The sequence below is a fragment of the Lepeophtheirus salmonis genome, chromosome 7, assembly GCF_016086655.4.
Source record: "Lepeophtheirus salmonis chromosome 7, UVic_Lsal_1.4, whole genome shotgun sequence".
Taxonomy (NCBI): Eukaryota; Metazoa; Arthropoda; class Copepoda; order Siphonostomatoida; family Caligidae; genus Lepeophtheirus; species Lepeophtheirus salmonis.
Genome location: NC_052137.2, coordinates 31,871,788 through 32,015,966, shown reverse-complemented (window position 1 = coordinate 32,015,966; position 144,179 = coordinate 31,871,788). Strand labels below are relative to the sequence as shown.

Genomic DNA, 144,179 nt, shown 5'->3' with positions numbered 1-144,179 from the left:
TTAATTTCCTTCTTAAGGATTTAATCATCTCATAGGTATTGGAAAGAGTCAATACATATTTGTACTGGACGCTCGTTAGATCTATTTTTGGACACTTTTGGCCACCTTACAGACCTGATCCCTTCAGGAATGCCTGCAATGTCTGTCATCCAAACACCGATGCCTTCAAAGCCACTGTGAGCCAGCACTAGGACGCCATAACAGAGGACAACAACTGCAGGGGCTGGTGGACCTTCTGGAAAGTTGTTATTGCCGCTAAGAGTGGCTTCATTAATGATTAATTAAGCTCATACACACATCCATTTATAGGATTAACTTTCATGAAATTATATTGTTATTTAATATATTACGTATATCTTGTTGAAGTTTAAAATTCAAAGTGTTCAGATTTTAATGGACAACTGGGCTTAGGGTTTGATGAAAGTATAAATTCTTATATTTTGAAAGAAGACTTATTCGAAAAATTTATGATGAAAGTTTTTAAAAAGGTATTGTCATATAATATTTCTTATACTATTTGTCAGTAATGTGAATAAAAATCCATATCGGACAAAAAGTGATTTGTGACAATTATACTCTGGGTCTATTTTTATATTCTTCTGACAAGGTGAATAATGTTTAGGAGGAGAGCAGCTTAGCTTTCATGACGTCATATTAGCTAAGCTGCAAGCAGACGTAAAAGTGAGGAAATAAACAAATATTCCACTCTTTCCATAGCGAGGACATAAAGGATCGAATTACTACCATGTCGATCTCCAACTATATTGTAAATTCAAAACCACTTACACAAACAAAAAGTATTGCGCTTGTCCAATGCCATATTTTTACGACATTAGATATACATATAGGGAATTCTGTGATTCAATGAAAACATAAAAAAATTTGTTAACCTAATTCTACTCATTAAATCCAAAATGAATAAATCCCCTTTTAATAATCAGACTTACATTTACTAATAAATTAGTTTGGCTATGAATCTTTATTCTATTCTTTTAATTCACACCTTAATTATATTGATTTATAAAGACATAAAATGCATTTTCCAGATCATCTTATACATTATACATATATCAAATAAGATTATATACCTCTTTTCATAAAAAAATTATGAAAAAAGGGTGTGCTCCGGACTGAGAGAGCCATTCCTTCAATTAGTTCAATGTTAAGAATGCCAAATTTTATTAGTTAATGTTATTAAAACTCTGTAAAGCCATTTTTACTTGCAATTGATTAATATTGTAAATAGATGTATGTCTGAGCTCTCTAAATCATTTATGTAGCCTAGCTTAGCAGCAATGATGGCTTCCAAGCGGTGGTGGAATGCCTGACACCTGTTGCAGATGTAGTCCTCAGTCATGGCGTACAAATACTGTCTGACTGTGGGTTTAAAGCCTCAGTGTTTGGACCATGGACACTGCAGGCCTTCCCCCCTCGACATACACACAAAAGGTGTAGTCGAGAGGGTTGACATTAGGGCTGGGGGAGGGGGGCAAAAGTGTCAAAAAATACTTTAAAAGAGCCTTGCAACTGAGGAGATGTGGGTTCTTCATTGCTGGTGTCTAAAGTGGCCTCTCCATCCTCTCCTCTGGGTCCAGTTTGGTCCTTTTTGGACAGAACCTTTCTTCCTCTCCAACGTTTTGGACTTACTGACGGGGTAGACGGTGGTACTGGAGACCCCCAACTACTTGGACTACGCAAATTGAAATTATCACGTTCATGTGTCACTTTCTGGAATTTTACGTAGACTAGGCGTAGGCTTACGCTTGTTTTGTTTTGTAACTAATTGGGTATGTTCTAATATATACAAATATCAAGTAATTTCCATTACTCAATCTTCCTTAATTATTCAAGTTTTCAGATTTCAATGGACCACCCGGTATAAGGTATAATTATAATAAACAATTTGTCCTGATACTGTGTGTATGTTGCTCTTGATGAAGTTGTATGATTTGCTTACATATACTCTAATTAAAAATCTATCTAAAAGACTTCAGGATTTAATTGACTATTAAATAAACTTGCAAAATATAATTCTTGTTTTTTCCCAAATATATTTATTTACATTTTTTTATATTTTCAGTACAAATACAGTCCTCTTTGTTTGAGTGCATCAAAATGAAGAGCCTTGGCTGCAGCAACCTCGGGAGTATCCTCAGGCAAGTTGTTTGTGGATGTAATTCTAAATCCTCCATCATCAGCTACATATGAGACATGACGATTAATCCCAGTGGCATCAACGTAGCTATAGCTTCCAACAACATTTCCATATTCATCACGAGATTCCTCAAGAGCCGAGTTTTCATTAGAATATCCGAAATTGGCATTTCCAAATTCATCTTGTGAATGAAACTGAGTGGCTACAACATATTGCGATGCAGGGGCATTTGAAACTACTGCGTGAGCAACAGGTTCATGGATGGGAGCTTGTTCTGGAATAGGAGCATAGACGGGTTGAGGATTTTGTTCAGGAATATATCTTGGCGGTGTAATGTAGGGTCTTTCTTGGTTGTAATATGAATCGTAGTTGGTGTCATAGTAGAAGGGATCAGAAAGTGCTGTTGAGAGAGCGAAGCTATAGAGCAAGCCGAACAAAACCTTGAATAAGAAAAAACGATCAATACCATTAAATTTGTCTTTGATTATATTTTATTCCTCTAATCAAATAGTTTAATCAAAACTTTAAAATTGCCTTTGAATTGTGTGATATGTGATAAGTGAACATATAAACAATCTTGAACTAAAATCAACATTGTTTTTTCTATGTATATATATATTTGTACTTAATATTTCATAGACATATATGAGTCAATTATAGGCTCTGCAGTCAAATTTGTGGGATGTATTCAGATTTATAATTTTGTCTATACCCTTAAAACGTATATTTGATTCAAAAGTCTTAAATTGATCAATATATAGCCCTTTCAATTTCTAAGTTTTTTATTTAGACCATTACTTTTGTGAACTTTAAATGCAATTTACCACTCTTCAAAAGCGTCTATAAGATTAATTGCTTAATAGAAATTAACAATGATTCGTATATGAGTACAAATGTAATCCTTAGCTTGCTTGTATGTAGACGAGCCTTATATATATATATGATAGAATACTCAAACAAACATAAACATTACCAAAACGTTATTTTTCGCCATTTTTTCGTCTATCCAATCGATCCTTGGCAACACTTATCCTCTTCCTTTCAGGAACGTTCTTGAACTAACACTAAATTCAAACATGCATTGAATAAAAGTATTTATTTACTCTGTTTTCATAGCAATTATTTGTGTAGTATGCTGTATTTTCATGCTTAGAATACAGATCTGCCTATTCCGAACGAAAAAAAGGTTAAAGGAGGGGTGAAGCTGAGAGGATAGGGGTCGTACCAAAAAAGCATGGGAGACATGAGGAGTGGCATTCCCGCAAAATATAGAAAACATACACGAATCCACGTTCATAAATCCCTGCGTTTCCATTCGACCTTGATCCTTTTATTGTTGATGATGATATAAGAATATAAAGATCTATATCCATTTTTTTTAAAATATATAATTAATATGTTAGCTATTTTTATATATATAAATCTTGAGAGTTCCTTTTGTCTGACTACTCTTTTTATCAACATTTCAAAGGAATATAGCTACATTATATATGAGTTCTCTCAACATAAAAGCAAGACAGAATGATTTTTCTTAGAATTAAGCATGGATTACATATGAATTCTTTGATGAATTATCGTCAACTTCCATCAACAAATTATCTTGATTAACCTTTTTGCTGTGCTTCAAATTTGACTTAATGTAGCCAAAATTAATGATCACGTTCGAATATTGATAAATAGAAGGATTTTGTTTGAGAGGGATCATATCATAGAAAATATTAGTTTCAATTTTTCAAACAATAGTTATAGTTCAATGATAGCTTAATTTTCCCTACCAATTTGAATACAAAGCCTATAAATGTAAATAAAATATTTGGTTGTATGTATGCAGGGATAGTCCACAAAAATCTATCAATATCCTTATCCAGTGCTGGTTGCCCAAAAACTTGCTCGGGAACATAACCCACAAGACGTCACTAAACATAGCACTACAAAATTAGAATAAAATATCACAGGATGAATTTGGTAGGGAATATATTTTCTTGGAATGAAATAAAAAAGGAATGAAAAAACAAAAATGAATTTATTGGCAAAATAATAAGTGGTCATGCAATACGCCCCATTATCAAATTCTAATTATCGACCCACTCTTCTAACGTACATACACACCCAATGTTTAAAAAAGAGTAAAGAAAAGCTAAAAGTAAAATAAATAAGATGCAAAAAAGGTCAGAGTTGGAATCTTCCCCTACCAATAACTAGTGGTTAGTAAAAATAAAAAACAGAGGTGGGCCTCCTTTGTATATCTACTGAGCTCCAAAAATACAATTGCATACATTTTAGAATTGAACAATACGACACTTTTGACATGATAAGTGCATCAACCTTCATAATAATTAGTTAAAAAAAAAAATACAATTCATCGTAAACAAATCACAGAATCTATTGTTCTTGTGGTAGAAGATGTGTACTTTTAGAAACAAGCATTGATTGGATATATGTTTCATCATTTTAAGGATTCGTCTATTTATAAAGAATATGTTTGTATGATAGTCATCAAATCAAACGTAAATTAGTATTTTGTCACTTGTATCAATGGCAATAATTACTTCACAATTAATTTGTTTTATGTGACTTCTTCAAATCAGAGAAGATACACCAAACCTAATATAGACTCCTGATTATCTCAAAAATCCTTGCTATGTTTTATTATTCTTATAAATGCGATAATTTTCAAAATTTTGTTGTGTGTAACTCAAAAGAAAAGTATATCTTGACAACTTTTACAGACAAGATAGCACATGACTTGAAAAGTCCTGGGCTTCACTCATAGATGAGACTATTTTTCCCCACTTCGTCTCATTTTCAGTTAGAAACAACCTCCAAAAGACAGCGGCCAAAATTACATATCAATCTGTTCTTTAGCTGGCGAGTTATTGTGCTGAGTGTTTCGCAAATTTTGTTATTTCAAAAACAATGGATCAAAAACAATGTTGTGGTAAAATTTGAAAATACTTCTTGATGGGGAAAAATACCATTCAAGCTAAGCCATGGCTTGAGAAGTTTTATGGGTATTCTGCTCCATCAGAAAGAACAATGAAACGTCTGTTTACTGACTTCAAATACGTTTGTATAGACACCAATGATGGAGATCCCAGTTTGGGTCCAAATGAGGTTGTAACAACAGAAAACGTCGAAAAATCTTCAAAATCGTTTAAATTATCGGAAATTGAAGTTGCATGTCTTAGCTGACATCGTAAAGATATCAAAAGAACGTATTTTATTTATACTGCACGCGTATTTATCCATGAGAAAGCTCTGTTCCAAGTGGGTGCCGTATTTGGTCAGAGTTGACCATAAAATAAATACGTGCTGATGATTCTGAGCAATGTTTGGCCATGTTAAATATAACAATTTGGAATTTTGTGGTCGGTATGTGACAATAGATAATTCATGGATCCATCACTTTGCTCTGGAATCAGAACCATAATTATCTGGTGAACCTTGTCCAAAGTAACCAAAAGAACAACAATCGCTGGAAAGGTTATGTCCTTGGTATTTTAGGATTTGGGACAATTATCATAAACTACCACGATTAGGAAAATACCATCAACAGTGAATAAAATAAGGTTTTAATATAGTTTTGGAAGGGCAAAATCACGGGGTAATATCCCCATGTGAAGAAAATGGAAGTGTTGTTTCACAAGGCCACAAGGGCAAAAACTTTATGCATGGAAACTTACACCTTATTCTCCCAGTGACAACTGGCTGTTCGCAAACCTAAAAAAAGCGTGTCGGTAAGAAATTTTGCTTGCAATAAAGAGTTTATCAGTGAAACTGAAGACTATTTTGAGGCAAAAGATAAAGCGTTTAATAAAAGTCGGATTAAAATGTTAGAGGGGTTATGGAATGATTATGTTGCTCTCTGTGGATATTATAATGCTGAGTAAAGCCACTTTTGAACGAGAAAAAAACCCCTTTGTTTTTTTGTTAACCCTCAGATTTCATGTCAGTGCTGCTTGCAGTTAATCTTACAAAACAATCTGACAGCTAAGCTGATCTCCTTCCAAGCATTCTTCGTATTCTCAAAGTGGCCACGTTATTTTTGGTTTATTTTATTTTTACATACCACAGGACTTATATTATGCATGAGTGCTAATATGTTTGATCTTTCAAATGAGGGAAAATTAGTTAATAATAACACTAAAATCTTTAGTGATGAAACTTTGGTGTTTTTTTTAAGTTGACGGTATTTTTGGAATTGGTAATCTAAAGTATAATTTATACTTTCATCAGATGTTGTCATTATGGTTTAAATCCTAAGTAGTGAACCTCATCTTGTACAATATTCAATTATATTCAAAACCTGAACATTCGACTGTTTTTTTAAAGATGGAGAGTAACCTGAAAGCTTCGTTGAGGAGTTTTGATTTTAAGTCCTAATTAGACTCAGAGTAGAATTGAGGATCGATTGACTTTGCTGTATTTTTTGCCGATTCATTTTTTATTTAATTTTCCCCCTTCTTCCTTGAGACAGCGGATTGTAGTTGATTAAATGAACCGTCATCACAGCTAAGCTACACTCTTCGAAAATATTGTCATAATTACCATGTACATGTTTTTGTTTTTATTTTTTAACAAACAATATATACAGACGATCCCTATCACTAAATATCCTGAAAGTTACCTGCATGTACTTTGTTTTTATTCAAAAAGTTCTTTATTTATTCACACATGCACACACACACACTAAATAAAATAAAGACATTTGTATAATGAATGAAATAAAATTTGTGATTAGGGTATAATATAAATACACATTATAATTTTAAATTAATTTTCTCTTTAGATCTCTAAAATCGTACAGATATAACAATTATAAAAAACAGCTTAGCAGAAATCAGAAAACATAGTATTTAACATATGCAATTATAAGACTTTCATTAAAAGACATCATAATAAGATAAAATAAAATAAAAAATTCAACATTTGTCCGCCTGGGATGTTCTTACAGTGTCTGTTGTATCTTTGAATGTTGGTTTTTAAAGTCCTTTCATATCTTAATGAAGAAGATGGGTAATGTGTTGTTACTTCCGAACTGTGATTACAGGAAGTACCATGCAGCTTGGGAATCTTCAAAGAAAAAGCTGCATATTTTGCAGCAGCATAAATTAAAATAACCAAAGATCCATTTCATCAACCAATTCATCCTCTGTAATACGTTGAGCTATAACAGCTTCACAGTATCGAAAAGTAGCTCTGAACCCTTTTTCTTTTTCCGAAGGACGCGACTGGTGAGTAGGAATACCAAACAGAAAAGGAGACTTTGCAAAATTTGGTTCACTATATCTTATATAGCTATGGTTCTGGAATCTAAAATCACCAACTACAGTCAAAAAAGGCGTGTGTAACATTATAAAATATTCGACCGAATTTGATAATGCTAGCAGATATCTGAAACTAGGATGTAAATTTTTACCCATCATTAATACCCCTCGAAGAGCCCATAGTTATTTTATCCCACAAACGAGGAAGGTCCAAAGCTTTACTATATCTCCTGGAGGTTTGTTTCACATACAATGATTCAGTAGTTCTAACGTCAAAATTTAAACACCAAGGCACAATAGGAGAGTATCTATGCAGGGGAAGAGACATCTTCCAGTTTTGGATACAGGTTACTGCTAAAATTATGAAGAAATAGAAAGTTATCCCGAAGAGCAATACTTTCCAACTCTACTCTATCACCCAAATTCTTAAAAAAGGTTTTTTTGTTAGAGTATTGACAAATAATGTCAACTGTAATATTAGAGTCAAATGAACGTGTTTTATATACTATTCTATGAGCAGCTGCCCATTACCTAAAGAAATTTATAATTACATCATTTAATAGATCTGAATCGAAAATAAAAATTTATACTGTGGAGGCCCAAACATATACTTTTCCTTCATTCTAAATGTAAAAATCTGGATTTAAATTTTCTTCCTCTTAATTGTTTGCGAAGCCTCTTTAGAGCATTAATGTAGCAATGATCAAAAATCAGCTTTAACCATGTTTCCGCTTTCCTTCACTCTTTTTGAGCTATAATTAATTCAGTATTGTACAAATGTATTCTTTTACACAAGTTGTAGGAGCTACAACTTGTGTAAAAGAATACTGGGCACCACTTTTGAGACTGGGAATTCAACTTTTGCCAATTGGAGAGGGAAAGGGCCAATGCTCTCTCACTCAATTCCCAATATTTTTACTTGGTTTGAAGCTTTGCATCCACCAACTTTATCAAAAGGTAAAGAATTTGTCAAAAAAGGAGAAAAGTTTGCAATTCTTTTTGACATTTGTCTACCATAATTCTCTTCTACCAATAGAGTAACATTATCCATTTATACCAATTAAGTGTTTTTTTTTTTGCCTTTAATATATTCCGAAGCCTCCATACTTTCGTTTTAAGTAATAATTTAGACATTCCAGGGCATTAACAAAAACTAAAGATGAGACCAGACATCCTTGTATGCAGCTTTTCTTTAGTACTATTTTTTTTTTTAAATCAGCTTGATTCTTTTTGCCAGCACTCCCACTAAAATTTTAAAAGATTAATTAAGAATCGTTAAAATTCTCCATTGACTAATTTTAGTTCCGTCTCCCTTTTTTGGAATGAGAGATATGCTAGTCCTAGTCAGTCTAGCAGGAAGTCTACTTTACTTTTACACTTGAGTACCAAAACTAAATAGATACAGAAAAATATCATCACCACATAAAGTAAAGATTTTTCCCCTTATACTATCTGCACCAGTTGCTTTGTTATATTTATAATATCTCCTCATGTATTCAGAAATGTTATTAATGAAAGAACAGTAAAATTCCCCTCTTTTTTGGATCTTAGGAAACCACTTCCAGGGCAACCAACTATTTTCTGGTAATGATTATTAAATAATTTGAGAATAACCTTTGACTCAGAGACTATACTATTCTCAGTAACAATTTTATTAATTCTTTTGTCGGAGAGACCTAGATGAAAGAGGCTGAAATCTTTTGTCATAGTTATTTCTAGTATCTATTTTCTTCAGTATTTCCTCTTTGGCGATTTCTAAAATACCAAACACGTTTAAACTGTCAGCCACAAAGGTTCGAATAAATAATAAACCATTATTCATTATCAGTGGACCTTTTAGAAGAAGTTCCTGATTTGCTTCTTGTAGACATAATATAGTCACCTATTTGACAGGTTTTTTATTTTGTGGGGGATGTGTTAACTCCTCAGCCACATCTTTGACCCTACGAGAAAGCAAATTTTCAGTTTCAGTATTAGTAAGTTGGATATCTTTTTCGCCATTTGTGAAATGGAACATACAGATGTATCATTTTCCTTTTGTAGCATTTTTTTCCTTGTCTTTATTTGACACATTTGCTGAATACTCTTTGCCTTTATTAGACACATCTCATTTTCATTAAATCAATCTGTAACCTGAGAACTTATACCGGTAGTTGCATAAATACGCGGACTATTTGTGGCAAATAATTAAATGTGTAATAAAATTCGTATGATGTATTTTTTTGAGAATAATATAATAGAAAATTTATTCTGGTATAAAATTTAATATAATTACTGAATATAACCACCATTAGCTGCTATGACACCCTCCAAGCGCCCGCTGAAGACCTTGCACAAATTGATGATGTATTGGTCTTCCATGGCTGCCCATTGATCATTGACACTGGCCTTCAATGTGTCCAAATTCGAGTGGCGGGTAGCAAAGGCCTTCTTCTCAATTTGCCACCACACACTGTAGTCAAGGGGATTCAAATCAGGTGATTGAGGTAGCCAAATGTTTGTGTTCCAAAATGGCATGTTGGCAGCGAGTCAATCCTGAGTCATTCCAGAGGTATGGGTAGGTCTTTCAGATCTTTTCCCTCTTTGTCAAGCTTCTGGGCCTTGAACACAGTAGTCCTGGATAGTCCAGTGTCCTTGATTATCTCCTTGACAGACCTACCGGCGCGGAGGAGAGTGGCAACTATATGGCGCTTGGCCTCGGTATTCATCGTAAACGACTTTGTTCGATGCGAGTAAGAAAAACAAAAACAAAGCTAAAAGATTTACCGAGTTACTTGTGCTAGAATTTTTTATTTACGGTCACGGAGCCTCGAGATATAAGCGTTTAAAAATTAGTCTGCGTATTTGTGCAACTACCAGTACTTTGCCTGTCTGCTTCTTGCTCTACTGCATTTTTCTCAATCATTTACTTCACAGTTGTTGCTAGTATGAATTAATGAAGGAGTAAGGTTATCATTTTCCATCGTCTGTAAGTCATATTGCCACTTAACAAACACATTGATACATTCTCTCTCAAAATGGCCTAATTAGATATCAAAGTGATGTTAATTATAAAATTCCTATTACTTATTCCCTAAAGTCTTCCATCCTGCAAACAACACTCTTTCGCAGGTACAGCTACTTCTCCAAACTTCTTGAGTGTGTCTCCAATGTGGTGAGTGTACAAATAAGCTCTTTTCAGTAATGATAAAATTTCCATCCTTGTCTCTTCATTGGGCCGTTAGGCCTTCTACACTTCTTTTTAATACATTTTAACCCTAAAATGTCCACACACCAAAAAAAAAAATCTTTTTTTTAACAGACCCCACAGGTTGTTTTATAGGTCTCTACCAAATAGTTCAGATGAAGATTCATGATAAAAGTGCATTTTAAAGAACGTTTATGACTTTTTTATAAATTGAACTAAAAGAGAGTATATTCTTACGCATATATCGAAGATATGAATAATCAAAATATGATGTACCAAACAGTCAAGTAAGGTGTTAAAGGCTTAAGTTTTCTTCAGCTCTTCTTATAATAAAATCATCTTTTACATGTGCCAATACCGCTCCAATATTGATAGCATCTTTTATCAATGATCATATTCTTATATCATGGACAAATCCCAATTCTTTGCATATTTTTTTTCTCAAGCTTTAGGATTTCAAATATAGTGTTTTCAACATTCTTATCAGTATACCTATTTGGAAATTGTTCATCTTCTAAAGATTGGAGATCTATAATAAGCCAATTTCTATTAGCTCTCGCATCCAAGTTCTTTTTCAATGCTTGTAAATAATTCGAGTTAGACGTTGTATTTCCATTAGAAGAAACGCCTTCTTAAAAAGGCAAATATCGGAATATTCTTACCAAGAATCACCAAACCTCCAAGTAGGGATATCAATCATTGGGATAGCCCACCCTATGGTGGCCTTTCAAAGATGCAAAAGTGCAAAAACCAACAAGTTCAACAATAGAGACACACTATAGGATGAGGACTTAAAAATTAGTATCCACTTTGAAGGCCTCTAGCTTCAGTTCTAAAAGTCTAAGAATTTTTAAAGACCCAATTCGAAAGATCTATCAAAAAGCTACATTTTGATGGGTGTTTTACTTTTGTGCAATCAAACAATTCCGAACAACAAGAAAACGTCAGAAGGTATGCCATCTTCTCTGCACACAAGTCTATTCTGAACAGGATAAGTGATGGTTGGGTGGGGGTAGGGGGGTTAAGAGCTTAGGTCGAGGGAACCTTTGGAACCAAACATTCAACTCAGGTCATGGTCCTAGGCGTCATAGCGTCCGGCAGAATCAAGATGCCTCCCTACTTCTTCGAGGCCAACGAGAAAGTAAACACCGACGTCTACTACAAAGTACTCAGGTACCATGCACTTCCAAGGTTAAAGCGGACATTCCCAAGGGGAAAATATGTGTTTACCCAAGACAGAGCCCTGGTACATACATGCAAGAAGTTGCAGTGTTTCTACAGGGAGAACAAGGCTGCCTTCTGTCCTACAGACTTTTGGCTTCGTCTACACCCACTATGATCCCTCTGCCCTTTAATGTTTGGACATCATCAAGAGCATTCTTTTTGTTCATGTATTGAAGCTGCATTCTGAATAGAGGGGGACATAGTGAATAAAAGTCTAGAAAATTTTTGAATCACCAACTTGTAGTTCAAAAGTTTTCCATAAAAATGGCACAAAATAAAAATATGCAGTAATAAAAACGGCTTTTAAAGTTTTCTAAAAGAGTCCTCATCCTGTATAGTAACACGGGGTCTCACACCGATTCTTATGCTATTAATAAAATAATTTAAAATCATAAACAAACTCGTGTTCTCTCAACATAAATTTTTTCTCTTTTTTTCAAAATCTTTGCCTACGAGGATTTCGAGTATTTTCACATAATACTAATCTGGTATATTTAAAGAGAGATAGATAATATAGATGTTTATTTCCCAAAGTAGAATAGTTTACTTTATTTCAATTATGTATGTACTAATGTTTTAGCTCTAAAAGCCTAGTCATTTTATTAATATTTTCAATGTTTTTCTTTGATAAAAGGAAAAACATTAATATATTTTGTTATGTTCTGAAAAAATATACTAATTCAATATTATGTTGAACAATAAAAAGTTTTTACTAAGTCACAACATGAAATAACATGGCAAGCAACTGTCAAACTACTCGTTAGATGATATTCATTTAATCTATCATTTATTTTTAATGCATTAGAAAGCTACAGTTTAATTTCATTATTCATCTAACTTTATGTAATGCATTCAGGAGGTGTTTTATAATTTTTTAATATCAGATAAACCATTTTTTAAATCAACGTAGAACGTTGGTAATGATATGTATCAAATACCATTTGATAATTTTTCATTTATATATATTTATCTTTAAGTAAAAAATTTGATTTGGATCTTTCTTTTTAATTAAATTAACTTTTTTTATATTTTTGACTTGATACAGAAAATCCCTATTGTACAAAAAGTAAAGTTAAAAACTTCAAACGGAACAAACATAAGGAGATTTAAAACTTGTCGAAGGCAAGCAAGCCTACTTTTTACAACATTAAGAAGGACGGTATTGTCATCAGGACAAGCAATGCAATTTTTTTAGTATACAAATATTGTTGAGTAAGATCGTGCAGCCGCACACAAAATAAAAGTATTCCAGTCCTTGTTGGAGACAAACAATCCAGTCTGGCCGAAAAATATCATCACTATACTTGCCGGATGCCAATTTTCCTTCTGTCTGCTTATCTAGTCCAGGCCATTTCGGACAATATCAACAAAACTTGAAGCGCTGAAGTCTTCCTTTTATGTGCATGGGAACTCCATGAGTACCAATTACATTATTACCATTTTCCAGAGCGTGCAGGAGTGTATCAAGGCTATTATGAAAGTCGATGGAGCATTGAAGGCTAGAAATGACAGTACATATACCAACACTTGTACAGAGTTTAGTTATGTAGCTCCTCTAGTTTTCAAAATGAAACTTGTTAAAATTCTAGATTCCAAATCTCTCATTTTCAATTACATACCCGTCATGTTAAATTAAGGAGATATCCCTGTTCTCCTTATAAATCTCAAAAATAGACTTCTCCAAAAAAACTGGATATTTCATGAAAACCAAAAGAAAAGAAAAAAAAAATCCCTCAGACATTCAGGTCAAGTTATAAAACAGGATATGCCCGGGAAAATGGGAACGTTTGGTAACCCAACATATATGAGAAAAAGCTTAGATAAAGGGTTTGTGGAGCCTGAACATAAGTAAATCCCTTAAACCAAAATTAGATTAAGATCCACTTGTGTTTTAAGTGAGTATTTGTCAAGGGAATGAGCGTTTTATCGCGTTGCAATGAATACTGATAATATGAAAATTGTCAAAATAAATGAAATATTTCTATGATTGAAATATTTTACAATAAATAAATATTATAGTTTTTCTCACAAAATCCCATATTTTCAGATCTATCGATCATGTTACAAGTATCTTCCTTCGATTGCCTCGATCTTCTTCTAACTATACATTATGTCATGAAATTAGGCTTGAAATTGGGAAAAAATGATGATAGTGTTGACTATTTGCTAGTACTCCCCATTAAAACTGGGATCACTACAAAATGGAACAAAAAACCTACATCAGTTTAATAAACCCTACTTTAAATTTGTGGATTGTTTTAAGGGTAAAAAGTGACATTGGACGATAATCCTGAATTACTATAATTCTAGATATTTCCAAGGTTAATAGAAATACAAGGCTAGACCATCATGTAATCGGGCATGCTAGAATTTTCAATTTGAGGTATTGTATCGACTACTGGGCAAGACAAGCAGATTTTTACAAAACACACAACCACTTATGGTCTATGAAGCTGCATTCCTTTTTTGCGTGAATTCATTTGTATAAAATGAGTGCTCCCCTGTTCAATCTTTAAAAAGATCAAAAGTTATTATCACATATGTAAGTATGTCGTCTTATATTGTAGCGTATTTTAAAGCTTTACAACAAAGTCGCTAAACACACTTGTTAGCTTGAATAGATTTCTGGTCTTCGTAATACCTTTTTTTGACAAACAAGATGTTACTTTATTTTATATTACAGAGAACGTCAATTTATCAACTTTTTCTTCTCTACAGAGAATTTACATTTTACATTCCATTAAAGTGGTAAATTTACGCAGGTTTATGGAGTACTACATAACACTCCTAGCGATCAAAAAGGTGTTTTAAGAACACTACCTTCTACAAATATTGATCGTGTGGTCTTCGTTTAATTATTTGATTTATAGCTTGGGCGTGTATTCTTGTGCGGACCGAAAATCAAAAAGTTTAAAACAAAACAAAAATGGATAGTTTTATTTAAAATGTTTGTCATAACATTAAGCATACATGACACATTTTAGATGGGTGGGAAAACGCCTTTAGCTGCTGAACCGGGAATAAAGTATTTATGTCCTATATTATTTTAGAATACCTCATTTTTTAGCATACATTTCATAGTAATTCAAAAAATTCAAGTTAAATAGTGAATATATTATTTTATCATTTATAAGTATCTTACTTAAAAGAATTTCAAAGGTAAAAACACATGGTTCTCAAACTTTTATAATTGACTTTCCCTATTCAAAATATGTTTTCAGCCAAATATTCCCTAACCAGCGAAAACTTTTTTGTGTGGCATATTAATATATATATATTTGTACATCTCAAATACGTCCTGGAGATTCTCTACGTACTCTCATTCGATAATCACTTGACTTTAGAGAATTTAGAATGGTTTTGCATATTTTATAAGCCTAACAATAAAGGAAGACAAAAATAGTATAGTAGAAACAAGACAATTCTGACTTTAGTTTTTCATTCTTGATTATTTTAATGTTAGAGATATTTGATTTACAACTATTACTTACTTATATACCTAGGTTAAGACAAATACGTGTAAATATATATTTAAAGTGTCAGAAGAAAGTACAAAATAATGTATAAATGATAACTTAATAATTTTATATTATTTTAACTACATCGCATATTCAACAAATCCTTATTATAAACTTATAAAACCATCTTTTATCATTTGTTAGCAAGGGATTAAGATTTGAGTATTGCACGAGAAACATGCTCTTTCTTAACAAGATGATAAATTATATTGTCTGCCTTTGAACTTAATAAATCGAACTCTAATAGGCTATTGTTGTTCTGTACATTTGCAAAAAATTACGAATAATAATTTAACTTTGATTGAATCTCATGAAAATGACTGTCATCAGGGCTAGTTTTACATAAAGTGTGACCTAAAATAAAGATAAAATGCTGCTAAGTTCCAATATTTTACATAAAAGCAGAAGGTTTAGGGCAAGTACCCACTTAAAACCAGCACTGGCTGAAGTAATTGTGTTAAAAAAAACACTAAAATACTGCTCGTCAAAACAAATGTTATTTTATAAAAATCTACTGATGAAAATAATGATCAATAACCCATATAATTATGTCTTGATATAATAAAAGTCAGTATTTTATCAAAATTAAAACATAGGATATTTCAATCGAATGTTATTTTTCATACCTGAATTTGGCAACCTGTTTTTCAACACTTCGTATCAATTTTTTATCACTAGCCAATTATCAATTTCCAAAAAAAGTGGTCTTACCTCCTTAAAACGGCATGCTCTAGTGTATATGTTAATTTAACAACAAACAATTGATCCATAACAGGATATGTTACAACTATTCCCGGTCTCCTCTACATTACATAGTATTTTTTTGCTTACAACAAAAGTTTTTTTATATTGGATACATTCTTTGAGAGAAAATAACTTAACGTTAATAATTTAATTATATTGTTTTTTTGTCCTTATTTTTATATATTTTTTTTTTGCAATTAGTTGGTAATTGAAGTGAATGGATATTATTCAAAGGAAATTTTTTTTTTAATAAATTCATTTGGTATTTGCACATAAAGAAACATTGTTTGTGAGATTTAGTCAATTATCTTCTTTATTTACTCATCAAATCCGTTCCATAATGAGGTACCTGCCAAAAAAACAAAAAACAAACTACTCTTAATACGTCATTATTCAAATGTGGACTACCATGATAATTATTTTATATTTTGGGCTCTGTTATACATTGGGTAGGTGTATATTTAATATAAATATATCTGTTTATATAATTCATCATCATCGAACAACGTCAAGTACACATACCTATATAAATTTATTATTTCTCATTAAAGCCGCTTTTTATCTTTTAGCTTCCACACCTTCAGATTTCTTTCTTATTGCCATTACTCTTTGATTTATAATGGTATGAAGATGCTTCAATAACCAATAGTGTTGGGCTTTGATCTTAAAATTTAAGACCGGTCTGAGACTATTGTTATTTTGGTGGACCCAAGTAATTTGGCTCTTTAAAGAAGTTCAGCCTGGACAGGTTATATAGCTGAATTACACATGACGTCATAGCCAAAAAGTCAGCCGAAGACTAAATTCGCTCAACGGTTTGATAACGCAGTTTATGTAGACCGAAATATGAGTCAATATCATTCAAGAAACCAAACTACTTGATATAAAAGACAACAATTTAGCAACAAGTGGGTTTATCTAAAGCTCAGCGGGTCATATTCCATGTGTCTATCTTTTTATCCATTTATCCAAATGAAATAACTCTCAGTAGTGATTATCTATAGACTAACCCTTCCCGTTCCCAAGGGACAACTCCATTGACAAATAGATCAATTCCACTCCAGGCATATAGAAATGAAATGACAATTATTATTTAATTGAGTTATTAATCAAAGGATATTAAGCAATACGGGACACATATGAAAGACTAATCCAAAGATAAATCCTCTGTATCTGCAAAACCCAAAATATTATTTTCTCCAATCTCGTAGAAAACACTTTTGGCTATCATCAAAGATTATTAATAATTAGATCCCTCATTAAAAATGAAACAAACTTTTTGAATTTGATTCGAACTTGAACATTGTATATAATTACTAGAAACGTAGGATTAACACGCCTTTCCGGTCTACCAGCAAAAATACCTCTTTTAGTTTAATACAGTATCTTATTATACTACTTATTTACTTAGTTTATCGATTGAGCGATTTTGCCCATAAGGAAAAACTAGGACTAACATTTCGAAATATGTACAGAGTAGGTTTTATTCAGAGGCCGTAACCCATCAATAAATCGGCTTTCAGAGTCCATGTGTTATAATCAACTGAAAAAGAAATCATTTTTTTAATTTTTCATAATAGAAAAGACAACAAGCAAACTGGTAAGGAATGATGCTTTAATTTACATGACGTGTCAGAAAACATATGATTATAAATAATGTTCATGTTTGCTAAATAAAGTTGTACGTGTCCTTATTGTGGGACATAAAATCAATTCTATCCCACATCTATCCCAGTCATGTCTCTTACCGGTTATCCATATTTAAAATATCTACAAGGCATCACTTTTACTAATATTATTAGAAAATATCTCAGTTACCATTTGAATAAGTTTAGTAAAATTTTAAGTATCTTTTGATATTTATTTTTAATGTAAGACTATTTAATATATATATTAGGGTTAATGAAATGATAGAGTATTGTATTAGAAGGATATCACTGGTAGATTTGTAACTTATAAAAGATTATTCTATGAGACTGCTTTTTTGCATTTGATTCAGATTGGACCGGACGGAAAGTCTAATTTTACAACTGATCCATCTCTAGTACTAGTCAACATTTTTTATTTATTTGTGGGATGTAAAATATAAATTTACTAAAACATCAAATAATGATTGTTCCTGCAAGATTCTCAAAATTCAAGAATATCGTCGACTTTATTTCTAAATATATTTTATAAAGCAAGAAGAAAATAAAAAAAAAACGTTTAAAATCTTTGTGATCCTCGTTTGTTCTCATATATCAAAGACATATAAATAAATTATGCTCCAGTGATATTTGATTCCAAGAATGTTGAACTATATTTATTTTTGTCTTTGAATAGAAAGGAATATCATCGTAAAAATAGAGTTTGACATATTAGGGCTTGTATAGTACAAGATTGTACCGTGGTTTGGTTCAATTCGGTTCGTTTTTACCCTTGGCGCAGTACTCATATAAATAATCACATATTAAATATTTTGAATTTAAATAATTTTCATGATTTTTTTTATTATTCTTTATTTGATAATTATATAATAAATATGAGTCATTGGGTTGGTTATTATTTTTGACAAAATTAAATATTTATTTTGTGTCATAAATATCCATTGCCCTTAAATATTGATATGGTACTTACAAGTCTAATTGAAATGAAATAAAATATTACCTTTAATAGATAAAGAAATAATTACTTACAAAATTATAAATTGCATCTCAGTTGACGAATAACCAATGGTATGGTGGACGGAATATTTAGATAAATTTCTGAATGTTTCCAAGGAAGCTTCACGATACCTTGCAACTATAAATACGTATGTATCAAGCGATTTATTTTTGACAGCTGACAAAATTGTGACTGTTAATCGGTCTTGGTTATTTCCAGAAAATGTAGACAACCTCAACTTTTTGCAAAAAACGAACAAACACGTGTATATCTTATATCAACTTTTTGTTTAGAGAAGTTTAGTATATATAGGAATAAGTTATTTGTACACAAAATAAATTATTATGGAATAAAATATCGAAAAACTTGAAAAAATACTTTCATTCCCTAAAAGAAACAATTTCTACTTTACCGTACCGAACCAAGTACAGCTTGAAAACGATAGAAGACCAAATTCATAAATAATTGTTGTAATGTGTTAGCGGTTTCTGGGCCATACTACTTTTGAATTTGAATCGGTAAGTAATTATTATTTTCATTTTTATTTTTTTGGAACGAGCCTCAACTATTGTACATTTTACAATGTGATCAATAATATAATTATTGATCAAGAGTTCAAATGGTGATAATGTTTTATCTGTAATGATGATACGTTTGGAAAATGATGATGGACCTTGGACTTCCCTCAAAATATTTTCTTGTCTAAAGAGGGCTATACTCTTTCAACCTTCTATTCTTTTGTGTCAGATTGTATTATCCTTACCCACAAACAATGATTTTTCTAATAAGTGTTTTGATTTATGACGCATAGAAGGCAGAAATTGAGTAGTCACTTGATTGTATCCTAGTATTTTTTGAAATGTTATATATACTAATTTGTCGTACAAAATACAAGTAACGTCTGCAAAAACTAGTTTTTCAACTAGATTATATAAGGGGAGGCTTTTCAAAAACTTTAGAATACTCATCAGAATCAGATTTACTTGATTGAGCTGTACATACATTTTTTCATCTGCTTCCAATTTGAAATCATAACTTTCTGAACTGGAGTACGATGTGGACATAAGATATTGTCTCATTTCTTCAATGGATAATTTTTTCTTGGACAATAAAAGGAGGAATCATACTGGTTGAAAATATATGTTATATTTATGCAAGGAAGGTACAAGGTTCCTTTATAGAGTTGTTAATTAATGTTTAAACTTGTTTCAGCTTGTTTATACACAATTGTAGAACAAAAAGAATACTTAAAATGATTAGATATCACATTTAATATCTACATCCGTCAAGGCTGTGTTCACTAAACAACCAAACTATTAACAATATTTTTTATTTTTTTTCTGTGGTTAATATGAAATTTCAAGAATTTCTAAAAGAAATAAAATCAAGAAATTTCTCACAAAAAAGATACCCTCATCGTTCTAGTGTTACCTGTTTATCATGTAATTAAAACTGTTTAATGTTTGGGGTTATGTTTACCCAGTTCAATAACGGCAAAAAGTGAAATATTAGTTTTTTTTCCCATTAAACTTTTAGAGGCAAGATTGAAAGTCAAGATAAAGGAAATAAAAAAAGTTATTTTGTTTTAGAAACAGGAGTAAGAAAAAAGTAACTTATCAGTTTTGATACACCTTTATAGGAAGGTAATATATTTATAACAGTATGAGGTCATAAATTTTGAGTGATCAAAGTCACATAAATTTTGAGTGATCAAAGTCACATAAATGTTAAAAACGAAAAATTGACCATAACTTTGGAAGAAATAAAGATACATAGGTAAGCTAATTTAATTTTTGTGAGATCAAAAAACTCACAAAATGGTACACACACATGATCCAATATATTATTGGCACAAATTGAGAAAAATAACTAAAATGAATTTTAATTTTTAGAAGAAAATATTTGAAGCATAGGTTTTTCTGTACTGAGTACAAATTCTTGTTTTTATCGATATAAGCATAATAAAATCATTTATATCTTATTTTGAATGATTTGTTGTTTGTAATATCACAAACCTAAAAAGACAAGTAATTAGTTTAAACAAAAAATAACTCTATTTTGTAAGGAAATAAGTATATTGTAAATTACATCCTTTTCAGCAAAAATATAACTGAAGAGAAAGAAAACATATTTGCAATGTGTTCCTTAATAATGTTCATATTTGCAAAAGGATATAAACAATATCTTAAAATTATGAATTTAATTGCAGTTTGATTATGGAAGCAAACATTTCTCAAATTTGTGTCTTGCCTCAAAAATTAGCAAAAAAATACAAGTTCCTTCAGTTAAAATGCAAGACTTTTTTAAATGACGCACCTTTGTCTTATTTGTTATATTACGATGCTTAACCCAAATAACTAAATTCTAAAGAAACTGTAAAAAGAAAATAAGCAAAGTCAATCAAGAATTAAGAGCGTCAAAGCTAAAAAACATACAGGAACTCACAGCTGCAATTTTGAATCTATCCGTGCGCAGAGAGTCAATATTAGAGATCTTTGTTCCAGTTAACCACGACAGAATCACTTAAATATTCCACAAGGCCCAAATCAAGGGCAAAGAGACCAAAATAATTGGTTAAGGCAGTTAAAGGTAGAATTGAAGGCAGAAGAGGGAAAGTGACCGTCAATGGCCTTCTTCATGAATTGGACATCAGCCAAACAACTATACGCCGCTTTGTGAATCAAGACTTAAACCTTCATGCTAACAAGATAATTTTTCAAATTTCACAAAATTTTGGCAATATAACAATTTTCAAATTTTTAAAAAAGTATTGCATTTTATATAGAGGAGCCTATATGTACATGTTTTATAAATAGAAATGACAAAATTGTCACAATTCTCACGACTATCAATTGAAATAAATTTAAATGTTTGGAATACTGCTGACAAACACTATATAAACTAAAAAGCTCATTGCTTGTTAATAAGATTGATTTTTTGTCTGGATAAGAATAAGTTTTTAAAACAAGGTGTAAAAACGCTATAATATCTCTCTTTTATGATATTAAACATGACTTAGCCATTTCATTTTTTGTCATATCCTATAATTCCGTATGTAAGTATGTCTTCTTTTTGTAGAATTCCCCTTTTTAATTCAATTAAAAGGGTGAACTCTTTGAGACTGCAATGTTATGCAAAGTAATATTCAAGTATACTCAATGCCCCAGTGGAGAAAAAGCGTATGGAAAAATAATACTGTAACATTTAAAGTTATTAACAGATATGTAATTGTTGTAAGTTGTATTTTATTCAATAATTTTGACATGGTTGAAACTTATGTCCTTGTGAAAATCTCAAAACTATTTAAACATTTATTTATCCAAAAAATATGTCCATGCATTTTGTGTCTTACAGTCTTATAAAATTGCATTATTAATCCATTTTTTCTTCCTGATTGAAATTTTCGACGTCAATGTCCTTATAATAAATTATACCAAAACGATTGTTCAAGAAATAGGTCATTTCTTAACTTGTTGGCATGATAAGGGACAAAAAGAAAACTACCTGTACGTAATAACAAAGTTCACTAAGAATATAAAATAATAAAATAAAAATTTAATTATATCCTCAAATATCAAAACACTTTGTTATCGAGCATTTAGGATACAGAGATCCCATATACAATTCAGATAACAAGATACATATGCTTAGATCCCGAGTAAGGAACTCGTATCAGTAACTCCAAAAGGATGAGAAAAATTCCCATCTAAGAGCACTCACTCCAGAACCACTCAGCAATTTCTGACTTCACTAGAGATTCTGTTCACAAACAAAGTTGACCCATGTCCGAAAATAGTCTTGGGTAACCGATTTTATATTATTTGCACCATCTATTTGTTATACAAAATCGAATTTGTAAAGTTGAATACAGTGAAATTGATCATTGGACAACTCCCTTGGGAGAATTTGTTTCATTTAACTTAATGAGTGTACAAGACAATCCAGATCAGTGAGTCTCTCTCCGAAGTGGTGCCATACCATTTCCTCCCCCACTTTTGGGTACATGGGTACAACCATTCGGCATAGTAAACAAGTATGATATCATGTCTCCTTCTCCTCCTTACAGAATGAACACTTTTAATCCTCCGGATTTGCTCTCAGTTTTTTGGTAAAAAGTGAGGATGTTGTCGACATATGCCTTAGCCACTATTGACAAGAGTCGCTGAAGGGATTTTTCAAGATTACAAATGGGTCTACTTTTCATTTCTCTTTTAGGTCCAATCTCTTCATTCTTCTCTGAACAAGAGGAGAATGGTGTTTCACAGTAAGGCCGTTGGAAAAGGCTTCTCTTATTAATTTACTAGAAAGAGCTTCTACTACAATATATGAATCACATTAAAATGAATTTCATTTTCCACGATTTATCAATATTTTTCTTCAATTTTTATGTTGACAGAAAGACTACAAACAGATATTTCCTCAAATTTGTTAATAAACTATTTATAAAACTGATTGAATTAAATTAATGGAATGTTTTTAAATTAGTCAAGCAATAATATTTTATTATAGCTCTGCATGGGCAATCATAGAAATAAGGGAAAAATATTATTTAGCGTATATCGAAATCAATTTAATTTAACTCGAATGTAATTTAAAATAACTTTTAAAATATTTTTTTATGATTGAAAAATCTCACGGTACCTTAGATATATATAATGTTTTGATATTAATTGTTTTTTTAAACAGGGTGTTTCTAAAAATTGATTTTATGTATATATACCAGTTTCAAGATTAAGTAATATCCAATGGATTATCAAGATTAAACTAATCAATATAAGTATTACATATTTTTTTCTTGCAATAAACATATATTTAGGTATGTTACAAAATACAGTCGTATGGGTCAAAAAAACTGTCAGGGACATGTGATAATATCTAGAAGTGCCTGAAAGATCCTCATAGAAATAGAAGATTTTCATTGGTTAAGGGGGGGGAGAGGATAAATTTGACGTCAGAATTTATAACATATAAACATATTCTTAATGTTTCACCCAGTCTAAAATTTTACTTTGTCTTAATTTTTTATAATTCAAGGTATTTAAGAGTATCTTTTGCACAAATATGTTCCTGTAATTCCTGTAAATTTTGTTCAATTATCTCGTTGTTTAAGAAAGTTGTGTCACTTTATTAAAATATAATATTGGATCATAGATTTAGCTGTAGGATATTATATAAATAATAGTAGTGTGTTCATTAAAAACGTCGAGTAACACGGATCACTTTTGGAGAGTTATCTATTATATTATTAAGTAAATCTATATTATTAGAACAAAGTTTGTCGACGTTCAATAACTCCAGGCAATGCCGACTACTACAGCTAGTAATCAAATAATCTAGAAGTTAGTTTTATACAATGAATGTTAAATGTAGATTTTCTCATATCAAAAAATATACTTTATCGAATCATTTGGTGAAGATGTTAGAAATGGTTTCTACATTTTTATTTTTTGGAATGAATGAAATATATATATTTCTTGAGCTCTTTTTTCAAATATTTAATATGCCATAAAAAATTTCTCATGTTTCAATGACATCATTTTTGTATTAATTGGGAAATCTTCTGGTTGGATAAAAAAAACGTATAATATGTTCTTCAGGAATCAATAATGGCAAAATAAATGACAAAATTTCATAAACTTATGGAAAGAAATTGTATTTTTAAGTAATCAACTCCATGAAAAATAGATGTGCTAGTAAATGTGTGATACTCAGTGGTGAATAAGTATGTCTTGCTGGATTATAAAATTAAAAGAAATGTAAAATATAAATGGTAACTACTTTATACTTAGATGCTCCATTCTAAGAATTAATTAGATAATAATTTCAACTTTGAAAAATAAAAAAGTGCTCTCCAAAACATGTTTTATACACCTCTGTTGATACTTCTTTATTACTTTTATAGGACGGAAATACTTGTCAATAAATGTTTTTATCTATACAATTCTACCGGGGACATCGTTATTATTTATTCATCTCTATTATTCAAATTTTAAGTGGTTAAGAATATTTTTTTTTATAAATTTCCGATAAGTAATGTTGTTAGCTGTCCAGTTTCCAATGTTATGAAATACATTGTCTTATTTGCCACCATGAGCCCACCCTACGAGAAAAGGATTCAGATCACAGTGCTCCTACGCACAGAATTGTCCCAGAATACCGTATCGAGAGAACTGGGGCCTTGAGGAAAACGATTTACAATGTATCCATGCTGTTGAAAATAGGGGAGTACCTAGCCCACTTTTTAGGAGCAAGAAAGAAACTATCCGTGTCTTTCAACTGCCTGAAACTGGCCGTCAAGAAGATGTCGAATTCCTCAATTGCTAACATGGCCAGGAGGATGAACAAGTCCCCATCAGCGGCAGAAGGAAATTCTGAGAACCTATGTACTCATTGTGATCTTTTCTGATGAGAATACTATAATTTATATATATTAAAAAAAGTGATACATTCCTTAAAAGTCGTGGTTTTTAAGGTTCATTGAACCTGATAAAAATAGGTTATTTGGTAACACTGACAATACAAGATACAAAGACGACATGACGCGAAAATTATTTTAAAAAAATGCAGTCACCTTGCAAGAATAACATAAAGAAGAACTGGTTCAGAACAAGCCTCACCAACCGAAATTGATTATTTTGATCATATCAAAATTCGATTTAAAATTCAAATAAAGAACGATCAAAATGGCTGAATTTGTATGTAATATGTTTATGTTAAAATTTAAGCAAATATCAATCATGTTAATAACTTGTTGGTCTGTTTTTCAGTGGTTTAAGATTATATTTGACTCTTTAAAAATCCTCTTTGGTGTTTTATTGAAGTAAAAAACTTATAATGCGTTTTTCTCTGTTTCATTAAAAAAAATCCCACCTTACTATAATGTTATCGCCACACACATTTACTACTGACTCTGTTTTAAAAAGACAGAATGATCAAGTAGTGACATTTAGGAATGTAACAGAGGAGCACCAATATGTCTCCCCCACCAAACGCCCTGTTTCAGTGATGATGTTAGGCCTGGTTGCATCCCACGGGAAGGCCATTAATCCTGTGTGGTCCCCTTTAGAATAAAGGCTAAGGTGATATTCTGGATACCAAAGTTCTCCTATGTTCTTTAATTTTCCCTGTGTGTTCCAACAAGATAGAGCACCTTGCCACACCGCAAATAAAGCTCCAAAGGATCTCCAAGCTAACATGCACTTCTGGGATAGGACTATTGCCCACCGCTGAGCCCAAACCTCAGCCACTTGGCTGTTCCATCTTGGGGCAAACATAGTCCAAGGCCTGCAGGAGACACTAAAGTAGCACACACACCCTGAATACCTCCATCTACAAGGCCTGGGCCTCCATGAGTGCCAAGTACATCTAGAGGGTCTGAAGGAGCTTCTGACACTGCCTGCAGCTCACCATCAACTCCGACTAAAATATGTTCTGTGGGTTTCATTAATAATTAATAGTTAATAAACTTGTTTCCTAGCTCACCTGGTATACTGCCATGGACTTTAATACTTTGTGTGTTAAAATGGTTAAATAATAATGGTTGGTCCGGGATTAGTGGACATTTATTGTTCTTAAAAGATAGAGTACTAAATTTAATAGATGATTTGTTGCCAATTTAAACTTAATATTTTATCAAATGAATCATGAATGATCAAGTATGCTTCAATGGTCTTTTAGTACAATTATTATTCTGGCCTCTCTAAAGAAAAAACCAAATTGAGAACGAAGAAACTCTTTAAAATCTTATATTACTTATTTCCCATTAGTTTTCTTATTGAGTTTCAAGTCACAAAAATAGATAATATATACGCTGTAATGTATGCTGTAGGAGAGAAGCTACAAAATTGGAGCCTTTCTTAATAGTTTTATATATTCATTTTGAAACAAGATTACAAAGACTGAGAAAGTTAGAAATATATATAAAACTGTTCCCCTTGATTAAATATACAAATATTGAATATTCTTAATCCTTAATTATTAATATCAAAAATATTATGTTTATAAAAATCGTCTTTTCAACTTGTACTAATGAGTAAGTAATTGATTTAAATTAACCCTTTAGTGGACAAGCATAGAAATATCAAAATATCAGAAATAAATATTGTTTGTCTATAAATTCTAAGATTTAATTAAATCTATCGTTTTTTTATTTATTATTATACTACTGAATATAAGTATTCTAAACGGGCTTACTATTTGCTATACTTTCTCAAGAGACAAAAATATGCATAAAAATAAAAACAAATCCAGGACCATTTTCACTGATCCCTATATTTGAAAATAAAATTATCTAATAGTATATTTAAAAGAAGAAACTAAAAATTAACATCGTCAACCTAACAATTTGAGGAATTTTCGAGAGAAGAACAGTCAAGAAGTTTTATTAGATTATCTGGGAGTAGAAGGAAGGAAAGGAAGACAAACCCAGTTCGTATTAAGCATTGATATAGGCTATAATAACTGAAATATCGAAACTCAATTTTTTTCTGTATCCAACAATGACTTGGACTTATAACTCTACAACAAATCCTCAGAGTTAATTATTGCCTTTGAAGGGCTAGTAATTACATTATATTTATGAGTTACTTTTTCTCTCTTCAAGTGTTTTAAACTAATGAGGAGAAAAAAACATTCATTCAAGGAACAAATACAAAAAGCATGGCCCTTTTTCATTATAATAATATTTTCATCTATAATGATCATCTAACATGAATATTGATTGCAGGGACGAATTTGGTGGCATACGAAATGGGAGGGTGGCATTCATTGTATAACAGTCGAAAATAATGACGAAATTAAAAAACTATGATAGTATGATGTTGATAATTTTAGTGTATCCTTTTTGAATGAAAGATACAAAGCAAATTAATATGTGCTGAAGATTTATCCAACATCAACATTTTAATAACAAATTAAAAAACCAATCAATACAATAAGTGTTTTATTTGTCTCGTTTCAACGACATATTTTTTCTCCTGTTGAGTCTTTAATCATACAATTATTAGAATGGTTCGAAACTTTGCATTTAGATAATCCAAAATGGAAGGTATTGGAAAATTTGTAATACCATTACAAACTATTACATGCTAAATTTCAGACCAATTAAATATAATTTCGAGATTTCCTCATTCCTATATTTATATTTATTTTGTTATTTATATTTGTTTTTATTATTATCAATTTTGTGATAAATTTGATTTCTTAGCAATTTAACTGATATTTTTAACTAAATATTAAAAATCGTTCAAGGTTTGTTCATATACATATTTTCTATTAGATATTAGATTATTTTTATCTTTATGGATCATGAACGAAGTATTAGTATTTCAAGTTATTCTACAACCATATTTATAACTAATAATAATAAATGCTTAATAAATATTCGGTCTAAATCAGTCTAGGCACATTATATTCAAGTCTTGAAGAAAAATGTATTAGGAAAAACGATCCTTAACACTTGTGAGCAAAGTAGGGACCTTAAAGCTTGAAGTAGTATTTAATTATTATTTTACAAACATTATTTTTAATTACAAGGTTTCATTATACAAACAAGCGACAGGTAAAAAAAAGATAAACAAGTTGTTTTTTTACCCCATGACTTCAAGTGTAAAAATGTATGCGCAATAAGAAGAAAGGCAAAACATGTGAAATCTCCTTTCCGCTAGTATCAGTCCCGATATGGATGCAGAAACCCTTAGTATCTCTATCCGGTCTGTGACAATATTAAGTAGTCCGATAACACTATAATTCGAAGAAGAACTGAAACTTCTACGGCTACCAATATGGCTCACTTCTGGCCTGCTACCATGCGGTCCCACTACAGCTCTGACTTCAACCAACTAGACTCTGCAGTTTGGGACGTCTTAGAGAAGAATATCTGCCACACCCCTCATCCAAATTTACACACACTTGAAATTGTCATCATGATAGCGTGGTAGGCATCCTCAAGAGATGCCAATCTCTTCATCGATTGTTATTGCTTGCTAAGGAGGACATAATGAACAAAAGTATAGTTAGATATAGTATTTAAACATATCACAAGTTGATTTTGAGTTTTTTTTCTTGATTCTCTAAAAATCACGTTTTTAATAGTTTCATCATGCTTTTGCATCTCTGTAGTGGAAGACATCTGACACTCACTCCCTCGCTGCTATATTTTGCACAAATTACACAATTTTTCCGGATACCCTGTTTTCATAATTTGAAAAAGTTTTTTAAACATCCAAAAACGAACCCACCCTAATAATTACTATTGAATATATTGATCAGTGTACAGATAATAAAAACAAACAAATATGAACATGATAATTCAATAATCTAAGTTTCATGAAAATGAAAAGGATATTATTGGACCTATGTGTATTTTTCAATATTATGAATGGATTTTTTTTCGATAATAGATTTATGATTAGATTGTTACCTACTCATCGTCGTTATCATGCAAGTGCAGAAATATTTATACACCTAGCATACATTAAGACTCGTTCTATACTGAGTTTCTTTATTGGTTCGGTCTAAAGTGACTATTTCTAGAACGATTTAAACCAATATTTTGATAAAACCCGTAATATTAGACAGTAAAACAAAACATAACTTTATTTTTTTATATAATATTTGTAAATACAATTAATAGACTTGAGGGTTCGTCGATTTTTCTTTACTTTCTTTCTTTATTGGTCTAGGGAAGTTATTTCCAAAGTAAGTAAACATGATCGTTTATAATTAAATCCCTATAAAAAGAGATAACTACTATCAACATATTGAACAAAAAAATGTACATTATTACGGTCATATTCTCTAAAACATTGATAAAATATGTCAATAGGTATAAAAAACATTAAAATAAAAGAGAAGAACAAAATCTATGGATGCAGAGATAATAAAAAAAAGGTATAACTATTGAACTTTTGAGGCGCATAACTTTTTAAACTATCTATGGATGCATATCAGGGGAAGGCAAAAACTTCCTATTGTTTTTGGAACGTGAAGGGATAGTAGCGAATAAGAACACTCTCATATTTCTACGAAATACCATTCAGATCAAGGAATTTGATGGTAAATTCTGAATACCTTGGAGAGGTTGCAATAAAATTAGCTCCCAGTTCTTCCTTTCCAACTGGTTTGCCTTCAGTTAACATCTCAGCTATTCTACTTTTACAGCTCGAGAGCAAACTCCAAGACACGTGATCTTGTTGCACCTTTGGGGACATTATATGTGACCACGAATAAAAGCAAAGGAGTTACGAATTTATCCTGTAGACTAAATATGTTAAAGGAAATAAATTCCTTCGTAATACAAAGAGCAGGGCAGTTTGCAAAAGTATGTATTTCTGTATTAAATAAATCCCCACAATTTTTCCATTACATCGGTAGGTTTCAAACTTTTAAAAACATTTTGTATATTTCTTCAACATCTTCCTTCAAATTTGATTTGAACTACAATCTCAAATACCATGGAATGGGTATTAGTTGAAATTCTGGGGTTTTCATGAATGATAAAAGAAAAAATTATCACAGTTGAACATTGAGTTGTTTCCTAAAACGTGAATCGAAACAATATTATTTAATAAATCCAACCATTACAAATTTTTGGGTTCTACACGGGTTTTGAAATAAAACTTCCTATTTCAATTTTGGCTCACCACGTCAATGGTCGAGGACGATGAAAAAGACAGTCTTCCTTTCCCTAAAATCCTTTGAATTTCTGCTAAAAAAGGGGAAAAATGATTATGATTACAGATGATTATTTATGAAATTTGTTCCAAGCATAATCCAAGTTTAACACGGACTTGATTAGATATTGGATCGCCACTCAACGTTCAAATGTTGTATAAGATCAATTGAAAACGTTTTGGTATATTTTAGGAATTATTCTAATGAGAAGATTTGGATTTTTGATTGAGAGTAAATAAAATCTATAGAACAATCAATAGAGCCACCTAAATTCAATTCTGATTGCTTTATCGGCTAGCCAGCGAATAACTGTTGCTTAGTAAATTGTATTAGGAATTATTAATAAGTTATACAGATCAATTATCTTCTGAAGGTTAAATTTTACGAAAGAAGAGATTGCAGAATTAATATATTTATCCAGAAACGTTCAGTTCAAATATAGGCACCGTTTCTATCTCATCCAATCCCAAAAATTTCAATTAATCCCCTTACATATTTGAGAAGCTTTATCAGGATTCCATTTACCAATTGCAAGAATTGTGGTTTTATTATTTTTAAACCTGATCTCCTTTCATGTTTGTTAAAGTAGCCAATTACAATCTCAATCAGTTTAGTTAATTGTTTTTCAGAATTACCCTCTAACGTTAACATGATATCATCGGCCTAGATATCAATTATATGTTTTGAGTTCTCAAAATCTACTCCTAAACTTGTGAATTTCTTTAAAATACAACCCGAAAGTAGCGTTGTAACGAATACTAAGGCAGCGGAAGGACAACCTTGACGACAACTCTTTACCAAAGCTATTGGTTCACTCTTCCTATCACCTATAGAGATAACTGATGTTCTGTTGAAGAGAAGAGCTCTAACAAATTAAACTATTTATTAGGAAAGAGTGTTTTTACTGCTTTTATGACTTGACCTTGAAGAATTGAATCAAAAGCCTTACTGAAGTCAACAGCAGTTATAGCTCCAAAAGTTCCCCTTTTTTGTACAATCTCAATGGCAAATTGTACATTTCCTGAAATGTCAGAAATCTTCCTTCTCTTGAGGAAGCCTTTTTGATCCCGTCCTATTTTGAAATTGAAAATTGGTTCAATTCCAGTTGCAAAAACATCAGATATAATTTTGTAGTTCTCATAGAGCACTGTAATCGATCTCCAATTATTATTGTCCGTTGCAACACCTGTCTTGGGGATAAGAGCAATTTGGCCTTTGGTAACTGATTTTGGATGTTTCCCATGGATTTCCATGGACTTTTCCAGTTGTACTAAGTAGGGAACTACCTCATCACGTATTGAATAAAAACCCTTTATTACAATTTCAATGCTTTTTTTTTGTATTTGGAATTGCGATTTTCCACAAAAATGGTATACGTTGCCGATTTAGATCGAGGAAATTAGCTCTATCTCGAACAACAAGCCTTTAGAAGCGTATTAGCTTTATTTTTGGATTATAAGAAGGGTTAAAATTAAATTATGAATAAAACCTGTTTGAAGTATTGTTGTAACATTTTCGTCCTCCACTGTCATTTGGGGATTCTAAATCTTTTCTTAGTCTGGCTATCCATATTATCGATGTCGATCATTTTATGATTTGATTTAGCATGAGTCAATAGTATTCCCTTACTATCTTCTTGATAATAAAAGAGGAAACAAACGCCAAATCGGTGTATGAAATTTTTTTCTCACTTTTCCTGGACATAGTGTCTTCTGGACTAAAAATTCTGACGACATCATGTAAACTAAGCTCCATGATGAGTTTAGACAGAACTTGAAGATTTGGATAGTGGCAATTTGAATTATACAAATCTACATCTACAGGATAATATCGTTTTTGGATGTATTGATAATGGCCTGAAAAAAGACAGAACACATAACATTAGGTATATAAACATTTAATAAAAAAAGCCCCCGGGAGAAATATTTTTATGCCAGTCACTTGAGCTTGATAATTCATTTACAAACTTGGGATTATCGATTCACTTCGAGAATAAATATAAAACTCCCCCACGTCTCGAATCCCCTCTGAAGAAATAATGGTAGTTTCTCAAAATACAAAAGTGACAGCCAGGTGGTCAAGATGCATAATAATGGGATTTTATATCTGGAAGATAAATAACATCTGACCTTTTGTAGAGCAGGCTTTTCATCAAGGAATGTCTGGAAAGTTTATCTTTTCCATTTTTAGTATTTACCAAAATTATTTTATTCACTCCCATAATATTTTCTGATCTCTACAAATCGGTGGTTAGTAAAAATCATCTAAACTTATTGATATTTAAAAGGCATTGTGGTCTTAAAATTTAAATATAAAACTAAAATATAAAGGTATAGGAGGTGAGTTGTAGAGGTCAATAGAAATTTTATAGATCGAATATGTACTGACCTATAAACTCTTTTACAACTAAAAATATTTATTTGGTGAATTTGTATGCGAAATATAAACTAAACTTTAAAAGATGTTAAATTTGTAATTTTTTCTTGCTAAGTTTATATGTAATTGTGACTAACTATATTGAATAACGAACACGTTAATTTCAATAGAATTGACTTTTTCCTAAACTATTTATCTAATTTTAGTATAAAAAATTGCCATATAAAGGATAATACGTAAAAAGATGTTATAAATCAATATAATTACCTTTTGGAGTCAACAACGACAACGTAAATGAGAAAAGGTCTTGATGACTGTTTCCTTTCGGCGAAAATTTTCGCAGATCCTGGCCATCAGCTCGGAAAATGTATTTTATGAGTATCAGTTGGTGTGTTGCTTAACTGCAACTTCCCCTAAAAATTCGTTGGAGCTGACGTTCGGTAAGCCTAGAGGCTATAGATTTGGTCTAACAGAGTCAAATAAAAAATTTAACAAACAAGTGAACGTTTTTTTTTTGCAGTGTGACATAGAACAGAGTCTTTTTGCAGACGAATTGCATTGCAGCTGCAACTTTCTTAATCCAGTGCTAACATTGGCTGTCATTAACATTAGACAAAGGCCCTGTTCAGGCTTATGAAGTTTGAAATCTAAACATTGTCTCGTCCGGCGTGGATGCCAACGAGGACCCCCTGTTTTTTCAACGATTGTGGAAAACAAACTGTGTTGATCGATTCCATTTTTAATTCAAGTCACGCCGAAGACTTTTGGCTAGCCTCCAAAATAATAAATAATGTCCTACCCGTACAAGGCACTGCTGTTGCATGAGCTCAAAGTGTACTGTTAAACCTCGTCTATATGTATAAAATACGATTGTTCACTTTAATTTAATGTTATATGATATTGTGATAAATAGGTTTTGTTTATATACTATATAAGTCGTATATTAGAATTAAAAGAACTTTTTTTTTTTGTAGAATAATATTTATTACAAGTTATATTCATTAATGATCATTATTTAAAGAAAACACAGGTGTAAGTAGCTTAAGTTTAATTAACTTTTTGGGTTGATAAGTAAAAAAAAGAGTTATTTGACAGGGATATATCACATTTCATTTTCTTTTTGGACCTTAAACCATAATTTCCTAAAATCTTGAACATGTTCTATTTGCAAAGTACGAATGATGTCATGGCGATATCATAGTTACACAGCCTTACTGACTATTGACTATTACAATTAGTCTAAAAAATTGGAGCCTACTGTTATACCGTGTCAGGAGCTGTATTGCTCTGAACACTCCAAACTAGGATAGTATACATTATGATATTTATAAAAATCCTTGTTATTCCTTTACATCTACATTTTATCGCCAATACATTCCGGAATGTTTCTAAATAATTACATTATATTATAATCAATTCTTGATTTAATTTTGATAATGCTTTGTTTAATTGTTACTTTTAATTTATTGGATTTTTTCTTTCAATGTGAGGACTAAGGCGTGAAGGTAAGAAAATTTAATTTTGTAGCTATATTTATTTATACATTTTCATTAGACGGTACCTTCATGACAAAAGTGATCGCAGGATATTTTGCAGTTCATTCTAATAAGCAAGAAAATAACTATCAAACGTAAAAAAAAGGGTATTTCATGAATCATTTTTTAATTGTTATCGGAAAAAAAAAAAAAGAGTTAAGCACTTATGATCGATATATTACATGTGAATGTCTGTTTTTCCTTCAACCACTGCCAAACCAGAAGATGTATATTCCCAAAAAAAATTATGTAATGCTTTTACAGCTCCAGAAAAGGTTGTGAAAACATTTTTTTTTTGTTTTCAGGTGCATGACGGCATTTCAATAGCATTTAAGCACATTAACTGTATAACTTGAGGACTTGGGCGTATTTCGGATACTTGAAGGGCTCTTTGATGCTCAAGAAGTGACGGTGAAAGAATTTAACCTGCCTCATGGACCATCAGACCAATTTAAACCGATAATTGTTCTCGAATTGTATAATAAATTTACGAGAAGTTTTTAAAATATTAACTGGATTAAAGTTACCGAATTAATAAACAAGGACTACTATAGATTTGATAGGTATATTTGTAAGAAGAGATCGCTTAAGATCAAAGTTACCAACACATCAGGGATTTACAGATTAATTTTTGAGCAAGTTTAAGGCCACCAAGATCCCGTATGAATTGCTTTGGAGAATAATTTATTAAATAAAAAATGAACAAAAAACAATTATAAATATTTTTTGTTGTACAAGTTATCCTATAGCTTAAAGGCAGCCTCCACACGAGACCTGAAAGCTTTCATACACTTTGCAACCTTCCTAGTGTCTATAGAGCTGATCACATACCTTCAAGGTCTCCACGGAGTTATGGTAGGATGCGGAGGCATCCTCATCGAACTTTCTTCTCAGATAAAAATCACTAGAATTAAGATAAGAAGAGTTGGTGAGACAGGTCTTGAAGTCCCCACAATGTGACACATTTTCCTTCAGCCATTCCTTCTAAGTTTTAGCCTTACGATGAGATATTCGCTTAGATTAATAAATTTAGGATTAATAAAAACTAAAATCCTGTGCTTCATTTTCAAATAAGCTCAAGACGGCTTATTAAATTGAGAATAATCAAGGTAGAAACATGTTGTCAGAAAGTATCAAGATTGATTTGTAAAAGGCCTGATTTTCTAAGCAATGAATTAGTTTCATACAGCTTTAATACTCAAAGGAGCAAGATCTATCGATGAATGCCGACTTGTTTAAGCATGCAGAGATCCCTTTAAGATCCATAAAGGTTGGAGTACACGAGGCATGTTCAGACACTAAATCATTTCAAAGAATGCAAGTTTACTAATATCTTATCTGTGTAGTTCAAATCTTTTTTTAATAAGACACTCTCTATTGAAAATATATAAATTGGTTTTTTTTTTTGGTTATTTTTTGTTAAAATCATTTATTTATATTCTACAATACAAACAGTGTAAATAATTAATACACATAAAGATAAAAATAGATCATATAAATAAAAAGTAACAGAAAAATTACGTTTAAAAAAAACATAAATTAACATTAAAGTTCATATTTAATATCCTGAAGTAAAATAACCAGATATAATATTGAAAGAAAAAATTCTAAACATCAGCAAAGGTTAAAAAAAAAACGATGATGTCTTCTTATTATTGACTTGATCAGATTAATCAGATAGGGATTTTGATAAAAAAGTGCTGAATATGAAGCACCTGCGCTTATCATTATAGTTTTTAATTCTTCCACATGTAATGTAGAGTCAATAGTTAATTTTTCAGCAATCAATGATTTAATATTTAGTTAAGGTAACTCCACGGCTTTGTGAACAGGAGAAGTATTTTTATTTCTCTTATAAGCTCCAAATTATATATTTGCCTTTATTAAGTTAAAAGAAATAACTTCTGTCACACAAACGTTGAATTTGGATAAAAAATATAACTACTCTCAAAACTTGGCAATTAGCAAAAGCGTGCAGGGTAGAGTTGAATATAAAACTGCAGTCTTTGTACGGATAATAAAACTTTATATTGTCAGTGAAAATTTGAAATTGTGCCGTAAATTTGGTCCCCTCTGAAATTCCAAAAATTGATCGGAGAATTCTTCGTTCCCATGAAGGAGAAAGATCGAGTAGTACCATATATTTATCTGACACAAACTTCACTTCCACCCATGAATTTTGGCACAAGCTCATTTTGAAAAACCATGGTTTTGAAGGAGTAAGATAGTTTCACTCTAGTAATAACCTTTGGAGTTTGACTCATCCAGATAGGCTAATAAGAAATCAAATAAATAAATCAAAGATCTGAGGCTCTTCACAATGCTCGGTGTCTAACGAAAATGATCTATTCAATTAAAATAATTTTACAATAGGTACAATCGAAACCAATCTCCAACTTCTGCATCTATAAATGATTCAAATCTACTTCATACTCTCTTGGAATATAAAAACCCCTGAAATGTTTAAATAAATATTTAACTGGATTTCAAAAACTAAAATTTTTTACATGTACCTTAAGAAAATAAACTTAATTTGTCAGAATTCATTGTGCTAGATAGTTTGGTATTATTTCGAATATTAAATATGAATTCTGATTTTTTCAATACACATATTTTTAAATGGTAATAAAACAGTATTTACATCAATATAAATCAATTGTGGAAACTTATTTTTTATAAATGATCCCGCAGTTGGGGAAGTGAAGCTTTGCAATGGATATTTAAGTACATTAAAAAAATGAAAAAAAACAATCAAAACATACCACAAGTAATCTATAATTATTGTGTTCATTTATGAAACAAGGAGAAAAAAAATCAGAAATAATAATAAGACAATAGTATGTGATTAAAATCTAATCGAAATAAAATATAAATTATTCATTTTTCTTGAACAATATATGATGTATTGTTTAGGTTAGGCAATAAAATGTTTAATATGAATGTACCAAGACAAAATAATGTACAATCCTACAAAATTTTGAAAAGTTGTTCTGAAGGTCTAATCTAGTATTTATTTGGAAAAAAAAAAAAAAACAAAACAACGGGGAAAAACAATCATCCTTGTCCATATAAATAGTGTATACTATTTCCACTACGAGTGCCCCTAAATTGAACCTATGCACCTTCAGTTTAAGATAATAATTTCTCCTGAGGGCGCTGTCCAATTGAGGTATGTAGCAACATTCCTTTTAGGACTGCTGAAAATTAAAAAAAAAAACACATCTTCTTCAATGAGAAAAGACAGATAGAAACATGAAATCAATATTTAATTTCCTTTTATGATACAAACCAATTTTCTGTCTATCACAAAATCCATAAACTTCAAATGATTATTGACGACCACCAGCTTTTTTTTTTGTATCACCGAAACTTGGCTAAATGATGATATAATCTCCGAAATCATTCTAAATAACTATTTTCTAGTTTCTCGAGCAGATCACAGCTCATCGACCAAATCCAGGGGGGTTCGCTATCTACTCCAGTAATTAATCTCTACTCCAGCTTTTAATCTCCTAAACACTCTGGGAAATTTTTCAAACTATGTACGATTCAAGTTCAAAATTTGAAATGCATGTGTGTATACAGATCTCCCGACCCCAATAACAAAAGTGCCCTTGAGCTGTATTCTTTCCTAAAGGAAATTAGTTATTCAATCATAATGTGCAGAGATTTCAATATTCCTGCAGTTGACTGGAATACTTGGACATCTTATTCCAAATCAGTAAATCTACTTATCCAGGCTTTCCTTGACTCCTTTCTCCACCAATACATCTCTGAAACTACACACATCAAAGGAAGCATATTAGATCTTGTCCTCTCTAATTCATCATGAAATATTAAGACCGGGGTTATGAAGGAGTTGTCCCTCTCAGATAACTACCCCATTGTTATGGATTCTGATTACATCGTCAAGTTGAAAAAGCGACATTAGTCTCCCACCTACCCTCTAGATTTTAAAAACGCCAATTACATAGCAATCCAAACAAGCTTGTTATCCATTGACTGGGTGTCACTCTTCTCCGCCCTAAATATCTCCACGAACATGGTACCATGTTTGTGGATATGTAGTCTACATTTCGTGATATACTTCACTCCCTTATTGATAAGTATAAATCCAATTAAAATCTCATAATAATAAGGGCTCTCCATGGACTAATCGGAGCATCATCTTATTAGCAATGAAGAAAAGAAAAGTCTAGCGTCAATACAAAAAATTCCCATGTTCTCAAAACTTAGAAAAGTATAAAGCTCTCCAAAATGATGTAAAACTTCTGGTGTCTTCGAGTAGACGTAAATTTGAAGATAAATTGTTAGCTAACTTTGATAAAAATCACCTCAAGCCTGTTTTTCCTTATATAAAGCACAAATTAGTGTCGCTTAATAAGGCTTTTAACGAATTTGAATTGGATGACGGTACTCCAATGACCGATGATCATAGCACAGCAAATCTTTTTAACGACTTATTTCACTCAGTTTACTCAACAGATTCTGAGACTCCCTACATTGATCAACCACTCCCAGAAAACCACCTCGCCTATCAAAGATTTTCTTTACAGAATCAGTTGTCCTACAAGCCATTTCCTCCCTCAATTGTTCTTTCTCGTCGGGTCCTGATGGTATTTGTGCTTTCTTCTTGAAGAAGCTTAGTAATGTTATTTACTTCCCTCTTACAATGATATTGAACAAGTCAATGCAGGAGGGAGTGGTGCCGTTTGACTGAAAATGCGCCAATATTTTCCCAATACACAAAAAAGGAAGCCATAAGGATGTTCGTAATTACCGACCAATTTCCATCACAACCCAGATCTCTCGACTAATGGAGAAGCTAATCAATTCTGATTTGATAATTTTTTTGACAAAACCAATTTTATATCTCCCAGACAACATGGATTCCGAAGTGGAAGTGATTGTGTCACAAACTTGTTACCATTCTGGGATGATGTCGCTCATATTAGGGACTTCTCCCTGGATATATATGTTTTATATTTTAATTACAGCAAGGCGTTCGACAGGGTGCTGCATGGTGAGCTCGAACACAAAATATATTGCATTGTGATTGAGGGTGAACTGTTGCAGTGGATTTCATATTGGCTCAGAAATCGAGGACAGCGAGTTTTAATAAACGGCATAGGGTCAGCTTCAATAGGTATCCCATCCTCGGTACTCTCATCTTCTCTGTCTATATTTATGACCTGTGTGACAACCTAAGATCCAAAATATATATGTATGCTGACGACACAAAGCTTCTTTGCCACTCAGAAGAGGAGGCCAAACACCACCTCAGATAATTTATGAGGTTGAGCTACCGATGGAGAGTTACTGTAAATTTTGAGAAGAGCTCTTTTATGATTTTTCGGGGCGGTGCTATTGATCTTGGAGAGATGAAGAATGTGGGCGTCTTTAAGGATCTTGGAGTGAGGACATCTTCTAATATGAAATCCAGCACTCATATATACAATATTGTTAGAAAAGCAAATAGAACGCTTGGGTTTGTTAAAAGGAGTTTTAAAGCCAGAAATATGAAGCTGATGAAGAAGCTTTATGAAGCATATGTTATTTATATTTAAACTAATCTTCTCAGTTGTGGAAGCCAATCTATATAAAGGAAATCAGAGCTCTTCTAAATGTACAGAAACGCTTTATTAAGATGGTATGCGGCGATATATCCTATGATGTTGGTTTACATCTAGTCGGGCTGTTGCCGCTCGAAAAGAGAAGGAAACTTCAGGATGCGGTTATGATGTTTAAAGTTATTAATAGACTGACTCATTGTAATATCAAACCAAAAGTACGTAGTAAGGTGTACAACACTAGGTCGTCTTCCGATTTTTACTTAGTTCAGCCATCGGCAAATACTAATTACCTCCAACATAGCTTTTCCAATCGAACTATATGGATATGGAGCAGCCTCCCCGAAGAGGTGAGAAGAACGTCTTCACTTTGCAGGTTTAAGAGATTTGTAAAAAATAATCAACATCTACTTTAATTCCATACCACATTATATCATTTCATTTTACCATATTATTTCATTAGATTTTATCATATTGTTTTATTATACTTTATCATAATATTTTATCATGAATCGACAATATGGGGATTATTTTTAGCTACTAGTCGAAACCAACTAACTTAATAAATAAATATCTTTTCAGCAAAGTATTTGAATAACTTGATATTTGGTAGTATCTTGGTATTTCTTTGTAAAAATTTATACTCTTTTGTACTCTTACTAGAAATAAATTCTACAATTAAAGTACTGTTGCCAAACCTAAGATACGTGTGAAATTATTTTATTATTTTTTTGAAATTTTCATATAAGGTCAATCAGGATAATAATTCTGTACAAATTAATTTAGGGCAAAAAATGAATTAATCTTTGAGCGCAGACTCGAAAACTGATCTTATTTTTTTCTCTATGTCATCTGAATTCTGAAATATCTGCAATAATAGTAATTTGCTACTATTATCGTTCAGAGTCATTATATACCCTTAAAACAATCCACACATTCAAGGTAGGATTAATACAACAGATGTGTATAAGTGTTTAAAAATTGAATCCAAATCCATTACCATTTTTGTGGAGTTTAATGTTTTAAAAATTGCACTTTGGTATCATGTTTTTGCAATTTTGCTTTTGACTTGTATTTTATTCTGAAAAGAACAGCCATGTCGTGAAAATTATACATTTTTTCCTCTTGGATTGACCCTCTCCCTTGAGGGTGAGTGAGTCGTTCAGCCATTAAAAAACATGTTCCTTGTAATTACTCGCTATCACGAAAAACATAGCAAGCAATTTTTTTTTTGTAGCCTTGCAAGGCGTGTCCCTCTCTATATAATACACCCCAAAGGCAACCCGGTATGTCAGGTAGGACTAAAGGATAAATTATATTATTTTCTTTTAATTCTTTTGTATAAATAGTTACAAATAATCTGATATTATGTTTCAAGACCATTCTGAAAAGTATTGTGAATCAAATGTAGATTCCAAGGTATAACAATTTTTTTTTATAAATTTTGGGGTGTGAAATATCCCAATTTTCAAACAGAGGATAAGTTACCTTTTTAATAGTATTTTTCATATTAATTTAAAGATGAAGTGCAATGGAACCGCCTAATGGAAGAATTGTTTACTTGGTGGATATTAATTAAAGTAGAATCAATCACTTTCCAAAATATATTTATTAAGTCCTTCTTTTACTTGACAATGATGAATGAAACTCACCTTGAACACTTTCAACAAATAAAGGTTTGGTATTCGAATAAACCATTCATTTATTTAATATGACTCAAGCTTCAACCTGACATTAAACTAACAATATTGATGTTCGATAAAAAAAAGGCATTATAAATATATAAATAAAGCCTTTGATGTGAGTAAGAGTACATCACATACTATTCCAGACATTTTTGTAAATAATTAATGATTCAAAAGCTCTCATTTTTTCAATGGTTCCTAATAATGACATTGAGTATAAAAATAGTATACTGCACATAGAACTGACACAGAAAATATTTGTATACACAATCTGCGGTCTTTGAAACCGTGTTATGTAGATACCTCCTGTATATACGTTAGGGTCTTTCAAAAAATGAATTTTCTCATAATATCAGAAGTCATGCATATTATCCTGGTTAAAAGTATCAAAAGGCCCAAGTATATGCCTCGAACTTAAATTTAGACCCATATAAAGTGCCTTAAGTAAATATTGGAAAATAAAGGAAGGGACCCAAAAACTTGTAGTAGTATTTCTAAATTACAAAAAACGTGACTTTTTTTTAATTAAGTAAAGGCAACATAAAACCAATTTGTGATTTGTTTTAATAGTATATTTAACTATATTTTTTAATTCATATGTCCTCCTTCAACAGCAATAACAACCTAAAAACACACCGCAAACCAATTGATAGCTTTTGACAATGAAGGCTGTGTCCATGGCTACAACACTGTTATATTGGCAGCTCCATGTGAATCCAAATTTGAATGTAAGGTGCGGCATATATTTTTCTCCAAGATAATCAAACTGAAAAAGACCAAAGTGTTAAGGTCATGGCTGAAAGAGGGCCACGTGGATGCAGGCAAGAAGTCCATCATACTAGTGCTTAAGGAAATGTAAGACATTTAGATTCAGCATACAAATTTCAACAGCATTACCATCATTTATGGAATACCTGATTTTTTATGGAGTCAGGAGTTTGAAGATATTCAAGGTCTTTCCTGTTTTTTCGGCCCCGACACAGGTGCAGAGGTACTGCATTTTTTTTTTTGTTACTCCTATATTTTTACACTTAGAGACATGAATATTTGCAAAACTTGTTGATTTTGGTTTCAGCGGTTTTTTGTTTCCATAATGAAACCTAGTTATAAAAAAATTAAGTTAGATAAAATTTTATTTAGACGTTGTATCTAGGGCTTAGTAACCACTCTGTAAGCCCTACTTTTTTAAGAGGTTATACAAGAGAAAAAAAATGCAAATGTACTCATATTTTCTTAAATTTGTAAACCGATTATTAAAATTCAAAATCATCCAAAAAATAAAGAATATTTTTTTATGCAAAAATGATATGTATCAAGTAATTGTTGACTAAAATACCCATAAAATTAATATGTATTACAATTTTAAGTTTTGTTATGCATGCAAAATATACTAAAAATGAGCATATTAGATGTAGAATAGCTCGTTTCATTAAGTTTTTTTAAATAAGAAAACATATATATGTTACAGTTCACTATAAATATTTTATTTTAAATTTAAAATTTGAATATGTTCACATTTTTCTAATAAGAACCCGCATAATCTCGTAGGTCGTAAACGAATAACTGGGTCTTATGGGCAAATTATTAGTTGTATTAAGTTTAAATTAAATTAATCAATTGTTAAGTTTGAGTTAAGGATTTTTTCCCTTTTGAATTTGTATAATCAATATATACATAAAGGGGTTGGGTCAGTCTAACTCAGACATTAAAATATCTGTTTTGAAATCGGTCTTCTCCAACTTCGGGGAGAATTGGATGTAATATTGTTTTGCAACGCAGACAAACTTCACAAAAAAATCTATAGAAAATGAAGCTGATAAATTATATTTTTTCTGTATGGAGTACATAGAATTATCCTTCAATTTTTTTTTCCATAAACGTGACGGAGGAAATTGGTGGGAATGATAAAAAAGATTACAGTATATATATTCAAGAGGAAAATTGGGTTACGGCCATGTTGTGTAGAACTCTGGTGCGTCTAAAATTCGGTAAAAAATATTTTTCAACCGAACAACTGTCTTAATCATAAGAACGTAAGGCCTTGATGGATGAATAAATATAAAATTTAACAGTCTATTTAAAACAAACAAGAAATAAAGAGTCACCCCGGAGCTTTGGTAATAATGATGTGGATGCTCTTCCTCGAATGTTGCAAATATATCATGAAGACGGTCGAAGTCTGATCAAAGATGACAAACGCCCAAATAATTGTTTTTCCTTCTATATATACAATTAAAAACATTATTTATGCATATAAAAAACACGCTATATGTTTATGGTTCTGTGTTTTATTCTTTTAAATGTTGATTAAATTGCAATAAACATATTAGACAAAAAATGCATTAAGACCCAAATATAAGAAATATGAATATATTCGCTCAGGTACAGTGTTATTTTTTATGTGGGAGGCGGGGGGCTTAGCCCCAAAATTATCAACACCTTTAAAAGTAATAAGCTTATTTCATACATACGAGGGTCGTCCGAGAAGTTTCCGACCTCAACGTGAACATGGCGAAAATACTCAATAAAAGCTAGTCACATCTATCTAACATCTCTTGATAGTTACTTAAAAAAGTTTTTAGCCACTTCGGACATGCATTTGTTATGTAACAGTCGTTTGAGGGAGTTAATGTGAATGATACGGTGAAAATAGACAAATTCAAGTATTATGAACTGTTATTTCATAATTTTTTTTAGAGTGCAACCTTTAAATGTATTCAAACAATAGCAAACATTGGAAGGCTTGTTATGTTCAAATATTACGCGTGTAAGTCAATCCAACTCGGGGTACTTGAGCCAATAACGAAAATAAGTGTTTTATGAACAGGCAAGCTCTCCTAGGTCCCTCCATCCTCACTCTCTCCTTTTCTTTCATAATAATAAAACAATGCTTCATTTAGCCTGCAACGGGAGCCCCTCTGTTAGTAATAAATATAATTAAAGTAAACAAAAATAGTGTATGCTAGTATTTTTAAATGGCACCCTCTGATTTTTTTTATACATCCTTTTATTTTATTGAAAATATAATTAATCGATATTTATAATGACTTTTGAATTGATACTTATATATATTTTTTAATCTCAAGTACCCGCTGGAGTGCCTCCAAGTACCCAAGGGGTACCCGTACCCCCATTTGAGGATCACTGTTCTAGTCGATTGGATTGCCCTTTAACTCCCTACACAATATTTAATCAGACTCTTACAACATTGTAGTAAATAACCGATATTTATCTTGATATTTAATGTTATAAACGATATTAATGTTTGCACATGCTATATCATTAAAATCAAAGGAGATTCTTAAATAAAAACATGTCGATGACTTGCAATCTGGATGGTATGCAGCATTTCTTTGATCCATGCGATCGATTCCACAATGCCTCTGTTGTTCATCTTTACAATTGTAGGACAACACTTTTGTGAACCATTCGTTCAGATAGACTATCATTGGTCTTACTCTATATTATTAGTCACTCATATTAATTTTGAGATTATTATCAAAATCAAAATTTCGAGGTATCTTATATAACGACTTGAAAATAGGGTTGAGGGGTCAATGAAACATCCTATACGTTCATTTCTGTGATAACTCTTTATTAGCTATAAATTAAGTATCAGAGTAATTTAATAAATTGTTAATGTCTTCTTCAATTGCACCGTCTACTTTGTTTCAAATGCTATAAATTTTGTGACAAATATTGCTGCTAAAAAAGGTTAAAATATCTTTTTTTCATTTATGAAAAACTCTCAAATTCAAATTCAATAATAAAGTATTCACAAAAAATATAGGTACGTCCATGTTTTACTTACTAATTTGTCCTCCAATAAAGAGTACTTTAATAAAAATACTCGAATAAAAAAAAACCAAAGATACGTTTTTAATCCCGAATAAATTTTTAAATCTAATAAAAAAGAAAAAATTAACAGTGTCCCAACAATTTTAAACAGTCATAACTAATGCATATTTCATAAGAGCATAGCGAAATTTTCAACAACTATTCCTTATACAAGACAATTATTAAATATTATCTTTAAAATGCAATTTTATCAAATTTCCAAATAATGTGATATTTTGAAGACTTATCTAGAACAAACTAAATTTTCTTTGATAAATTTTTATTTATAAATTTTAGAGTTATACTATTAATCTTTTTAATTAATTAAAAATATATTTAATATCATAAAAAATAATGCAATGATGAATGAATGAAAATATGGTACACAAGTGTCCGTCGATGCGAAAGGTCTGTATTACATTTATTTTTTCAGCATTATCTTGATTAATACACCAAGAAGATGAAGAATTATTCTTAAAGGTCACAAAAATTATCAGAACAATAACTTAATTATTTATTTGTTAGGCTGTTTTGACGCCATATAAAATATCATAAATCAAATATAGGATTTTTTTAAAACTTTCTGTCTCATCGTATGATATTGATTTTTCATCAAATTTCATCTAAGTTTCTTAATAATGTTTAATATATTTGGCATTTCAAATGTTGAGCTATGAAGAATGATGTTGACACTTTTTTATTCAATTCCGTATTCAGTGATTATTTCGTGAAGAATTGTGACTGATATTTCGGTCCCATACCATAAATCAAAATTTAATTGTTTCCAAATCGTGGACCGATTTTTTATGTCTCAATCTATGAACCAATTTTCTTCAATATCCTGATTAATGAATTGTAAAGATATTATTTCATAAAATTGTCATTAATATTTCATATATAATATCAGTCTAACCGATTTTTGTAATTTCGAACTGTACTTTTATTTTTTTTTAATTTTTGGGACCAATCTAGATTTTAATATATTGAGAACGTTCCAAACTGAATCTCTTTAAAGGATCAAATTATTCCAGTCCACGTAAATTGATAAAGATTTCAGACAGGTCAAGGGTGTTTAAACTGAAATCAACAATAATTGAGAAAAAAATATTCGACTGAGATAGATATGTACTTGTTAAAATATTTACGTACTCTCTAATGTCCTTTATACAGAGTTTGAAACAAAAGTATGATTTTTTTTTACAAATCTACAAACAAATCTAATTGTGCCTTGGATAGTTAATAAGTTTTGATAGTTGCATTTAAAGGAAACTGTGACTAATGTCTTGAAATCTATAATACGATCTAGCATTACTTCAACTGAGGTAAACAATACCAAAGAATAAGTTGTTTACATTGACACAAAATAATAAATCTGTATCCTTGGGTTGAGATGCTGTGTTTTACTTGTCTAAAACGACATATATAACAAAATAATATTTTTTTTGGGTTTGTAAAAGCAGTATTTCATATACAATCTATAAGTCTTGAAGGTTTCATAAATATACACAAATCCCAGCAAAAGCTTTATGAAAAAGTATAATTTTTTTCATTATGATAAAAAATGATGAATGTATTGGACTTTAAACGAAAAGTCAGTTTTATGTCCTTTTCTTTGATTAGGAAAAATATACAGAAAAAAAGACTATATATTTTTTTAATTTATAAACATAAATCAATAAAAATATATTTTTTTCTTTTTATTAAATTTTTGAAGGGAAAAAACTTTAAATCATGTATATATGGTAAAAAAAATTATTTTCCTGAATTTGCTCTCTGTAAGCCATACAACCATAAATTTCGGTTCAAGAATCCAGGTGAATGTGCAAAAAAACATAATCTCTATCCAATGGCAGAAAAAGGTGAAATATTATTGATAAGTATGATCAAGCAAATAAATTTTTAGCTCTTCATAGCAAAATGTATTACAAATACTAACATATTTGTTAAATTTTTAGAAAGGCTTATCAATTATCCCATGTTCCATATTAGAAGTAACCCTTCATGAAAAACAATAAAAAAGGATCAGCAATGCTTTAATCGGTATTTCAAAAGCTTATGTTACGCCTTGGATCAAAAAAAAATTCCAAAATGATTCCATCATTTGGCAACAAGATAGTGCTTCATGCCGCATCTTTCTAAATGAATTATTTAATGAGTGTTGTTTTAACTATGGAAATTGGAGTAACTGATTTTGATCACAAAAATACATCCTAAATAACATATTTCAGGCTTTTTTATTTCTTTATATAGAAAAAAGGCAATATATTATGAAAAAATACTTTTATTAAAGGATTAGTTACAAAACAAGAGTCTAAACCATTATGTTATAAAAACTACAAATATTTGTTAGAATTTAATTTAATTTCTACATAACATAATTCAATTATAATCTTATTAGTTTTTTGCATTCTTTTATTTAACTATTTTCTCATTATAGGAAAATAGATTTTTTATAAACAAAAATTTTATCACACGGGTGGGACAGCAAAACGTGGTCTGTTAATTTAAAATTAAAATGTTTATTTTCTCATTAGTCAGACAAAGTTTAGTGATTATTTTTTGATATTCTGCTTGTGCCGTTCTTTTTACATAGACAATATAAAAAAATCATTTACTCCTATGTTCAGTATTCTAGTAGCCTGGTTTTGTACGTTGGCCAAGATGAAAAAAATAATAGAGAAGACCTTCACAGGATGTCAGGAATCGGAGGGCATTATTTAAAAAGGAATACGAAGTTCCTGTGAAGTTTGGAGAAGAATAGAAAGGAGAATCCCTCATTGTTGATGAATAGCCTCGCCAACGACATCTCTGTGACTCATACAACAATCAGGAGGGCTATAAAGCACTCTCTTTCCACAAGCCACAACTCCTTCTGACAGAAGGAATGAAAGCCAGGAGGCTCGAGAGGTGCAAGAAAATACTCAAATAGCTCAAAGCAAATGGGTTAATTGTGAAAATTTTCTCGGACAAGAAGATTTTCTTAGTTGATCAATTCCACAACTCAAGGAACAACTGTTGGCTTCAAGAAATAAAAGAAAAAGTTCAAGAGGCTTACCGTACCAAATATCCGACCCAAAAAATGGTCCTCGGTACAGTGAACTCTGATGGAAAGAAGAAGCCTCTGTTTTATTAACAGAAACTGGACAGAAAATCGGCCAGGAGGCCTACAATAAGCTGCTTAGATACAACATCTTGCCCGGGCTGAAGACTAAAAACCAGGAAAATCCAAAAGTTTTGCACAGATAACAAGGCTCGATTCCGGTCCAAAGAGATATGCCCCACTTCCTCACAAGATTTGATCCACTGTACTTCTCCTTTTGAGGCACTTTGGAGAGAGGAACCTACAGGGCCGCACAACCAAATGTGGACTCACTGAAGTCCTCCATAGTGGTTGTATAGGACAACGTGTCAGAGGAGTTTTTCATCAACTCCTGCATGGCCTTCAGGCGACGTGTAAAGGCTGTGATTGATAATGAAGGTGGCCTAATTGAGTGAATTTTTTTTGCAAAATCCTTGTCTCCTCCATGTTATTTTAAGATTATGTTTTTCCTATAATTGAAAATATAAAATAATAATGTATTTCTAAATCCATCTCTGCAGTCCTCGTTTTGCTGCCCTACCCTGTATTTTATGCTTTCGACATTTAAATGTCATTGACTTCCACATAGAAATTTGTATAATGATCTATAATCATCTTATTTGTTGCTGTATAATTCATAAGCATGAGGACACGGCTCAGAATTATTATCCGTTGACAAACAGACAGAAAAACTTTGCGGCTTTGCTATATCTGTCCGCAGAAATGTATTTTCTCAAAGTTACTACAAATGTTAGGGTGATTTTAAGCTCACCAATACTCCTCTAATGTTTCAGTCAAGGTTTCTAAATCGTAAGCGTTATCAGTATGTAAAAAAAGAAACCCCAAAATGAACATGGTAACTATGGCTACTTAAATACCTTTTGGAATAAGAGGAGCTTAGCTGTTTGACGTTTCATTAAATTAGCTGTTAGGAGCTGTGAGTTGAAAAAAATAAACACAAGTCTCACCCTGTATCAAGCAAGGGCATAAACAGGCATTACCCCACTGTCGATCCTAGAATGCCCGTTGTTGGGAATCCCTCACCCACAATAGATCTGCAACAAGTCCTATTGTGTCTATGGAGCATGAAAGAAGCATGCCTGAAGTGTGATTATAATTCTTGCATTCTTGAATTCATTCTCTGAGCTCAATAAGGACTTACACTTAAAATTCTCCCGCATATCCTCACTTAACTCACCTTGATTCATGAGTATATACACTTTTTTTCATGTATTCTCTTTTCTCAAGCATAAAATAATTATGATATCACTTTATGCATGTATATTTCATTCTCTATAGACACAAGATCCGAATTCGGGATCCTACTCTCGAGATGGATTTCATTTCATACTTTTTTATTAGTACTGCTTCCTTTTTCTTCCACTTTTCTTCACTTCCTAGCTATGACAGTATATTGAATTTTCTTATGAGCTCATTTCAAAAATAAGTTATATTCTTGAAATATTGCTTTGGTCTTATCTCAAAATGACAACAGTTTGGAACGTGTTTGGGGGAAGCTTTAAAAAAATTCAAGTTAATACTTTCAGCTATCAAATAAAATACTTTTAAACTGTCTGAATATATTCATTTTGAAGCATCTATTTTCAACTTTTATGAAAGATAGCTCGAGTAATAAGCATGAAAGAGGCATTTTAAAAATTATTTGTAGAATGTTTATTATTAGAACTTAAAAATAATTACATAATTCTATCTGTTTAGAACTAGAAGATTTAACTCCACTAAGTTAATCATATGCTGTTCTGTGCTTAAAAAAGTGTTATTTTTTGTCGATAGTGTTACTCAATCATTTTTGACAAGCCAAGGTCCATTTATAATCTCCCACCTTTAGGTTCTGTGATACTGATATCTATATATACTTTTTATTAAGCCCCAAGTCTTATGATCATAAGAATTTGATAATATTTGAACATCAGTCCTACTCTGCATGTTCTTCTCTTTTCTCCTCTTCACCTTCTCTGCATTCACGATGTACCTATATAATCTAAACCAGGACTATTTGTTTTAATCTGAAATGGATGTAGATTTGTATATTGTCTCAGCTTGTTGGTAATGTACCTTTGCTGCGTTTTATAGAGAGATCTTGAGAGTTATTGGTAACGTACATGTTTTCATTGACGGTTTCGACGTTTCTTTGGGGTTAAAGAGGAATTAACTCTTTTTACAGAGTTGATAAATATTGATAGTATAGTATGCCTATTGATTACTTCTGGAATTGACAGACTTTTCTATCCCTCAACTAACAGTCTTACTGAAAATAAATAAACCTTTGAAAATCTGTAACTTTGACTATATCCTTCGAGCATAACTTATTTGAATGGCCTTAGCAATTCAATTCGAACATTGCTTCCTGGAATTATCGTATTCCAGTTTTACAATCTGTCCTTTGGCTAGGTAAAATATCTGTATGTTTGAAAGTTATCCAACTGCGTCGTAAGTGATTGAACCACCAACCTACTGTATTTTAAAAATATCAATTTTTTCATCGAAAAAGGAAATGTTAATCTGAAGATCTAATACTACAACGTTTCTTACACATCTGTAAGTGGTACTTAAAAGTTACTTAAACATTGGAGGTATATAAGATCATAAATGTCCAAAAGAGCTAATTAGAATTCAGAACATCAGTAGGAGGCAAAAGTAGTAGTGTTAGTGTCGACAGATAATAAAGAAGTGGTGAGTAATTCATCTTATTCGTAGTATGACACTGTCTTGGTTTTTCACTTGGAAAAAGTAAATACTAATCCCCTTTTTGACGTTTTGGAATACAGTTATAGAATCATAGACTTCCAAAGAATACTTGGGGCTCGTCATATGAAAGGCTTGGAATAGTTAAAAATAAGTTCATGATCCATTTCATTAATGTTTCCTTTATTAATAAAAAATGGAGTCCAAGATGTAACGGATTTCTACAATATGTATAGTAGTAATATTGTGAAAGTACATTTTATATTTACAGTATACATACGTACATGTAAAAACATGATATGACTTGTCAAATCGTTCCTTCCATTCGTAAACTGGAATATTATACACTCCTTGTTTATAAAAATGCATCTTATTCTTTTATATCGACCTTTTATTGACAGTACTTTTTAGTATGCTCTTAATATTAGATCACATTATGTGTAATTAATTAATTTTCTGATAATGTCTTGTTTAAGATTTATTCGTAAATAAAAGTTTAATACTAAATTGATTTGTTTAAAAGTTGTTACTTTGTTTTTCCTTTTAATTTCTTGGATTTTTTTTTCTGTTTTAACTAAGACATGCCATGGTAGCTACAAAATAAACATAATGGATATTATTCTATACAATACTTGCAACTTCAGCAAAACAAATGATCACTAATTGGTTTTCTGAAATTCACAGTAACTAATGCATCTTTTTTTATTTAATAAATTAAAATTAAGAATTATAAATTATTTTAATTTCTAAACATTTTTGAAAAAATATATTTTTGAGTATTTTTGGAACTGTAAAAGTATTTACTTTTTAGAATTACTTTGTTGTTAAAATTAAAATACATGGTCATAATATTGAAAATCTAGAGTATGCCATATTTTTTGGTTAGACTTCAAAAATAAAAAATTCTATATTTGGGTAAATTACCTTATTGCAAAAAAAAAAAAAAAGATTTTGTACTCAAGTAGACTAGTATGTAATACACACAACTTCAATAAAATGTCCGTATTTTTCCCAATTTGATTTACTAAAAATCTACATATATTGGTTAAATGATCAATATAGTTATAATATTCTTTATGCAATTTCTAAGACAGAATAAATCACCTGCAAAATCGTTTTTTCAATTTGCTGAATCTTCTGGTCACCATAAGATTAAATATTTTTTCAGATATTATTATCTTATTTTGTAAATATCACATTCAGCTCTCAGAATTAATATATAATTTATATTTGTAGATAATATTTTATAAATTATACCGATTATATAATAAACTTGTCAACAAAGTTTTTTTTCCTTAGATTAAGATGCTGTATTTTTGATAAGTTATATCTTGAGAAACATGAAACAGATTGGGCAGCAATGACTCTATTTGAAAAATATTTTTTGTTACATCTACCTGATTTAATGTTATTTTTCACATAAAAAAAAAAAAATATTAAATGTACATTGTAGATTTATGGATTCTGATGAATAAATCAGAATCACAGAAAATGTCTAGTTATAGTAACGAAATGCATTGACACTTTCTTTGAAGCCAGAATAAGTTGCTCATCTTTGATCACAATAAAACAAAATCATAATTTGTCGTAAAGTACACATTCATAATAAATAAATGATTTTTTTTAGAAATTTCCTTTTTATAACAGCTATAAATTGATTTGTTGCTTGAAAAAATATATTTTTGAGTATTTTTGGAACTGTAAAAGTATTTACTTTTTAGAATTACTTTGTTGTTAAAATTTAAACACATGCTCATAATATTGAAAATCTAGAGTATGCCATATTTTTTGGTTAGACTTCAAAAATAAAGACTTCTATATTTGGGTAAATTACCTTATTGCAAAAAAAAAGAAAAGATTTTGTACTCAAGTAGACTAGTATGTAATACACACAACTTCAATAAAATGTCCGTATTTTTCCCAATTTGATTTACTAAAAATCTACATATATTGATTAAATGATCAATATAGTTATAATATTCTTTATGCAATTCTAAGACAGAATAAAGTAAAAATAACATTACTTATGTAATGTCTGACAAATTTTGAAGAAATAGTCTCCTGACTGTGTATTCTACTTGTTTTTTCCAAATACATAAGCTTAGCAAAGCCAATAAAACATCACTTTGTATGAGATATATATTTAAGAATTTTTGTCTCCGGATACCTTTTTTTCGGTATTAATAGGGGTTTTACCCCTACAGGAATTCCTTCATTTCATTAATTCATAATATAAGTTTCCTTTTATCATATATTACAAGTGGTAAACAGAAATCCATTATTTTTAATCAATTTTTCTTTAAATTGTCCTGTCATTAATGCTTGTCATCTTAGCAAACTCAACAGTATTTACGTGACGGTCAGACTCGACAATTTCCATTATTCATCCATATTTTGTACATTAAAATTACCCAAGATAAAAATTGAAAAAATATTTGTTACATTATTTAGATCAGAAACAGTAAAAACTATTTAAAATTTCAGCGTCTTACTTGCGTTATCGCATTTGTCGAAGAAAAACTCTTAAATAATGCGTATTTCTCTTTGCTCGTGTTCAACTTTGACGCTCGTTTAACAAAACTGAATCAAACACTAACAAAACTTTGCGACAGTATTTTTTTGTACGAAATCTTATCTATTAATGCCGTTTAATATCAACCGATAGAAAATAAATTAAAATATTAAAATTATTATATTGGAAAAATAAATTATAATTCACCTTTATTATTTATAAAAATACAATTTTTTTGAGGGTCGTATCGGCCTATGGGTTTCTATAAAGATGAACTTCTGGCTCTATAAAACAACCTTTTTATACTTGTATTCAAAAAATCGTTATTTGATGCCCTTTTCTTGGTGCAATTTGATCCATTGGCACTGCAAAAAATATATTTCTGAATATTTTTCCTAGCTAACTCACTTTAAAAAAAAACAACATTAGATTGGTAGAATTTCATGTCTACAACTCTAGATAAATTAGGCGATCAGATTTAACATTTATTCAAACTAGAAAAAGACTTTCTCAGCTGTACTATATAAAGGATTCGTTGCAAGTATGTACAAAAGTTTACCTAAAGAATCCTGCTTTCCCGGGGTATCCCAGAACTTTACAACTATATCATATTTAGTATTTTATTATATGTATTAAGAAATTAAACGTTGAATACATATGAATGGATTGAGATAGCACAGTGAGCAACGCACTTGTGTGAAATGATTCTGTATAACTAGAATTGATATCTATGTTACGGGGAAAAAAAAAAAAAAAAAAAAAATGAGCAGAAGGCGAGGATGTAAATACGATGATACTAAAATAAGACTCTATATATGTACTTTACTATGCATTAAAAATATTCAAACAACAAATAGGCGAGAATTCTTCTTATAGAGGGACATGCTATCACAAGGACTACTTAAAATAAATAACGAAGAAGAAAGAGAATTAATCAACTCTAACATTGACTAAAGTGGAGTAGTTATTAATAACAAATATACCTTTAAAAAATAAAAAATGATTAATGTGTGTGCTTTTTCTTATTTTTTGTTCCTTATTAAATAGGTTGTCGTAATGTTAACTTCTTCTTTTGCAATAAACACTATGACCTAACTTTAATATATATTGTTTTAAAAATGCAAAATGAAATAAATACCATTTGCGTCAAAAATCCTTGTATACCTTTTAGACAGATAATACCCTTTAAATTTCTGGCGTAAAATTAAAAGAGAGAAATAACAAAAAATCCAGTTTCCTTTTAGGTGCTTATTGAAGATATAAAATCAGCCGTAGGTCTTTCAGGAGTTCTAAAATACAGAAATGGAAAATTTTGTCAAAAAATCGTTGTGCACATCAAAGCCGGTGACAATCCCTCTGTGATTGCACGTAACTTCGGGATCAGTAGTAACACTGTATACAACGCCCAGAAGCTATACAAGGAAACGGAATCCTTTGTCAATCGTCATAGGTAGGGAAGACCAAAGTTATTTAACTCAGAGTCACTTATAAGAATTGTGAAGGCAAAGATAGACGCAAACCCTCGTGACAACATCCATCAAATGACCAGGCACCTCAGGGCTCGCTAAAAGGCTTCCGGGCGCATCATTAAGGAATATTTGGGTCTCAAATCTAGGGATGTCACGAAGTTTTAGGATTTGACGACTTTACACGAACAAAAGAGGCAGAAACGATCCAAAATCCTTTTTAATAAATTTAAGAAACCTGATAGGAAAGTCCTTATTGAAAAAATTTTCGCAGTTGACTCAGTCAGCAACTCCTGCAGCCTTAGTTACACCGCCAAGAATCCCAAAGACGACCCTCCCGACGTAAAATTCACTAAATGTTCGAAATACCCAGCCAATGCCATGATGCTCGGTTTCATTTTTTCAGACGGTAAGGCGTTTCTACCGGTGTGGATAAAAGGGAACTTGGTGGCCGATGAATATAAAATTGTATTTGCCAAGAAGCTGTTTCCCCCTTCAGTGCAACCTACGGCATTAGAAATGGGGTATGGTCACAAAATGGAGCACCTTGCCATACTTCCAAGATCCCCCAAACGTATTTGAGTAACAAATTAGGGGCTGATGGCGTTTGGTCCACGGAGATGTGGTTGCGCAAATCCCCCTAACTTCACCCACTATACTACTATGTCTGGAGTGCCGTGGAGAAGATGGAAAATGCCCACCACCACAGTAGCGTGGAGGTCATGAAGGCCAAGGTGGAGTAGGAATGGGTCAACATTCTGGCAGACACCCACAGGAAAGTTTGTCGTAAGTTTTAACCCCACTTGGAATTTGTTTTGCGGCAGAGGGCTTATGACGCATACAGTATATAAGAATTGAAATATAAATATAATATATTTTCTGTACTAATGCTTTTTTAAATATAAAATGTTCTGCTATTGTTTGCGGTAATTAATGTTATCTCCCCAAAATCAAATAAGAGACAGGTGATATTAACAAGATTTTTAATTCAGTAGTACCCTATATATTGCTCCTGCCTTTTCCTCGAGCTTGTGTGTACTGGTCTTTTCCACTCTTTCTATAACTCAATGTACGTAGGTTTGATTTATACAAAAAATATACAATATAGGTGTAGAGGCAGCATAAAAGGATCCTTGAAGTTTTTGAGAGAAAAAGGAGAAAATTCATTTTTTCTTCCCTAGATATTTATACTTTATTAGAAATTGAATTATGTCACTCAATTGGAAGAGTAAATCCGCAGTGTATATTTTTTCTTCCGGTCAACATTTGACCATTTTAATGCAGCCCGGGAGGGGGGGTGAAATGTTAATAGAAATAAATACACTGTGTAGTATATAAAACTAAATTAGTGCATTGTTCTAGGATTACAGAGCTATAATCTCATTTAGAAATATAAAACATTATTAGCCCCTGCTCCAATAATAAATCGCAACTATAACGTTGAAACTGTCCGTAACGCTATATCAATGGAATACCTTTCTTTCTTTGCAACCAGATGCTCCCATCTTGAGGTAATGACAGAAAAAGATACCAAAAGTGGGTTTTTTATGTCCAGTTTAGTACCCTTGACTTGTTTTGGTGGTTGCCACTCAGAAAACCAGGCTTCATATAATGTTGGAAATGGAAACGTGGTTTTGAGCATTGTGTTAGCGATATCTTGGTATTTTTCCACGATTTTAATCCAGAACACCGACAGAATTGTTGTCTTGGACATTGTTTTAAGACTGCCATCATTTGCTATCTCCAGAAGTTAGTCTCCTTATTGCAAGGATATTCTGGATTTAGTTGGTTTGTTACAAATAGGTGACGTATACATTTCTTGCCTATTCGTAGAAGGATACGTTCATTTCCTCAATAAAAGAGTGGTCGACTTACTGGGACTATCATAGAAAGGGACTTAGTACTCTATCTGCTGTTGGCGCGAGAAAAATAAAATATTATGCTTGAATGCAAATAACAATTGAGTGCAGAAAACATGAAGAAGGCTTATAGCTCGCTGCCTGTGAAATTTGATGAGCCAATGAAAATTTACAACAAAAAAAAAAAAACATTAACAAATACCTCACAAAATTAATTATCTTTCTAATTTCAATTTATACTTAATATTTGCTTCTTCTCCTACTAACTGTAAATAAAGTAGTAAACATACTTTATTATTTTCCTAAGAAATAAAACAAAGTTATCTAAATAATTCTTTTTTACCACACTAATGATTGATCGATGGACCCGTACCAATCAGCAGCCCAAAATTTGGGGACCACTATTCAAGACAATATTGTAAAAATACATAAGATTCACATTATTAATTATTTAGTTACAGGATCCAGTAATTAAGACACGTGTTTCCTAGAAAATGAGAAACTCTAGTATATAAGTACGCATTTACTTACCACACTAATGATTGATCGATGGACCCGTACCAATCAGCAGCCCAAGAGTTGGGGACCACTATTCATAACAATATTGTAAAAATACATAAGATTCACATTATTAATTATTTAGTTACAGGATCCTGTAGTTAAGACACGTGTTTCCTAGAAAATGAGAGACTCTAGTACCTATATAAGTACGCATATACTTAAAAGAATAACAATCAATTGATAATCAGATTATCAAAATACATTTTTGATTTGACTGCGTATTCCTTTCTATAACTTCAAAAATGAACTTGAGAGCAAATTTTTGTTAGTAATTAGAATATTTGAAGAATTTTTCTCTTGATTATGTTTCAAATAATTTTTAATTTATTTTTCAATTACATTGAAATAACTAGCAAATTTATTTTGCAATTAAATCATTCTTTTCTAGTAGTTTTTTTAGAAATTTATATATTTGTTCTTCAGTGTAAATATTTCAACTAATTTATTAATTTTTTCAAGAATCGAATTGTACCTACAAGACAGTCTCCAGAGTCTAAGAAGTTTTAATGACAATAAATTCCATTATATAAAGAAACTCTCATTATTTTCTTTATCAATTAAAATCAACATTATTAATAATTAACTTAAATTAATGAACAACCTCCTTCAACAGACACATTTAACTCGAGTTTTGCTTTTGCAAATAAATGTAAAACAACATTATTTTACTTCTTGTTTTATATGAAGGATTGATGGAGTTCTAAGACCCAAGAACTTTCTCACGTGCTATATTTTCTATAATTGGCAATCTGAACCGTGAATTTTATTTTCCAAATCATAATGTTATAGTTATTTTATAATTCTTAAGGAGATAACTACCATTTATTTAGGAATGACTTTAGGTTGATAAAAAAAAATTACAATAAATTATAAAGTAAGAACGGAACAAATCAAATTAAACTAAAAGTGGAAACATAATCATAATTTAATGTATCATTACATTTTTTAACTTCACCCTGTAGCTAAGTTAAAATCAAATCACTTGTGTTATCGAGTTTGTCAAGGGATTTTGCAGAATTCATCCGGCATTAAATAGGATAGGGTGGTCAGGGGCGATACCTAATTGATCCAGACGTACTTTTTTAATAAACAACTCGGCAATTCTCCCGGAATCTTCCAGACAAAGTGATATCCTGACCACAGAAAGAAGTTTTATTTTATCCTTGGAGCGCAGTAGTTCTTCCTTTCCATCAACCTTGAAAACCCCCTGTAGTTTAATGATTTCAATAGGGATTCATTGTTAAATTATCCCAACCCCCAATTGTGAATGGAGGCCCCAATTCTGCATTTTGATATGTAGGGTCTTGTTTTACTCCAGAAGAAGTACAAATAAGATATATCTTACGAGAGGTATCCTTATTAAATTGAATGAATCTCTTCAGATATGTTACCTTATTAATAATAATTGTATTCTAAATCCTGACTTTGCCCGGAAGAATCAGCATGAGGAAAAAGTAAAAATTATTCAGCTTGTTACTCGTTTCTTTCTATAGCAACCTCTCCTCCTGAGACATCAATATTTTACCCCCCAGAGAGTGGAGAATTGTGGAAAACTACCTCTGAAAATTTGCTCATCAGACGTAAGGACCTCTGTTATATCGAGATTACTCTTATGCTTGAGTCATTTTAAACTTATCTATTGTTTTGAATGTTGTAATTAGAGACTGAGATAATTACTCTGGAGAATCCTCAAAGAACAATGTGAAGTCGATCTTAATCCTATTTTTTTTGTCAAGGGTTACCTTGAGGTGCACACAAATAGATGTCCTCACACAACTAAGACAAGTAGGAGGGCTGCCATCAAGGAGCACTTTGTATGTAATATAAAAGAACACTTCTTATATATTCTCAGTACACCTGTTCAATTTTTTTTCAAACTTTTTAATATTTGACTCTTTTTCGTTCTCCAGGGTCTATAGAAACTAAATATACCAGATATTTGGATTTTGGACCGTGGCTTTGGCTGCCAAAAGATATCCATTTTCAAAAATAAAGTATGAATAACATTTTTATACAAATTGAAACACAGTTTCTTGGCATTGACTTGATATCCATAAAAGTGCTATAAGATGAACCATTGTTAAGTTATAATCAAAAGAATACAATCACATTTTTTAACCTTTTTTGGGAGCCACTAACAATAAATTTTCAAGGCCCATGCGGCACACATATCTGCGATTCAAATTTCATGGAATATTTAGTTTCTATAGAGCTTAGAGAACAGGAAAAGTCAAATATTAAAAGGTTTAAAAAAAAAACAGTTAAAATTTGAACAGGTCTAATGCTCAAAGACCTTGTCATCAAGGCTTTCTTCCTCTTCAGAGGTCGTATCGAGACTGTGATCGAGGATAATGATTTGTTTATTACTTTGTTGCTTTTAATTTGAAATTAAAATATTAAAATTACAGATTATATGTTGTGTGTTGTAAATACGAGATAGGTTGCGAATTTCATCACTCAGTCGTGTATGTATGTATAAAGTTTGAACTGATGCAGAGAACTTTCAAAATAAACCATGAAATTTGATATTAGATAGTATTTCATGTTATTACCATATTCCAATACCCCCCTTTATCGATTTTTCAATTTTTCAAATTATCCCTTTCCACCCGCTCTAATCTACAATTATTAGCCAATATTATTTACAAATAGAATTATTGGAGCAAATATATCCTAAAAGTAGTTATTGACAAATAAATTAAGCATCTGTATTTTTTTATCCATAGTAGAACTGGGCTATTTTGATATACTCCAATATTTTATGTGTAATAAGTAATCAAATAATAATTTTTGTGAAATTTAAGTATTTCCCTTTTTACATTATATTAATAATAAGAAGCAATAAGTTTGATGCTTGTCCTACCTAAAGAGACTGAAAAAGGAAGAGGACACAAGATGGTTGAAATAAAATTAAACGAAAATTATCTTTAGAAACTATTTTCAAGATTCATTTAACTTAAAGTAGGTGAAATGAGACTTGTGAGGTTGGAGATGCCACTTTTGAAACCAGCAATTAAAAAACTCTTCTTCTCCCCTGCAAGACTCTGTTCAATGAGTTTTTTTTTTTTTTTTTTTGCCCCCTTAGAGCTCTGATACCAACCCTTTTGACTACATCATTTTTTGGGTGTATGTCAAGGGAAAGGCCTTTAGTGTACGCCACCCCAACATCGAGGCCCTGAAAGCTACTAACCATGACTCCATGACAGAGGACTACATCTGGAGCGGGGACTAGGCTTCCTCCGTCTCTTTCTGGAAGCCATCATTGCCGATCAGGGAGGCTACATGAATGATTAAGAGAGGTCTTACTTACATCTATTTGTAGTATTGAATTTGTTGAAACTATATTGTTAATTAATGAATTATATCTTGCTGAAGTTTAAAAGTCAAACCGTTCAGATTTTATTTGATCACACGGTATAATAAAATAATTTATTTAGAATTTCTAAGAAGTTCTACTTTGGTGTAAAAATTCGAACAATCCTGGTGTCCAGAAACACAAACGTTAGTTTCTAAGTACTTTATCCTATATATCCCTTCGTTACTGAACTGGTATATTATACAACCTGAGATTGATAAAAAATGTTTCTACTTCATTTGAATCTACATTTTATCGACTATAACTTTCAGTATTCTCCTGAAACATCAGTTAGAGTATATTGAATTCTTTATTTATCATGATAATACTTCGTATAGAATTTATTTGAATTTTTGTTCTTTTTAATTGAGGTTAACTGAATTCAATTAAATGTTTTTACTAACAGACGTTTGTTTATTTTACCTTATGATTTCTTTGACTCCTTTTTTTTCAAAACTATGATTATGTAAAATTCATGCAACCTCATCAAAAACCTATGGGTACTCATTTTATCTCCAAAATTTATATTAATTATTGTATATTTAATAGAAATATTTGCTTAATTTTTTTTTATTTGGATTTTTGAGCGTATAGATAAAAGAAAGATAATTGATGGAAAGAAGAAATGGACGCCGTTGATAAAAATATTAAATTGCTGCTATAATTAATAATTTCATCAAAAACAGATTGACTTCGGAAAGTTGTATAAAGTAATTAATATTTCACAAAACAAAAATTTAATGCTCTTACTATAAGAATTAAAAATTATATTTCGTTAAACCCCTAACGAATATTTTTAAGATTATTGAAAAAATTAGTATTTACTTTTCTTGATGTCATATTTTTAAACAATTATATTTTGGAGTTTAATTGATATTTATGTGTGTGGAAAAATTTAAATAATCATACAAATATTAATACAATTGTTTCATTGTGTTTCCCATCTAATATAATATATGATATTTATGGGATTTCCTTATTACCCAATTCAATAACTGTGTTATAAAAAGCATATACACTACCTCGGGATTAAGATTGTTATTATGTTGACGTTTTTCCTCTACATCAAAAAGAGAAAGCAGGTGAAAAATAAATCCAATGTTTCAAACACAATACAATAACGACCAAAACTATTTTTTAACTTATTGCACATAATTGTGTATTTTAAGGTAAAATTATTTACAAGAAATTATTTTAATCAATAATTAAGAAAATACACTTCTTCAATATCCTATAAACAGGTAAAAAAATAAATAATTAGTTATAAATGAATATTGATTTATATTTTTCCGTCTCATAGTTATAATTATAAATTATAATATTGTAGAAAGTATGATTTTAATAACAATAAAAAGTTACAGATATTTTTAATTATATGAAAATTTCCCTATAATTATTGAGGAATTTTCGATTACTTATATTTTGTCTGAATGAGAGACTTTAAAAAAATTATCCAACATTAAAAAGAATTCAACATTATATAGTGGTTGGCAGATTGAAAGTTTGCAATATAAAATTTAGGCATTTTTAAACTTATATAAAAAATACCAAGTCTATTTTTCGAAATGCACCCTCTTTTAAACTTTCTTCAGTTAATTGGTTAGTTCATTTAAAAATTTCTGTTGGTAAATATTTTAAACAATCTCGAAAGTTATACAGAGCATATTCAAATACACAGGGTGGATGACTAAAATGATATATAATAGTGAGTACATCACACAATAGTCTAAAAAAACCATGGTTTGGGAATATGATATCATTACTTATAATTGTTTAACATAATTTTTTAAAATCAAAATAGATTTTTCTGTTGAAGCTCATCATTCAATGTCCCTCATTAACAGAATTTTTTTTAGTTTAAAAAAATTATTTTTGGAAATTATAGGCCTGTTACAAAGCCTAATATTCTTTTCAAATGAATTTCACATCAATTTTGACTTCGTTCCTGAAAAAGGCTAATCCAGAAATAATACTGAATCATTTTATCAACTATATAAAAAGAACAAACTTGGATATTTCAACAGCATTTGCTATTAAAGTAATCAAATTTTGTATACTGTCTTACTCCAAAAAGTGGTTTAATTATTGCGTACTCTTTGGCACAATCGAAATAAAGTCAAAAATTATTTTGGATGAACATCGCAAATGTTGTTTGTGCCACACCGTGGATGATTTTACTCATTATTTTCTATACGATTGAAGATCTTTATCAATCGGTTGCAGATCATATAAATGATCATTGTAATTTTAATATATTCTAAATGAGCCATTATAATGCTTTTTAGATAGGAAAGCAAGAAAATAAAATCGATGCAGTCATAACACAAACACAAAATGTCATGCACACAAAGAGAGTTTCGTCTAATTTTAGCATTTCAGATATTTCATCAGTGGTAAAACTTCACAAGACAGTTTAGAAGATGATTAACTTAATGATCACCTTTAATAGCCTGTATTGCGGGGTTCCTTCTGATTTTACATAGTTATTGGTATTATTTTAAGTACTTTTTTATTTTATGTTGTATCATCTAATTAAAAGGCCACTTTTTTTCCCACTCTGCCATTTACTTGTAAATGTATTTTTGCTTTTATAGGACTCCCCTCTAAGTAATTGAATCATAATGTACTATTTGTTAATGAAAAAATTGGTTGGTTTGTTAACTCCAAAATAAAAATAAATATTTGTTATTTCTTTGAATCTACATTTAGTATGCTCCGGAGACAATCAATCAGATTATATGAAATTCTTTATTTATTTTGAAAATGCCTGATTTAGGATTTATTTATTAACAACAGGGTGCGTGGACAAAATCTGCTGCTTCAAAAACAACAACTACAATCTTATTTTATAATATTTATTGATAAAATAAAAACCAATATCTTTATTAGGATATAGAGCAGCTATCTATTCAATGTAGCCGCCAAAACCCGCTCAATGCGGCTATGAAACCGAGAACAGACATTTTGGATCTGCGCTGCTTCTATCTATCTGAATTTCTCCTTGATGCAGGTGATGAGAGACTGCTTGGTGTTATGGGAGGAGCGGTTAGTCATGTTCAGCCATTCTTGTGTCCGCTTAGCTTTGTGGGGCGGAGCCAAGTTCTGCTGTCACATCCACGGCCTGTCTCGAAGATGTGGGGTGGCATGACATGACCCTCATTTGACACGCCCCCAAAAACCATGACAGTGGCTGGACACTTGATCTTCATGACCCTGGGGACGTCTCTGACAATCCTGGTACTCTTCTCCTCCTTCTTCTTCCTGTCAACAACGTCCATCGGGTCCGATGACTCCTCCAGCTGCTTCCTGAGACTTCTGACCGTTCTAACTGGCATTGACAGGAGGCCAGAGATGTCAGCATTGCTTAATTTCATGTGATCACTAAGCATAATCTGAATAGCAGCGCACCTTCGATCTCTCTCATTGAACATACTGACTTTTCTTGGGCACTTAATATGATCCTATTGCTGCAAGTGCTCAACAATAACTGAAGCCTATTACCCAGGAAAAATTTTAACACCAAAAACAGATGAATCAGACATCAGCTGATGGAGTAATGCCGTCTTTAAAATGTGGCAGATTTTGCCCATACACCCTGTATTGTTAATTGAGTCTTAGAGAATTCCTTAAGCTGCTTGGTTTTTTTAAATGTGACATCTTAGGCGTAAGACAGTAGCTACACAAATATAATATTATTCCATATAATACACGGATCCTTATCAAACACTGATGGCTACTAATTTGAGTGCCACAAAGTACAATCAGTTATAATATTTCATTGATTTTCTTATCCAAAATAAAAATGAAATTTTTTACTATAGAAATAACACATTCACACTTCAGTTAAGGATTGTACAGAGTCTCTTTCATCAACTTTTCAAAGAAATAATAATTATAAGAAGAATAATTTATTTTTCTATTGCATAGGGAGATGATTAATAAATTAATGTTCAAGGGCTGCTTGTCATGCTACAATTAAGGAATCAAACCTTATCCCCTATTGGATATTAACATTTTTGGAGTTGTATTATTTTGCCATCGTCACACTCTGAAGCCTTGTTTACATAATAATAAGTAGTAGTATTACTAATACCAATAATAATACTCTTTGTAGTGACCTCGAACAATAATTGAGAAGATTCATATTTTTTCTTTTTAAATAGTCAATAATTGACGATCATTATTGGTCTTAGAGTTAAGAATAGTTAGTCTGGAATTGGGTTTGAGAGATAGATAGATATAGCTTAAAGCACTGGAGTATAACTTACATCCCAACTGATTATAAAAATAAAAGAAAACCGAAATGAACGTGGTAATATTAAGAATTTGAAGAATGTTTTGAAGGAAAACAGTATGGCTGTCGTTACATTTTATAAGATCAACAACATCAATGCCCCATGAAATGAAGGAAATGAATACAAATCTTACATACTAAGGACCAAGGATATTGGCAAATATCACTTTGATATAAATAATCATTTCTACTCCGTATACTGATTTCAAATATTCACAATACTCATTTAAAAAATAAAAAAAATAAGCATAACGTTTTTGATGTTTCACTGATTTTATTAAAATAAAAACAAATTATTACATTTTCATGTTACAAATCAATTTATTCAATGTAAGAGCCCTCTGCCTGTATGACTTGCTCCACCCTGCTCCTGCAGGCCCTCTTCACCAGGTCCTTCTTTATCCTGAGCGCTTGTTCCTTGATGGAGACGATTAAGGAGGCTTTTGTAGTGGGATTCGTCGTTTTGTCCATGCCTCCAACACGCCCCAGAATAAACAGTCAAGGGGACTCAAGTCAGGTGAGTTAGGAAGTCAAGAGCCCTCACTGGAGATGACATCAAAGACCATGAATATTATTGTGAACTTAGTGTTCCTCATCTTTGGAGCCTCTACGGACCTCATAGCCATTCTCCTCTCATGGTGGATTACTTAATATTAACGAACAACTGATTTCCAGATTTTATATCTAATGTCGTCTTTGAGGTGTGAGCGTTTCCGCTAGGCTAATATTCGAAGTCTGCACCCTGTCAACCCTCATTAGTAATATCCATCTTCCATGAGCAAACGCATAAGTTGTTAGTTAGATGTTCACATTTCAAGAAGTAAATAATATTCATAAAAGCTTTATAAAAAGTTAAAATCCTATTTAGGTTGCTCCTACTTTCACGAAATATTTTAAATACGTCTAACTATAAGATCCGTGCATGCTGGTACATAGAATCTTTAAAATAAATGGAAATGATAAATATGAACATTTATAGGTTTTATCATATCTGGTGGTATACATTATTTTTATTTCATTTTCTAGAGTAAATTTTAAACTAGAAGTTTTGTGAGGACATTTATGTCGCAAAATCATATAAATAGGTCTCAGCATAGCCTTCAATTCAATATGTGAGCCTCAGCTCTAATAATTTTATCAATAAGTTACCCAAATCCCTTCTAGACCTGGACTATTGAGTCAAACTCGAGCTTGGTACACTCTTTCTTGATGAAAGCTTCTAGAGACTGGACACTCCTCTGAGGAAAAGCCCACACCCTCACCAAACATAAATTTCTTTAAATTTACTTAGACTGCAATTTATACTATATTTACATAACCAAATATTTTTGGACTCACTTTATTTTCTTTCCTTTTGTACATATAAAAATTTCATTTTGTATAAATATTTATTGAAAAATATTTTTTAATGGAATTAATGTAATTTTGGATTGTTTTACTCTAATTCTTGATTCTTCTTTGTTGAAAATCTTAGGTAAAAAGCAAAAAGTTACAGTTTGCCAATTATGCACCCACTGCAAGAATAACAAAAGTTTAAAAAATAATCAGATTGTATTGATATATTAGCCTTATTATAATAAGCATAATATTTATGTGCCTTTGGTTATTTATTTAAATTTTTATTACCAAATTTCAAGACTAATAAAAATTTGCTATTTTCTTAAAAGTCAACAAAAAATTAATTAATCGGATTTTGCAAAGAATCTTAAAACTTCTTTAAAAGAGATTAGTAAACAAACTTGTTCTTCACAAAAATATGATTTTCCTTTAACTACTATACAAGACTATACAAAAAAGGAACTCTTAATTACTTTTAATTTTCTCATTAGCATAGGAAAGTTAGGTGATTATTTTTTGAAATTTTGGTTCAGCCATCATTTGTGTAGAACTATACAAACCTAAACATTTTGTCATCATGATTGACCAAAAAGCAGCGCGTCTCCAGAAGCCTCGGTTTCAATGTGGACTTGAATAAACATGATGGAGAATAGCCTTCCAAGAAAGCAGAAAGTAGAGGACACAATTTCATGAGGGTTCTGGAGTTCCTGTCCAGCATTGAGAAGAAGATCAATGAATATCCTACCAAATCGTTGAATCACCTCTACAACGACTACTTTATACCTGCTATGACCATAAGGAGGGGCGTTAAGGGAGAATTAGGATTGTCCCCATAGATGAGTTCTCCAGAAGCCTCGGTTTGATTTTGGCCTTGAATAAAGATGATGGAGAACAGGTTTCCAAGAAAGCAGAAAATCGAGGGCAACATTTTACAACTTTAATCCAGACTTCCTGTCCAGCTTGGAGAAGAAGATCAAGGAGGACTCAACCGAACCTATGAATTGCCTCACCATAAACCCCTTCCTGGCTTCTCGTACAATCATGAGGGCCGTTAAGGACGACGTAGGACTGTCCTCAAACACAAGTGCTTTAGAAGCCAGGTTTTCAAGGAAGGCAAGGTGAAAAGTGACGAAGAAAACCTCTCTTGGAATGCAGGAGTGGCAAGCACAATTTAAATAGGGATCTGGAGTTCATGACCAGCTTGGAGAAGAAGATCAAAATGATGAATCGCCTCGACAACAATTACTCCGTGCCTGCTACGACCATAAGGATGGCCTTTAAAGGCGACATAGGAAGGTATCCTTACACATGGATCCCGAGCCACCTTCTGAAAGTGTTCATGAAAGCCAGGAGGAGTGAGATTTTATGATGCCCAACTCAGTACATTGATATTTTAATGCCCTGTTTCTTCGATTTTAATTATTTATTTCTATATTCAATGGAATTTGCATAAAAATTGATGCATTCTTGTTTTAATTATTATATTGTTTCATATTCAGTGTGTATGTTAAAGATATTTTTAGGTACTAATATTCAAATTTATGAATATTATGTGGCTTAATCTGCTGAAATAATTTCAAACTAAATATTTTATTGTATTTATTTAATTGCAGCTTCATCAGAATTAATGGACTCAAATATGTCTATGAAATATTGCTGGTATGTTTATACGAAGTAAAAAATAAAATTAAGTGTTCTCTCCAATTTTGATTCAGGGTTAAGAGTGTGTTTTTGGTTACGCAGAATAAATTCATGAAAATAATATATAGAAATGGTATTTTTTAATAAAAATATACTGTGTTTCTATGATAGCAGTAGACTGATATTAAAATATATTTTAATTATATTTTCAATTATCTTTAATTTTTCAATATAAAATCTTTAAATATCCAACCAAAATATATACATTTTAAAGTAAAACCATCAAAGTTTATTAGTTCAATATTTGTTAAAAAATTATATTCAAGGGTTGAAAAATACTATAATACCTTTATACATAACTATTTAAGAGACAAACAATTCTTTAGTGTTGTCAAGTCATTTCTTTGAATCATATTTAGACATTTATAGGTATAATGACGTATATATGAAGCGCAAGACGGAGAAACGTCATAATTCGCCTCTTTTAGTGTTTTCCTTATCATATACATATATATTAAAAAAGAAAAGGAAAATCTCGTCTATTTAAAAAAAAATAAAGTCCACAAAAGAATTCGTCAGTCGATGATAAAGGACATTAGAGTACTTAAAGCCTCTATAGACAAAATTAAATTTTTATTTTGAAAGAAAATAAGTGTGATGTGTGTGAATATGAATACAATGTAGGTTTCTTAAAATAACAAAACTCAATGGATATTTAATAGTTATTTCGAAATTGGCTATGAAAGAAACGAGTATTCTTATGTTTTGGACATTTATTCAAGGCTTTTGTCTTCTCTCCTTATCTGTGGCCAACAATGTGCACTCTTTGGACGGAGGGTAAGCAATTTATTTTTATTATGGTCCATCAATATAAAAAAAGCCAAAAGGACATATTTCAAAATGCAGACTAAATTAAAATTATATTCATATACGAATTATCTTTCACTTCTATCAATTAATTATTCATATGAACCGATTGTATGTATCACAAATTGTATTTAAAGTTATGCAAATTCATAATAACGATAAAATAATAAAAAAATTATTGATTCGATTTAAAAGAGGCCATATTGGGGCCAATACGGGTCGCATTAAGCAAATAAAAGTTTTCAACTATGGCTAAAATTCTTGAGTACCTAAACTAATCCTATGAATGTGAATAAAAAGTCTTTAATTGACTCAAATATGTCTATAAAATATTGCTGGTATGTTTATACGAAGTAAAAAATAAAATTAAGAGTTCTCTCCAATTTTGATTAAGGTTTAAGAGTGTGTTTATGGTTATGCAAAATAAATTCATGAAAATAAGATATAAGAATGGTATTTTTTAATAAAAATATACTGTGTTTCTATGATAACAGTAGACTGATATTAATATATTTTAATTATATTTTCAATTATCTTTAATTTCTCAATTTAAAATCTCTAAATATCCAACCAAAATATATACATTTTATTGTAAAACCATCAAAGTTTATTAGTCCAATATTTGTAAAAAATTTATCGTTAAGTGTTGAATATGGCATTTTCCATTTTTTTGAGCAAAAAAAGATTGATTAGTGAAAAATTGATATTATCTACATAAAATATGAATAGAAGCCGTTAAAATTTATTATCATTATTTTATGAAGAATATAAAATATAGTTCCATTCATATTATAAAATAAAAATGATTACTTTAAAATTGATTTGAGTGAATCGACGAGTTCATAAGATTTCAATAGGCATTAATGGGATACACCAACTACAAGATGCAATCTTTTTTTTTTTTACTTTATTAATTATGGAGAGATTACATCCATAATATATATAAAAATAAACATTTTAGTTTATAATTACGTCTCTGGAAAAAAAGTTTTCCCCTCAAAAATTATGACATTTGATACATATTATTAAATATAATGTTACTCGATTAAAATATACCTATACTTATTTGAAATCACTGAAAAAGACGACTTTAAATGTATGACTTTTAAATTGAATAGGAAATTAATTGTGAAATTAAGTAACCAACTAAAAACTTTATGATAAATAAAATTAAAAAACTGACAGAAATAAACTAAATATGAAAAATTGATTAATTTTCAAACATTCTTAAATTGCAAACCAATCGACGCAGGAACTTTAAACTTCTTTACAAAGATAAGGAATGATATCTTATTAAATCTCCAGCGTAGCTCCATGAAATGAAACCAATATTAGGAATATTGATTAAAAATAATGAATATCTTGCTGCTGCTGCAATCATTATTATATCAAGAGTTTCTACTCTGATGGGCTCTGGAGTAGGTAATGTTTTGCAGCTTGAAGAAGCATGTTAAAACACTCGATAAAGGGCTGAAATTTTTTCTATAATCTTTGGAACATTTAATTTGATAAACTCTTATAAAATTTTGAGAGCTGAGCAACTGGTAAAAGTGCAAAATATCGAATTAAATATTTACCACAATCCCTACAGTTAGGGTTCACAACCCATTTATTTAATTGACCATCAGACTTAGCTTCTATCATCAATGTGACTTCGTCAGCATAAATGTTAATTATATGTCTCAAAGTCCTCAAATCCACTCCAATCCCTTGAATTTCCTTATAAATGAATCTTCAAGATCTTTTAGTGGAGTGACGAATAATAGGGGCTGAAGGACAGCCTTGACGGCATTCTTTCTGAAAGTAATTGGGTTGCTTTCTCCATCACCCATCGAGATAGTTGACGCGCCATTGAAGGGAAAAGCTCTGATGGGATAAAATAATTCCTGTAGAATAAGTGTTTTAACAGCTTTTAATATATTACTGTGTATCACAGAATCATATGGTTTACTGAAGTCTACAGCTATAATTGCACCAAAAGTTCCCTTTTTGCGTTATTTCTTAAAGCCTGAAAACTTTATCTTCTTTAAGAAGCCATTTTGTCAACTTTGGAGTTCAAAATTAGTGCTATTTTACTGTCAATAACACCTGAAACAATACGATAGCTCTCGTTGAACACCGTGATTGGTCTGTAATTGTTGATATCGGTAGCCACCACTTTTTTAGGTATCAGTACCATCCAGCCTCTTGCTATGGATCGTGGAAGCTTCCCAAGAATTTAACATAGACTTCCTTCTTCCAACTAAATAGTGAACAACCTCATCTACGTATTCTGTGAAAATCTTCCCACCAGTGTCATCTGGACTAAGAGATTTTCTATCCTTACAATGCTTTTTGATGTATTTCGATATAACATTTTTGGTGAAGATAGAATGTTTTCCACACTTAGGACTGTGAAAATTATCTCTTTCAGGCCCAACAAGCTATTGGAAGCGCTTATAAAAGAGCTTCGAATTCCCCTGTGGGTACGTGATAGTATGCCCCTCGTCAACAACTTTCTTGATTAATATAGGTGATCGGTCTTTCGGTTACAATTTTATAAATTATAGAGTTGTGAATTTAACGCTGAAGGTCAACATATACGCTATTTTTGTAGGATTAAAAGTAGAATTAAAACCATAAAGAACATTTGATTTAAGTCTTTGATAAAAAATATATCCATCACTACTTATATTGGGGCCTTAAAAGGTTTCTTTGGATGATATTGTTGAATATAAATTTCAATCATTTTATGATCTGATTGTTTTTGACCGGAAAGAAGAAGAAGTAGGTGATAAATATAATTGTGACAACTTATTTCCACTTCTCTAAGACACACTATCCTTTGGGTTAAAAATTCCAATGATATCGCATAAGTCGAGTTCCATGATAAGTTTGCTCAATATTTGAAGATTAGGTTATATTTAGATCCACATTAAGATAAAAAATTAACAAGATATAATTTATATTGCAAACGTTAATGACTGCCTTAAAGGAGGAAATCATTTAATTTTCGGTCCCTATGCGTTGACTAAATAAACACCACAACTTAGTGTTGAAATAAATACTCTATGACATCCCCCCCCCCCTCTGCTAGACAATTCTTTTACGCACCTGGGGTTGTGGATAGACCTAAAAGAAAGTATTCCCGATGAGTTCCTTCACAAGAGAAATAACTTATCTGGGAAAACTGGTACTTAAGTGAGCTAAATTTTGAAGTAGGGGACCTCACATCTTGGAGGCAGATAATATCCGGTTTTCAATAGATTAATCTTTTCATAAGAGAATGTCGAGAAATTCTATCTCTTCTAACCCTCGTGTTCAGTGAAAGTATTTTTGACTCTCATATTAATATTTTACTTCCTAGAAATCTGCATCTTGAAGAAATCATCGATTTGGGTCTGCTTCTTAAAATACAGTATTAGTTTATTTGAAAATAAGGCAAAATTAACTCTTTGGAAGCTTATTATGAGTTTTTTCTTTCTGTAGGGAGAGACTAGAGCTTGAAGAACATCTTTTTGTGACTGAATCACACCTCGTCCTAGATAGTAAAATGTGATTGGGATTGAGATGTGTCTTTTTGGCTTGCATGCAATGGTTGATGAGTATTTTTTATTTTCCTCTGAAACTTTACTTCTGTCTTACTTTTGAACAGACAAAGATGTTATAATTTATTAATTGCATTCCCTGATTGATTAATTGTATTTACTGCAATATTCTCTACAATTACATAATGAAGGGAAAAAGTTATTTTCATCAAGTAAAGGACAATTTTCTTCAGAAATAGATCCTTTTTTAGGGCCCTCCTCAGTTTTTGTAATAGTATCCTCCTTGCATATAATTTCTGATACAATGTTATTTTCCTTAATTAAAAGACGTTTTTCTTCCTTTTTTAGGGCTTTCCTCGGTTTCTCCATTAAAATCTTCCTCGTATGTATTTTCATGGACCTTATCAGAGTTTATAAAAGCCATTTTCTACTACTTTTTCTAGACATGATGATTCTTCTCTTGATATGAATCCAACTGTTGACTCCAAAATTTACCACCTCTTTAGGAACTTCTTTATCAGGAATAAGTAGTTAACTTAAAAGGGACTCATTTGCCTTGCTTCTTGCAATAGCTTGTCTTGAACATTTAAACTGGTGTTGTTACACCCACGTTTTGTATGTCCAAGGCTAAAACAGTATTAACACTGCAATATAGCTTCTTTAAATATCCGCCTAATGAGACATCCTTGCAATGTAAGTATTGGTGGTCTGGTAGCAGGGTCAATAATAATTTCTACAACGTAATCACTGTCTCTCCATACGTCTTTATATTCTTTCAATTTGTGTTCAGCCTCTTCATTGGGTGGATTCTTCTTTGGGTAATGGCCAACTACTTCTCCAAGTTTTTTTAACCATTCAACTGGTTTATCTTCATCAACCCTTTTAAAGGTGTTAACCAATGTGATGATGACCCTTCTTTTTGCAATAACATTAATTTTGTCAATTCCTTTTAATTTGATATTCACATTTATAAAGGCTAAAAGAGTGAACTTTCTGAAGTTCTTCAAGCCTTCCTCTTATATCAATAGGAACCCAATTTCGGATTTGCTCCGGTAATTTCGTGCTCTTTGAATCCAAAAAGCACAGCCATATTATACACATCAATGTTTTTTAATCCTTCTAAACGAAAGCATTTATCTGAATCATCTTCAAGTAGAACAACAAATATCTCCCATTTATATCTTCTTTCACAGCAAATAGTCTTTTCTTATTTCCCCTTCAAATTATTTGCCTTTCTCACAGCTACAGAATTAAGTAAGCAAGGAGTCTTCCCCTCAGATGATCTATCAAGCGGTAGCCCTGACATTCGTAGGGTGATTCTTTTTTGAATAAAGATCAATTAAAAATACACCTTCCCTCACCATTTCGAAAACATAGGATATGATGCAATAGATCTTAGGGATCCTATTTACCTACTTATTTATTAATAAGATAATATGATGCAACTCTCAAGATCCGAGAGATGAGATGACATGAGTCCTTATGAACACAGTGACATATAAAAAAATGAAAAAGTATTTAAAAACAAAGAATTTTCAGGATTTATTTTCTAAAAAAAAAGGCCATTTTACTTTTTTTTTTTGCTCAAGCATCGAAGTTTTACGAATCCCCGTAGAAGATAAATCAGGTGTGCACTTTTCTATTGAAAAAAATAAGAGATTAATAAATAGTCGGTGAAGAAAAATCGTAATAAAACTTTAAATTTTATAAGCCTAATAATTATATGAAATAGTTTCTTCTCATAAAAATAATGAAATTTTTTTTTCTTTAAAATATTATTTAATTTATAGTTATAAATTTGATCAAAGTCTTTGCTGTAATCGTGATGACTTACAAACAAACAAACTGGGGCAAAAACATAAATTCCTTTCAATTTTGTTGACGGAGAATGAATGGGCACTCAGTAAAGCGCAAAGCTCAGTCAATGGTTATTTCTTATAAATAAGTTTTTTTGTCTATATGTAGTATCTTTATTAAACATAAATAGGAACACCAACTTAAGCACTGTACCTCGAAATGTTCGAAAGTTATGACCGATTATGTATTTTGAACGTTTTTCCCTACCTTTATCTCTCAAAATATAATGGCTTCTTACTATGTCCATATATAATCTCCGCACCAAGTTGGACCAAAATCAATCTATAACTAATGCTGTTGTCCTGGTGACTAAGAAATTAGCAAACGGGGACTAAAACATCATCTCCTTTAAACATCTTTGGCAGAGGTAAAAACATTAAAATTTAAATACACTAGAATCGGTAAAGAGCAAACCCCCACTTATAGTAGTTTTTCCTATGAAGCATCTATATTAAATCTACATAAAAACACTAATTTGAACCCTGTACCACAATATGTTCCAAAGTTATAGTTGATTATCTATTTTTAACGCTATGTGTTACCTAAACCTTTGATATCTCGAAATATAATGGCCTCTTACTGTGACCACGTATATTATTCGTAGTAAATTATATCAAAATCAACTCTTAACTTTTCCTTAATCCTGATGAGCAACAGAGAAGCAAAGAGAAGTTCTTTAAAACCATGGGCCATGTTTTTTTACGAGGGCATGTGTCATGTTAAAAATCTAATGTATTTTGTAGGTCGCCCGTTTTTATTTTTTGAAATGAGTAATCTAGGGAATAAATTTATATTTCCTCAGGGGTTGCCATTATTATTTACCTCCTGAGTTGAAATTTCTTTTCTAATACATTCAATTATATTCAAAACCTGATCAAACATGCTTGTGTGCACACAAAAGACAGAAAGTAGCCTTGAGGAATTATATTATATATATATATAATTATAAGTTCCTGCTAGACTCAGAGTAGAGTTGGGGATGGACAGAGGAGTAATTATTGCCCATGTCTATGTTTATTTCATTCTACTTCTCATTCCTTGTCACTGCTGATTTTAGCTGATCTAATGACACATAATGACAGCAAAAGGTGCTCTACTCCAAAATATACTTTAAATTATCAGGGTTACAATGATCATTTTTTGTGTCGATTATATATGAATAAAGTTTTAACTGAATTGAAGAACCTGAAAATACGTTCAACTGTCCTAAAATTTGGCCTAAAATAGTTTTTCTTCTTACATCTTACATTTAAAAAATTTCCTAAGCAAGTTTACCTCTTTCCTATCATTGATCTCTTAAATTCTTATTTCTGAACTACTGTAATGTCCATGATAGAAAACCTTAATCAGAGAAGGGGGGGGTATTATTGACTCTTACAGGCCTTTAAATACATTATTTCAAGTTATTTCATTGAAATATTATAATTGAATTTCATATATATATATATATTATACAATAGGTATAATAACAAGAAATGCATTATTTTTCCAATTGATGGCTTTAGTAATGTGTATCTTGTGTTGTAGAAGTGCAATCGGGTTAGAATAATTGGCGATAGAAATATAGGATTTCATACTAAAGTAACTTAAATTATAAATGTTTGTCTATTTGTTTGAATGTATTTATGGATATATATTTGTAAATTTATAGTAAAGTCATTTTGACTCCATCTTCGCACTACAAAAGAGGACACCCATCATATTAAAAAAAGCAAGAGTAGTATATACGCGGTAGTTCATAAAATATGTCTTACCATTAAGTAGAAATAAAATAAACGGAATATGAACGTGGCCTTCTTGACAATTTAGATAATGTTTTGGAGGAGAGCAGCTTAGCTGTCATGATGTTTCATTAGATCAGCTTTAAAAAGCCGTGAGAAGAAGGGTAATGAACACATATCCCACTACTTATATAGCTAGAACATTCTATACTCTGATGCCGATCTTCAATTCCACCCTGAGAAGAGCCAACCGTTATTGTTACTCTCAGTCTTATATGACCACACGCACTAGGGGTTACTTTATACTTATAGTTCTCCTTTCAAGAATTTAGTAATAATGATAACTGTTTTGGAATATAAAACAACCCAGGTCAAGTTTTAACCATAAAAAATACTGCATTCGTCAGAGTTCATATTTTATACAGCTCCAACAATTCTGTAATGTTTCATTCAAAAGCCTAAATATCACTTTTGAATTTAGTCTAAAAGATGAATTTGGATTATAATTTTTCCTTTACCATAGCTCCACCGATGCATTAGAACATAAAGTTTGTAGGATTTTTAATCTAAAATATTAATCCTTTTTAAAAATCGAAGGTTTTGTACTTTATAAACAAAAGTTGGGTGGAAAAGTTTCTTTATGGGTAGTGGTAAATCCCTTTTATATACGTTTGTTGTTGTAATATCTACTATTTCCAAAAAGTTGTTGGTTAGAGATAAGGATTAGATGAAGTACATTTAAATGTACTTAAGTTAAAAAAGAGTACTTAATTGAAATTTTAAGTACAAGTAATAGTTTAAAATGTTTTGAGCACAACTGCAAGTTATATGAAAAATATATATTTTCTCATTTTTTTTGTCTCAATCATATTTTATTACTGAGTTAGGCAGGAAAAAGTGGACTGTTAAATAATGTTAATTTTCTTATTTATAAAGAAAGATTCATTGATTTTTTTACATATTCTGGTTCAGATATCCTATTATAAGCATTTCGTCATCTCATTATCATGAGTGAGCTAAAAGCCAAAAGGTAGAGTATCTTAGATGTCCTAGATGCTGAAGTTGAGGTGCTAAGGATTATAGAAATTGGAGGCTGATTTTTAAGGTGGCCAAGATGAAGAATGGTGGAGAAGACCTCTCCTGGATAGCAAAAAATGGAGAAAGTTATTCAAAGAGGGATCCGTATTTCCTGTCCAGCCTGGAGAAGAAGAAGATTATGGAGTACACAACCAAATTGATAAATTACATTAACATAGACTTATCTGTGACTGCTAGCACCATCCGAACGATCCTGAAGATCGACTTTGGATTGACTCTATACACGAGAACCTCACGCCACCTTTTGACATAGGTCATGAAGGAAAAGAGATGTGCCCCCTTTATTGCCAGACCTGCTGGACTTTGGTGTGTGGGGTACTTTGTTTAGGAAAGCCAACAAATCTTCACACTCAAATTTGGAATCACTGAAGGCTATCATAATGTCTGCGTGGGACTACTGTTCTTGGAAGTATGCCATCATCTCCTACAAGGCCTTCTCGTGATGTTTTAAGGTTGTGTTTGATGCTTAAGTGGACTTATTGGTTGACCAAGTTTGCAGAGGTCTTGTTAACAAGTTTTGTAAATAATTTTTTTTTTATTTTCACATGAAATTATGATTATTATTTACTGTTGCTCCTATCTATCATTTGGGAGATGCATTGCCCTTCTAGTTCTTCCTTCATATATATTTAATCAGTTTCCATTCTCATAAAAACTTTCCGTCGTTGATATTGATCTTTTGACCATCTGTCAAATACTCGGGGTATTGCCTTTTTATTAGTTCTTGCAGCGTACATGAATGTCTGTATTTTGCTATTAAGGCAGTTGATACTAGCCAATTACCCATTGTGATTTGCAGTTCTTTTTTTTTTCATTTACCATCTATTCCACTCTCCATGTTAATTGCAGTACGGACGGATATATGAAGACGAGTTGCTCTGAATTTTTCGTTGCAAAGGCACAGAAAGTGCAGTATTTATTTTCTGATGCAGTTTTGTTAATGTAGAGTGAGGATTACTCATTCCATTTGGGAACTTATTTTGTTTATAATAAGTAAAAGGGTTCCCTAATAATGAACAAAGAATGAAAAGTAATTTAATGAATTATTCCTACTAAATTACTTGCAATGAAGTGACAACCTAGAAATTCTTTCAAAAGAAGACTATTTGTCATTCGAAAATAATAAAACCACTCTTATCCTTCTTAACTGAGAATTTTATATATTTCCATGCAGAGATTGAAACCACTTTTTACCTAAAGACAAATCATAAATAATTGTAGATTTCTTACTTGATGCAACTAGATAATACATTTCGAGTCAAACACTCCCAATATAATTATTTATTACTTATAAGAGCATATTTCAATAGATAAAATATTTATAGTTTTTAAAAAATTGTTAGACAAAATATATAACTCAAATATTTTCCTTAATTTTCTGTTAAAATTGCTAAAATAACACATCCTAAAACACTTGGAGACTTTTTTTAAAATACTTTGTCCAGGGGAGTCCTTGATCAAAAGCCACATAGGTACTTCATATGTGTGGCATATTCTATCACTTTACTATCCATTTCTAATTATGGGAAGTATTTTGATCAAAGTTTATAAGCTTTCGAAAAGATTAAAGCGCTTGATTTTGTTGGGTTAAAGGTAAGATAATTTTCTTCTTTCTATTCATTAACACTATTGTTTGCCTTTGTTTTGTATTTACAAGGATGTGGGGAAGTTTTACACTATTTAGAAGGAGAATGTCGTCTGCCTAGCCAATGACCTAGATTGCTCCTTTTTAAAATTTATTAAGTAGGGTATCCATAATCATATTCCAATTGACCGCCATTGGAACGTCCCTTTATAGGCTCCCATAGTTTGGATTGACACAAACTTCTTCACCTTTAAGTTTGGCTGTGACCTTATAAGTACTTAGTAGATTTTTGTACCAGAATCTGATACACTCTGGAACACTGAGTTTTTATATTGCTGCATCAGCTGTACGAAATTATATATAATCAAATGCACTTGTGCAATCGCAACTGACAAAAAGTGTGCATTGTTTTTGATAGATGAATTTTTGTATGGTATCAGTCACTCGGGAAAGGGATGTTTCAGTTGATAAGTCCCTTCTGATAGATATATTGTAAGTGGAGTGTTGGTATGAATTTTTCAACTTCCTATTGTAAAATCCCCTCAATTCCTTTAAGCTTCAAGTTGAAAAGAGTTATTGGTCTGAAGGATTTGGCTAGGCTATTTTTTTTTTTTTTTACCTGGTTTTGGCAGAAAACTTACTTTCATCTTTCTCCAACATCTTGTTGTATAAATTAACCAGAGATACGTATGATTTTATAAAGTTCTGATATTAAATATATATTAAAATCATTTACTTACATGCAAAGTTAAAAGAAATATGAGGTTATACCATGACGAATGTACAACTGATGTTTGCCTTCCACCACGCTTTTAGTATTGACATTATAATAATATAATAAATGTGGGGTTGCATGTTTTATCGAAATCTGTTTTTATTCCCCAGCAGTAAGTACGATACCTTAAATGAAAATTCTAGCAATAGTGACGTCATAAATTATGAGTGGTTGCGTGTTTCTTCAAAATCTGCCTGTCTTGCCTAGCAATCTGTACAATGCATCAGATTGAAAATTCTATCAAGCCGGATTACATGATGGTCCAACCTTATATTTCTATTACCTTTGACTTGCATGTAATTATATTCCAGAAGACGTACTGAGTCAATATTGTAAGAATTAAGTTTCCACGACGCTATGGGCTTGCATTGAACGGTTCTCTTTTGTACCAAGATTTTTCTTGTTTGTGGCCTCTTTCGTGTCCCTTTTTGGCCCCTTCTTCAGGACATTGATTTGGGATCTAATCCTTTTCCACCACTTGTTCTAGATGATGGTTTCCCATTTGATACCCATTGCTGAGTCGATGTTATAATCTGAAATATTTATATATTAATTTATATGTAGTTATATATTATATCTATGTTGGGAGAGGTTGAGCGATGTTTAAAACCAAAAAGTTCCATTCAATGTATATTATTATGTTTGATTACTTATATTTCAAGACTAGAGCAGCTCAATTTCTTTCTTCTTAAATCCCTCATCATTTTTTAACGAAGAAAAGGAGGGATTCTGGCAGTCAAAAGTCTGCCAAAGTTCTCAAAAAGAGTAAACAGGCTCTTATAAAACTATTTAATCGAATGAATAGGTAAAAAAGCACTTATGTCCTCTTGATTTATATATAATATCACAGATGTCAGAAATGATGTGTAACTTGTTACACATAGGTTACGTGAATCTTTAGTGAATTCGTCAATACTAGCAAATAAGGGTGCAAATTTTTGTATGGGGACCACGATGGGGAGAGCTCAGATTCATTTGGAGGATGTATATTTGAGTCGTTGTTATTGCGTTTAACAACCGAATGTTTAGAGTTGTAAATCTGTAGAATTGTATTTTTGTTCGCAACTTGAAATATTTTTTGGATTTTCTTAAGCTGTTCACATTATTTTTTCAGTCTTGAGGAAAGAACTATAAAGTAACCAAGTGTGTGTGCTCATAAATGCTCATCTGTTGGGGAATTATTGGTGTAAGTCTTGTGGGGAACAGAGTAGAATTGAGGATGGATATTGTAATAGTTTCTCCTTATGTTCTTGCTAGTTGCGGAATGGGATTTGTGCGTATTTCTTTCCTCTCATAAACTAGGGACATAGTCTAAAGTGCTTCCTATATTTTAATTAGTATACAAATTTGTTACTTTCAAAAAATAGAATTTTTATTGAAAATGACGAGTGTTGTTGTAAGCCCTAAGTTTTCTTTAAAGTTGGGAATCATATTCTTTCAAATTTTAATAGAGTTTCCTTTATTTTCTAAGATTCAGATTCTTTTATTCTTGAGAAGAGAACATTTCAGTATAAATGGTAACGATGTGAGTGTCCTTAAATATATCTAACCCTGAGGAGTTTGTGGAGGAGTTATATGGACTCAGAGAAGAATTGAGGATCGATATTGTAGTAATAGTTGTAAACGGAGTAGGAATTAAATGTATTTGCATTCTCTCATAGGTGCTTAGAACATATCATCTAATCGAATGGCATGGCAGCTTACAAACATTCTATAAATTATCCGGGTAAACATATTAATTTTCTGTTTCTGCTTCTTTTTTTTTACAGTTCCAAAATACTTACAATGGACCACTGTCTGCATGTGCATATTTAGGAGTCTATTTCATCAATAGAAAGTTTCAATTTTGTCTAAGAAACTATAATACGTTTGTCTCCATATCCCTCAAAAATAAGTTAGTTGTACCCTTAGGTACTCTACTATAACAAAACCTGTACTCATGGAATTCCTACTAAAACAGGTATTACAATTACAAGGGATGGGTATGTTGTAAGGCTGATGGGAGATGGTAGGAGCGAGACATACACACAAATGTTAATATCCGCCTCTTGTATTATGTTTTTTAAAGAGAGAGAAAATAAATTAACTCTATAAAGAGAAGAACCTTTTAATTGAAATTATCATTTGTGGAGAGAAAATATTATTATAATATTTAAATTCATATACATTTTTTTTTATGTCTTTTTAAGTCAATTTATATTAAAGATAGGCGATAATTCTTTTTATTTACGGAGATATTATCAGAACCCTACTTGTTAGATATTGAGTTAAAAAGAAGAAAGAACACACGCATCAACCTTTTCCCCATTTTCGATCCCTATACATATTTTTTTCCTTGACATGCATCCCTTCTTCAACAAATACATTTGTCTATTGCTTCTTACATTTATTGTGCAGATATATGATTTTAGATCTATAAATGCCTAATTATGCTGATCTGCCAATGGCGATTTCTGAATTGTTTTTTTTTTCTTTGGTTTAAACACTTATGTTTTATTTTGACTAATTTAATTTACGGATTATTTGTGAGCTGAGCGATAATTTTGGAAGAAAAGTACTCAAAGAACAAAAAATAAACCACTAATTAAAGAAAGTACATTAAAATGGAATATTATGCATATAAACTCGTAAATTCGAATAGAAAGGGTACGAAATTATTTTATAAAGTATCAGTAATTTGATAAATTATTTGTTTTTGACCATTAAATTATAGATAAATATTTGCTGATACTGTATAATGCGTAAGGATCCTATAATTATTTACTGAAGAAGTGGTGCGGCCTCACGTAGGGAATGTAACCTAAAAAAAAGATAAATTATATAAATAAAGGAAAATATTTATTTAGACTTATCTCTACGTAAGTATTTTTTATCTAGAAACAAAATTGTTTTTACCAATAATATCACAGCAATTAGCAATGGGAATTCTCACATAAACCTTGTAGGTTTGAAATATATTAAGCCAAGAGAGATACATTTTAATTTAGTAGCTCGGTAAATCAGGTTTATTGATGAAAGGGAGGATTTTTTGACGGATCATTCAAATAAATGAATCTGTACTCATTATTTTAATTAATTTACATCTTTATTTTTAAATATTTTAATTAACTATTTTTTACATCATAGATAATCACATTTATAAGCAGGTTTTAAGAGTAGAAATCTTTAGTAGGAACCTTGTTTGAGTTGTTATTGCTCTAATTTAATTTCAAAGTCTTAGAATATATTTAATTTTTGGGTAACGACTCCTATGTAATCTTACATTCCTGAATTAAAAAAAAAACAGGTTCGGAAGCAAAATGTGGACTGTTAATAAATGCTAATTATGTAATTAAAATAGTGAGGTTTTGTGATTTTCCTCTGCATATTGCGAATTTCCTGTCCTTTCTGCATAAGTAAAAATAATAAACATCTCTCAAATCTCTCATCATGAGTGAGCAAAAAGCAAAAAGGCAGAGGATATCTTACCTTCTGGATACCAAAATTGAGGCGCAGATATTATGGGCAATGCGAAGTGCTCTAGGAGCCTCATTTCCAAGGTGGCTAAGATAAAAAAGGATGGAAAAGACCTCTCAAGGAAAGAAGGAAGTGGGGGACACAACCTAAAAAGGGATCTAGGAACTAGTGGGTGGGTGGTCAAGCCCTTCCACCACCCAAAAATGAAAAAAAACTTAACGCCACCCTATAAGTTTGTATCCAAAATGTATAAGAAATAATATAAGGATATTCATAGATTTTGTGGCTAAGCTCCCAACCCCCCGGATAAAAGAAAGAAATGATGAAATCTAGCAAAGCCCTTAGTTAGAACTACGGAGAAACATTGGTTAATTTGGGTGAGTTCAAAAATTCATCAGCCTAATATATACACATTGTGCCTCAAATCCATTTTGCTTTCTGAGACTCAGAAAGAAATAATCCAATGAAAAATTTATTATTAGCCTAATGTAGCAAGTAAATATATAAGTTTTTTACATTTCAATTTTAAAAAATGATAATATTTTATTGATCTTTTTATAAAAAATAAAAATGTGGTATATTTAGATGGTTTTAACTATAGCTATCAAAGATTTAATCTTCTTATCAAATTAATTAAAATAAATCATATTTTTTAAGGCCACTAGTTGATATTAAAGGGTGTAAAATGTATAAATACAGGGTGTTCAGGTTAATTATGTCCACTTTTAACTGCATCCTGATCAATTAGGGAATCAAGTAGAGGTTTCAAATTTAATTTCCGAAGTATAATAACAGAAAAGAAAAAAATCATTCAATGTGTCTGCCATCTTCGACGATCATTCGCTCAATACGAAGCCTAAAGGATTTCCATGATTTAAACATGTCCACGGGGTAGACTTTGTTCCAGTACTTGATGATCTAGGCCTTCAAGGAGTGAATGCCGTTGTGTGAATTATCAGAGACTGTTGCGTCTTGACGAGGGAGAGACGCAAGCTTATTTATAATAGGAGAGATCCAGGATGACCAAGAGACATGAGGAGAAGAATTCACGTGGAGGAATAATGTAACACTGTGTCTTCTAATTATACTCTAATATATTAACAAAAGACGACACTATTTATAATACGTAAAACTCAGTACTTATAATACATAGACGAATATACAAATAGATAAAAACCAGAAAGGACATATTAAATACATAACATCACCCCCCAAGCACCAAATCCATGGCGGTGCTTAAACAGGTTCCTCTCCATGAACAGCAGCCTATAGATCCACTCCATCCAGGTCCAGGCGAGGACAAAACATTCTTCCTTGTACCGCAAAAGTTTATCTCCATAGACGTGCCGTGCTCTCAGCACGCGCACCGGAGAAAGGAGGACAATACTCCTCATAAAGGTTTTAAGGACCCGAGCACCTTGCTCGTCCCTGGGAGAAATAACATTCACCCTTGTTGAGGTTTCAAGGATCCGAGCACCCTGCTCGTCCCTGGGAGAAACAACACTCACCCTTGTTGAGGTTTCAAGGACCCGAGCACCCTGCTCGTCCCTGGGAGACATCTTGCTCGATGTACCCTCATCCAACTCGGGATTATCCAGAAGAGAGACCGTTCCACATCCATTAGCCAATGATGTGAACGGGAGAGTAGGAACAGTAGAGAACCAAAATTGTGTAGGACTAAACCCATTTTTAACTATGTGGTCCCTGATCCGGACACACACTTCACTTCTTGAAAGTGACCAAGGTTATCTTTCTTCCTCCACGAGGCCCAAACATAGGCACAGTCTATATTGCTCCGCCTTCCGTAGACGAACGAGCGTTCTCCCCATCGACGAAAAAGGGCTACCCAACTCCAACAGGTCTAGCTTCGCCGACGATCCCACAGCAGGGAGGTCACGTGATCCTGATCCCATCCTCGTCGCCAATGTTGCGTCTTGACGAACGAGAGAGTCAAACTTCTTTATAAGGTGGAGATATCCAGCATGACCGGGAGAGATGAGAGGAAGAAAAAATGACGTGGAGGAATGAAACTACACACTGTTTATATGCTCATGTGTATTCTAACTATACTCCAATATATTAACAAAAGACGACACTATTTATAATACGTAAAACTCAGTACTTATAATACATAGACGAATATACAAGAAGATAAAAACCAGAAAGGACATATTAAATACATAACAGAGACCTTTATCTCTAACTCTCGCTAAAAGAAGTAACCCATATTTTCATATCGGAATAATTAGAAGGTCATATCTGCGTGTCCCAAATTGGCATCTTCCGTCATTCAAGAAGTTTATTTTGTCTTCCAGTCCTTGTGAGAAGGGATCGAGTCTTGTTGAAATAGGAACTTGACACAATTCCTTCAGCTTGCATCCAAGATATCACTTGGTCAGAAAGAAGTTCACAGTACCTGTTAGTGAATTTTATTTTTTACTGTTCACAATTGGCATAAAAATAATAATAATAAACATAAAAGTCAAGAACACAATAAGACAACGGGGTATCCGTGTCACTACAACACAAGAAATTCTTTCTTATATTTGAAATATTAAAATTATTTTCTTCATTTTAAGCAATTTCATAATTGCAAGAATTTGGTCATTTTCTTCCTCTTCATACATAGCTTCAATTCTCTCATCTGAGAGGGCTGGATATCTATTTATAAGATGATCTGCATTCTGAGTAGCTTCCTTGCAGATATTGCAGAGTGCACTTGTGATCTTCCATTTACTGAGATGAGTGAGGAATGGTCCCCTGCATCGGCTTAAACAAGTAGCTTCAGGCATTCACGTCGAACTTTAGCTGGTTTGGATCTTGGCTCTTTCATTATCCCATGTGTGTGCTTCATGATTGTTTCTGATTGTTTTTAAAACGACTACGCCACATTTTGTAAAAGAAGTTATCAAGTGTTTTCTTAATATAACTATGAGGTACACAAACACAATCACGGCTGTTAACTCATGGATCTACTTTTTGCAAGATAGTCAGCAAATTCATTACCTGTGAGGTCATTGTGACCTCTGCACCATTCAATAGATATTTCTTTGTCTTTTTTTTTCAAGTTTAATTGTTCCTTTCTACTTTTTGACTTCATCACTTGTCGTAAGTGGATTAATCAGAGCGATAACTGCTGATTGAGAGTCAGTTCGGATCATAACTTTCATCGAAATTTTTTCTTGTTTTAGAAAGTATTCTACCGATTGTTTTATGGCGAAAACCTCAGCTTGAAAGACGGGTCCTTCTTTCAAGAAAGATGCCATCGAGTGAGGAATTACTAAATCTCCCCTGGTAATGACACATCCAACACCTGTATTGCCTTCTTCATTCTTTGATCCGCATGTGTATATGATTGTGTCCGGTTTATCAAGCTAAGAGTTATCCATCCAAATTAGATTTCCTTTAATGTATGTAATTACTGGGTTTGTTTAGGTGAGCTTGGATGAGTTTTTTGTCACGGGAGAAGCAGTGTCCACGACGTTTTGGAAGGTTGCCAATGCCATCCCAGGTATCCTGTAAGAGATGTCTTGTTCTCCATCTGGCTTTTGTTGCCTGTCCTATTATTTAAAGTTCAAGAGGGACTATTCCCATAACTGATTCCATCCTGCTATCGGCGGTGTGGTGTCATTGCAAGAAGTGCTTTTCTTTTATGGCCATTTACAATTTTTACGGCACTTTTTTATATGTAATAGCATGGCCCCAAATAAGGCTCCTGTAGGAAATTATTGGTCTTACCATCGCTTCATAGAGCCATAAAACTTTGTATGAGGTGAAACCCCACTTTTGACCAATGACTGCTTTGGCCATGTTCCACAGACGACTGTGTTTAGCAGCTTTTTCTTTGAGTTGTTCCGTCCAAGTAAGTCCTTGATCAAATACGACACCATTTATTATGAAAATTTTTGGAGTTTCCCACCCATTTCTATTCGTGGGAAGTATTTAAATCGCAGTTTGTATACCTTTGAGAAAACAACGGATTTAGTTCTGTCTGGGTTAAGGGAACAGTATAGATCGCTTCTTGCATTTTGCTAACGAGGTTGAGGATGCTTCCGATTCATTAGTAGAATGATGTCATTAGCAGCATAGCCAACCGCCTAGACTGCATTATTATTAAATTTTTCAAGTAGAGTGTCCATGATCATGTTCCATATCATAGATGAAAGCACACCTCCTTGGGGACTACCCTGTATTGTGGTTAGGCTAACTTTTTCTCCCTTAAGTTCAGCTGTCATTTTTCGCATTTTATGGAGTTCCCTGTACCAAGATCTGATGCTATCTAGTATTCCAATTTTTTCCATTGCACATTTTGCTGAGTTGAATGGAATACAATCAAATGCACCAGTCCAATCAAAGCTACCACGGATGTACATTGATTTTGATAAATCGATTTCTCAATGATATCTGTAACCTGTGACAAAGCCATTTCTGCTGATAAACCGTTTGTATAGGCATGTTGGATGGGAATATTGGAATTAGTTCTTCAACTCTCCATTGAACGATTCTTTCAAGACCTTTAAGAAAGATGTTAGACGAAGTAATTGGTCTGAATGACTTTAACAAGCTGTAGTCATCTTTACCCGGTTTTGGCAAAAACACAGCCTTCATTTCTCTCCAGCTGTGGGGTTTGTAACCTGTACTGAAAATCGCTTAATAAAGTTCCGAAATGTATTGAATTATGTTATCCCCTACCTGATTTAGGATAACTAGCTTCAGGTCGTCTGGTCCTGAGCTCTTGTAAGCCTTAAAGGACCTAAATGATTCTCTTACTTTGTTGTCGTCCACAAAGTGAATATTGAAGACTGGTGATCGCAAAGGGGTTTCGTTTATTGAATTGATTTTTGGATCTTGGGAAATGGGTCTTCAGGATTATTTCAAGACATTCGCTTGGCTATTGAGCAATCCCTGTTCTGTTCTAAGAAAGGCAATTGATTCACAGATTGGTTTTTGAATGATTGAAGTTGAAGTCTTGCCATGTCTTCTGCACTGTTACAAAAATACCTCCAGGTGTATTTTTGCTCTTTTCTGAGTGCTGCAAGATATTCATTTTTGGCGATCAGATACTCTTCTCTGTGAGAGGATCAGTCACGCTTTAGCTCAAGTTTGCTAACCTTATGTCTCAATTTATTTCTCAGACGTTTAGTCCACCATGGTACTGCTTTCCTTAGGTTCCTTGATTGATCGGCTATTGGCTTGTATTTACCAAAAATAAAAACTATATATCGGGGGTCTGACATTGATGGAAGAAGATCTACTTGCCAACCATTAATATCAAATATATTATAGGCATGCTGATTCATGATAGTAATATGAATTATAGAGCTAGCTCGCTGAGTTACGAAAGTTGGTTTATTGCCTTCGTTTTTAATGTTTAGGCCATTTTCTTGGATAATGTTATTTTACTCTCTCCACTTGATTCGACGTTTTTACACCCCCAGAGCGGATTCTGAGCGTTGGAGTCTATGTCGAGGAGAAGTGGTTTATGATAGCAATTACCATATTTAATAAGATTCAACAATGTCTCGTTTTCAACTGATACGAGTTGGTCAAGATATGCTACACAAAAATAGAGGATGGCCTCATCAACCTTTCAGCAAAATGTGCAAACATCCCGTTGGGATAATTCAGGAGCAAACTACGCATTTAAGTGGTCAGTTGTTCGTATGCAAGCTCATGGTTTTGAACCTAATTTACTTTAAATTGTATATCCTCTTAAGTGTAGGCTTTTTGTAGTGCCTTTGATGAGATAAGGCTCTATTATCATGGCTATATGAGATATTATCTATTAAAGTTCGGAGTTGGCTGCTCTAGAGTGTTGTGTATTGATGTAGGTGCAGCTGATCATATTGATTTTTTAGGACTTTGTAGTTGGCCAAATATAACTTCACCCGCCGTTCCAAGGAACGTGGCTATTTTTCTCTGATTTTATGAAGTTTTCTTCTTTTTAGCGTCTTTTTCAGCTGTTCTTGATGCCCCAGATGCAAGATTTGGTGTTTAATTTTAGTTTCTCTTTTCTGTATCTTTTGGATCATGTTTTTGGTTATAAAGGTTCTATTATGATCTTGCTTGTCTTCTATGTCTCTACTGATTCTACAAGTATACTTGACGACCTCATCAGCATTTTTCTTTATTGTTTGTCCTTCATGCCTTTTTGAGAATTGAGGTCTTTTAGACAGAGGAGTCTCTTTGGAATGACCCTCTCTCCCTCGTTTTGGGTCTCGAGGCGTTTCATGTTACTCATTGACTACTTTAGTTTGCGTTGAGAGAGTATTTATTTTTTTATTTTTGGAGGGCTTAACACCTTCCATTTTGGAGTTCTTTTTTAGGCTCATTTTTCTTTAGTTTAGGAGAGTCTTGATTAGCTCTAACTATTTTACCCCATTAGTTATACGTTACAGTAGCCCATTTAATAACTGTAGGGGTTTCCTCTTGATAGAGTTTGGGATCCCAGTTTGATCGGTATCCCATATTGATTGAAAGGAATTTTCTCCGATCTCAATGCAATCAAAAGTGCGTGAGGTTGAGCGAATTTAATATAAAAAGTTCTGCTATATCATCCTTATGATGAAATACTCTTTGCAAGGTGAAGAGGAAGGACAAAAAATACAAAGGACCTATCTTTAGTGAGTATCCAGTTTTCATTCCGTTAAAAGTCGACCCCACGACGACTGAAGAAAGATTCTTGTACTGAAAAGAATTAAAGTCCTAAGACAACACATTGACGTAGGTTCACTGTACAAAAGTAAGAAGGTAAGCCCTTCACAGTATCTGTAAGACCACATTCTCTTTTGATTCAAAGAATATGGGGGGAGTGTGGCACTGCTGTTGTCCCTTTGACGCAAAGGGTAATGATGCTGTATGGAAACTCTTTCTGCCCAACCATATGTCTTTCTGGATGTTGCAGGATCTGTAGACATTCCCATATGACCAATCCGAATGAAAGAGGACTTCAATTAGTTCAGCAATTTGTTTATGTGGGTACTCTGGCGGCCTTCATTTTGTCGGTAGAAGGATATGTCTCATATAGAATCGGTATGAATTCATCCTCAGTTAAGTGTTTATGGCTCTGGAGATTACCACAATTAGTGCATGTTGGTAAAAGTGTTTACTGGAGTCCCAGATGTCTTCATAGACCGTTTCGGGCCAACAATGAATGTAGGGTGCCTTTTTCATCACTCTGGCACTTGTGGTCTTATATGCCCCTCCTCATTCTAGCGGTTATAGATGTCATAGACTGTACTGTTTGGATATTTGAGTATCTTTTTGATGTATGCTGGTCTGTGTCCTGTGCCATCTAATTCGATGAGGGGTTTCTTCCTGGTGTCCTCCATTGTAAATACTTGTTTCAGTTAAAATTCATAACAAACATAAGCTAATGCTCAACTTCCCACTTTAAAATTGAAAAACCGAGTTAAATTATTTCCATATTAATAAGCATGGAGTTAAAGATGATCCAGATTTGCCTGAACTACCCTGTGTATATGTATATCTTGTAATTTTCTTGTTTATGAAATGGTAAAGGTCCAACCGTAGATGGGTCATATTAGTCGAAGGATTACTATAAATGAAGTGTAATTGCAAGCAATTTTTCACATATCATAATTTTCTGGGGACTATTTTCCGACTGAAAATCTTTTGTGTACATTAACTTCAACAGTATAAATTATTTTCTTATTTTTTTCTGTTCATTTCATTGGTCCGATGGAGTATCACAGATAAAGTATACATAAATATTTTAGTATTACATTTACTCCACCGCACCTAGGAATCTTCTTTGAAGTCCTTAAACATAAGTTATATTTCCTTCTCTAGCAACAACTGGGGCGCAAACCAACACACATTGAGTTCAAGAGAATAATTTATCCTTAACGGGTTATCCATTGAGCTACATCGTTCCATCTCTTTTTATTATTCATTGAACATTAAGATCAAATCGGCACTGACGTGCACAGGCAAATTTATTATGATTCAGCTCTCTGATGGCATCTCTTTCCTCCCACTAGAATCGTTGTTGTATCAACAAGCCTTTGCTTAGCTTGGAACATCATGGAGACGCGTGAACAGATATAAACAAAATGATTTTTTGCTATTAACAAAATGGAAATTTCAAATCGGGAGGTTTCAAACGTGAATGACAAATCACTGGAGATCGGCTTTGGGTCTGGCAAAAAGACTCAGTACCTTGTCTTGGAAAGGCAGCTGAAGTAACAGAGTGAGCACTACTTTGACTTCCATTGGGATGAAATATGGTCCCAAGCAGTCCTGATCTTGATTCGATGGATTTTTTGGTGTAAAATTCCGAGCAATACATAATCAAAATATATATAAATTTTGCATACACATGTGCCCAAAGACTAATCTGCTTACAAAATACTAAACCTCTTAGTTATTATAAAAATGTTACGTATAAATATTAAATTCATACCCATAAATATTCAAAAATATATTCTAAATAGACAAAAAATTTAACCATATTTTTGAAACCTCATTTATTATCTCAACTTAACCTATAATTCATGATTAATTTTTTTTTTTTTTAACAAATTTTGATATAAGAGAATGTCGAAAAAATTGACATATAACATTAATCCAAAAATTATATTTTGAAAATTTAAATGAAAAATGAGCTAGAAGAATCAATAACAAAGATAAATTGTCTCAAATTTGTGCTGTAGCAATTTAGCTAATACTTGAAGTTTATATGATTAGTTTCAAACAAAATTGATCATTTTTCTTGATGACTATCCACATTATTCAATTTAATTAATAAAGTCTAGAAAAATAAAAGAAGTTTGGCTGAAAATAGTTTTCTATTATAGATATATTTCATCCTTAAAAAGACCATGCAAGCAATTATTCTTTTGTTTTTTGCAGTTCTTCCAAAGATATATGCGAACTTGATTTTCCAAAAAAACCTCAATTCGAATGGATAATTTTTATCAGGAAATCGTCAATTTATGACGTTCTTATTTTAGCTTTAGTTATTTATAATTATTTCATCACTGTGATATCTATTAAATGAGTTGCTGTACTAGGAATTGTTTGGTCTAGGACTCTGAGATTTGACAATAATAGTACTATATATATCATCAAATAGAATCGACATAAAATAAATTTGTTTCAAAAATCTTATAGGAATTGAGGAGTTTGTGAGCATTGCAATGTTTAAAAACACCCTTACTTTTAACAATATAAAACTCGTTTCCTTTTTAAATAGAGGAAGATTTTTTTTGCTTTGAGAGAACATCAAAAATTCACTTGAATCTGATGTCATCAAATGTCATTATGCTCTTGTGAAGTATGCTGAGCCTGGGCGCTTTTGTAGAGAAAAAAACAAACAACAGCATTGAAATGTCTTCCAGTATCTTGGGGATGAAAATACTTTGTTTAATGATGAGAGTTCCTGACGACGGAAGGAAATTTAATTCGAATTATATCATAAGTATTTTCAAGCCATGTTACCACTCGATGGATTGTCAAATAGTCTATAAAGTTGAATTTGAAGGGCACAGAGTTAAATGACTTGAAAGCTACAATTTTATTTGGCATAACCTCTACTCAGATAAACAATACTGAAGAATAAATTTGCCTGAATCTTGGCATTAGTAGCGTCAAAAACTATGTGCCACATAAATTAAGACAGATCCTTAAGACTGTCGGTCCTTGGTACCGGTCCTTAACTGTCCTTGTATTTTTTGGTGAAAATATCGATGGTTTATTAAGTCAAATATGATATATAAATTATTTATTAAAATTAATGCACATATCTTGGAAAAAAATATTCTTATTTTCATTAAAATACAATATAATACGAACTTATTATATAGTTTATAATCTACTATATTAAATAAAATAATAATTAAAAAAAAACACCCTCATTGACGGCATGAGGGATCGATCTTTCTTTTTTAAGGAGCGACAAGCTGGAATGGACTGGATATGACCAAAATAGACTGTACCGTCACAACACTACTTTTACACCTCAAAAAAGGTTTCTTTATCCATCTCTTCGTCGGTTTTTATATTCATATACTGTATGTCTGAATACTTAAAGCTTTGTATTTGCCTTGCAATGAAAGTTTAATTATTTTTGATTTTTATGTGTCTTGAAGGAAATTATTTTTTAACTAAAATATTGAAAAATGTTTTGATGGAAACACAATTTTTCTTTTATGAATTTATTTTTATATATCAATAAATACGTAGCTGTTGAGAAAGAATGAAAAAACACATTATTAAACTACATAAGACGTCATTGGAAATAATCAATACTCTTTTTACATTGGTGCAATAGATTTATCAATAATGAATAAATATATATTAGTATCTTTTGACATTGTCAGATACACAGGGGACAGAGATGACAGTCACAAATTTTTTGTTTTTGGCTAAATTCCTTGAAGTTTGTTTGACGTAGACACGTCAAACAGTAACAAAATATACTTACTTCCATACGTTTGCTATTGTTCAAATATATTTATAGATTAATGGCCTAGAGGCATATATTTTTTCTAAATCCACTGACACAATTAAATTAATTACAAACAATAATAATGTTGTTCTGTGAAAAAAAAAACAATAAAAAAACGGAACAACACTTTTTTCATTAATTAAAATAAGCTTAACCATATCAGGATAAATTTAAAAAAAACTGGCAAATCCGGAAATTTACCAAGTTAATCATATCATAAAGTGAAGATTTTGAGCTAGTTCAGAAAAATGATCGTTAGTAGACATTCAAGATTGTGTATCAGTTATAGTATTTACCATGGATCGAGAGGTAGTTGAGGATTATAATTGCTTGAGTGACGTAATCATGGAGCCCCGAAGGGAGTTCTATTGATTCACTATATTTGTTATACTTTGTACTTTTGATATATGATACGAGAGGAGGCCAAATCTTATTGAAATAGGAACTCGACACCATTGGCCCCACCTTTCATCCAAGGTATTACTTGTTCAGACAGGAGTATACAGTATCTGTCGGCACCCACCCTCTCCTCTGGCTCCAAGAAAATGGGGGCATGAAACTGTCGTTGCTCCCAATGCCACTAAGGGTCATGATGCTTGCAGGAAACTTGCTTCTACAGACGTGGGGATATTAGCTCTCTCTTTGTGCAAACATCAGTCGTTTTTGATGATGTGGGATCTGTTGACAGTCCATTGTTTATCATTGGAATAAAAGATGATTCGGATACCATGGGACTTCAAATCGTTCAACAACTTTCTTTCGTGAGTAGTCTGGGAGGCTTTTTTTTAACGATATTTCTCTTATAGAAGTTGTACAGCTTACTTGGCGCTTTTGGACAAAAACATTAATTTGAGTACCTGGAAATGAATTCAATGAACGTTTAATTACTTCGAGGAAAATGGGAATATGCTTCTTATCACTCCCGAATTTTTAGATTCCTCTCTTGTATGCCACCTCCTCTTTCAAGCGGATGTAGACTACGTAAAATGTGCTATTTGAATAGCTGAGCATATCTTTGTTGTACGCTGGGTTGCTAGCAAATTCGATGATGGTGTTCCTCCAGGTCTCCAACATCGTAAATACTTGTTTTGAGTTAAAATTTGCGTTACTAACTTAAAGCTACGGCTCAACGTCTCATTTTAGAATTGAAATTACTGCGATTATATGTTTTCTTTATTGTTCAAGATGTAGTTATTGATAGTCAGAATTTACATTAACAACCCCGTATATATTAAGATTGATATTATATATAAGTGATTTGTATTGTTTTGTTGGTTCTTATGTTGGACTGAAAACTACAGGACTGTCAAAGGTGGTCATGTTTCGGTTCAGTCTTGCATATCCAGCCTAAAATTTATAAAATTCGGTTGTGGATGACTTCACTCAACTTCATCTATTTTTTTGTCCATTCTAGTACTGACCGACGGCATTAAGGACCTGTCCTAAGACTGGACTAGATTAAAAAATAAGGACTGACACAACAATAGATATGATTAAAGATTGGATGAATTCACTCTCAGGGTTCTGCTAAAATTAAAAAACATGCTTGCTGTGAACCGAAAATTATTTAAAAATAATACATCAGATTAGCAATTAGAGATTATTTTTATGTCTTTGAGGTCTAAGTAATCAACAAACACAGCATCTTAATCCATGATCAAACATTTGTTGGCAAATGTTATTACAAAAAAACAATTTTTTTAGTCTTAAAATTAGTTTTATTCAATTTATCCCAACAAAATACACTCAAACGTATTGATTCACAGAGGCGGGAAGCAAAAAACTTGCTGTAGAATGACTAAATTACGACAAGCAATAAGTACAAGTAGGATTTGTGTAAGAGCGTGTGAAGAAAATAGGTGTATTAAAATTAAAAATTTGTCAATATCTGCGCCTCCTTATATGATTTTGGGCGGAAAAATAAATTACTTCTATGAATAGGGGAATTTTTTACATTTAAAATGCGTTTGTACTGGAAAAAATTTCATAGTTACATTTAAATTCTCATATATTAGTTGAATTATGTATTGTTAAATCAATTTAAACAAACGATAAGCGATAATTCTTTTTAGGGAAATATTAACATATCCACAACTTATGTAATAATAAACAAACGAGAAGAAAGATCATCAACTGTTTTTCATTTTAATTCGTTAAACTTAGTTTTTCTTTCTGTAGATTCCTCCTTTAGCAATAATTGTATCAACACGCCGGCGAACATTTTCGGAGCTCCTGATGATTAAGGTTGTGTCCATGTCGTACAACACTCTCATGATGGCAGCTCAGAGCCATCCAAATTTGGATTACAGGTGGGACAGACATTCTTCTCAGATATTTAGCACCAAACTGAAAATTCCAGGGGGTTGAGGTCAGGACTGGCGGACGACTACAATGAGGCAGACCAGATAAAACCATATTATTGCTACAGAAGTTTTGGTTCTTACTAGTTGCATGGGAATGAAGTGGGCATCTTAATGTTGTAAACGGTCCGGATGGATACGCTACGGGTCTCCTGCAGTCTTGTTGATACTGACACAGGGGCTTATCTTGTATTGGCCTCCAACATTTTACTCTAGAGACACGGAATAAGAACAAAACTTGTGTTTGTTTCATCTGTCGTTCGGCTGTGTAAGAAACCTTGTAAATAAAAATTATGGTGATAAAATTGTAGTTAAACGCTACAACTATAGTAATGGAAATGTTGTAGTGGTACCATTTATATTGTTTAAAAAAAAAAGCCTGTTGCAACTGTCTCCGGGTTATCCTGCAAATTAATGGATTATATTACATATGTTTATTCATGATTATTTTCATGATCGGGCGATTATCGTAATGAATCTTCTTTCTTTTAAAGAAGTTCCTAAAACAATTGTAAAATACTTTGAATAATAAATTAAGTAAAGTAATACATGGGATTGTGAGCTTCTTTTTTCCCCTTATTTGTGGCATTGAGATGCATTAATTAGATATGAGTTGACATTTTTGTACATCTATTATTACATCTGACCTAGGAATTGCCTTTTAAGCTGCGCTGCATTATTCCATTTTATATTTTTATCATAAAGCTTATAATTTGATAGGTTTTTTCTTACTTAAATCGCTATTTTAACATGATGGGGTTGTTTCAAATTTACCGTTGGTAGCAAGAAAGACGCATAAATATGTGTAAATAAAAGAAGTATTTACATTTCGTTGCCTTTATTGTTTCTCTCAACTTTTCATTAAAAGTGAGAGGTTGAAAAGGCACCAAATATTTTTGTCGTAAGCCACAGCTTCACAAAATCCTAATTGGAATCAACGTACAGAGCACTGTTAGGGGGAAACTAAGCAGAAAAGTCAAAAGCTGACAACAAAATATAGTATATTTTTGTAGTGATATAACGCTGTGTTCTTTCCTTAATTGCATCCTTTTATACACTATTATCTACGTTTAAATTGTTCCAAAATAAAAAACAAAGGTTAAAGAGTTTAGCTGCAGTAAGCGGCCACATTTTTATTTTTTATATATATGAATGCTTAATACAGGTTTTAAAGACTATGAACATGCATACTGGATAGACTTCATTCTTTAATAGATGGAAAAAGGATTGTTCTTTAAGGTAATAACATAGATTGAGGAAACCCAAAACTCGCAACAGGAAGACTAAACTACGAAAAACGTGATAATGATATAATCAAGAAAAGTCAAGATTTTTTTTTTATTATGATATAATGAAATACTAAAATATGCTCGATTTTTTTTTTTAAATATGACCTTCTTCACAAGCAATAACAGCCTCGACAAGCCGGGAACAGATTTGCTGCTGTATTAATATATAATATTTTTTCGTAAAGGTATTATAATTTCAACATTGCTTAAATGAAATACAAGCCTCAAATGTCATAGTCGAAGGTGAAACAGTGTGGGGAGAAGATTGGCCAAATCAAACCATTACGATTTAACCTAGTCAATAATTGCTGGCACCTCTTGACCCGGTTGCCCTTGGTTGCTGTTGAAATCAGTTGCCCATGTCGTCATACATACGAGGCCTTCCCCCAATACTTCAGATATCTCCTCACACTCCAATCACTGACAATGAAAGCCTTGGTATGCTGTCTTTTTATGGTCTCAGTGTACATGTCCTCCATAATCCCTATTTTTTGCCGTCTACCGCTAACAAAGGACCTCTACAGGCCCTGAACTAAAGCCGCCATGCATTTAATAGTGTAAACAAGAATCCAGAAGCATCATAATACTTACATGATCTTCCCAAAACTCACTTGAGCGAGGAACAAATACGACACTCTTAGCTTTATCCCCTCCATGCTGACAATTACTGATTTATTAAAGTTTTTTTGTGGTACTAATTAACAGTATAAGTACATATTTTAAAAAACTCAACCTTGTACTTTCAATATTCAAATTAAAGTAATACAAATTGGTTGAAAGTCATGCTGAAAGATTTTACCACGCACACTGTTAGTACTTATCTATGGTTTTAACCTACTCAAGTGCATTATTATTAACAATATAACGATTCGTTTGTGATTACACATGTTGGTTATTCCAAACAAATTGTAAGAGGCAAACTTGTTTTAAAAATAAACAATATTAAAGTATTCCTTCGAAACATGGTTCTATTGCTCGTACTCTGAGGTATTACGTGGCATTGTTTTTTTATTATTTATTATTTATACAAGTAGATAGGCATATAAATAGATTTTATAATGTGAAATATAATTAAATACAAATGTTTTTAGATAGCAATATACATATATTCACTCCTTTTACAAAAGCTAGGATAATTTGCATAAATAAATACATATACAATTTACCTCATTCTTTTTTTTTTACAAATGTATTAAATAGAATCAAAAACGCATAAAATTTTCTAATTTTTGGATCTTTAAGGATTTAGTTTGTATTAAAGGCTCTTTTATATTCCCATTTAATTTTTAAAATATTGACACTCTTTTTGATAGAGCAATCAGCTATTTCAAAGGGATCCCATTTACCCAGGGGGAGAATAACTGTCATCTTATTCCTGATCTTTAAACCAGACCTTTATTCATACTTTTTGAAGTAGTTTATTAAAAATTCAATCCTCCTTGATCTTTGGTTCTCTGATTTTGCCTTGAATATCAAAGTGATATGGTCAGCCTCCATATCAATAATATATTTTGATGTTCCAAAATCAACTCCTAAACCCAGAACTTATTTATTATGGAATACCCAAGATCTTTAAGCCAAGCAGCGAAAAGTAGCGGAGCTGAAGGAAAAACCTGGCGACAACTTTTTTTTAAAACTATTGGAGCTAAAGTAATAGTCGACGTTGAAAAGAGAAGCTCTAAATGGATTGAAAAGTTTTCTAGGAAGGAGTTTATTTATTGTTCTTAAAATATGTCCATATAAAATGGAATTAATGGCTTTGCAGAATTCAATTGCAATTATTGTAGCCTTATTTTGTACAGTCTCAATTCCAGCTTGATACGTCTAAATTATCCACCCCTTCAGGAATCATTTCTGTTCTATACCAAGCTTCGACTATGATTTATTATCGATGACCGCAGTCCTATTTAATCCTCACTTGTCGTCCCTTTAAGAAAATAAAATTGATTCCTTGTGAGGTACTTGAAGTTTTTTTAATTATTCCTTTGTGTGATAGAATAAATCATATAATAAATAGAAACTCGACACTTTTGTAGACAATCTAATCAGAAAGTTGAAATTCAATTAGTACAACCTTTTATTAATGAACCTATAATTTAGTTAAGCGAATCGATGCGAAGTATATTTTTTTATATTATTAGAGTAGGAGAACTCGTTCAATTTCTTTGGACATTTACCACTTTTGAGAATCTTCAAAGTAGATTAAAGGTTTAATTATGTCTAAAAGTTGTGAGTTCGTCATTGCGGAGTATCGGTGAGGATCATTTGAATTGTCCGAATTAAGGACATAACTAGTTCGGTCGACTAAAAGGTATAACAAATATCTTACTGGTGTCAGACCAAAGCCCAACACTAGTTGATATACATATGTGTTTAAAAAAAAGATATATATTTATTTCTCAGAATATGGTAAATTTGATTGATGTATGAAAAAATAAATTAATAAATATTGTCAAAAAAATTTACAAATTATGATTTATTTTTTTAGTTGTTTCTCAATTGAATTTTTCGACACACTAAATACTATCATAATTCTTTTAAAAAAGTTAGCTTTAATACATAACGTGAATAAATAACAAACTTCTACATATTAATATTTTCTTTAAAAAACTTTCCTCAATGCTATCAATCATACAAAATATTTTTTTTTTTGAGGTACTATCATTTAATTGGGAAAATTTCAGTTGTTCCTTGACGTAACATTCGAGATCCTACTTAAAAATATTTAAAAGCATTATCATATAATATTGCAAGACTTTAGAGTTTTTCTAAAAGCTTATAGAATAATCATGAAAAACTTCTGGCTTAGAGTATTATACTGAGTGCTCAAATAAAAACAGAACAATTTGAATTTTAAACATCAACAAGGTATAATTCATTAATTAACTATAGACTTTCAACAAAATTAAAACAATAAATAAATGTGTGCCTGAGCTCACTTAATAACTAATGCAGCCACCCTTAGCGATAATGATGGCTTCTAGGGGGAGGCTACATGCCTTGCACCCGCTGCATTATGTAGTTCTCTGTCATGGAGTCCCAATGCTAGCTGATAATGGCTTTGAGGGCCTTGGCTCTTTTGATGACGGACACTGTAGGACTTCCCCTCGACATTCACACAAAAAATGTAGTCGAGGAAGTTGGTATCAGGGCTGTGGACGACTAAAAGTGTCAAAAAAGAGTCTTGCAACGGAAAAGATAGGGTTCTTTCATTGTTATTGTCAAAAATGGCGTTCCCATCCTCACAAGGCTTGTTCCACTCACTTTTTTGATAGCTTTCTAGACGGTCTGGAGTGAAACCCAAGATCCCTTTCATGGGCCCTAATGGGCTTGAAGTACTCTTCCCCCAAAAACCGTTTTCAAAATATCAGGTTGACCACGTTAGTTTTTGGTTCTTTTTTATTTTTTTGAACACGCCGGCGTGTCATATTATTTGAATCTCTGGAGATAACTATAAGCATGTTAAAGCAAGTTAGAAATTTTCTAAAGAATTATAAGAAATAATTTATAAGAGCATTCATATTTTTGCTCTAGGCAACATTATTTTTTAATAATACAATACACTAATCAGGAAACCTTTAAAAAATTAGGTTAATATAGGTAAAAAATAAATAATTAAGCTTCAACTGGAAAACTTGCTCTTCAGTTCCTTAGCCAACATTTTGGATTGAGACCAGGAGTTAAATCTCGCGTCAATTTGGTCAGTTCTACAATTTCACAAAATGGATTCTCACAATATTAAAATGATAATTTATGAATGACAGATATGTCTATTATATCAAATAAAGGATATAAACTATAACTTAAATATAGCTAATTGACTTAATTATGTTTATGAAATATTTGGCTCTTTGTGTAATATTAGGTAAAGTAAAAAGTTTTACTGTTTTTCCCTAAGTTTTTTTAGGTGCTATATATCTCATGATTAACAAATTGCATCAAACATAGCTTAAAGTATGCTTAAAGGTTAAGCGTACACATACAAAAAAATTATTTACAGTTTTGTGTTTGGTGAAATCGGATGTGGGATATAGCGTTCCAAAATGGAAGGAAAAAAGGAAAAAAATTCGAAGCATTCTTCAGTATCACTACAACCAAAGTAAAAAGACAGAGGGGGTGGTAACAAAAATTTGCACTGTTTATGGACCCAATACAGTATCGAATGCAACAACAAAGTGGTGGTTCTAACGATTCCGTTCGGGTAATATGAACGTCGAAAATGTCTATATAATAATGGAAATCGTTGAGTTGGACCGGCATATGAGCACCTACTCCATTCACAGGAACTGAAGATTATCCATAGTACTCAAGGTTAATAGAAATATAAAGTTAGACCATCATGTAATCAGGCTTGCTATAATTTTCAATCTGATGTATAGTACCGAATCCTAGGCAAGAAAGTCAGATTTTGACAAAATACGCAACCACTCTTAGTTTATAACGTCACTATTGTTAGAATACCGACTGCTTGGCAAGAAAAACAGATTTTGACAAAAAACACAACCACTCATCTACTATGATGTCAATATTAAAAGTGTGGTGGAAGTCAAACATCAGTCGTAAATGCGTTATGGTATACCCTTGTATTTCTATTAACCTTGCATTATACTTTTGGGAACTATTTTAATCGGATAATCATACCTATTTTAATTTTATTGCCAAAATACAGCAAAAAAAAGTTCAGAACTTTTTACTTCATCTATTATATACAAAGTTAAAATAGATTAGGATTTTCTCATTTCTTGATTTGTGTACAAAATTGTTTTTATACCCACACACCATATATATTATATTTAGCCAATGAAGCCCTTTAACAAGCTAAATGAATTATGATCATTAGTTATATTTTATATTTACTAAATGAATCATTTGTAAAAAAATATAGAAGTTTCATTCAATTTTGTAGTAACAAATAAAGATATTGAATCCCAGGTGATTGTTCTAAGGAACCATCGTATGCGTTGTTATCAGTTTATTTATAATTAAGGTTGTTTTATTTAACTCCTCCAGAGCGTCCAATGGCTTAGAGTGCGTGAATGGAAAGCATAATTTTCTGGAATTATAGGCATGCTAAAGAGCTCGGATTGGATTTGTTTTGTAAATAATTGTTAATAATTACTTTAATATATCGAAATATGAATTAATTTTAATTACTCAAACTTCATTAGTTAATATATTAGTATGTGCTCAGATTTCCATGGACTACCTTTAACTTTAACATAAGTGGAGTGTCAACACAAAAGTAAAGAATAATGAGTTTTGTTAAATTGTGTGTGGATTACAATTCTACTATTTGACAAATTATCGTTAATTTCAAAAAACAAAATATTATTCTTACCCTTGCAGTAATTCGCAAGTTGGCCTAAAAGTACCCTATAATTACCGTTACAAAAAAATCATGATAAATTGATATAATCAAAAAATCAAAAAAGAGGCCATCTTGTGGGTAATAAAACTCTATTAAATCAAACAGAGGTTCTAAACTACATATAATTAACATTCTAGAGTATCATGACTCATTCATAAATTTGAATAATAAGCCTATAACTAACTCAAATATGCCTATGAATTATTGACTTGTAGATATATAGGAAGTATAACTATAACTTGGGATTTGTTTTCTTTTCCGCGTCAACATAAAATTTATTATGAACATTTAGTAGAAAATCTCATTTTTTATTTATATATAATATGTACATTATTTATTGATATTTTTCACATCAATGATTAAAATAGAAAAAAAGTATAGTATATAGTTTGTAGATACCTACGTGCTTCACAATTTAAAAATGATTTACCTTGTTTCTGTATCTTTTACCCAATCAAAACAAATGCTAAGTTAATAAAAAAGATGACGAAAAATTGAGAATAAATTTAATTCCTCAATTTAAATCATGCTAAAAAAACTTATAATATATGTTTAAGTAAAGGAAATATTCCTATATCACAATTATTCCATTTTTATTCATTTGGGAAGACTTTTTTCTGGATTACATCATTTCAACAGGTATCTTTTACTGGCAGTATCGTTTTATTATGTATTGTAAAATGGATAAAACTATTTTAAAACTTATTTAGCTATGAAAAATAAAAGAAATAAAGTAAAATTTAATATCGCTAAAAAGAGCCACATAGAAAAGAAGCACATTGAAAAAGGTTTTTCTGAAGTAAAAGGCTCCACAAATAGCCCTGATAATAAAATAACGCAGAAATGAATTTCCACCAATTAACTTTGTCAATTTTTTTATAATTCAATTATAAAAAGTATATAAGTGGATTGTAGTATTTAATTATTATTTAAAACAATCCTTATTCTTAACTATTTCAGGAGTCAAAGTAAACACAAAAAAGCATTAGATATCCTTGATTCGCTACTCCAAAACTACGATCGACGTGCTACTCCAACAAATCATATAGGTAAGAGAATAGATTAATTTCCTTTTATATAATCTCAACTTATGCATGAAGTTATTTGTTGAAACTGAACAACTGATTTTGACACAATTACTAATGAGTTAGGCAGGGCATTTCTGAGTAGGTGAGGAGCAAGAGATACTATGATATACAGTACTACTCAATTAAGACTCATATTAACACCAGCTGCCTTTTATCTGGGGTTTTTTAGGGGGAGGGGTTATTACTGCAATAAAGAGAATAAACTTTAACATTTAAAATATGATTTTATCATAGAAAATATTTAATATTGTTTGTAAACATTTAAATAGTCTAACAGATAAACAAGGGCATTGTACTCGAATTACCAGCCACATATGAGAGGTTGAGATTCTTTGCAACCATTTGATTCCGATTTTACTGTAAATATATATTTGCACATCCAACAGTATATGACGTCATCCTTCAGCCATATTAAATTCAGTCTAATTGTTTAAACCATGTGAGGAAAGTATTTTTTTTTACCATTTTTTTATACGGAAAAAAATATTTTGTTAATTGGACTTTATAGTTGATTAAATTTTTTGTGCAAACACAGATTACATAGTCAACACAGAAAACAATGTAGTTTAATTATATGGTAATAACATTACATTTATTTGTAGTATAATAAAATATATGAAATGGCTGTAGGGGGTAATACGAACACACGACATGATGTAATATTGTCCATAGGCTTCAAAATCTTCAAAATTTGTTAAGAGGTGCATCCAGAACTAACAAGACTTTGAAATTAAACATAGATTTGTCAAAACTTGCAAAATAGGGGCTGTAACCAATTTTTAGCCAAACAAACACTTCTAACCTACCCTGTCTAATTTATTTTACCAATCATATAATACTTTTTATACATTATTACCAACATATTCTAAATTTAGTTACATATATCCTAATGTCACTTTGGAGACTCATATTATCCGGTAATATGGGGCTTTTGAAAATTTCTCAAAATGGGCTGCAACTTCAAATATATTTGTTTTTTATAGATAAGTGATAAAAATGTTTAATGCGCAGCATGAAGGTTCATCTACTATGAAAGCTCTATCTACATGGCTCTAATAGATTGAAAAATAAAGATGGTTTAGAAAAAGTAGCTCATATCATCTCAGTAATATCTACTAATACATTTGAGTATGTGAAAATTCAGAAGTTTAGAATATGATGAAAGTGATCATTATAAAATTTGTAATACCGTAAAATCCTATTCCAGTACAACTTTTGGAAGGTCCCCAATTCAATTAAATCTTTGTTTATAACTATTTTTTGAAATTATTAATAACAATTTTAGTCAGCAATTTTATTCCTAAGCTCCTAGTAAACAGAAATCCTATGTTTTACAAATAGATAGCCTTAGTAATGCCTATCTTACGTTGTAAAGTGCAATTGATTTATGCTGGATTCCGTTAGAAAGATAAGATTTTCTAATAAAAAAACAATTAAGACAGTTTAGCTATTGTTTGACTTAATATAGTTGAAGTTTGCATCAAAGATGGAGAACAACCAAAGAACCCCCCCCATATTTTACACTTTTTCTGCGCATGATATTAACAAGGGTCCTAAATTGAATAGTCCCATAAGTATTGCTACTGTATTTTCTTGCCCTCTATTCTTTTTTCTTTGCAAAAATGACATCCGGGGTATTTAAATCAGGGCTGCGTAGTCTCTACATAAAATGTCCGACTCCAGTATTTTGAATGTCACCAATGTCTGACAAATTTGACTATTCACATGACTAAGTAATGAACTAGCATGGATAGTGGCTATGCTCTATTCAAAATAATAATTTAGAGAAGTTCGGGAATGGTGATTGTATAGACTAATGTGCATGTTTCAAATGTGTGAAATAAACTTACAAATGAGCTAACTTTCGATCAAGTTTCAAAAATGAATAGTATTTAATACCTCTTAACCATGAAGAAAAAGACACATTACGAATGCTCAACCTAAGCCAAATTATAAATATGTTTTATTTACATAAATTATAATATTTTTTGTAGCCGGAGTTGGAGTAGGTACAAAATTTTCCAAATCCTAACTCCGACTTTACAAAACGGTACCGAATCTAACTCCAACTATAAGTCTAGCTCAGTTGGTCTATTTGTCTGTCGTAAAATCATTTATTTATGTGTACTTAATAGCAAAAGATGGGTTCACCAGATTTTTTTTTGAACTTGTATATATTCTCCTTTATTGTCATAATTATCAGACTTGATTTCATAGAAAATTTATGGAAACATTTTTATCATATTAAGATAATTATAATAGCAAATAAACGAAGATATAGGGTCAAATATCTGCACAAGCACATAAAAAACCATCTAGAGCTGCATAACTACTTGATCTAAAAAATAACAATGTAGCAACGAGCGTGTTTTAGTGTCTCATATTAAAGAAGAACAAAAATGGGAGTTCAGACATAAAAAAGGAATGCAATTTTAAATTAGGTTTATCAAGAAGAGTGAGTAGCTAAACCTCAGCACGTCATATTACAAAATAAGTGGGAGTACAGTGTACATTGCACATTGGCTGAAAAGTCTAGGGCTTAAAAAAACAAAAAAGAAACATCATATTTTTGTTATTAATTCTTTTATTTATTATTATTAATTTTAATTCCCTTTATAGGGTGGAGTACCCATAACACTTTTCAACGCATTGCTTAGCTTGAACATTATGTTTTCCTTTCAAGAAGCAGTATAAAATTAGAATACGAAATTTTGCATAATTTATGCTTTGGGCATAACAAAAGTAGCGGTAGACTTAGCACAATCACTTAAAAACTGAAGAACAAGTTGTGAAGAAATTTTGATAAATGTATTTTGAAGGAAGGTTCTGACTGAAAAGGAGATGAATTAATAAAAATAGCACTATTTTTGATACTATCGCTTGTATAATACTAAAAAAAAAAAAAAAAACACTTTTGGCTATTCATCTTTGTGGATAAAAATATAAGTTTCATAAATTTTAGAGAAGTTTGTAATTTGTAATATCCTTTGATTTATTCCATTAAAAAAGTTTTCCCTCCCTTTCCTCTACATGAGTTGTAAAAAAATGTGTTTCCCATATTGAATCAGAAAAAAATGATATTTCTTACATTTGTGATCACAAACAATCAAAGTTTTTTGAAGAATATTCTGAATATCAATCAATCGTTTTAAAGGATATCCAAGGTTATTTTAAACATTTATTTGTTGGAATTAAAGTTTTAAAAACGAAGTATTTACACAAAAAGTTGTCAGTTTTCTTTTTCTATCAATTTTCAATTTATTTTACTCAAGAAGATGTCCATGGATGATTTCAAAATTTCTTTCAAAAAGAGAACGACCAAAGACTCAAAATCAACGGTTGTAGAACTTATCTGCGTTCGATTGTTGGGACATTTAATACTAATCAGTAGAGCTTAATCTCAACATATCAACAATAAAACACTAATAGTCAATAGGACTCCCATTTCCAAAAATCAAAATCAGCTGTGAAGTTAATGCGTAATAAGTATGTATGTGGGGTTACATTATACATAGTATTGAACCTCTTTGTTCTACTAATTCAGAGTTTATTCTCATATCATAGAAATTAATTCATGAGTTGTTAAAACCCATGTCGGAGTCAAATGAGGTCACAAATGATATTCAATATGTATGATACAAAAATATATTCAAGCAGTTCCTTATAGGGATTGTCTTCCGTGATGTTTTTTTTTCCAGGGTGTCCAAAAAGTTAAATTTGTGATAAAAAGTCTTTTATATGTTAAATGTTAGTCCGCAAGTTGACTTTTATTCATTTTACATTATTGTAGTACAGGGTCATGCACTACAATTAGAACAAATTTTGACCTCATTCAGATATGGAACAAATTCATTGTCACAACTTTTTGATTTGATTAAATTTAATAACATAAATTGTAATAGTATATTATTATCTTTTTTTGGTTGGAATGATTTATTTATATTCTACAATCAAACAGTGTAAATAATGAATACACATAAAGATAAAAGTAGATCATATAAATAAAAAGCCACAGGACAATTACGGTAAAAAAACTAAATAAAAGAACATTATAGTTCATATTGAATGTCCTGAAGTAAAATAACTTGCTATAATATTAAAAAAAATGTCTAAACATCAGCTAAGATTAATAAAAAACGACTATGTCTTCTTATCATTGACTTGATGAGATTGAAATATTGTACGGACCTCGAAGGAACAAATTTGAAGATATTTCCGGCCCATGCCCACGACGAAGATTATGACAGAGGGATTTTGATAGAAATTGCTCAATATCGAGCAACTGCGCTTATCATTATAGCTCTAAATTCTTCCACATGTAATGGAGAGTCAAGTCTTAATTATTTAGCTATCAAGGATTTAATATTTACTAAAGAAAACTCCATGGCTTTGTGAACAAGTGAAGTATTTTTATTCCTCTTATAAGCTCCAAATAATATATTTGCCTTTATTAAGTTAAAAGAAATAACTTTTGTCACACAAATGTTGAATTGGATAAAAAATTTGACTACTCTCAAAACTAGGCAATCAGCAAAAGTGTGTAGGGTAGAGTTGAACATACAACCCCAGTCTTTGCAGGGACAAGGAAGATCCCATGAAGGAGGAAGATCTTGTAGTACCAGATATTTATCTTACACAGACTTTACTTCCATCAATGAATTTGGGCAAAAGCTCATTTTTAAAAACCATGGTTTCGAAGGAGTAAAATACTTAAGAGACCTCTCAAGAGGAAGACGGAATCTCCCACCCCAAAAGAGTGTTCCCATTTGGATCCATTTATAATATTTAGAGGACGTGAAATTCACCCTCCAGTCTCTCAACAGGAATACTACAACTGCTCTTTCTTCATAGAATGGGTTCACTCATTCTACCCTCCAACGAAATTATAGAAGAGCCGTGATTGAGTAAAGCTCGTAAAGGATTAAAGAAATGTTGTTGTTTTTTTTTTTTTTTTTTGGGGGTTAACATTTTAACAAATCTCATAATGTGGCAGTGACGTAGAGGGTCGAATGCTTTGCAAAAGTCAGTTGCAATTAGTGCACAAAATTTGCAACTCATATTAAGAGATTCAATTGTTGTAGATATATTTGTAGAAATATCCGTAATTTTTCTATTTATCAGGAAACCTTTTTGTTCATCTTTAATGTTTTGGTTTAAAATGGGTTCAATTTACTTAGCTAAAATACCAGACAATATTCTGTAGGCTTCATTTAAAACTGTGATGAGCCTTCAGTGATTGAAATAAGTGACATACCCCTTTATAGGTATAAGAGCTATCCTACCTTTTGTAAGAGGAAGGGCCATTTTTCCAGACTTCTCCATGGGTTTTCCTACTTTTAAAAGATATGGTACAATTTCTTAAGGAGCGAGAGAGAAAATTTGCCCACAAGGCCATCTAGACCCAAGGTTTTGGAACCCTTGAAATCATTCTTTATGTAATTTACGATATTAGCCTTAGTAAATACTCCAACCTTTGAGTGCCTCCATTTCATGGGGAAATTGAGTCTCTTTCTGCTTAAAATCTCTGAGAACCTTTTATGGAAATGTTGCAATATTTCAGAAGGCTTATTCACTGTTCTATTGTTAACAACAATTTTTTTGTATCGTAGTGGCTGTATGATTCTGTTTGCGAGATAAATATTTGGTTCTAAGAATGGGATCGGTTTCGTGATCTACTTTTCTTCTCATTTCAGTTTCAGAAATGTCCAAGATTCTGTCAAAGATTCTGTATGAATTCACCAAATCAATTTAAAAAAAAAAAAAATAACAAAATATCTATCTAAAACTTTTTCAAGACTCTTTTGGAACCTATTTGCTTTGTTTTTGTGAGATTTAATAAATTTTTGCACTGTTTTAACAGCAATATGAGACTATAATTTGTAAGCACATTGAGAAGGCAGATAACTAAGACCTTTTAAAATATTGGATTTTAAAAACTTTTTGAAATTACATTCCCCTAATTTCCATTTTGGAACTTTAAACTGATGACTACGGGGAATAAAACGTAAAAATACAACTCTTTAAATTCAGTAGATGTTTCATAAGACCATATCTAACTTGTCTATCCCTTCTTCCCCTTATATTCAACGACAAAATGGTTCCATATACTTTAGATCATTTTAGATTTTTGGAGAAAAAAAGTCAGTTATTTTGTGCTGGGGTTTATTAGTCAGATACATTTTTGGGTTTCTTCATCTCGTTCGACGTTTGGCAATTAGAGTGCAATTCATAGCTGTTGCATTTGTTAAGTGATTTGGACCTATTTGGACTGAGTTTGACAACTTTGTCGCTCAGAAAAGGTTTATTAGGCTTATCATTATATAGATATGTTGAATTTGGTTTCAAGGAGTTCGAAACTAAGCTAACTATTTCCACTGTAGAATCTGAGATACTTTCATTATTAACACAAGAGGCCTGCGTAGCCGTTGTGAATGAAACAGGATTGTTCTCTGAATTAACAGTTGATGCTGGATTTCAATCTATTAGCTCAGCCCCGTTCGGTTATTGAGCTTTACAATCTTCCCCTCGTTTCACATTTGTTTTTCCCCTTATAACTTGCTCCTCTTATTGAGAGAAAAGTACTTTTTCTGTCCCATTGATTCTCTTAAGCCTAGAGATCATCCAAGACTTATAGTAATTCACCGATTTAGTTTCTTCACCACAAGAAGACCTAAAATGACCAAACAGTTTCCGCACTGTCGAGAGTGGCCAATAAACTCAATTGTTTCAATTTCATTTCCTAATGGAATCAGTGAAGGGATATTTTTAGTATTTCCTGTAACATTTAGTAATATATCTGAACCCTTTGTGTTCCAATGTTGATATCTTTGATCATTGAAAATCCCAAATTTTTCTAAAGAAATTTTTGAGATAAAGAAGCGTTCCCTATACGAAAGGAGATGATTGTAGAAAGGTTCGAGCATAGATCTTAATGCTTTCTCACAAATTTTTCCATAGCTATATTTTAAATTAAAATCAAACACATGATCGCCATCTCTATCTAGCACAAGTTTACTACAATCTATCAAAGCTTTGAAAAAATTAATATCTTCGTCCTTCATGTTAACTTCAATTACTTAAAATTTTTAGAATACACAGTTATGAATAAAAAAGAGTTTTTATTATGTGACGTAGCTTTCTATTTTTTTTTGTACCTTTTGAAGGAAGAGATGCTGAATGAAAAACTATCTCAATATTATTAGTCCTTGTGAACCATTTGAAACCGTTGGCATTATCGACATTTTATCTTATTTCAACTCTGCATTAGTAGTCATAGAAATTCAAGAACTAAAAACGATCGTAACCATTTTACTTCATGACGAAAAATTTACTCTTCCAAAAACGGTAACAGAGACCGTTTTAATAACTCTATCTGAATTAACTACCGCAATTTAGTACTATTAAATGACGAAAATCCAACGATCATAATCTGAAACCATAATTATTCTCAAAAAATAAATTTTTTTGAATAAAATTTCAAATAATCATAGTTGCTCAATGTCGTAATGCTCGTAATGTACTCATACGGGATCTGGAAAGGTTAAAATGTATTCCAATTGTAGTGAAAAAAGTCCCCGTAGATCAAAAGGGGGTATTGTGCTATTGCTCCCTTGTATTGGCGCTTATACTATTCTGAGATTTGCTTAGATAACATTTGTCTTTTTTTAAAGTACCCTTCTTTTTAAATAGCAACACTAAATAAATATAAATAAAGGCTTTTCGAATAAGTCGGGTAATTTTGATATTCAAAGAAAAGTTGCATTTTTGAGATAAATGGTTGGATTTCTATTTCAATGTAAAGAGAAATGTATTAATATTAAAAATGTATGACATTAATAATGGAAAACAATATCAGTCAACTACTATGCTTACAGGACCGTATCCTTTTATGAAATTTTACATAACCAAATCGCAATGTGGCTGTTGTATGTTCTCAATAGCTTCACAAATTACATCTTTTAGCTGGGCTGTTGCTGTAGACCTTATCTTTCATGTGACCCCAAAGGAAGAATTTGCAAGGGACTAAATCACAAGATCTCTGTGGCCTATTGTGATCACCTCTTCGAGAGTCCTAAAACTTTTCCTGTAAAAAACAATGGTTTCATTGCTTGGGTAGCAAGATGCGCAATCTTGTTGTTATCAACGTTGTCTATATCAATACCATCCAATTCCAACCCTAAAAAAAAAATTAATTATCTCTCGCTTGCGCAATTCACTTTATTCAACACTTTGGGCTACAGCAGCAATATTCTCAGTTGTTCTTGAGCGACGTGTATGGGTTTTATTCTTCGCATCATTAGCCTGTCCCAACAGCTCAAATTTTCCAACCAATTTCTGTATCGCAGTCCAACAAGAAATTCGATAAAAATATACACTAGTTATTAATTAACACGTACAAACATTTGCTAATAGAATTCCTTAGACCATTGAGCTCAATGAACGCACAATTATGTTCTCCATTCCTTTTGGAATTCTGACTCCGTTAGATTTAGATTTGTAGACTAGCCAAATAATTTTAACTACTGTGCCTCCACTTTGTATTCTATTTGTCCTCTAATAGTGAATGCGATGAGACAGTCTTTGGGTGAGCGTTTTATTGAAAATATTGACAAAATAAAAAAACTACAAAAAAAGGTTTATCGGGAAAATTAAGTAATAATTGAAAAGGAAAAAAAAGTAATTTGATAAATATTACTGAAAGTTTTTTATTGTGGAGTCGGTCAATATGAAATGAAGGTTGTTGGAAAAAAATAACCCTCTCCACAAAGAAAAATTATAGCGACGGACCTGGTGTATTAACAAGGATACACTTTTCTGGTCACAAAATTGTCTTTGGTCCATAGTTTTGTCATTAACAAAAATAGCGTCGCCACACGTAGGACATGAATGCACAATCTAATGAACAGAGTTATCCTTGCCGACTTACATTGAGTTTCCTATTAGGTAGGTTTTTTATATTTTTCAGAAGGCAGGAAGTTTGTACCTCAATTGCATCCCAGCATTTTTTGAAATGTTATATATGTTCACAAGTTGTAACTAAATACATATAGCATCTAGAAAAACTAATAACGATATTAAACAAAGTTACTCACAGACAGGCTTGTCAAAAGCATCAGAATATTCATCATAATAAGAAGAACTTGATTGAGGTGGTTTGACATATTATTCATCTTTTTTTTCCATTCCAAATCATCATTTTCTGAATTAGAGTACGATGTGAGCACAAGATAAAGTCTTATTTTTTCAATGGATAATTTTTCTTAGACATTCTTGCACAATCAAAGGTGGAAGCATAATGGCTAGTTCAGCAAAATATATGTTTACATTTATAGAAGGAAGGTACACGATTATTATCTAAAGTTGTTCATCCACGTCTGAAATCGCTTGAGTCTTATCATGTACAATCGTAGAACAAAAATATTATTTAAAATGACTGGATATCAAGTATGATACTCACATCTGTCTTGGTAGTGTTCACTTTATCAACAAAAGGATTACTAATTTAAATTTTTAATATTGTTTTTAGTGGTTAATAAAATGAATTATGAAATTTCAAGAACTTATGAACAAATACAATCAAGAAGTTTCTCAGAATATTTCATTGAGTCACAAAGGGGTTATCAAAAATTATACCCTCGTCGTTCTATTTTTAAAGTATTTTAATAATTTTTTATGTACATATATTTGTTGCATTCAAAACATCCCTAGATATAATTAAAAACTGACGTGATACTATATAATCAAAAATAATCATGACGTACAATCTTCATAATTACTATTGATTTTCTAAATATATCTTAAACATTATAAATGTTATTACAAGATTTATTTATAATTAAAGGTACTCCATTGTTCTCGTAACTTCTTAGTATGATGTCATTTTTTCATGATATTGTATGTCATCCCTTATCATGTTACGTATGATATAGCTATGTGTCAGAATCTGTTTATTTTTGACGTGTATTTTAAGTTTATTTAAAAAAAGATTTGTTAAGTTTCAGGTCTATACACGACTTTATTTTTATCCACTCTCAATCTCAACTGTCAAAAGGGAAATGAAACATTTGAAGAAAGAAACATATTGTATTCCTGTATTTTTCTTGTTGGCAGCTGTTAATTATTATTTATAGAATAGTTCCTAATTATCATATATTTTAATTGATAATTTTATTAATGACTGAGTAAGAAATGACAAAATTCTAAATAAAGGCCCTTCATTGATATAAATGAATATAAGAATCAAAATCCTATATAATATCTTTTTTGAGTTAATACATAAAGCCATCCACTTTAAATAATACAAAAGTCAACTTTTAAAAATTAATGAAGGTAGCTGAAAGCTACCCGTGATATTTTATTGACTCAAAAAAAAAAAGTTATATCGGAATATTTCAATTTTATCTCTCTAAACCTTACATTATTAAATGGAAATAAAAAAAATACATATTAGACGTTTAAATATTACAAAGTTTTTTTGTTACCTAATTTTTGAAACCGTCTTGTATTCTCTTTCTTTTGAGTCACAGTTTTATCAAAAACTGGGACTCCATCGTCTCATAATTTGTATATACAATATACATACTCCATGAAATATTTATTCCATATTAAATTAGGATTTGACTATCTTAGCTCATTTTCCCCCCTGTGTTTACGATTAGGCATGAATCTTGATTTGGAATTACTAAAATGAATGAGATAAGCATCACTTTATGTATAACTTCAAATTATGATTTATTATTGATGTTAACTTAAAAAATAACAAACAATTGATAGTTTTGTTACATGTAAAATATGAATATAACGTGATATAAAAAGCTAATTTATAAAAAATATAATTGATTTGTGAATGTTTCCATTTAGAAGACTTTCCAACTTTTTATATTCTTTTTCCTAGGAAAGGCCACAGAAGTAGCAATTAAACTCTACGTGAGAAGTTTAGGATCCATTAATCCGGATACGATGGTAAGTAGATGTCTTTTTACATTATCATTTTTTAAGTTTTGAAATAGTTAGACGTGCGAAACACTTTGCCAAAAAAACTTATTGTCGAAAGCCACTTTACCAAATGCCATTTCCCCTAACAGACATATTTGATCATGATTCATTATTACTCATACTTACATATGTATGATTAATACAAAAATTATATATAATTATGATTCATACAGCAACAAAATGTAATTATGATTCCAATTCATGTAACATAAATTGTATAAAATTTTCAGTCATTTGATACTAAGTTTTGATTACTTAATAATTAGTTATTTTCTTTATGGGGATCCTTCATCAGCTTCATCATTCAACTGCTTTTAAAAAAAATAAAATTATGTCGAATAATTAAATAAATATACTAGAAAGATATTAAATCTTTAAAGAAGAGAAGAATCAATAAATAAGTACCATGATTGATATTCAATGGATAATGCAAATGAATCAATAGTTCAGTAAAGTGGCCTTAGGCAAAGTGTCTAGAATCATTATTATCTCCAATTATCCCTAGATGAGATCGGCTCAATACTTAGTTACCGGCTGCATAGTTGAAATCTGAATATATGTAAAGGATAGAAGTTAGAATATAACATGAAATAAATTGATAATTTCTCTTATCAGCTGACATGCTGTGTTTATTGGAACACCCTCCCAAAAAATTAAGACAATCAATGTAAAAATAGCTTCATAAAAAGACAAAAGAATCGAGATTGATATTCTACTTCGCCAGAACACCCACCAACAGAGATACAAAGCTTGACTAAGGCAAGCAGGTAGAATATTTACAACGCAAAGAAGGCCATAAATGACGTATTAGCATAGAGATGAAACCCATAAACTTATGACTACCAAGTACTACGGCAATGATCTTAGGATTTGTTACATACAATGGACTAGTGATACAACTCATCTGCTTCAAGACAGGGTGCAGACTCAACGCCACTGACTATGGTGACATATTGAAACCTTCGTTAATTCCTTATATCAGGATCCAGAAATGAATGGTGTACTCTTACAAGATTGTTTAACGGCACCCACTGCTAAGATTACTCTATCATTTTCACAGACCTACATTCTGATGAATCTGGAAAAAATCTGGTATTCATACTCACCAACTTTCGATTCGACTTTTTCTTCGGCTGTATTTCGAGGCAGGGTCTACTAAACAAGGGAACCAAATGTCGAAGTTCTCTAGGCGTCCGTCCATGAATATTGAATCATAATCAATGAATCAATGAGCTCCAATCACATTATAATCACCTGTCCGAGCGGCTCATCTAAGACATTATCAAAGTCAATGAAGGATATGTTAATACATGGACCAACATTCATACAAAGTTTAGTTGATATAGTTTCTTTGGTTTCAGAAATTAAACTTGTTAAAAATTCGAGATTAAAAATTTTGTCACAAAATGTCTGGCTTTCAATTACACCGGTATCGTTGTACTGTTCTCATCTATTATAAGGATATGCTAAATACTTGAGTCATATATAATCATTGACCGTCTTAACATTTTCAAATAAAAATTGTAAGTCTAGAACAATTTTTAGAAATCCGTCGACACGGTGTTTGATATGGCCCATTTAACAAATTTTTTGATAATTAAATACTTATAAAAATTATAAGAAAAAACTTAGGGGTATGGCCAACCTACTTTCCTCCCTTTCTGGTATTGACTGTCCAGCATTCGAAATAATACCATTGCATTATTTATTATTAGTACAAAAAAATAAATACTGTTCCCCTAATTTAAGAAAAAAAAAACCTTATTTAGAGCCTTTAAAACATTCTTTACATTTTAGGATTATCAAGTCGATCTTTACCTTCGACAACATTGGTTTGATTCTCGCTTAAATCATCCTGGTCTATTAGAACCTATGGATTTAAATGACCCAAATTTGGTCAAGGCATTATGGAAGCCAGAGGTTTATTTTCCTAATGCCAAAGATGCTGAATTTCAATATGTGACAGTTCCAAACGTATTAGTTCGAATAGATCCCGGAGGAGCTATATTGTACATGTTGAGGTAAATTCTTAAAATAGTTTCGGCTAAATAATTTCATTTTAATAAACCCAACCTTGTATTATTTTTTTATTTTAGACTCAAACTTAAATTTTCATGTATGATGGAACTCTCAAAATTCCCTTTAGACGAACAGTATTGTACAATGGAAATAGCATCATGTAAGATAATAATTCATAAAGGAATTATTTCTACATTTAAGAACCACAATTTTTTTTCATTGATAGTTTCTAAAACGACAAAGGAACTTATCCTTCGATGGAAAGATACTAAACCGATTGATATCTCTAAAGAAGTAAAAATGCCTCAATTCGAGATATCCACAGTTATCCCATCAATTTGCCAAGAGACTTTTCATATAGGTGAGTATACTTTTTTATCCAGTAATTTCCCGTTTCAAGTACGTCACTACATGTATAATAACCCAAAAGTGACGCCTTCAAAATAACAAAGTGGTAATTTACAATATGCACATATTATAATAAAAATCTTAAGGACACTTAATATAATATTTTAAAAAAATAGAATAGTAAACGGATTCAAATGAAATTACACGGTAGTTCACGGCCACCTTTAACTACACCCTGAACTATAAGGAAAGCATTTAATTCGGTAATTTCCATTTTAAAGTCATAGGTTGAGCGTTAGCTTTAAGTAAATTGCACAACTTCTAATTCAAAACAAATATTTATAATGGAGGAGACCCAGAAGAACACAATCATAGCATTTGCCTGTGCGAGACACAATCCAGTGTACATCCAAAAGATGCTCGGGTATTCAAAGGGCAGAGTCTACGACGTATACATCCCCTGGAATAAGGAATGGTATATAAGAGCCCTCAAGTCCCGGAAAAATTAAAAATGCACGCCCAGATTCATCGTAGGCCTGAAATGGCCCTTGAAGGCATCTCCTGGGACTCCGATTAACTTTATTTCCAAAAAACGCCAAGTAAACCTTGAAACAGTCTCCAGAGTCGTAAACAATGACTAGAGGATGAATTCATAACGCCACTAAAAAAAACCTATCCTTACTGAGGAAATGAGGGGTACCCGTAAGAAAATTGCTGAGCGATTTGAAGTTCCATTATAACTGAATAATCTTTTATACGTATGTGAAACACTAGACTGTTGATATATCCCACAACATCCAAAATTACAGATGCTTGCTCAGAGAGAGAGAGCTAATACCCTCACATTTGGTTAACTTCCCTTATATGAATCACATGGATTACTTCTTTAAAGAGGAAGGTATCTGATAATTCACACAACAGCATTTACTCCTTGAAGGCCTCCATCTTCAATTACTGAAACAAAGTCTCCCCTGCAGACGTGATCAAGGCATACAAATCTTTTAGGCATGGTATCGAGTTAATAATTGACGAAAATGGCAAACAAATTTAAGAATTTTTTTTCTTTGGTATTATTAGACCTTGCAAATAAAAAATTCATACATCTACTTGCTTCCCTTATTAATCAGGTTGCAGTTAAAAGTAATCCAAATTTTCTTGAACATCACTGTAGATTGTTTATGCTTTCAAAATTGTCAACATCCAGAATGATGACGTAATGTAAAAACGCTCTATTCTTCCATATGTATACATGTTAATGGAAGGTTTGTCGAAGTGTTGGAGGAAATATAGTTATACAATATACAAATTTGACATTTTAAGTATTACGAGAGAAAGCATTATAATTAGTGTTGAGACTCGGCTGAGATATGATTATTTATTATTTTGGTATGAAATTATTTTTTCTAGAGAGAACTTTGTAAATATTTTATGGACCAAAATTTTATCTTATTTATAAAAAAAAAATTACTGCTAGCTCATTTTAATTTAACCAACCAACGATCTGAATACAGATTATGATAAAAAAAAGCAGACACATCGATAGCTGTCAACACAATACCTTATAATTTTTGGGTAACGAGGTCACACCGAGATCCGGACTTACTTTTTAAGGATACAAGGCCGAATTAGTTGGGTCTTACAAACATTATAACGGCCCAGATCAATACTAATTATAACTATTTATAAAATTGAAATTTTTAACTCAACGTTCCATCTTTATAATATTAACCAAATCAAATATAATAATAATTGTCTTTCTTATCAAAATGTCATATTTAATAACTTATTGTAAAAATAGAAATCCTAGAAAATCTTAATAATAAATATATATAAAAAGAGAGTCATAATAATATTAAAACTGAAAAATTGTTTGCAGGAAACTACAGCTGTCTTCTTGCACAATTACACTTAAAGAGATCCCTTGGTTTTCATATGGTTCAGTCCTATATCCCAACCATCCTGATTGTTGTCATATCATGGGTCTCATTCTGGATGGATGTGGAATCTGTTGCGGGTCGTACAACTCTTGGGGTCACTACACTTCTCACTGTGTCAAGTAAAGCATCAGGTAAGATAAATATTCTACTTAGGTTCAAAGGAATTTTCAATGAAGGATCCAATTGCTTATAAACTCTACAATATACTTTGCTTTTGGTTGTACATAATTCATGTATAGCCTTCGTGTTGAATTTGTGCATGAAGTTGGTTGTGTCCATATAAAATAATAATACCTTTTTTCTAAGATTAATAAATATCGAGTGGTCCACTAAAATCTGAAAGTTTGAATTTTACACTTCAACAAGATCTAGTTTATTAATTAACGTTAGAATTTCAACAAAATGAATACTATAAATAGATGTGTATCTGAGCTCTCGTAGTAATTAATGCCGTCGCCTTGACCGGCAATTAAAGCTTCCAACTGCCCAACTGGTTGGAGTACGTGAATTGAAATGTGTCGATCACGTTCGTTTGTTATTATCTGGACTTTTACATAAGCTTGTAGAGAGCACGGGTTTGTTTCTAACTAATTGTTTATAGTTTAATATATCGATATATTTATTAATTTTAACGACTCAACCTTCATTAATTATTGAATCAGTAATTGTTCCACACCTCCCGGTATAGCATAAGCCTGCCAATAATTTATAATTCAGTCAAATGTAGGTTTTAAATTCAAATTTGTAGGATGATTTCACATACTCGGAACTACTATCTATAAGCTAGAGAAGTATTTCTCAACCGGAAAAGTTATCAAATTCTTTAAAAATAGTGCTCTGTAAAAAAAAATCATCATCAAAAATTACCAAGTACTTTTTTAAAAGAAAAGCTTAAATAAAAAAAAACATAATCAAAAATAATCGGCTAAAATGGAATGCGTCCTCCTTTTAAAATAAATAAATATATATGTCTATGGACTCTGCAGAAATGAAAAGGTAAGGAAATATTGGTCTTTTTGAGGATACTTCATTTTATATCATAATACGTTATTTGGCTCTTATTTCCCATTTTAAATATAATCGTTCATGATATACTTTAATTGAAACAAAAAAATTTAAAAACATTTTACTCAAAAATAAATTTGAATAATGTTTTAATATAAGTAAAAGATAGTATGTTCTTGAAATATAAAACTGATAATGCCGCAATTGAGGCATGATTATTCTTGCAGGCGATCCTCTCCATCCTGCAAAACATGTAAAAATCACATGGATTGAGGTCCATTCTGTTGGCTGGCCAATAGAATGGAAGCCAAAAATCTGGCACATTTTTTCCTAATAACGCTTGGACAATCTTGGCCTTATGAGCAGGTGTTGAGTCTTACTGGAATGTAAAAGGCTTCCCATCAGTGAATTTATTCATTCATGGGATGACTACGTCCTTGAGAACGTCCATGTAGACCTCCTTGGTCACCTTTTGACCCTTTTGGAAGAAGTGGGGGGGAGGGACATCTTGTTCTTCCGGGCTGATGACCTTCAGGACCATAACCGAAGCGGAATTCTTTGTTTTCATGACTGGTTTGACCTCATCAGGGTCCAAACAGATGCATCTATCGTTTTTACGGTTATGTTGGCGTCAATGGTGAAAATTTTCTGATCAAAAACAAAAACGTAACCACATTTACACATAATACACCTTGGCTGATCTGTCTGCCTGATTCTGCTCTGTTAGCAGATGCTTCGAGGCTCTGACCATCGACAAGTAATCCAGGTCAATCCTGAATGGTATTTTTGATGGTCCTTTTGCTGATGTTACGGTCTTTGGCCAGCTTAGTAATTGGCCTGTCTGGATGAGTGTCAATTAATCGTTTCTTTCCAGCTATAAAATTTTTAGTCCAGATTTGATCAGATATAGTTGAATGAGCTACTCTCTCCGTCTTTCCCTTCTTATCAAAGGCCTTAATCATATCATAAACTCTTGACTTTGAATATTTGAAGAAGAAAATTATCTCTTGAGCAATTCTTTATAATGGAAGGAGATGTTGAAATAAATAAACTACATAATTTTATCTTTATTTTATTTTCTTATTATACGTATATAAAGAACTCATTAAGTTATTATTGTTGGAAACAAATTAGGTAGCGTATATGGGATTAGAAAAAAAAGACTCTACTTGAAAGTAATGAAATTAGGGAGTTAATTATCCCACTCCATGGATTTTTTTTTTTTTTAGAAAAGGGATATTTTTCTTAATAGTTATCGTAATAAAGTATGAAATATTGTACACCAATTTTGTACTTAGTACTTTTTTTTTTTTATTCTGCCGATTTTGTATATTTCTCGAATTTCAACATACCAGGTTAATCAATTAGTGCTATGTCAGACGTTATTTATTCAGTCAAGTCCAATCTTAGACTCTACGTATATATCCTTACAACTGTCGATCATTTGGACTGATCCATGTGATCAATGGGTTATTAAGCCAATTAGGATTATAATACATGAATTAGCATTGTTGTACATATCTTTAGAAAAATATTTTTTTTAACTTTTCAAAGCTGTCAACATTATTACTTTAATCTTAAAAAGAGACATATAAGTATAAAGTTATCACCAGTGCGTGAAAGACATAGTGTAATATTGAGAATTTGTTGGGGAGTAATTGATGAAAGTCTTTCTTGGACTCAGAGTAGAATTAATGATCGATATCGAGGTAATTCCTCCCAATATTATTGATAGAGCCGACGTGAGATATGTATTTAACTTTTCCACCAGCTCCTTGCAGCTAAACTTATGACAGCTAATGCTTTTTCTTTAAAAGCTTTCTAAATTGTCAAGATAACAACGTTGTTGTTTTTTTTGTTTCTTTTAGCTATACAAAGGAAATGCAAAACCATACATGAAATTGATCAGTACAAAAAAAAAAAAAAAAAGATTAATATTAAATTTATTCATAAATATAAAAGAACTGTAGCACATTTTTTCTTAAAATATAAAGAACATGTACAAAAGAACAATTAAACCATTGAGTGACGTTGATCAATTTTGTATTGCATTCCTAAGGTAACAATAATAACTACATTTCACTTGCTACAACATCTTAATTTTTAAATAATATTCTCCTTGATCAGTGGTATAGTCTATTATCCATCCATGTATTTTTCAGATGTTCAAGCAGAGGTCCCCCTTGTTTCTTATGTTAAGGCCATCGACATTTGGATGGGAGCATGTACAGCATTTATCTTTGCGGCACTTCTTGAGTTTACATTTGTAAACTACATGTGGCGCAGAGGGAAGAAGAAAACCATGTATTTTGGTATCGAAAGTGGATCCAGAATTTTGGAAAATCAAAAGGACAAGGTAAATTTATTTATTTATTGTCTAAGGAATATGGTTTATTAAGGACTTATATTACTTTTGGAATAGGTGGAGGATTTCCTTGTACCTTTGTCGCAAATCAATGAGGATAATGAAGAGTCCTGCAATCAAGCAAATAATGTGGCTATGGAGAGAGCTGTCAAAAAAAGCAGTACGGAAGTGGTGAGATTTTTTTATAGTTATTACTTCGTGATCCTTTTATGCTGTAAAATTAAGGTCAATCCAGTTTTTTTCTTGGTACAAAGAGTTATCCCAATTACACTTTGCGTTCATTATCTAATATCCGTATGTAGTATCTTAGCATGGGGTTACTATGTTGAAGGTCAACCCTTTTAAAGGCATGCATTAATAACCAATTTTTATAAGGACAAACATCCTTGCTTCTTTTTGCATCAGTGTATTTTTCTTTTAAAAACAATTTGAGGTAGTTTATAAAACATTTTTGGAAAAAATTGTTCTTGATCCTCAATATGAACATTTCAACTTTTTTTTGCCCTTGTCTTCTTGATTGCTTTTGTCTTGAAAAATATGAAAATAATTTTTATAGGCCCAAATTACTGATTTTGTGCCCAACAAAAGTATAATTTTACAAGATCTACATGATGTGTTTTCGGCTTAAAAAATAAAAAAACAAAACAAATACATCATAAAATATAGTTAATAGATACATATTTCTGTATTCTAAAAATATTTTAAATATATGATATATATTTTTTAACAAAGTAACTACCTTGTAAGAACAATAAAATGAAGAAAATTAATCATCCTTTCATTTAAAGTCTAATAAATTACTCACTGTTCATTATTAATTTAGTTTTTGGAGCTTCATGATAAATTCAAAAGTTCCTTTGAAAATTTACTATTTAAAAGTTCTTAAAGATTTGTTTCTTGAAAAGTAAATATATATATTGTATATTTATTAACTTAGTAAAGCTTATTGATGGTAAATAACATGTTTGCTATCTGTAGACCACAAAAGCAGAAAACAAAATGATTTTTTAAATTATATTTTCATTGTTTATCGGGGTAAAAACAATCAGAAACGCACCATCTCTATCCAAGGGGAAATTTATTGACTAGTACAATTAACATCAAACATGGATAAATTAATATTCAATCTGTGAATTTTTTATATTCGATAAACTAAAAACATTTGATATAATTATATCAATATTTATTGGACTTCATTTTTATCATAAAACGCTCAATCTGATGGTTATATTTTATTTTTAAGTTACAATGCGTTGTCTAACAACAAAAGGATGATCCTTTTTGCATAAAACTATGTTGAGATAGCATTATTCATCAAAAAGAACCTTAATGGACCGTGATTATTAAATCCATGATTGCAAGTCCCTTTGTTTAAATATATATTCAAGGTTTTTAATACGTATAATATTTGATATACAGTCAAACCTGTACTAAGTAGTCAGGCAAGAAAAATTGAAAACTTTCTGCTTATTCAAGTTGGGTCCATAAACCAGGTTTAGTATTTTTAAACAATTAAAAGTAGAAAATTGTACAATAAAGGATCAAGTTTACATCTGGATATTAATAATATATCATTCATTCTCAGATAAAATGGGAGATTCATCCCTGTTCATGTATACAAATTAAATTATTTGTGTGATCGCTGGTAGGTTATTGCAGGAACACAATTAAACCAGCTGTTTATGGTAAGAAATTTCCTAAGTGGGAACTGGATAAAATACAGTGACACTTTGACACTAGTTGACCATTAGACCAGGTTTGACTGTACTAATACAATGTGTAATGAATTGAGGATATTATTGAATCAATCTTCATATTCTGGAATGATATGCAATATTACGTTTTTAATGATTGTTTTTTGGCAAATTCATGTTGCTTTAGACAATATTGGTCATTTTTAAAGTGATGGATTCATGCTTGGAAGACTAAGTAAATTAGGGTAAAAACGATTTAATAATCCGATAAAATTCCGCTTCAAATCTCCCTACAAAAAAAAAAAAAAAAAAAAGGCATTCCTTCTTCTCAAAGTTATATGAAATATAGAAAAATATTTGTATTTATTATTTATCTTCAAGTATTACATTTTTTTACCTTGTACTCTTGAACCCTTTCCCCTATAGCACACCCCTTACAACTAAATTATCTTTATAAAACCAAAGATGGGGTTAAGATTTTGAAGACGTAAACCTGCCACTAACAAATATCTCAATTTATCTTCTTTTTTTTTATTTCAGAACCGCAGAGGTCAAGTCCTTCTCATGAAACCCACAACCAAAAATCGACGGAAAAGCAATTTTTTATGGAAGGTGTCCAAATCTCAAGGAGATGATGCAGAGCGTAGAACAGCTCTAAATATGGACGTGGAACAGTCCAATGGAGAAGTTCGGATGCTTAAAAGTAGCTCAGATGATCTTATCAAGGAGTCAAGTATATCAGAGTTCGGACTCTCTCACTGTAAGCTTGCATTACAAATTGATGAGTGCTCAAGGTTTATATTCCCTTTGTGTTTTTTGATCTTTAATCTTCTCTACTGGTCCTACTATACCTAAAGTTCTATCTCTCTCTCTCTCACCGTTCCATTTCTAATAAGTACATGTATGTAGAGGTCTTGTCAAAGTACTACTTAAACAAGCATTTAATGTTGACTCATCCACTTCCTTCAATCATTTACCGTAAACATTAAATGGAGCTAACTCGGAGGATACATTCGTACATTTATCATTATTTATTTTATCTCATATGTTGAATTTTTGGCTGAAATATCATTTTTGTAGAATTATATTTGTAATTACGAATGGATAATAATAAATCTTTAAATAGTGTGTATTATGAATCAATGAGCACTCAGAGTTATTTTTAACAATGAAGTTATATAATTATTAGAAATAGGATTTTTTCAGACAAAATGAGCAAAAAATTAGCTCTAAAACTTATAAACTATAGCACCTAAAATATTAAAATTTAGCAATTTATATTTTTTTAATACAGTTTTATAAGGTTACTTAAAATTACGAGGGGCGTTTGAGAAGTCCATGCAAAGTCCAAGAGATAGCACTACTGGCGCGTATCGAGATTATGTTAGTTAATAACATCTCTTGGAAGAACAATCAACTTTCAGCCAGATCGGTTTTTTTTCTTTCTATTAGGCATTCGTTTGAAAGAGAAATGGTCAGGAAAGATTATAGGGACTATCTATTGGATTCGTAAAGAATAATCATCATTGACTCTCTGGAAAATCTACAACTTATCATTAATAGTTATTGGAGCATTTGTAAGACGAAAGGCCCCAAAAAGTACTTTTCTATCACACCAATGGAACATGCACACTGCAGCAGTTGTGTATGCAAAATTTATGTAAATAGGGCTCCAACTCGAGATCACAGTCCTAGCATTCTTACACACCTTCAATCTTCTGTCATCCATCACCATATCATGGATTTTATCAATGATTTCTGGCTTAGTAACCTCATGAGTGCGTCCAGAGTGCTCAAAACGTCACTTGTGCCCAAATGGCAACTCCAATAAGTTTTAAATCACTTATAAAATGTTCTAATCGAAAGTGCAGAGTCCTCATAATGATTATCAAGCTTCTTTTGAGTCACTTGAGATGTCTTGCCTTTCATAAAGTATCAACACACAAAATTATTTTTCGTACATTTTTTAAAAATTACTCCAGTTCCTCGATTCAAATGAATGACAAACAGAAAGGAATGGACTGATATAGCTGAAATTTGCTATTTTTTCTTACAAGAAACAGTACAATCTAAACATAACTTCTCTAAGCACCAGTAGTGTCATCTCTCAGAATTTGCTTGGACTTTTTAAAGGACTTTCGTTATTAGTGTTGCTTAATATTTATCATAATTTATTGATAAATTTTGATTTGTTATATGGACAAATCAAGATTTGATTAATATTTTCTTCCTTTAATGTATGCCTTCCATCAGGATTGGTAGTCTTATACAAATTAAAACAAGTCCCCAATAGTAGTTGACTCAAATTTGAAGTTGACACACCATCACCACCACTGGTTATATATCTAACATTTTTGGAAGATCATAATTTCTCCTTTGTTGCAAGATTCAAGGAAAATTATTCGACAGTTAATTTTGACCGAATTTCCCTTTCCTCTCATTGGCTTTTGTTAGAATCTGTCTCCCTCACATATTCAATCATTTAATTGTAACCTTGATTGAATCAAATACCTAGTTATCCCTTCAAAAACAGAGACGGTTTTTGCCTAGTGAAGTGGGGATTTAGCAGGTGGATTTTCTTTCCAAAAAAATCATCAAAGTTGTTTTGTAATCTAACTTCAATCCAAAAAATGTATTTTTATTGTCTACTAGTGTAGAAAAATGGGCAATTTTCACGCAAAAAAAGGGCCAAATTAGCGACTTCCCAAATAGGTAACAAATGAAATATTTTTTGAGCAATTCCTGACTCTTCAGTTTAATAATTACTTCGTTAATATTACGTTGTTACCCTCATTGTTTGATTGTGATACATCACAAAACCAAGAGAAAGGCGAAAAATCTATGATTCGTTGTTTTGTACAGGTAAATACTAAGTTTTCCTATAAGCTTACAAAAAATAATACATTTTAATATTATTTTCAAAAAAATATATGGAAGATTTATTATTTTATACGAATTTAGGGACTCAACTTATTGTCCACTAGTTTTATATGGGGTTGCGTGTATTATATGTATAGAATAATAGCTAATATATTATAATTTTGTTTTTTCCTGTTATACACTTACATAGTCTTCTCATTGAAAATAAAAATCCAAGAAAGGAAAAAACAAAAGAACGACGTCTAAAAAAAAGAGTTAATTAATTTAGCTATATCTTAATTAAAAATTGTTTAATGTAGTAATAAATCTTAATCAAGGAATTATCAAGATACATAACGAATAGCATTTAATTAAATTTAATATTTCATAACAATACAAAAAAGCATTGGAAAATATTTGAAAAAATTAAAAACCCAACATGCTAAAAATTATAAAATTAACTCCACCCTAATACATAAATGTTTGTACATTGTTCAAACATTTTATTATAACGTACAATATATCCATATATTTTGAATTAAGCCAAAGGCTCATTTTGTCTTCATAGATAAATACAAATTGGATTTCATTGTTAGTAAGTACGATGTTCCTTTTTATTTTCTCACAGACTAATCAAATTAGATATTTGGATTTGAATATTAGTCGACAATTGGTTTTAGGCTAATTCCATAAAGCAAAAAACCCCAAATATTTGTAACTAGTTTTTTGGTTCGAAAATTACGTTCATTAGTGGCAACATTCACTAGTAAATGGCTTGGTCTAATATCTCTCATTACCTCAAATTCTATGTAATTTTTTTGTTTCATGTTCCTTTGCTTGATCCGATTGAGTTGCACTGATTGAGTAAAATAAATATTTGGTATTGTCACTACACCATCTTATCTAGGAATTATTTTTGGAGTTAATATACATAGATAATATATATTTCATTTTCTAGGAGCGACCAAGACACAAAATACCCCCATGGAGATATTATACACCCCAAGATTGATTGAAATCCTTCTTATTCCTTTAAATCTACCGATTTGATTGAAATTAATTTACATTTCAATGTTTTGTTATCTAACTAAGTGTTTATGCTTTAATATATCCAAATGAAAATTAATTTCATTAAATCAACCTTCTTTCATAATTGAATTAGAAAGTAATGACTAATGACTCAGATTTCAAAAACCTCAATACATAATGAGATCTTCCGAGTAATTTCTAGATCCTCCAAAGTGCAAACTGTCCGAATATCTCGAAAAAAGTCAAGATCCCTCTCCTCTACTATGATAATATATAATCTACATCCGTTCACTTGGGGAAGTTTTTTCTTATGATTCTAAGTTTGCAACAATATAATTTCAATTTTCTACTGTTGCTGTCTCCAATTTAGCGAGAGAAACCAAAAAAATGACGGGCGGACAAACAATCAAGATATATTAGAAATTCCATAAATTTATACGAATAAGTCGAATAATCAGGATGAAAGTATAAATTGCACATTCTGAAGTAGGAAAATAGAAACGTTAGTACACTTACTCTACGAATGTGATAAGATAAAACCTTTGATTCGAAAGTTTGAACTAAAAATAAAAGACAATCTACAAGTCACAACAATGGGTAGAGTCCTCGGGTAAAAATCTTCCTTGGGCTTTAAAGGTGGAGACTGAAAGTGTAAAATATTATTTATTTTTTTGAAAATGCAATATGAAACTCATTCTCAATAATATGGAAGATGTAAAGAAAGAACTGACCGTTTTTGCAAATTTCTCCGACATTGGTTGTTAATTTGGACTTTTAAGTATTCGTGTTAAAAACTGAAAAAAAGGTGTGAGATTTAGTTTCGTATTTTTCATATTATTTTTGTTTACCCTTGTCAAATATGTGTCGGCATTGTATTTTATTAAGTTAAAATGTTTATTTTTGTCAGAATGGCTGAAAAGTATTGTCAATAAAATGTAGGAATACAAACATTTTTATAACTCGTTGGGTGTATATTATCCCAGTTTGTTAACGGGGGGATAATGTAAGTATACGAGAAATGTTCTATCAATTGTTGGCACCTGGATATTTTAACGTATCAAGCAATACGCACCAATTTGTATTTGTATAATAGAAGTTAATTATTACTCATCTAATATATCGAACATCTGACATAATGTCAATCATTCCACAACAAAAATATCATAAATATTTTATTCCAACTGTTCCATAGCATTTATAGGTTATAACTTCTATAAAATCCCAACTTCTACCAACAAAAGACTTAAGAATTTTTAGCATTCTCCTATATTTGACTCTATCCATAAGAGGTAATATTATAGAGATTTGAGTTAACTGATTACGACTATGAAATTAAAGAGGTTGTATTGACAGTGATTTTTTGTCAAATGTTGGCGTAAATCCATTCTCTGATGGGATCTAGTACCTAATAAGGAAAATCGTTTCTTACTCTCCCTTGACAAATTTTTAAATATTTTTTTGACTTTGGATATGATTAGTCTACCTCCAAACGAAATAGTAAAGTCAATTATTATATTTCCTTACAGATTTTAAAACTAAATCCATACTAATATTTTTTTAATCTATGTTCTTTAATTCATTTCAGACATGATTTTGAGATTAGAATTATATTCATTTAAATTTCAATTATTTCATTAAAGTATTTTTATATATAATTTTATTCTTGGAAGGGTATTATTTTGGTATTTTAAATCATTAGAAAATAATCAAGGTTTTTTTTTTTTTTTTTTGCATTGGGTCATTTAATCTTCTAAAATGGAATGGAAATTCTTGTATACAAATCAGAGAAATACTTTGATTTCGATGTTGGATTTCAAAAATAGCAGAATGTCTTCTTTGGAATTTTTATAAAAATTGACAAGACCCAAAAAATTAGAAATATGAGTACAATGAAGGTATGTGTTCTACTATCTTGATACGTATGTGCCAACAGGTTTAAATTTAAACCTGTTGGCACAAACGTATCAAAATCATTCTTGAATTAAGTCATCTAAGATGAACAAGTTTTAAATTAATAAAAACGATAAAATCAGCAGATTTTACAACCCCTATACCGAGTTATTCATTAAAATCTAAACACTTTGAATTATAAACTTCAATAAGGTATGTGTAATTTATTAACTAATAATATACAATTTCAACAAAATTAATACTATAAATAGATGTATGTCTGAGCTCTCAATTATTGGTGTAGACTGTAGTGTAGTTGAGGGGTGGGCATTAGGGCCTTAATGGGTCCAAAGTGTAAAAAACAACTTAAAAGACTCGTTCAAAAGAGTTTTCCAACGGAGGAGATGATTTTCTTTCATTGCAGGTGTCAAAAGTGGCCTCTACACCCACAGTATGCTCTATCCATCGACTGTTTTTATAGTTATCTGGTATGAAGCCTTGAGATCTCTTGGATGGGCCATCATGGACGGAAGGGGATTGGTCTATGATGTTTTTTCTTTAACTCTTCTTGGCCCAGTTTGGCCTTTTTGACAGAATCCTTTTACCTCTCAAAACGTTTCCAAATTTCTGACAGTGTAGACACTTATCCTGGATATGTCCAACTGCTTAGAGTAGAGGAATAGAACTTCTTCGAGCCCGTTCATGTGTCTTTTTATTGAATTGTAAGTAAGCTAGAGTTATAACGTTTGTTTTGTAATTAATTGTTTCTGCTTTAATATATTGAAATATGAATTCATTTCAATTACTCAACCTTAATTGATTATTGAATGAGTAAGTGTTATGATTTCAATGGAACACCCGGTACACTATCAGTTTTATTATCAACACCTACTCCTGCCAGTCTTTTTAAACAACATTTTGGCCAGCCTTACCTTAGAGACCAAAGACATCTTCTGAGATGGAGAACATGATAAATGAGTCATATGGCATAAGCCTTAAGCCAAATCAGGTAAATTGTCTCCTAATTATGGAAAGGAAATTGACTGATCCAAGAGGTGAAGTTTTTTTAGTCTTAAGCGTCTCATAAAACAATAGGAGTACATAGTAAAAAGCAAGCAAGGCGACTGAAAATGTGAATAGTGTTCATGATCCTGATATTGTAATAGCCAATTGCGAGCAATTTTGGTTTTGTCGATCCCGTTCTGGTAATTTTGATATAAAATATTGAAATCGTCAAGATCGACATTAAAAATAAAGGATTCCTTTTTACTAACTCTAATATATCTCAAATAAATTTTTAAATTACCATGATGGAGATTTTGGCCTCTCAAACGATGTTAAATCTAGTAATCAATTATCATTGCATAAAATGAGAGAATATTAAGTTCAAATCCAGGTATCCAAACGATGGCCCTCTCTTTGTCTAGACTTGCCTCTAACTGACATTATTTGTTCTCGTAAAAAATATGAATAACCCCTATGAGAAGTCAAAAATAATTTGGATGAGCTTATATAAAGTTTCAACCTAATGGTCTTTCATGAATACTTTAGCAAATGTGAAAGTTGCTGGAACAAGCGTTAATATCGAAAACCAAATTGATATTCGATTTCTGAATACATTAATTAATTAATTAGTTATTGTCTCCTAGGCATAGTGAGTTTTGTTACTTGCGTATATTCATGATGAATAGGATTTAAGGCAGCTCAAGAATAGACAATGTATATCCATCTGTAATTGCATTTCTTTCTTTTCAAAAAAAAGGAATTTTAAACGTCTGAAGAGTAGAAAAAAATATCATTTCTCTCATACAATATAGTTACACAGATGAATATCATGCTCATATAAGCAATATATAAAGTAGGATGAAGCTAATCTCCAAAAAATGATTAAATTTTGACGGATAACGCTTAACCTTTTTCTGGAACTGCGTATGGGCCTAATGGACACGTCTGTCCAATTTCATTGAAATTTATAAAAACTCCAACAGTTTCAAGTTACCCAGAAAAAAATCAAAATAGAAGCCTTGATTGCAAAAAAATACAGTCAGTAATGTACACAGCAAGTACTAATAAAAAGGCAATACTACAAGGGATGGAGAAAATGGCCGAGAGGTCCACCGATGAAATAGAGTTAATATTAAGCAAAAAGAAAAGCATATTATGCATAGTTAATCAAGGAAATATTATCACTTTTTTGAAACTTTCATTAATTATTTGCTAACAATGTGTAATTTTTCAAAAAAAAAAAAAATGTTACTTATGTTTCCTTTAACAGCATTCAAATACCCAAAAAATAGGTTTTTATGACTTTTTGTCACTTTTTCTAAAATTTCATTTTGTTTTTTGTTCAAGGTATATATAAATATATTTCAATGACGTTACAAAGATGTGGTTATTAAGACAAATTGGGAATATTAGGCTCACTTTAATGTACATATAAAGTATATCCATAAATGATATAAAATATTTTTGTTGATGACAGGACTCAAGACAGGAAATAATTTTTTCAATTGAGCAAAATATGGTTGCCTTTCAAAATACATAATAGGAAAGAAAAAATACATTTCTAATCTATAAGAATTCCTTCTAGGATTCTATTTTTTTCTAATGCTTCTTTAATTGGTTAGATGGAGATGTATTGATTAAGTATAAGTAAACGTTAACGTATTAATGATACGTTGTCTAACCTTGGAGTCTTGTGTGAAGTCCATATACATCTTCTGTATATATATAAAAGAGAGATTGCATGTGTGTTTGTAGATGTCCTTTATACTACTCCACACCATTGAACGTAGGAGGCTGAAATTTTGCATGGGTCCCTCTTTTGAGCTTGGACAGGGTAAAACAGGGGTGTCGATTTTTGGGAAAATCATATAAAGGGGGCTTATGCTATACACAAAACCCAACAAACTATTTTTTGCTGCTCAAGGATATTAAATTGGGGGTTGAGTTATTTATCAATAAGTGATTGTCGTTTCAAAAAACAACTAAACGAATTAATAGGTTTTCAAAATTTATTCAAATCAAAAAGTTATTGGCTAAAAAAGAAATCGGTGAAAATTGCAATTTCGTTTATTTCAGGTGCAAAAGAATGAACTTCCAATAGAATAATGTTTGTAGAAACTAGTGTAGAGATTCGTTTGAAAATAAATTTTTCGAATAAAATGATTGTTTAACTTAAATATCTGTCATTTTCTGAATAATATTTCATTTTTTTTTCATTTTTTCATCAAACGTTAATTTTCAGAAGAAATGCCACAAGACGATGTTTCTTGCATAAAGAAATGTGGATGCAACTTTTAAAGGGGAATATTTTCAATATTCGGAACATTTTATTTATATAATTTTTGCAATATTTGCAAAAATTTACCAGTTATCTAGAGTTATTTTTTCGACAATATTATTCTTCATAATTTTTTTTTGTTTTTGCAAGTATATTGTTAGGTTTGTGTTTCTTTTACAATTTCAAAAAATGCAATCAACTGTTTTTTTGCTAAATTAAAGCAAAAAAGTTTTAATTGATTTTCTTTGCAAATTTAGATTTGGGAATTTTTTGAAGAAAATAAAAAATGAACTTCTCATCTTCACACTTTCTTATTAGGTGCAAATATGTTGGCATGTTCTTTGAAGTTTAAAAACATTATTTTTGGGATATCATCATAATAATACTCTTAAGGTTTCAAGAGGCAATGGTAAGAGTTTTTTTTTTTTTTTGGGGGGGGGAGTTGTGATGATGAGACCTTACTCTACTCAATCGGATTGATATAGTGTGAAGAATCCAAGATAATTAGAATTAAAATTATCACGATCTTTTTTCAACAACAACGAACATTCATATTATATTTATGAGTATTATTTAAATTTTTGTTTTTAATTTCCTCAATTAATTTGACCATTTTCAATTGATTTCTCTCTCCCTCCTTGGCTCAAGCAACGCCGGATAACCTTTTACTAGTAAAGTATATTTCTTTATCTAGCCCATTGAAAGCACAAGAATAATTTTCCCCGAGCGCACTGTCTACGAGCTACGTCGATTCCATTTCTAATTGGTTAAAATATTAGTGATCTATTACTCCGTTACCTCGATTACACGAAAATGATAATTGTTGCGTCTTGAAGAGGGAGAGACACAATCTTATTTATAATAGGAGAGATCCAGGATGATCGGGAGAGATGAGAGGAAGAAAAGGCGTGGAGGAATGAAGTAACACTGTTTATATGTTCATGTGTCTTCTAACTCTACTCTAATTATATTTACATAAGACGACACTATTTATAATACACAAAACTCAGTACTTAAATACATAAACGAATATACAGGAAGATAAAAACCAGAAAGGACATATTAAATACATAACATCACCCCCAAGCACCAAATCCATGGCGGTGCTTAAACAGGTTCCTCTCCATGAACAGCAGCCTATAGATCCGCTCCATCCATGTCCAGGCGAGGACAAAGCATTCTTCCTTGTATTTTAAAAGTTTATCTCTCAGCACGCGCACCGGAGAAAGGAGGACAATACTCCTCATAAAGGTTTTAAGGTTTTTCATTTTGCTGTCAGCTGCTGAAGTTTCTGCAGTTTTTTCCCTATTCAGTGTTATGAAAACAGATAGCTTAAAAAAGAACTAGTTTAATTTATGCAAGGAACAAATAATAACAATTATTGTCAAACTACCAATTAATTTAAGGGATTTTCTAAAGCTTCTTTTTGGAGGAAAGGTTAAGGAGAAAAATAAAGGTAACAAGATTTCTTCAAAAAGAACATAAAGGAAATAACGCCAAATTACATGATCGTTAACCATTTACTTAATTAAGTATAATATCAACATCAATCATACAGTAGTCTTTCTATTTATTTGCAATGACATATTAATTGATTATTACTACTTTTTGGAATATAAGTATAATTTGTCTGTTGCATAGTCTCTCAAATTCATTTAATGATACTAAACACAAAAACAACACTAAAATAAAAAAACTTGTTTATTTGCTTTTTTAGATATCTATTGATTTATCGTATTCCTATAATAATCCAATTTTCAACGTAAGAGTTAATAAATTTTTTTGCAATAGGTTAAAAATTTATTTGAGGAGAAAACAGAATATAAAATTAATTATTAACATATAATCAAAAGAAAAAAAACGACGTTGATATCAAAATCACTTAATCTCGATTAAAATGAAAAGATATACAAGTTAGTACTTAAAAATGTATTATTCAGCTGAATACAGAATTGTATACAATCAGGTTCAGGATTTCAGGAACATACTTATAGTCATTGGCGATAAACATAGATTGTATATATATATAGATTATAAGGGTTAAGTGATTGAAATTAATTTATATTTTGAGATATTAAAGCAAAAACAATTTGTTACGAAACAATACAAACCTAAGTAAAATCGACGAATTTCCATTTGCGCACTCCAAACAGTTTGTTGTTTCCAAAATGACCTTCGAAACTATAATTTGATCTTTTTTAATCTCTAATTAAAGTTTTGAAGGTCATTATCCCCATTTTATCATCCAAGTCTGAAACTGATTCTGGAATTGTTTTTCTATGCGTATTACTTTTTCAATGATAGTTCATACGTCAATATTGGCCAAGTAGTTGAGGAGATATAGGATTTTAAAATTCGGGATCTATGTCTAATTTGTCGAAAAGTAAAAAAATTCAAAAGATCATATCTCTTATTCTATTGATCCAAATGGGATAAAATTTTACAGAAGTTATTTTCTATCCAATAGCATCAATTGTATCAAGTTTTTATTAAAATCAGAGAGGGCAGGGTTACAAACTATGTTTTTTTTTGTTAACTTAAGGTAGAATTAATTACCCAAGGGAAAGACCGACTTAGTTATCAATGGCCTATCAAAACATGTATTTTTTAGCGGTTTATATTCTGATATTTTGCAATGTGAGGTTTTTTTACAATTGATCATTGTATGCAAGTATTTGAGGATTTGCAAGAAATTTCTTACCATGAAGATGAATAAAACAAATTTTTTTTGAGTTGTTCTATACAAAACCATATGATATTTATTGAGAGTCTTTTTTAAATTGCCCATGGTCATATCCCAAATAATTTGGATGAAGTGCATCTTATACAATGCAAAGTTAAGAAATATGTTGATCAAAGGAAGTCTAAATTGATAATAAATGATAAAATAAGTTACTGGATGTTCTCAAAATATGCAGGGTAGGGCAGCAAAACGTGGACTATTAATTAATGTTTATTTTATTATTGCCATGAAAAGGTTTATTGATAATTTTTTGATATTATGTCCAGTTTACATAAATAAACTATACTAATCATCTAGTCATTTCATCATCATGAGCGAGGAACAAGCAAAAACGCAACGCATCCCAGATATCCTAGATGCTTTAGTTGATGTGATGAAGATTAAAGATACGTTTAAGTACTCTAGGAGCCTGGTTTTTAAGTTATTTAAGATGAAAAAAAAAATGTAAAAGGTCTCTCCAGGATGTCACAAAGTGGAAGGCATTATTTAAAGAGGGATATGATTAAATACAGGGTCCGTGGACAAAATCTTCCGCTTAAAAAAAACAAAAAACTACGAGCTTATTTTATAATATTTATTGATAAAATAAAAACGAATATCTTTATTAGGATATAGAGCAGCTATCTATTCAATGTAGCCGCCGTCTGCGGTCAACCCCCGCTCAATGCGGCTACCAAACCGAGAACAGGCATTTTGGATCAGTGCTGCTTCTATCTCACTGAATTTCTCCTTGATGCAGGTGATGAGAGACTGCTTGGTGTTATAGGAGGAGGGGTTGGTCATGTTCTCTACGTAGGACCAACAAAGTAGTCCAACGGGTTCAAATCCGGTGGTGAGGGAGCCCAAGAGAAGAAGGGTACGAACACAATAGCATTGCTTTTTAGCATTCTTGCGTCGTTGCATTGTTGGCCTGTCACTGACAACATATTTGATCCACGGCCACACAACGTCCTCCAGGACCTGCAGGTAGATGTCCGTGTTCACCCTGAGGCTTGTCTCGAAGATGTGGGGCGGCATGGCATGACCCTCACTTGACACGACTCCAAAGCCCATGACAGTGGCCGGAAACTTGATTTTCATGACCATGGGGACGTCTTTGTTGTTCAAGGCAATCCAGCGATGGTTTTGGGGGTTGTGGATTTAATCCTGAACAAAGTTCTTCTTATCAGAGAAGCACCAGAGCATGTTCAGCTACTTTTGGTTCTTCAAGATGTTGCACCTTAAGTCCAAGACCACGCCCAGGTCCCTCGCCATGGCTCTCATGCAACGCTGGGGGTCCTCGTCGATGATGTCCCTGACCTTATTGATAAAGGTGACGTCCCGGACAATCCTGGTGCTATTCTCTTCCTTCTTCTTCCTGTTAACAATGTCCATCGGGTCCGATGACTCTCCAGCTGCTTCCTGAGACTTCTGACCGTTCTAACTGGCATTGACAGAAGGCCAAACATGTCAGCATTGCTTAATTTCATGTGATCACTAAGCATAATCTGAATAGCAGCGCACCTACGATCTCTCTCGTTGAACATAATAACTTTTTTTGGGCATTTGAAATGATACTATCGCTACAAGTGTAGAACAATAACAGAAGTCTTATGACCCGAGAAAAATTTTAACGCCAAAAACAGACGAATCAGGCATCAGCTGATGGAGTAATGTCGTTTTTAAAATGTGGCAGATTTGGTCCACGCACCCTGTATAACTAACTTATAAAATTATTATAATTTTACCTGAATCGGAATTTTTTTTATATCTCTCAACCTCTTTATTAAAACAGAGGACCCCACATTGATATAAAAACTTTTAAACTAATAAGGTAGAGTACTTATATGTTTGAAAAGTCTAACAAATATCGAAACGCACTTAATGCTTGCATTTAAAATGCCAACGCAAATATATTTTTGAAGGCTATTATAACATACATTTGAATTGCACTTATTATTTACATAACTTTCGTGTATAATACATTCACAAACATTAAAAATTCTCTTGGTTAAATATACTTCATTTTCACAAATAATGAAGTATATGAACACCTTAATAGAGTAACGTAGCTAAAGGGACAACAAAAAAAAGTGTACTCTTAAACTCAATGTGGTTAAGTTGGATTAATCGTCACTCCTAGAGAAGGAAATATACTTAATATACAATAGGGCGACAACAATTGCAATTTTTTTTGGAAAAGTAAACAGTTTATGTTAAAATATGATTCCTAATTGTACAAAAAACAAAAAAGAAAATTTTGAAAAAGTTTTCAATATTTCATTAGAGTACTTTCCATTAAATTCTCAAAAGGGTGTAATTTACATTAAATTTTTTAAATAAATTTAAATTTTAAATTACTATAGCCTTAGTGAACTTTTATAATCTTTTTACGATATGAAACCATTTTAATTCGATTTTTAAGGAGAGAACAATGTTTTCCGAATATTTTAAATGTAAATTTATAAAATTGTAAATCACTTTTTATATTATCAGAAGGAGTTAAAAGGCTAAGCAACTAAGTTAAAAGAGAACAATTCTTCAAAACAGGGCAAAGCAGAGACTCAAATAAACAAATGATAATAAATCAAATTTCTGTCGTAAAGTACATTTTGTCATTCATGAGGATAGAAAAATGATTCCAAATCTGAATAGAACAGAAACGATTGATCGATTACCTGTGTTATTTTCAGAAATAAGGTTTTATCTACTATAATCGGTAGACAAACTTTCGTCTGGAACATGAGAAGAACAAACTAATGTTGTGTTATAAGCAATTAAAAATAGGTCATTGGAAACAAAATGAAAGCAAATGAAATGGTTTCTACTCGAAAAATTACTTTTACCATTTTTTTGTAGATCCCATATAAAAAAATTAGTAATTTGAACTGTTTGAAAGAGTGTATGTATGCCACATTGTCACCAAATGTTCATTTATACAAAAATTTAAAGAAAATTGGTCATCAATCAACAAAATTAACAATTAACATGAAACTGCAAAGGAAGAGTTGGTCAGCCTTCTGGAAGGCATACGAGATAGTAGTATTGGCATTGAAAAAAATAATTTTAAACAAAAGAGAAAACATAGAACTACTAATTATGATTCTTTCCAATGCCCCTGAACGTGGAGTTAAGTTCATGGCACCGGTTACTATACACTATGTCTTCTAGATTTAAAAGGGATTTATAGTCTCAAGATCTGGATATTAAAATTTAAAGTAAAATTGACTCAAAGGAAAGCACAAAAATTTCGTAATGTATGTTTTTATTGTAAGAGTATACCTATATCAAAAATCGGAACCTTGATAAGTTCGAAACGGATCAAGCTAATATCGATTTTTGACCTTCAAAATGGTTAATAATATGTTGCAGGCATTGTTGAAGATACATTCAGTAGTCAAGGCTTGTATATTTGTACTGCTTAATAATTCATAAAGTAATACATAATAATTATGTAAGTATTATGATTGACGTGGAAGTCACATGCTAAATAAATGGGTAAACGTACAAGGGCATGGTTATTAAAATATAAATTGAGTTTGGGAAAATTTTCAGACCAAGACCAAAATATGTAAAAAAAAAAATGATAATAATTTATAAATAATAGGGATATAGTGGTCTTAAATCGTAAGGGTACACTCGGATCAGAAGTTAAAGAAATACTATTTAATAGTCTTCCCTTCATGATGCCATCATATACACGATCAATGGCGTCATCATATACGCGATCAATGACGCCATCATATACAAGGCCAATGACGTCATAATCAATTAATTTCCAAAATAAAAAAACAGGTTCAATGTCGTTAATCATAATAAACACTTCAATTAGTTGTAAATTAAGAGTAATGCCAAGCTATTCTTTTACATGAAATATACTTAAAGGATTACTAAGGTTTGTATTATACAATGCAACTTTTTTTGCAAAAAAAAAGAAACGGAAAAAGGCCGAAAATCATTTGGTAGTTAGGGAATTCTTCCCAAATAATGTGTTATTATTCAATATAATTTCTAAATTGTTCATAGCATATAAGTAGCTAGTATCTTCTGCTTATTTTTTTTCAACACATAAGCATGCCAGTGGCCGGTAGGGAAACTATTAAATAACTATGCTCTTCGAGGTAATACCCCGGAGATGGTGTGGTTTCTCTAAAAAGTCGATAATATTTGTCTTTTGAGCAATTTTATGTCACTTTAAGCTGATTATTATCCATTGAGATAAATTAAAATAATGCCCTTATTAGTAGAGAGAAGTGTAAATTTGTGAAAGTAAGCAAATCAATTTTAACCCAATTTTTCTAGTCACTTGATATTTTGTTTGTAATTTGGTTAAAAAATAATGGAAATCTGCCTCCAGACTTGCAAATGTTGTGATCTTTAAAAACGCTTAAAAACTGAAGGCAATACTTAAAGAATATTTTAAGTCAACAGTTTTAAGGTCATATAAAAACGTCAAAGGTCAAAAAAATGTCGACGTCTTATAAATTATTATTTTAGAGTGTGTACTAAAGTGTCTCATTTTTAATGTAACCGAAAGTATCAATATTAAAATTATGTTGCTGAATTTCAAAAGTTTCATTAAAGTTCCATTTTTCAAGTAAATACAATCAAATAGAATCCTTACTTTTTATTTTGGAGAAAAACACATGCTAGCCGAACGAAGTACTTCAGATACTCAAACGATCAGAAAAACATTAAATTGAATTAAATAAATATCAGAGCTCAGTCCTAAATTTTATTGCAAGTGACTAAATTAATATAAATTCCTGTTATGAGGAGGAGAGCCAATATCAAATGTACACATATTTGGACAATAGATAATACGAATAACTGTATATGAAGTAAGAGAAGAACCGGAAGTACAAATTACTTTTTGATTGTTCGAATACATAAACTTTTTCATCTATAGTATAAATATTTAATAGATATGTGGAAAAAAACTTAATTAAAATTTGATTCAATGAATAATTATAAGATTTACAGGATGGGGTGTCCGGAAATAATTTTTTTTTAAATTGTAGAGTCAATAAAAGGTGCTTTTGCATACTAAAAACACAATAGAAAACTATGAAACGATTAAAAAAATCATTTTATTTTATTAAGTATATGTTAGATATATACTCAAAATATCCTTCGAATTAATTAAATTCCTATAACTAATTTAAAGTAAATTCTTCGTGAGATGAAGGTAATTCATGATTTTTTATATGTATATAAGGTTGTGCTCGATACCTATCTACAATATATACACATCAACCACGTCCTTGTACCGTGTATTTCCATCATCAGACGATCCTAATGTTTGCACGTTATAAGAATAAGAATCACGTCTTTCTTATTATTGTTTTAAAATCAAGTTCAATTTAATATGCATAATAGGAATTTTTAACAATCACATTAGATAATAATCATGGCACACTTACAAAATATGTTTATATGTAGGATTTGCAATTCGAATGCACTTTTATTTATTTTATTCGCCATTCATTAAAAAAAGAGTAAACACAATTGAGGAAATCATAGTTTTTAATAGATGCGAAAAAAGTACTTATGTTGCATTGTGTCTTGTGTATTAATATGGTCATATATAAGAGAGTTTGTGTATGTGTGTCCTCTATTGGTGTTCACACCGTTGGACCTAGGAGGCTAAATTGTATTCTGTACCTAATACATAGAAGTTATTGATAGAGATGAATGAGACTAAATAGGGGTTGAGTTAATTATCAAAAAATGACTGGCGCCTCAAAAAAAAACAACTATATAAATAAAAATTTATTCTAAATTTATTTAAAATCAAAAATTTATGGATAAAATAAGGAATCGACGAAAATTGCAGTTTCGATTTATTTTTCAGGTCTAAAAAAATGTATTATCAATAAAATGTTACTAGATAAAATAAAGTTTGTAGAAATTTGTCTGGAACTTCATTTGTATTTGAGTTTGACACAAAATTATGGGGGTGTAATCGACATATCTGTCATTTTCTAAATATTTGTTTATTTTTTTCTCATTTTTTGAACAAATGTCAATTTTTATGAAAAAATGCTACAAAATAATGCATTTTCTACTTAAAATTTTAGACGCCTATATATATATTTAATTTCTGAAATATTTTATTACATAATTTTTGCAAATGTTGCAAAAATGATCCAGTTATTGACGTATATTTTTTATGAATTAATTTTCTTAATATTTTTTTAGGTGCAAAAAAAAAATTTATAGTTTGTTTTCCTCTTTACAATGTCAATAAATGTTTCTACATTTTTTTCCCAAAATCAGTGCAAAACAGTTTTTTCCAATTTTATTCGCAAATTTCTATACGATAATTTTATGACAAAAGTAAAATGGAGCCTTCTCATCCGATCAAATTTTTTCATTCATATATGATGGTATGTTATTTGAAGTTAATATTACATATTATAATGCTCGTCCACACTGAAGGAGTCTAAGCATTAAGAAGAAATTTCATTGACCATGGTCAATATGATTTGTGGCTCCTTCTGTGGCCGGAGCAACGCCGGGTAACACAGTGCTAGTGATTTTGTAGCAAATGTTTACACATTTCTGATTAACTGTTATACACTCTATTTATGTAGTTTAAATTGTCCTATTTTGGTTTAATATTTGTATTTCTATATACAAATACCTTTCTGCTGAGGACAATCAAAAACTAACTGACCAAATTATGAGGCTTCTTATATATTTTTTCGCTATGGTATATGACTTTTTTTTTTTGAAATAATTGGCTTTTTGCGCTCGAAATTGTCAATTTGTAAGCCTCGTTTATAGTCCCAAGAATGGTGCTACAAGTAGTGTTCTGTCAGTCCTTATTTATTCGGTCCTGTCCGGTCTTAGGGCCAGTATTATCTGTCCTTGGAAAGGGTGCTATCAGTTCTTGGAACTGTTGATACCAGTCTTCGGAACCGGTATTAGGACAATAGTAGAAGTTTTAGAAATGAGCTGGACTGGACGGTACTGCAGTCTTCAGTCCTAAATAAGAATTAATAAAACACTAGCTACAAGGTGCACAATATGACTCTATATTAATAACGGACAGTGTGTCCGGTACCTCGTGTCACTACTTGATTTAACAAATAAAAATGTAACAGCGAGTGTGCTAAATCTCAAACACTGATTCACACGTATGCAAAATACATTCATTGGGAGTATTTTGAAAATCAATAAAGTCAATTTCGCTAGTAACTACTGTCATTTGCAAAAGTTTAAGACCACCCGGGATATTTTCTTATTTTTAGCAGAAAAAGAAACAATTTCAGAAATATTTTATTTAATTGAATTATTTGCTCAAGCGACGTAAAATAGGGATGACACTTACTTTTCACCTTTTTCGAATCATATTTACTGATTTTTTTGTCAGGGACTAGTACGAAGTCTTGAAACAGTCAACTTCATCATGACGTCATCTTTCGTAGTAGCTTTCCATTTTGATCGTATAAATCGTAAATTTTGCAAAAAAAAATAAAATAATGAGGGCAGTAAGAATAGATATCTTACGACAGCAAATCTCTGAGGAAATTTCCCACTGAGAATAGCATTCTTCGTGTTACGTCACTATTTTAGCATTTTGAATATAAGAAAAGGTAGCTTTTTTGATTACTTTTAAAGAAGATCAATTGCAGCTAGTATCCAAGCACAAACTTCTCCTGTAATAGGCATTAGGTAACATGTTAATAAACACACTGGCTAGACCCTGTGGAACATGACATGTACCAAATGTGAAAATCCAGTGTGGAATGGGCAGTTAAAAAAAGAAATCGAAAATCAATATGGTAACTCCAACAATTTTATGAATGTTTTAGAGGAGAGAAAGAATAATGCTCATGACGTTTCATTAAATCAGCTACAATCAGCTGTGATAAGGGAGGAAGGAAAAAAGATATAAACAAGGACATTTGCTAGAATTATTCTGATATCCATACCAATTCTACTCCGACTCCAACAAAGACCCTTTTAAGATCACACTAATGTTAAAACAGGGTTTGAATATAATTGAATCTATTTAGAAAAGGATGCTGCTCAGTGTTCACTACTCAGTAATTAAATAATAATGATAACTGCTAAGGAAAAAAAATCGTTCTTTATACTACTAATTACAAATTAACGGGCCAGCTAAAAAATACATTGGATTTACATATATGACATGTACCTTACTTATATATTATGTGTTCAAAAGTTGACGTCATATATGACTGTTTATGTTTGAAGTCTTTATATGTCTGTTTAATGTGATGGGGAGGTCAAAGGAAAGATTATTCTTACTCATTTCTTCTATCATGGTAATGTTTGGAGCATTGTACACCTCCATTAGTGGGCGTAGTATCTTAG

At 31.3% G+C, this 144,179-nt stretch overlaps 2 protein-coding genes and 1 long non-coding RNA gene across 5 annotated transcripts; 1 reads left to right on the top strand and 2 right to left on the bottom strand.

The window, feature by feature from the left end:
- Window positions 1-2,031: 2,031 nt before the first annotated feature.
- LOC121121970 (cuticle protein 6) lies at window positions 2,032-3,277 on the bottom strand. Its single transcript, XM_040716972.2, has 2 exons — window positions 3,129-3,277; window positions 2,032-2,595 (listed from the first exon to the last, which is right to left on the bottom strand). The coding sequence occupies exons 1-2, from the start codon at window positions 3,147-3,149 to the stop codon at window positions 2,077-2,079; spliced, it is 540 nt and encodes a 179-aa protein (XP_040572906.1). The 5' UTR covers window positions 3,150-3,277; the 3' UTR covers window positions 2,032-2,076.
- Window positions 3,278-68,764: 65,487 nt separating this feature from the next.
- Window positions 68,765-125,189, top strand: LOC121121940 (glycine receptor subunit alpha-4). Its single transcript, XM_040716930.2, has 10 exons — window positions 68,765-69,062; window positions 103,560-103,648; window positions 114,582-114,649; window positions 116,480-116,703; window positions 116,779-116,861; window positions 116,928-117,062; window positions 118,926-119,117; window positions 122,154-122,347; window positions 122,414-122,527; window positions 124,591-125,189. The coding sequence occupies exons 1-10, from the start codon at window positions 68,965-68,967 to the stop codon at window positions 124,903-124,905; spliced, it is 1,512 nt and encodes a 503-aa protein (XP_040572864.1). The 5' UTR covers window positions 68,765-68,964; the 3' UTR covers window positions 124,906-125,189.
- Window positions 111,449-113,389, bottom strand: LOC121121941 (uncharacterized). Of its 3 annotated transcripts, XR_011781280.1 has the most exons (3): window positions 112,780-113,389; window positions 112,383-112,723; window positions 111,449-112,309 (listed from the first exon to the last, which is right to left on the bottom strand). It is a non-coding gene; the product is annotated as an uncharacterized lncRNA (long non-coding RNA). The 3 variants fall into 3 exon arrangements; XR_005865627.2 differs by having other exon boundaries at window positions 111,449-112,723; XR_011781281.1 differs by lacking the exon at window positions 112,383-112,723.
- Window positions 125,190-144,179: the final 18,990 nt, after the last annotated feature.

Bases quoted from the DNA above. Each gene is read 5' to 3' on its own strand.
- LOC121121970 (XM_040716972.2), bottom strand. From the start codon at position 3,149: ATGGCGAAAAATAACGTTTTG. The intron at 2,596-3,128 runs GTAATGTTTATG...TTCTTATTCAAG, and splicing joins TGGCGAAAAATAACGTTTTG to GTTTTGTTCGGCTTGCTCTA.
- LOC121121940 (XM_040716930.2), top strand. From the start codon at position 68,965: ATGAAAGAAACGAGTATTCTTATGTTTTGGACATTTATTCAAGGCTTT. The intron at 103,649-114,581 runs GTAAGAGAATAG...TCTTTTTCCTAG, and splicing joins TACTCCAACAAATCATATAG to GAAAGGCCACAGAAGTAGCA. The intron at 114,650-116,479 runs GTAAGTAGATGT...TTTACATTTTAG, and splicing joins CCATTAATCCGGATACGATG to GATTATCAAGTCGATCTTTA.